Source organism: Lygodium microphyllum, chromosome 25 (assembly GCF_053477565.2).
Source record: "Lygodium microphyllum isolate KBCC chromosome 25, Lygodium_microphyllum_v1.1.10, whole genome shotgun sequence".
NCBI lineage: Eukaryota > Viridiplantae > Streptophyta > Polypodiopsida > Schizaeales > Lygodiaceae > Lygodium > Lygodium microphyllum.
The window spans coordinates 14,699,038-14,843,216 of record NC_141159.1 but is presented as its reverse complement, the minus strand read 5'-3'; the positions used below and the strand labels follow the sequence as shown (position 1 = coordinate 14,843,216).

The 144,179-nt window shown below is 40.9% G+C and overlaps 2 protein-coding genes and 1 pseudogene across 5 annotated transcripts; 1 reads left to right on the top strand and 2 right to left on the bottom strand.

The window, feature by feature from the left end:
* The first annotated feature begins 1,618 nt into the window (after window positions 1-1,618).
* On the top strand, window positions 1,619-3,916 carry LOC148013938 (copper transporter 6-like). Of its 3 annotated transcripts, none has more exons than XM_087667105.1 (2): window positions 1,619-1,643; window positions 2,664-3,916. In XM_087667105.1, exons 1-2 carry the CDS (start codon window positions 1,634-1,636, stop codon window positions 3,230-3,232), a joined length of 579 nt encoding a protein of 192 aa, XP_087523231.1. In that variant the 5' UTR covers window positions 1,619-1,633; the 3' UTR covers window positions 3,233-3,916. The 3 variants fall into 3 exon arrangements, with proteins under 3 accessions (XP_087523231.1, XP_087523233.1, XP_087523232.1); XM_087667107.1 differs by lacking the exon at window positions 1,619-1,643 and adding an exon at window positions 1,698-2,085 and having other exon boundaries at window positions 2,664-3,915; XM_087667106.1 differs by lacking the exon at window positions 1,619-1,643 and adding an exon at window positions 1,702-2,085 and having other exon boundaries at window positions 2,196-3,913.
* Window positions 3,917-11,658: 7,742 nt separating this feature from the next.
* On the bottom strand, window positions 11,659-12,586 carry LOC148013937 (nuclear transcription factor Y subunit B-1 pseudogene; annotated as a pseudogene).
* Window positions 12,587-26,007: 13,421 nt separating this feature from the next.
* Window positions 26,008-129,407, bottom strand: LOC148013936 (Neutral/alkaline non-lysosomal ceramidase). 2 transcript variants are annotated; one of them, XM_087666169.1, is made up of 9 exons: window positions 128,930-129,407; window positions 122,837-123,045; window positions 122,425-122,751; window positions 122,073-122,334; window positions 121,721-121,979; window positions 79,901-80,026; window positions 49,199-49,262; window positions 26,983-27,149; window positions 26,008-26,892 (listed from the first exon to the last, which is right to left on the bottom strand). In XM_087666169.1, exons 1-9 carry the CDS (start codon window positions 129,238-129,240, stop codon window positions 26,344-26,346), a joined length of 2,274 nt encoding a protein of 757 aa, XP_087522295.1. In that variant the 5' UTR covers window positions 129,241-129,407; the 3' UTR covers window positions 26,008-26,343. The 2 variants fall into 2 exon arrangements, with proteins under 2 accessions (XP_087522295.1, XP_087522296.1); XM_087666170.1 differs by having other exon boundaries at window positions 122,073-122,331.
* Window positions 129,408-144,179: the final 14,772 nt, after the last annotated feature.

The window sequence follows — 144,179 nt, the reverse complement described above, 5'->3', positions numbered from 1 at the left end:
ACGCATTGTGCATGTGTGTGTGTGTGTGTGTGTGTGTGTGTGTGTGTGTGTGTGTGTGTGTGTGTGTGTGCGTGCGTGCGTGCGTGCGTGCGTGCGTGCGTGTGTGCGTGCATGCGCGCGCGCGTGCGCGTGCGTGCGTGCGCGTGCGTGCGTGTGTGATTTGAATTTGTGCTACTTTCACCAAAATACATATGTATAGTGCATCTACACACCCAATATACTTCTCACAATTGATTGGTGTGCATGTGCCTACCAATGGAATTATTTACTCCCAAGTTTGACTACCTTATGAGAGGAAAAATGTGCATATCATATTCATTTCCATACACTATGGGCATAGGATTGAACAATGCTTTACCTTTACTTTTGGTTATACTTTCATACATTTAATTTCAAAATTATTTTTATAAATAAAAAGATATTAGACACTTTGCACATGTAATGTGTACCGAAGCTCTAGTAGAGTGAAAGGAAATAAGTGCTTCACATTTCCTTCATAAACTTGATATAACCCTCTAGAGCTATTATGTCAAAGATTAATTGAAGAATTCTAAGAAAGTTTCAAAAAGGATGTAGGAAGGATAACAAGTGCACAAGGATCCCATTTTCTCTTTGGTCTTAGTAAATGTAAATATATCAAGTAGAAGAAAGTCAAGCTTCCAACGCAAAGGGCAATATGCAATAATCCAATATGCCTTCCATTTTAGCTCTAGTTTTTCAAGTAGGTGTAGCAGTAATACGCAAGAGCAAAAACGTTGAATCCTTTATTTGCTTTGAAATATATGGTGTGCAAAGATAGGAATGTGTGTAGCAAGGGTATACTTAAATTTTTCAAAAGGTAAGAGATTGGATTTGTAGTTCCATATGAGACAAGCATGTAGTAATCTTGTTGATGGATGGATCTAATGCTAACTAATGCCGCATCTAATTAATCGCAACAGTGCACAAAAACAAGGTGCAAAGATTCCTACACCAACAACATGTGCTAATATTGACATATCACATGAGGCACATCAAATTGTATAAAAATTATGTGTGAAAATATTTGAAAAGATCAAGGTTTTAAGTTTTTGAATCTTGCAAAAAAGTAATGTATGGAAAATATTATAATAAATGGAAATATAAAGGGTGCTTTTCTCATGAGTCTCCATAAGGAAAGAGAATGGAATTGATGTCATTATATTATCTCAATAATAAAAAAGAGGGACTGAGTATCTATGGGTGAGAATTTGCAATTTTGTCTCTATGTTGTATGTATGAGAGATGGATAGGTTCAAAGATAACATTTCTCACAAAATGCTATTTTCATTAATCAATCTTTCTTCAAGTAGACTTAGTACTCTCAAGTGTCTTCACTATCCTCCTTTCTAGTAGACTTGGTACTCTTCAATATCCTCACTTTCACATTTCCCTAGAGTATTCACCTCCAGTTCCCTACCTTTGAAGCAACTTCCTAGTGGTAACATGAAGTCTTAAAAGATATTGTATCACTTGACATGAGAATTGTGCACATGTGACATGGGCCAAGGCAATTGCCATTTATTTTATAACTTGATATGAGAGGATGATGAAAGGGTGGCTCGTGGCAAAGCTATCACGCTTTCCAAGCTCGGTGTCTGGTTTATCAAATGGGATGGGGGAAGGTAAAGGCTATGAGACAATTGTCCTTTGTTTCCTTTGGGTTGGTTTGTTCTTTTCGCATCCTATATAGGCCTAAGGCTATTGATTGAAGAAGTGAGACAAGAAAAGGGGAGGAGGGGGGATAGCGTGTGTGTGTTGCAATGGCCTTGGAAAGTGCTCCTCTTTGTGTGTCTTGGTTTTGTTTGGTATCTATCATTTCAAAATCGATCTGCCGGCCTAGTTCGAGGTAGATACTCGATTATCTTGTTTCTCGATTAAATTGAAGCCCGCCGACCTCCCAATATTGAAAGCATGAGCTCTCTCTCTCTCTCTCTCTCTCTCAATAGCATACCTCTGCAAATCCTTGGTCATTCCTTGTTTAGCCTGCATCAGAAGGCCGGCTGGCGCTCCATTTTGCATTGTCGACTATCGTATGACTAGCACTAAAGATCCTCCCATCAACAGGTGTAATTGCTTTGACCTCCTAGTCATGATTCATCACTTCAGATTTTTGGAACATCAAACCTTAGGTGATCTCTAAGCAGTGATCTCGTGTGTTGTCCGCTTGCCTCCAGCTTTGTAGATATTGCGCAGAGTTCCTTTACCAAAATGAACGTCAAACAGATGATCTAACTAGTTTTGCAGGTTAATATTGTAATTGTGTTCACCTGCATGATGATGAAGCAGCCGATTGAGAATAAGAATTTAAATGGATGGAATAGCATTATAGCTTATCCGATTATTATAGCTGCTTAAGATCAGTAACAGCTGGCCAAATGTTATCACATCATTGGGACTGATCATATTCAGAGGGAGCTGGCTTTATGGTCCTAAAGTATCTGATAATATATGTAGATTTGATCGATAGGGAGCTGCAGAATTGAGAGAGGCCAAGCTTATAATTATACATCAATCAGCTGAAGAGATATCAGAATTCGATGATCACATTAGTCTGGCCATAATCAATAGCGGCTGATTAGTACTATAATTATAGACTTGCCCATACATTAATCGTTGATTAGTACTGCTCGTCGATCTATCAGAAGCAATCATGGCAGCGGCTGGATTTGGGATGTTTGATGATGTGGGGCGTCTGGATCAGGCGCCGGCAGGTAGTGCAGGCAACCTGGCAGGCGCAGAGCCCATGAATGCAGGAGCTGGAGGAGAAGAGATGATGATGAACCAGTACCATCATGCCACGTACTTCTACTTTGACTACCGGGTGCAGCTGCTGTTCGCGGATTGGACGCCGCACAGCCCGGGGACGTACGCCCTGACGCTGGCGGCGGTTTTCATCCTGGCGGTTTTCCACGAGTGGTTTCTGGATCTCCAGAGGAGGAGCCTGGAGCTGCTGCACAAGCCCTTCTTCCCGGAGGCGGGAGGGGGCGGCGGGGGCAAGGTGCAGCTGCTGGTGCCGTGGGGGCGCGCCCTCCTCCGTTACCGCCGCTTCCGCACGGCGCTCGTCACCGTGGCCTACGTCCTCCAGTCCACCACCGGCTACCTCCTCATGCTCCTCGTCATGTCCTTCAACACCGGCGTCTTCCTCACCGTCCTCGCCGGCCTCGCCGTCGGCTTTGTCCTCTTTCGCGTCCATCACATCAGCCTTTCCTAGGGCACAGCCATCTTTTACGCCATCCAAACCATCCCACTCAAGGATGACTGCTTACTCCTCGTCGCCATTATCACCATCATCATCACTGTCAATCGTTGTAGTCATTGTTGCTGCTATCATCGAACAACACCCACCGATTCAACTAGTAACATGGCCAATACTTCAAGTTGACCTATTGCATACATCATTGGTCTTTCCACTCACGCATGTCCCCATTCCACCCGCTCCAAAGGTTTCCTAGTAGCACATCACACAGGGTTCTATACATGCACCTATCATGTGCATCTTACCCTAATAAATCTCTCCACCATTTTTAATTTAGCTCTACACATAACTTATTGGTGTTCTTGTTTCATACCATCTTTAAATTTGCAAGGTGGTCCATTAGCTCACTTATTTCATGGGTTCACTAAAGATGTGTTCTTATTGCTCTATTTCATGTCATCATGGGCAAAGACAAAACATTAAGCAAGATGTGCACTTTGAGCTATCAAGGGAACTAACTTCCTTATTCTCAGCTCTGCACATCCATGATTGAAATTTGTCACTACGCAAAGAAGAGAAGGGTAACTATACCTTAAGTTATTGGCATTTCATAACAAGGCCTAGACAATTATCTGTTGAAAGGAGTTATAAATTTTGTTATGATCTTGAGGAACTATTGAATTTGATCAACCCATTGTTGCGCATTGCTTGTTTCAAAGTATCATGTCCATTATATGCATAGGTTGTGACATCTCTTTTTTTTGCAAGGTCGGGTTCATGCCAATGTGATAGTAATTTTTTTTTAAACTAGGTTGTTTGTGCAATGTGAAATTGTTATGTACATTCTAATGCACATTATTCATCATTGTAAGAATACCAATTGCTCTCTAAGTTTTTAGATTATTATCCCAAGCTGTCAAACCAATCTTTAAAATATTAGATATGGTATTTGAATGTATATGGGCACATTCACTTCACATATATCATAAATGAGAGAGATATTCTATGTCCTTAATGATTAACTTGTTCGATTGCTTGATTTTCGTTGCCCTAGTTAAGGAGAAAGAAGTAAAGAAAGCCCAAGATGTTCTTCCATTATGTGTGGTATGAAAGATGCGAAAAATGACACTATGTATGTGGATGTGGTGCTCATGTGGTGATCTAGTCAACAAAAACCCAAGATAATTAGCTCTCTACATCCCACAATCACTATGGGCCAACTACACCCACTGTGTAGTTGACAATGTGCTCAAAATCTTTTCTTTCTTTTTTTGGGTTTTTTCAACACATCATTGAGAAAACATGTAGAACAATTCCTTCTCACAATGATTGGACAACCAACATTATCCTTGACGTATCCATCCCTTGATGCTCATGTGTTAAAAATAGTGAGTTTAATAGTACAATGAATGCAAGCATCACAAATGACCTATTAACATGAGGGATTTAAACTCTCTTTAAACTACTCGAGTCACTTTAAACTTCACTTATGAAAGGTCTAGTTTATGATTCACTACTTAAGAAAATAATAAATACAACATGAGTTGGTGAAGAATACTAAAAACATGGAATATCAATAATATGAGAAGTGAATGAATCATATTTTCAAGATAGGAAAGGCTAGAGTTTCTTAGATGAATTGGAACATACCCATTTTTTATTACATTGAAATTTTTATTAGATTAATTGGAACATCCTAAACTTTCAAATGCAACTTTGTGCCATCTTCATACCTTTTTAAACTCGAGTTCTCCTCTCCAATCTTATATAGTAACCAATCTTTTTGAACTAGGGTATTCTCCTCCAACCTTCTTTCCATACATTATGAAGTGCTAACAATTTAGCATCCTCTAGTGTAATCTTTTAAATGCTTTCTCAAACCATATACTACCTAGTTCTCTTAAACTTAAGTGCTCCTCTCCAACCTTTTACACTAGTCTTTTAGAACTAGAGCACTCTTCCCTAAGCTTGTTTCCATGCACTATGAAATAACTAGAGTTAACCATACTCTGGCATAATCTCCAATTGTCCTCTCAAACCATATCAACTCCAAATCATATTGTCCCTTCCTACTTGATTAGCTATAATAGGCATTGCTCTTTGAAAGCTCTTTTGATTTTGTGTCACTTTTAAACTTACATTTTTGCTCTTTCTTTGTACCTTTATGTACTCTCCATCCCAATTGGGGATATTTTCCATCAATGGAGTATCTAAACAAATACACTAAAAAGTTATATGTGTCCTCTTTACTCCTAGTATGGAAAAATGTTTACAAATAGATGAAAGGGAGAAATAACTTCACACTATAATCAATATATCCATGAGAGAACTTCGTGTGTGTGTGTGTGTGTGTGCGTGTGTGCGTGTGCGCGTGTGCGCGTGTGTGGGTGTGCGTGGGTGTGCGTGTGTGTGTGTGTGTGTGTGTGTGTGTGTGTGTGTGTGTGTGTGTGTGTGTGTGTGTGTGTGTGTGTGTGTGTGTGTGTGTGTGTGTGTGTGTGTGTGTGTGTGTGTGTGTGTGTGTGTGTGTGTGTGTGTGTGTGTGTGTGTGTGTGTGTGTGTGTGTGTGTGTGTGTGTGTGTGTGTGTGTGTGTGTGTGTGTGTGTGTGTGTGTGTGTGTGTGTGTGTGTGTGTGTGTGTGTGTGTGTGTGTGTGTGTGTGTGTGTGTGTGTGTGTGTGTGTGTGTGTGTGTGTGTGTGTGTGTGTGTGTGTGTGTGTGTGTGTGTTTGAGACTTCCAAAAGACATGTTTGCAAAACAAGATGTGCTTGTAGAAAAGATGTGTTTAGAACATTTTTGTGCCACAAACCAAAAAGGGACTTATTGGAGCTCACTTGTGTCCTATGAGACTTGGAACACACCCCAAGTATGGTGGGAGAGGAACTAACTCTCTATTGAATAACAAAGAAGAGTAGCAAGCATGTAGTGAGAAGATAAAGCAAGACTCTACATACAAGACTAATGGTTGCAACCATCCTATGGAAAGCTTTAGTAAAACTTTAAGAAAAAATCAAAAAACTCTTGAAAGCCACACAAACTGATTCAAAAAGTGTTTATATTCACCTCACAACTAGCCTCAAGCTAACATAAAATTAATTATGAAGTTATCTTTATTGACCTTAATGATTTTGGTTTAATAAGGGTCTATTGTGCATCCTTCATATATGTTAGGAGTCAAACCAAAAGAAACATTAACAATTCATTTAGCTTCCTATTGACCAAAAGTTGAGGGTCACTCATCTTGCCTTTTGTTGAGGGAGCTCCATTGTCACTCATCTATGGCAGCATTCAACTCTCAAGGTGCTTGAGTGTAGCTTAATGTGATCAAACAAGAGAGACGCATGGCTCTTGTGATCAATTTTGGTCAACCATATGGCCAATCAAAAAGGTTGAGTGGAGCCGCCTATATTGACAAGTCTTTTTGCTACAAGTTTTGACGTTTGCAAGTCATTTGGTAATGCATACAAAACATTCATTTTATTAGAGGGGAAGCAAGATGGAAAGGCTATGAACATGATAGCAAACAAGGACGCTAGGTTGAAGAAGGTTTAACACCTAAATACAAGATTATTGGCCATATTTGAAACAATCTTATATCCATAATTAGAATACAAGGAATTGCACATGAAGCAACTCATAAGATTTCAATGTGGTTGTTCCAAAACATATATGCCTATGTGCTTGGGAGGAGAGTGTCTTTTGAAGAAGAAATATGTCTTTGATGTCTTTTTTCAAGCGGTTGGCAAAGTCCTAATGTTATGCTTTTATAGAAGACAAATGGTCAAATGTGTTTTCATGGATCATGTAGATATAGTTTTGAGGAATTATCTTTGAGAAAGGAGGTCAATAATACTTTAGATAAAGGACTATCCAAAATCAAATACTTCTTTGAGTTGCTACTCTACTAAAGTAGTGTCAAAGACATGCCATATCCTTAGAGAATTTCTGTGAGTTTTCACAAGTCAATCCACATTAATCTATCAGGGTTGAGGTTACATTTGTTCTTTTACAAGCATACACTAAGTTGTGGCTTTATGAAACATGGCTACTTGGCTTATGTTGGTTATTTGACCAAATTTATTGAAGAATAGATCAACATTTATGTTGTTTCTAGCTTTTAATTTCAATGTAGGTGGAATTGGTCTCATTCAAGTTGTCATAAGGTTTCTTGAAGTTGTTAATCCATACCCTTGGTTCTTTGTTTAATAAATGTGTTTTTATTTCTACCAGTTCAAGGGCATTGTTTTTACTGTTGTGCTTATCGCATCATAGATTCCTAGTTCCCTAGTGATATCAATCCTTTAATAATGACCCTTATTTTACTCCTCCATAGTAAAGGTAACTTCTCCACCTTTCTCCACAACCAACTTCCCTTAGACTCGCATCATCATTAGTTGGAGCATCACCTTCTTACACAAAGATGGAATACTTGATGTTGCAATATGATTTTTCCAATGCATTATCCTCCTAAAGAAGCTTATGTTCATACTAAATAACCCATGCTATTGATCTCCAAGCTTGAAAATGGCATGCTTTATATTACACATTCCTTATTTCTATCAAATAAAAATGCAACCAACTAGTAGGCTTTAGTATACTTGCATTTATTCTTTTTCTGCACATAGGCTATCTTACAACAAGGTCGAATTCAAAGGACTTATATTCAAATCTTACATTGTAACACCTATGCATCTTATGTTAGCATAGACTGTCAAAAGATCTAGATTCAAATTATAAAAAATAGATGGCCACTTGTAACAATATACAAGGAAAATGTATAGCATGTCATGGCTTACTATCCCTTGAAAAACTAGAAGAGTTAAGTTGTATTTACAACCACCAAGGTGCAAACATTTGCAAAATCAAGACAATGATGGCTTGATTTCACCTCCTATGTGAGTGTCACTAGAATATGGAGGGAAACTACCTCCCTTGGGGTGGACCTAGCCATCAAATAGTGGAACTACATGAGGTCCATGACAATTTATTTAAAGAGGTATTGATGCAATAAGGAAAGGAGGAGGAGAGAGGTTCTTAACTTTGCATAGGTGCTAAAGGCAATATATTGCCACTCCACCATGTGACCTTATCGATCCTATTCTACTTTCACTTTGTTAGGGCCTAAACGAACACCTACTTAGCCAAGTGGTAGTATAAGGGGAAGCAATTTTTATTCAATGCTTTGAAAAATAAAGCACAAAAGAAAGAGTGTGTTGAGCATCATCAATAGTGATGCACCATGCACTCAAATGGCACAACTATTGTGAAGGTCTTTGATCGATACGTATGTGACATATAGTAGATGCAGCCCCAAATGAAAATGAGCTTCGGTGGAGACCAAACCTAGGAACTTGCTAAAGTACACATCTTCCCAAGTTCCTTAACAAACAAGATTGCTACTAGATAGGCCTTTTACACAAGAGGAGCTTGGATTCATCGTTCATAAGATGGAAACAAAAAACACCCTTGGCCCAAATGACTTTCTAGTGGAGTTTTTCTAAGTGTGGGACATATTGACCTCAAATTTGTGTGCTCTACTTAATTGGTTTAGGGGAAAGGACCAATATGAATTGAAGTCAATCAGGATCTAATTGATTTGATTCCCAAGGCAACACAAAGGGAGTGCCCCAAATGATTGGCACCCTTTAACCATGTTGACAATGGCCAATGCCATTTCTAGAAGAATTCAATTGTTGTTGATTAACCTTTTGCATTGGAATCAATACAATTTTAATGTATGGAGGCACATATAAGATCCAATCCTAAATGTAATCACTCTTCATTACGTAAAACTAGTCAAGTAAACAATATGTCTTGATAATATGGACTTTATGAAAGCTTAAGATAGAGTATCCTAAAATTTGTTTAATAACGGTTTTGCAAGCACTAGGATTTGGCTTTGGCTTCTACAACTTGGTAAAGCCATGTTTGCTAACATATCAACCAAAATGGCTATTAATGGTGCTATCCAAAGATTTTGCGCTAAGGAGATTAGTGAGGTAAGGATACATGCTAGCTCCACTATTGCTCATGATGGCCTCTATATAGTAAAGTAGCAAATAGCATCATTAACACAACCTCCCTCTTGAATGAGGAAACCTTCATGTCCCAAATGTTTGTAGATGACAATACAACATTGTTGAGGCCAAGGAGACCTCCCTTAAAATGCAAATGTACAAAGACTATTCCACTACTTCTCATGATCCAAAATAAGTCCTAGCAAAATTCAGGTTTTGTTTGTCTCCAAGGACAACCTTCTAGTATAGTTAGTGAGAAGGGCTTCAAGATAGTTAAACCGAGGATGGTTATCTAGTATTGAGATCCCTACTAGGATGGGCAACTCCCTCACTCAAAGGTTTGATTGGCTATATGAGAAGCTAAAACATAATATGTTAGATTGGCAAGCACAAAGCTAGAAATTGACGAGGAGGCTTATAGAGCCAAGATCCTCTCACATCCTATACTCCCTTTGTAAGCCTAGCTTTTCCTTTCTCCAAAACAACATGGACCAACGTGGATAGATTACTCAAATCAAACCTATGGAGCTACAACAATGACAAGAAATGGTGCGTTATTAGCTAAAAGCAACTTGCCACAACAAGGATGAAGGCATCCTTGGACTAGAAAGGTCGATGAAAACAACAAAGCAACTAGCCTTCTGCTTGCTAGGGCATTTGGACCTTGAGCATCCCTGGTCTTCACTAATCAAACTTTTTCCACATCAAGTACAACTAGAGTTTGGATGTAGACTACCACTTATTCCAAGACTACCAACATTTTAAGATTGTGTGGAGGAAGTTTGAAAGAATTATGTTTCATTCTACCATTCGATGCACTACCTAATGGCCATAAGGGAATGCCAAGACACATGGAAAGATTTGGGTTCTAATTAAAGCAATAGTCATCAAGAACATACAAACCAGTAAGAATAAAAGACTTCACAAAGACCCCTTGTTTTGTTGTGATCATATTAGTAGCACATTTGTGACATCTTAAGGAGGTCAAGCTTATGTTTGACTTTGAGGAGCACCCTTTGGATCTTCATGGTTGCTTGTGCTCATTTGCCAAAGTCCAAATCTCTTTTGAGGATGGTGTAAATATATTTTGCCACATTAATATACTCGACCATATTATGAGCGAGAAAAGAAAACAAAGAGAAACTACCCATTAAGACTAGATTGCACACCCATTGGTAGGAAAATGTGCCTACCGCATACAATTGAGACTTTAGAGACTAGAAGGGCCAAATACAAGTAGATGTAATAAATGCCCCTTGAAGCATGCAATTTCATAACTAGGTGTAATCACACACATCAAGGAAATCAAAAGCCTAAATATGAGAGTAACCACATGCAAAGCAATAGTAGTTTTACCTACATGAAATTCTCAAAGAAGATACATAAGAGTATGTGTGCACTCATACATATTTGTCATCTTGTATATAGATGTAATTCTTTCCAACCCATAATCTATGCCACATAAAACATCTCCCTTTCTTCATCTTTTTATAATGTAATTTTTGTGCATTTGGGTGGCATTTATTGATGAGTATAACACCCATTTTTACCCAAAGATAGGTAATGCACCAAAGAGCCGCCCATCAAGGAAATCAAAAACCTAAATATGAGAGAAACCACATGCAAAGCAATAGTAGGTTTACCTACATGAAATTCTCAAAGAAGATACATGAGAGTATGTGTGCACTCATGCATGTCCGTCGTCTTGTATATAGATGTAACTCTTTCCAACCCATAATCTATGCCACATAAAACATCTCCCTTTCTTCATCTTTTTATAATGTAATTTTTATAATGTAATTTTTGTGCATTTGGGTGGTATTTATTGATGAGTATAACACCCATTTTTACCCAAAGATAGCTAATGCACCAAAGAGCCACCCAATTACAGAATTTAAACCTTTGACCTGCCACAACTAACACACTCCCAACCAATTGGGCTGCCAGTCATTAACGTGCATATTATTGCCGAACAAAATCACACCAAGAACTTTGTTGTCATCTTACCGTCAGCATGCATGCAACTCTCCAACCGAGAACTTTGTTGTCATCTTTCCATTAACATGCTTGTCATTCTTCGTTAACATGCATGTCTTCAATTTCCACTAACATGAAAGTAACTCCACAACAACATTAAACCAATGAACTGTTCGTCATTCTGTTCTAAATTTCTCTTTCTTGTAGACCTCCCTTTGAATCCAATGCCTGCAGAGGCGCGCTATCTGTCTACCACCCCTGGCCTGTCCCTTTGTACAGGGATTAAGGTCATTCGAAAATGTACAGACCAGAGCTGCCAAATTAAATGCGAAGGATGACATATAAAGGTCTCGTAAAACGGGGGATCCCTGGACCCTCAACACCAAAGAATAACCTCCGCATACAGAAAAAGACGGTAGTCAGCTGCCAAAATTAATGCACCAAGACACTGGTAGATCTATCAAGGGCATGTACAGTCCTTGCTAGCAGTCAGTCAAACATTACTATGAACATCAGAGAAAATTACATCAAAGAGACAGCTGATGAAGCCTCCTCAACAGTACTTTCTCACTACAGTCTCTCCTAGCATTGACAAGAAATACAGCAATACACAAGAATACACAAGAATACGACACCATCTGATGTTGGGATGGGCTTCCATGATCCTTTGACCAGAAGCTACACTAAACTGCACACTACTGCGTCCGCCTGAAATGACTATCCGCAGTACCAGCCATGCTGCTTCCCTGAACCATGGACGGATAACCTGTTCTCATCTGTGGTTGACCGTAGACAACAGGCCCACTCTGCGGATGGCTGCCATAAGCAAGCATTTGCTGATGTGGCATGGAGCCTCCTGCACCATTCAAGCCAGGGGAAGGTGCGGGGGCAGCTGTGGTTACGGCGGCAGCAGATGACGACGAATCATCCACCTGCTTGGACATGGAAACCCTCTCCCCTTCGAGCTCCCGGTACTTCTGCAGGTAGAGCTTGAGGGGCTCGATGTAATCCTCGAATCCGAGGGTGCTCATGGCCCAGAGGAGGTCGTCGCCGTTGATAGTCTTCCGCTTCTCCTTCTGACACTTGTCGGAGGCCTCGCCGGTAATGAAGCTGATGAACTCAGAGACGCACTCCTGCACAGTCTCCTTGGCCTCTTTAGAGATCTTGGCGTTGGCCGGGAGGGCGCGCTTCATGATGCGACTGACATTGGCGATGGGGAGGAGCCGGTCCTGCTCGCGGGGGCTGCTGCTGGAGGTCCCTTCGACGCCATAGCCCTGATGCTCGTCCTCGCCGTGGTTGCTGCTGTCGGGACTGCGTTCTCCCATTCGCCCTCTCTCTCTCTCTCTCTCTCTCTCTCCACAAACAAATAGATAGGGCCAATCAAAGACCTCCTTTTCCCCCAGCTCTTCTCCATTGGCCATCGCAACCCTTTACATTACTATTCTTATTTTGGGCCCGGCCCCCTTAATTTAAAATCAAAATCCCCATATTTTATTAGTCAAATTTTCTCTGACGCGAGTGAAGGGCTTTAGCTTTTTTAATGTGTCAATTATAAATGAATGTGGTTGGGCATCATCCCAATCTTTGCACTTCAAGGGTAGCTCCTCAATCTAGGATTTGGACTCTTAGATCATGGATTTCACATATCATTATCCAGACCGATGGGCTTCAACATTTCCTGTCTTCAAATTCAAGTTGCAATTGGGTGCTCGAGAGAACCTTGACGAAGAATATTTGAGTTGCATGTGCATGATGGAAGGAGCCTCAATGGAGAGAGCTTGCATGCTTGTTTTTTCACTTCTTACTTCTCATTATGTAATAAGTTGGGTTGTTCAATTTGAAGATGCACGAAGGAGAGTCTACATGTTGCCTTTATGTGGTCAACAAATGTCAAATCAATTGTCCAATCAAGATTCCAATTAGAGATAGTCATGACTACATTGAGAAAAAATGCATTTCTTGTTAATTTTCCACACTCTCGAGCTATGGTGAAGCAAGAAAAAAGATAGACAAGATAGAGATGAGGAGTCTCTCAAAAGTACACACCATGAGACTGACATCTCTATTCATTCTTATATATGATATGCATAGGGTTTCCTTTTTAGCTGGGCATCCTTGAGAAGAAAGTTTGTTAGAGTTTCTTTTCTCAAATCGACAATGGCCTCTCTATTCATTTTCACATATTATATATATATGATTTCATTTTTATGTGGGCACACTTAAAGCATTTGGTCCTTGGTCACCCTAAGGTTTGTGGAGGCGGCAAGGAAACCAATGCATGCCTCTTTCCTTGAAATCCCTCAGAGCTAGGTCATGCCTCAATCTAGAATTTGGACTCTTAAACCACGAGTTTTGCACACAATCACCCAAACTAATGGACTTTAGATTTTCTTTTGTTCAAATTCAAGTTGCAATTGGGTACTACAAAGAGCCCTGATGAAAGAAATTTTGGGTTGCATGTGCATGACGGAGTGAGCATGCATGCTTGTTTTTCCAATTCCTACTTCTTATTCAATGTAAGTTGGGTCATTTGGCGTGGAGATGCACAAAGGAGAGCCTACATGTTGGCTTTGTGTCGGTAAAGAGACATCAGCTCAATTGTCTAATCGAGATTGCAAGTATAGACAATCATGACTACACTAAGAAAAAATGCATGTATTTTGAGTCCGCACTCTCAAGATATGGTAAAGCAAGCAAAAAGAGAGAACATAGAGAAGAACAGTCTCTCAAAAGTATACACATACAAGAATCCATCTCTATAATGGCTTGAACTAGAACTAAAGAGGACTTACCTTGCAAGACTCTCGCAATTAGTGTTGGCAAAGAATGAAGGGCTTGTGGCCCAATGTCCCTATTTGTACTAGAGTTGAGGGGGTTAAGAGAGGAGGTTAAGGGACGCTTCTAAATATGAAATGACATAAGCATAATGACATAACTATTGCCAAAATAAGTAGTGATATAAGCAATGTTGATGTAAGTGATGAAGTATGTATTGTTTTCCAATCCTCTAAGGAATATTCTAGAACCTTCTTAAAGTCGTAAACACTTTCTTAAATTCTTCTAGAAGTTTCTAGGAGATACTAGATCTCTTTCATGTCCTTGATATTAACCCCTATTTTAGCAATGACTTGGCAATGAGGTTTCTCAATAACACTCTTGGCTTCAATGGATGCCATTGTTGAAACTCCTTTACTTTAAGAGGTGCGTAATGAAGATTAGAGGTTAACTCCATGTTCACTCACTACCATCATATCCCTTCAAATGAATACCTTGAACAAGGTATTCAAGCCTTCCATGAGAGATTCTAGAATGAAGGATAGCCCCATCTTCATACTCTAGGTGTCCTTCCATCTTTGGTAGTGGTGGTTGTAGGTTACTCCCCCTTGTTGAGGATGCATATATGGCAAGGCTCTAAGATTAAGTTATGGAATACTAGGTGAATTCTCATGGGTTGTGGTAGGTGGGGGGATGATCACTAATTGGATTCACTTGGCCAATGATCATGAATAGCCCAAGTCTTCAATAGTCCAACTTCCCAGAAGGGTGAAAAGAGCATGGCTCTTACCCCAAAAGCCAAACTCTATCTCCAACATTGTAAGTTGGATGTCGCCTATGTTATCAATTGACATTAGCATTATGTTATCAATTGACATTATCATTATATCTTTCTTGGGCTTGTTATACATGACTTCAACTTCTTATGGATCTTTGGCAAGTGTTTAGATAGATCCATAATTGCTAGATTCTTCACTACATGACTCATATAACTGTCCATTTTAGGGTATCTTTCCATAGTTGGTAAAGCATGGAGCTAGCAGAGATGTAGCTAGCATTAGTATAGGTGAATTTAGCCAAGGGAATTAAATCCATAGTTGGTGAAGAATGGAGCTAGCAGAGGTATAGCTAGCATTATTATAGGTGAATTTAGTCAAGGGAAGTGAATCCATAGTTGGCAATGACTGAAGTTTTCCTAGTAGAGATGTAGCTATTATTATTGTAAGTGAATTCAACCAGGGGAAGTAAATCAATCCAACTATCCTAATGATAGTTGATCATACACCTAAGATATTATTCTAGGACTTAATTTACTCTCTCTATTTATCCATCACTTCAAAGGTCACTAGCTAAAGAGAGGTTGGTTGTGAATGCCTATGAGCTTTCCAAAAACTTGACACAAACTATTTTCCTTGATCTGAAACAATGTAGTTCGATAACCAAGGATAATGGTAGATACATTCAAAGAAAAGTTGAGATATCACTTCGCCAATAATTGTCTTATGGGTGGAGATAAAATGTGCCATCTTGGTAGATCTATCAACCACCACCACAAGCATGGAAATAAACACCTTTGAAGAAGGTAGATCGGTGATGAAGTCCATTGACACGTATGATTAAGCATGATTTAGGAATAGGAAAGGGACAAAGCAACCCATGAGGTCAATGGTGAGGGACTTTGGCTTTGTTGCATGTATCACATGTGTCTACAAACTCTTTGACCAATTCTCACATTTGAGGCCACCTTAAGTCTCAAGAGATTAGCTTTATTTCTTTATTGACCCCAAAATGTCCTATAGTGGAAAGATCATGTTGTGTTTAAAGGATGTGTCATTGAAGCAATCGGAGTATTATATATAGTAGCTCTTTATAATATATTGGACCTTCAACTTTTCGGAAGTCTTCAACATTTGTACTCCCTTCATGAATTGTTTTGCTTGATATTTTGAGCAAATAAATCCTTGGAAAGTTCTTTTGTGAATTGCAGAAGGAAGATAGGATCTTCTAGAGTTTTGATTATCAATGCTTAAAGCTGGAGTTGTTCTAGTTTTAAGAGAACAAAATCCTATTGGTCATGACATGCATATTCTTTCTTAGGCAGACGATAGGAGAATCGAGACAATGCATCTAATTTTCCTTGTTTGTTGCCAAATTGATACGATATGATAAATTCAAATCTAAAAAGAAGATGCTCCACTTGCTTGCCATTGATTCAAGGCTTGAAATCTCATGAAGTAATGTAGACCTTTATGGTCTATACAAACAATGATCTTGTGGGGTGCCCCTTTTAGAAGATGCCTCCATGTTTCAAAAGAGTTAATAATAGCCAAAAGTTCCTTAACATGAATTTAATAATTTATTTTAACTACTTCTATGAGTTTTCTAAAACAAAATGCCATTGGATATTCTCAATCATCATTACAATCTTGTGAAAGGATAGAACCAAAAGTAAAATTTGATGCATTAATCTCCAAATAAAAAGGGCTTAGATGGATCTACATGTATCAATACAAAGGCAATATTAATGGATTGCTGAAGTATTCAAAAATCCTTATATGCATCAGAGTTCCACATAAATTGATAATTTCCAATTAATCACATGAGTAGCATAGTGATCATGGAATAATCTTTTTAGGAGTTAAAGGCTACATATGCCTAGCCAACTACATTTACCTGTACTTATTGCCTGCACACATATACATTGCCAAGTGGTGTCCATCCATTACTATCACTTTATTCTTTATTCTTTACATGATAATAAAATAAGAAAAGGTAAGTCACATATTGTGACAATTGGAGTTCCCACAAACCGGTCTTTCTCTTCTTTGCTTGAACCTCCATAGCTCTTGCATCCACTCATGCTTCCACTCCTACTCCACCTTTCAATTGGTATTAGTACAACATTTGGTATTTGTCGAAGGTCATTCTTAGATTGAGAAGCATGAGGAGTGAAGCATTGTCTCACGAAGGTTAAGTATTCAAGTTGCTTCTTCAACATTGATGCTTGTTATTTGCACATTGATAAAGGTACTTTTCTCATAGCCGGGATCTAGAACTAAGTCAAGCAGGTGCTTGAGCCCTTGAGACTCAATTTAGGGTTGGAACAGCCCATTTTGGCATTGATTTGGGCAACCATTACTGGCTAGGAATGATATAAAATATATTGACTTGGATGCTCAAAGAGATTGAGGAACAATGAAGCATTTCAAGAGAAGAGAAGTTATCATTCTTTTCCATTTCTTTCTCTCGAATGTATGCACAGAAGAGGAGACAGTAAAAGTACATTTTAAGATTTTGGTTTTGAACTATGCTATGCATTTTGAGTGGATACAAAGCATTCTACAAAAGTTGTGGACATCATGGCAGCTTGACAATACTTAACATTTGCGCATGATATCAGATTGAGGTATTCTATAGCTCAAACAAAGAGTGTGACAAGAAGTACAAATCTAACAAATCACAAAGTTGATTATGTGTAGTTTGTAGTTCTCTGTTTTACACAAAATAGAGTAGTTCTATTTTGGACAGCAATCATTCATAGTTAATGTCTATGTATTGAATGCCTACGTGCTATTAGGGTATGCTACACGGTTATGTTGATACTTGACATTGTTGTCTATGCCCAATTATGCTTATGTTGAGCTTTTCATTTTGGATTTGAGCTTGGTTGGTTACATTTGCTCCAATAAGGGCATCCAAATGCTATAAGCTCTATGCATTGAGCTTCCTTTTACTACTTTGGATACTCAAGATTTGCTTCCACTGGGAGAACTTGGTATTTTCTTTGCAAAGCTTGGTTCATCTGAGTCAATGAGAAAATCTCTTATGCTTTATTGGTTTATGTATACACTAACCTATGTTTAGTTAACCAAGTAGATAATGGACTCTGTGTGTTGGTATTAAACATTTTTTCACTATCTCATGGCAGAGGGGCATATAAAATGTACAAAGAGCATGTCAAGAGCAACAATAAGAAAGAAAGAAGATAAGAGAGTGTACCAATGAAAGACGTCTAAAGCCCTTACAATCAACAATCCAATTACCTTCATAACTTCTTGCTTCTTTCAATCTAATAGATACAATAAGCCTCTTCCAATAAAGTATGTAGATACATAGAAAGAGCAAGAATAATAGTTTTTTTAAAAGAGAAATTCCTATAGTAATCCAATTACCTTCGCAACTATATTGCTTATTTCAATCAAATTGACATGGCAAGCCTCTTCCAACAGAGCATGAAAATATATAAAAAGAGCAAGAGTAATACTAGTGAGTAAGAAAGAAAAACAATAGGAAGGCTTGAAGCAAATACATCAAAAGAATAAAACTTTTAAAACCCTTAACAATTTATTCAAATGAAAATGATACCTCAAGCTTCTTTGAATGGAGTGAATATATACCTCAAGACTCTTCTAGTGGCACAAAGAAAGAGAAGTGCCAAGAGAAGATAGAAAATGAAAAAGAGAAACCAATGGAAAAAACAACAAAAGAATGTCTAGAAAGAAGAAAAGTGAAAATATTGAAAATTTTAAGCCCACAAAAATATGTAATTAAAACTTGAAAAAATAGATATCTAGATGTCATAATTAAATGTCTTGGGAAACGGGACATCATTTTTGAGGTCTTAGTCACAAAATCCTTGTGAATAAAATTATTAAATATAAAACTAAAGGGAAGAGAGAAAAAGAGAGAGATGCCACTATCATTAAATGCTAATCCAATCCTAAAACTAGAGAAAAATATGCAATTAATAAGGTGTCTTTCCTTTCCAATTTTTATCTAGTTAGGATGTGATCAATAGTTAATAAAAAATCCTTACAGTGCCCTTTTTGCCTCAAATTAGCCATAATGAGATTTAGAGGAATGGATCAAGAGGATATTAATTCATTGATTGATGCTATTTAGTTGTAGATTAGGATAAGGTAGGATTAAAAAGAAAAAAAAACCCCACAAAATAAGAAAAAACATTAAAATACCATTTAAAAATGTTTTTATTCCATTCTTTCTTTTGTAAAATGCTCCAAGAAGGTGAGAGAGATGGAGCACAATTTGTTGAAAAAAAGAAAAGAAACAACGAAATGCATTAGAAAATAAGAGGCTAGTGATGTTGAATGTGGATTTAGAGAAAGATTTTTTATAGGATACATTAAGACTTCAACATATTGATATTGAAAAAGATAGGTTTTTATGACTTTTGTCCAATGATGGTCAAATTATTTGGCAATGCTTTGGCTAGGATTAGTATTAATTGATGGATACTTGCAAGAATCCTTTGGCTTGCAAAGGTCCATTGCAAAATATTGTCTTCTTGCCCCTTTGTTATTTATTTTTGCTTCTTATCTTCTTATTACAAATCTTGATTGCATTTTTTGTTTTGTTTACACGTCATTAATGATCTTCCAATCCTAAATGGTACTTAACATTAGTTCTCAAATTTCCCTTCATGTTAATGTCCATATTGTGGAGGGGGAGGACACATGCATTAGTGCTTTGCCAGGTATGTAAGATGAATTCTATATACTAGGAGGTTCCAAAGCTAATTTGGAAAAAATAGAAGTGCTTATGCTCTCTTTTTGGAGAAAAGAAATGGAAATCTACATAATTTTAACTAGGGAAGGCTAGCTTCTACAGCAGGGACGACCTTAAGGGAACTGAGCTATTGGATGTAGTTAGCTCTCTCTCTCTCTCTCTCTCTCTCTCTCTCTCTCTCTCTCTCTCTCTCTCTCTCTCTCTCTCTCTCTCTCTCTCTCTCTCTCTCTCTCTCTCTCTCTCTCTCTCTCTCTCTCTCTCTCTCTCTCTCTCTCTCTCTCTCTCTCTCTCTCATGTTTACACATAGTCTCTTGCTTTTAATTGAACACGTACACACACATAGTCTCTTTCACTTTTTTAATTTCCCCCAATATAGCAAATATTCATCTCTTTGTATCAATTCCCCTTTGTCAATGTTTCCTACAATTACAACATTCAAAAGGTTACATCTTTACAAAGAAAACTTACACTTACTCAGTAAGCCATCATTCCACTAGTCCCTATTACCAATTACTCTTTGTAGTTGCAAGCAAAATGGTTTGCCATTGCCTATAGGCAAGCCGAAAAACCTTGGGAGTTGAAAAAAAGGTTTTAGCTCTCTCTCTCTCTCTCTCTCTCTCTCTCTCTCTCTCTCTCTCTCTCTCTCTCTCTCTCTCTCTCTCTCTCTCTCTCTCTCTCTCTCTCTCTCTCTCTCTCTCTCTCTCTCTCTCTCTCTCTCTCTCTCTCTCTCTCATATTCTTGAATAGCTTTTAATCTCAATAATCATCTTCCCCTACAATGCAAGGTTAACACCTAGAGATGAGGGTAGACCTAAACTCTTGCCTTAACAATGAGATGCACCCAAAAACATTCTTATTTTTCTTGGTCTCATTGCCTAAACAAATTTGAGTGCCAAGACCATGGAGGAATACTTGTGCCAATGATTTTGTAACTTGGAAGCAAAGAGTGTGGGTTTTAAGTAGTCACTTGCCAAAATGCTCATCTCCTTTTAGCAACAATAAAGAGAAAGCCAACAACAACTGAGGTGGCTATAACTAATAAGAAGATTGAAGATGAAGTCAAGAAAACAATCACCAAAGTGCAAGAGGAAGCCTGAAAGGAAATCAAAAGCATGAAGAACATATATAACCAAGGTATGATAAAGACTATCTTTTCAATTAATGAAGTGACATTGCAAAAGATGATTGCATTTCATGCATGTTTGGGATGCTTTTGTGGGAGGGGACATGAAGAAACCGTGAGGAACTAGGTGCTAAAAGGTTACTAAAGATATTCAAATAAGGCAAGAGACCAAACTCAGGCCAATTCAAGAAGAAAAAGGGTTCAAATGGATGATACCATGTAAAATCATCAAGGGGAAAACCAAGTAATTTTAGAGGAGGGAAGCATGAAAGATGAAGTTGGAAATGTTAAAGAAATTGATATGTTGAAACTTACCCCATCACAACTCACAGCATAACCAAATGAAATCGCCAAGATGAAGGTAGTTTTACAGCACTACATGCGTAGTTTAAGAAAGTAGCAAAACCATCATAAAGGAGTTTAGAAAGCCTAACCACTAAGTTAATTTTGGTTCATTACATATTTAGTAACTTTTATAGTTTCACTAGTTTGTGGATCCATGAGGTAGGTTTGTTTTTTTTTTGGTGCCACTAGCACACATAAGTTGTTACTAAAACATTGATGTATGTCTTTATCCTACATGCCTTTGATGCATCTAAAAGGATAGTTCTCTCTCTCTCTCTCTCTCTCTCTCTCTCTCTCTCTCTCTCTCTCTCTCTCTCTCTCTCTCTCTCTCTCCATTAGTTTGTAGAGTATAGATTGAACATGGATAGATCACCACGCTTTCAACATGACAAGAACTTCTCAATATTTTTTACTCCCTCAAAAGGAGAGAAGTAGATTTTTGAGACAAGATTAAAAGGGATGCATAATTGAGATACTTGGTCAACCCCCTTGGCCAATGAGATGCTACACCACAAATATCATTTCCTTAAATGTCACTAAGGATGGATTTACCCAACAACTGTAAGACATTGATGTGCATATGTCAACATCATAAGGGTTGCTATCGGCTAGATCAAAGTAACATCACACATCCTTGAGATTGAGGCAAGTAGAGCAATAGAGGTGGTCCAATAAGAAAGGTTATGTAGGTTTTGTGATGGGGAGGTAGAGGCAAAGGAGCACTAAATCTATAAATGTAAAGTGTATAAGTTTATGGGGAGATAGCATTACTTGTCTAGTGAGGGTTTTGGCCCTCTTAGGTGAGTGATAAGACTGTTAGAACCAAAGATTCATTGACCTTTTCCATCGTTCTAGAAGTACAAAAGCATCTAGAGGGGCTTCTAGACACACGAAGGCAAATATCCCAGCCAAAGATTACCACCTCCTTCAAGCCACTTCACGGCAAGGTTTCACAATATAAAGGGAATTTGATATCACAGTAAACAAGAGACCCAAACTACTTATAGATACAAATCATTGCAACCCTATCAAGCACATATTTCTCAATACTATTACTAGGCACAACATCGAAGAAGAGTGGAGTAGAGACTGAAGGAACTACAAAGGGGTAGAGTAGAGACACGGATTGATGTACACATAATTTTTCTCATAGGACGGATTTTACCTCTACTAGGCGTTAACAACTCGCTCACTCTCTCTCATATCAAAACCACCTTCTGTAACACGAGTGCATACTTCTTTGGATCTTCTAAATGAAACGTTGTCAAGCGTTTTCACAAAAAATGAAAACCCCTAAAAAAGTTGTAGATAGGTTTGATTTTTGTTAGCTTAGTTCTTTGTGTGGTTGCTTGTTTTGTCATCTCGTAGTTGGAATTTTTTGTGTTTGTCTAGCTTAGAATTTGTTTTTTGTCTTTTTTTTTTGGATTTTTGAGTGTGGAAACTTGAGGGCCTTGGTCAAGTTTGGTATTGTTTGGTCAAGTTGGAGCTAAAGTTTGCCCAATAGCTGCCGAACATTGTGGAACCGATAAGTTTTCTTGCCGAGACTCTTGCACATCACAACGATTATGGGTTCACGAGCACTTCACGTTACACTTGTTCTATGCACTGCAGAATTTATCAAATACTTCCATGCCATGGGTTGGGTTTATGTATGTTTTGCACCATTGTTGAGCACTAGCACGGCATGAGACCTGCTGCAGCTATATGTTGTAAATATTAGATGCATGCAGACTTGAGAGAGCACATGTCAATGAGCATGCATTGTTTCTTGCACGCACGGGAGTTGGGATATTCATCAAGTTAGGGACCTCTGATTGAGTGATATGGTGGTTGGGTGAGTTTGAGAGTTATGGAGGACACCGCCAGTTGTGAGATGGTTATTTTTGTGATTGATATCTTCAGGACCATCATTTCTTTGGGTGACAAAGGATTTTGGGTGGGTGGACTGGAGTACAATGTTTCTTCTTAATGAGTGTTGAGAGGAGAGGACAAGGATCTTAAATAATCAAGGAACTGTGTTTGCATGTTGCATGACGCACGGGCACATGTAGATAGGCCAGGCACAATTCTTCAATGCATGCATATTGTTGTGTGGAAGTATTGCTTGATTGGTTGCATAGCATGGATACGACATTGCATATTTCGCAAATCATGAATGATTGGGCATGAAGTTCTATTTCATAGCATATTCTTGCTAAAGCACATTGCATGAAAAAAACAGATTCATATGAAGAGAATATCCATTTTGAAGACCCCAAGGATGTGTACTCCATAATGGAGTTTATGGAAGGACAAACTTGGACCATTTTGTAGAAGTGGAGCTAACTATGCAAAAGTTTTAGATTTGATACATGGCAAAGATTCTAATGATCTCTCTTCAAAGGACATTCAATGAAAGGATCCTTTTACTCTTGACATAACAAAACTCACAATGGGATACATAGATGATGCTAACTCAACGTGGTTTGAATTTTGTCTTCCAAGGATGTAAAAATGGTTCCTTAGAGTTTTAGCTATACAGTGCAATATGCTCAAGCCATCATCAACTGTTGAATGGATGTTGGGATACTCACCCATTTTGATGTCACAGGCCAAGAGCAAGCCTAGATGACATTCGTGAATTACAAGACCGATGGCCTATCGAGATTTGTGGGACTCGACTCATAGATTTCATACAGGCACAACGGGCAAGGGAAAATTGATTAATGAAGTTTTGGAGAGTGTGAAGGATGGCAGTTTTTTTATGGGTTTTTAAGAGGGCGACATGAATTCGATTAAAGCTTCGTGTCGATATATTGGAAATGGGGGCATGCTGCTAATCGGGTTTTTGAGGCTAGGTTGTGCCGGTGTCTGGAGCTGCAAGACTTTGAAGAAAGATCGAAGAGAGGTGATGTGTATTTGGGTGGTGGCCTTCTATATCAAGCCAGTAAGTCTATTTTGAAGGTTGTGAGTCGGAGTAGCCACCTTATTAGTGATCAATATGATAGCCGCCTGGCTGCACACTTCTTGAGTTTTGCACAAAAGAACCAGATACAAAGGGTCATCAGTATGAAAATGCAAAATTATGTGTTTTAATGTAGTTGTTTCCCTGAGCACGATGCTACTAGCGAATTTCAAGTGCAAAATGAAGATGCAATGGCTGAAGATAGATATCAATATGGGTCCTGCTTTTATGGGGACGTGTCGATAACTCCCAGTTAGTTGCCGGTTACGCAACCTTTTTGTTTTTTAAAATTTTAATTGAAAGGAGATAAATTATCTTCATCAAAGTTATTCGCGGGCGTGTGGTATAGAGCAGCTCTGTGTGGAGTCGGGGGTACAGTGTTCGATCCCAGGGATTGATCCTCTGGGTGAGACCAATGCCCCTTTTAGGGGTCTTTTAATTTGTGGGCCCCACGGTCACCCAATCACCGGGTAAACCCGCCAAAAACCATGGGGCCCTGCTGATATATATCCACAACCAGATGCAATGGCTAGTATTGAGGTGCGAATATCAACATTGGTGGACTATCGTATAATAATTCCAATATCTAGAGAGGTTATGGAGCGAGTAGATTCAACGACTTCCTGCAATCGCAAGCAGATTCGATGGCATCGATTTGCGGACTGAGATTATGGGCGAGGTGGCGGCATATCTTGAAACACATGGCGGCATTTAAAAAAGCAAGATTTAATAGCCTTAAGGCTATTCAAAGCCTTTAAGGCTTTTGATTCTTTAAGTTCTTAAGCTTATTGAAAAGCTTTAAATGATGGAATAAAAAAGCTTAAAAACGTTTGAAAAAGCACAATGTGTGGTATGGAGGGGAGAAAAACTATATAAGAGAAGGGGGAGATCCTTGCTCTCCTTGTATTCAATTTGTAATTTGAGTGAGGAGAGTGGAAGGTCACCCGTGCAAGTGTGGAGTCTTGACGTACTGTCCAAAGTGATCAAGAACTAGAATGCTGAAGAGGCTCTACCTAAATTTCTGTTTCCAAAGTTGAGTTTTCAAACATTGCATAAGGTGTGTGTGATGCTCTACCTGGATTATGATTTTGAGGTTTTCGAGCTACAAGAGGCATTGTGTAACATTGGTTTCTTGTGTGCCTTGTGTGTTTGTGAATTTTTTTTAAAAAAATTCTATGTTGTGTTGTTCATCAAAAAAGTCAATTACCCTAACTGACACTCGTTAAAGTATTGTTATCGGGTTGTGAGAGAGGTTTGTCTTGATCACTGCTCCCGTAACGTCCCAACATATTATGCCACATCACACCAAATGTAATTGAGTGCGCGAAGTGACCCTGCGCTCCGCTTCCGTATAGTCACATGTGGCATATTGCACAAGGCTCGCTCAGTATCACCATGCCATTCTACATGTATAGCAGTAAGTAGTCTAGAATCGACTTTCTAGTGTGCTATTTGGTTTACATCAGATGTGAGTCACGAGACTCACTAGGTAGCAATCCTCCAAAATGAACCAACATTGGAACCTTTCAATCTCACAACGAGATCTAACGGGCTATTTGTGAGTGCGATGTGCAAATCCAAAACGGCGTGCAGAGAAAATGGATGAGATAAGATCCTCGGTTTTGTGCTTGAGAGTCATCCAATGTATCAAGAGTATTTAATAGCAACAATAATACTATGTTTAGACAACCAATTGTGAGTCGCCACTTGTCTAAATATAATCTAATTTGTTGTTTACAAGCCGGTAAAAGTCATATTGCACAAATAATGGAGAGAGAGGAGTATTTGTGTGCATTACATAGCGTCCGCACCAAAACAATGTGACTTCATGCAAAATGTGCGGGTCTCCCATCTGAAACAAACACGTAATTGTAAAAGGGGGAAATCCTTAGAATCCGCCTATCATGTGAGAAAGGTGACAAAAAGGTAATCCACAACTTAACTGCATGTTTACATGTTCAGATGCCGATGATCATCAATTAAGCTCATTGTTCCTTGCAAGAGAATTCCAATGTTTCAACTAGCTTAGATTCTAAACACACATTACACTGCAGCAGTGCAACAGCAAGGACAATTTCCCGAGAAACTAGATTGCAACATCATGGTAACTTTATTGTTCACAATATAATACATTATGTCTATTTTCCAAGCTTATGTACCAGTCCTGCAGAGGTTCGAACATGTGACCTTACTCTGCATCCATTATGGCTGTCTTGCTAAGTTTCAAAACCATATGGCCATCACGTAAGTCTATTTCAGGTCATTCACATGACTGTGAAGCAAAACTTGATAGCCTGCATACCTACATATATAAGTTCATCCTCTGAGAGAGAGAGAGAGAGAGAGAGAGAGAGCTGTACAAAACAACGAACTCGGTGGGTGGTGTACATGCAAGCCTTTGCTTGAGACCAGGATGGCATACCTTTCATGCAACTTCAAAGGGGCTCGACACCCCTGTGAAGTGTTGCACAGACCCAAACAAATGCTTCGCAGCTCCAAAGTGTCGTAACCTGTATATGCCAGGAGAAGCTGTCTCCGGGATTTCCCATCTGATAATTGCATGGCTATGAGGGCTCCGTGGTGATGGGCGGCTCCACATAAAACGAAGGCATAAGTCGTCATCATCGTAAGCAGGTTTCCAAATCCCATTCGAGTCCAGTGCCTCCACAGCAGCAAAAGTGGCCTCTGTGAACAAGTCATTGCGAGGGCACGCAGACCAGAATGTAGCAGATACGATCTCTCCCTTAGAGTAAGAAGATTTTTGTGGAATATCCTTAATCAGATCTCCAAACATAGACCCACGAGGCGTACTATCCATCACAACTGGTGGGAGCAGCTCTAACTGATTGCTGAGTAGATAAGGAGGAGAGGGACCACTCTCCACAGAAAGGCCTTGAGCTAAGGCTGCTGCAAGTTTTTTGAACTCCTGAATATATGCACCGAGTGTGTGTGGCCCAAAAAGAGTTGAGGCCCCCTGCAGAGATCATGTCCCATTTAAAGTCTAGCTTCTAGACACACAACCATAAATTTGTTATATTAAAATGATTCAACATCACAATACGACCTCATAGCGCTGAACCTCATACTCCTCGAAGGTGGTGACATATTGAGAATAATCATTTGTCAGTCCTGCAATGACTACATGAGTATTCACAAAATCTTGTGCATTGTTGGCTATTAGAGTGGACTTTACAGCTTCCCGTAGACGCCTTCCTGCCATTGTCGTAAATTCTGCCAGCACAAACAAATCAAACACTTGTTGAAGGCACTAACCAATGACAAATAAGAGGCAGAATGAAACCTCATAGAAGGTAAAAAAACTTCCATAGAAACTCAGAAAACAGTCCCAACACCAATTTTTTCAACTAATCCAGCCAACTGGCAGCAAGACTTTTTCATGCTGGTTGCCACTTGTCTCTTATAACAGCCATATTATCATTTAAGGGTGGAAATTTTAATGAATATGACAAATGTCTAATTATTCCTGCTCTTAACATCCCTTTTATTTTGGAACCATTGGGTTTCTATCCTTTTCCATCAGTATTTAATGAAAGATGAATTTGCGGTTATTGTAATATGCTTTATCTTCGGTTTGCTACTATTCTTGTCCTAGTCCATAATCTTTTACAGGTACAAACACACAATGGCTTTACCAAGCAAACGGACTCAGAAATAACTTCAAATGTCAACAATCATCAAGAGATTGTTTGACAGAAAAAGTGAAAAGGGAAACAACGAATGGATCGCTGACCAAAAATATTCATGTTACGAAAGTGTGGATGCTCCAAGATCTGTGTTTACCAAAGAAGAAGGCCTGAGGCAATAGAGCAGAACCCAGTAAACCAAGATTCAAAAGCATCACCCAAAAGCATTTCCACTAAAGGGGACTGCAAAGCAAAGCCAAGAATCGAGACAGTGTTGAAGCAGAACGAAGGCAACAGCACAACAAATGAGAATCTATTTCAATGGCAGCCAAACGTCTGACACATCCCGCTCGCGCAAAGAAAATACTCTTCCTTAAAGAAGACAAACTTTCAAATAGCAGTAGGGTAACAATTCCACCACCTACAAATATTTGAGAGATGACATAATGCAATCAGGCTCAGGATGTAACTACTGTTAAATGCAGCTGCACCAGTCACTTGAAAAAAGAACTCGATGACACTTGCCTATCTATGCAATTAATTTACATATGCATGGATCTTTGGCTAGATTAGTGTGCTAAGAGCTCGCCACCACTGAAACTGAAAGATCTTTAGACAGAGTAGTGCCCTAAGAGGTTGCCACTAAAGAATTCATAGGTGGATTCATGCAATATGGCACGCCCTTCCACTCATATAACCTGACTGGATCCCTATTATTAGCACTCAAGCATATTAGGGCCATGCTCCCACATAGAAACAATTAGCTCTCTTTTTTTGCAAATAAAGTGTGGCTAATTATATTACTTCAGAAAAAAACCTAAATACAAGGAAGTACTCATGCTCAACAGACTAGCTGGAGCTGATGCAGAGTCACAGATATATCAGATGTACAAGCCTCTCAGGGGGGTCTAGGGGGGGTAGGAGCAAGAAGCCATGGAGTGGGGGTGTATCGCCATCTGGGGCTGCCTACCTGCATCATGAAAAACAGGTCCTGGCCGCCCCAAGTGCACATGAAATGACAACGGAGCTCCTGACTCGCCTTGCACCTGGTCCCATCGGCCATGAAGGGAGTGGATGATGGAGGTCCAGAGCTCTGCTAAGGTTGCATGTACTCAAAGTCTCTCTCCGCCAAAAGTCTCCTGACACTGCACCTTCCAGATATGCCATCCAATAAGACTCCCTATGATCTCCCAAACCTCAAAGCGGTCTACTGTGGGCTCCAATACCTGGCACATGGGTAAAGCCTCCAAACCAACCACTACGCACACCCTGCCTCAATAATGAATATCGTATCCTGCATCCTAGCTCCATACAGAACGTGACAGCATTGGCTAATTGCCTGCCAGCAAAAAGCTCCCCATAAGATATAACCAAGGCTAGGTACAATACGGTGAAGGATGCGGCATGCTCCTCTCCACACGAGTTGCGCCACCTCACATAACCAAAGGCACTTCTTTGGGCTTTCTAGAGGCTGTTGTGTGCAGCACTTACAACCTCCCTCCTGCATCTGGGCTAGCCAACTTCCCACTGCCAAGCCTCCAGTGCCACCAGCCATAAGAAATATGATACCCTCCTCGGCCTCCAGCTATCCCATAGACGCCGCCAGAAGGTCCGTCAAAGAGACTCCATGATGTTGTGCTCCGCCTAGTGCCTGCTATGTGATGGCACCCAATCCACACGTCCTCCTACATCAATACGTGTTTGCCAATTCGAGTGGTATACTCCAAGAACCTCGGTGGCTTCTTGGCGACCGCATTGGCCGGCTATAGCCACTCTCCCGGATCCCACTCCAGCTCATCAAGTGGCCTGCCCTCCCAGATCCAAAGGCACCACTCCCTAAGCTCCTTCCAAAAGACATAAGGGTCTAGCCACCATGTCTTCCCATGAAGACCAATCACCCGAATCCTCCTCCATGAAAGAACAGCTATCCCCTCATCCTGCTACCCTCTGTCAAGGGCCAGACGCCCTCCCTCCTGCACAGTAAAGAAGGTCCCAGGTGGAGCACTACCCAGTTTACCTGCCACCTATAGGGGGATACCTGCTGGTGAAAACCTAGCGGCCCATACGTCCCCGGGCTCTATCAACTCTTGTATCGGGAAAGCAAGCCACTCTTGAGGTATTGCTGTGTCTATCTCCCTTCTCCTCAACTCCACTCCTCTCTAGCATCCTAATACTCGCTACAACACCTCCTCATCCACCATCTTGTACACCTCCTGCCATGTCCTGATGATACGAGCCAGGCCGGCCTCCCAACCAGCCCACTAGATGTGGGGGCGCTCACCAATCTGTGCCCCTTCCTGATCTCTGACCTAGGGGTTCCAGATCACCGACTGACGGTCTATCTCCTCCTTGCAGCCTGGTGTGCTCTGGATTAGGGCCTTACGGAAGCCCTACCACACACGGAGCAAGCTATGTAGAAAGGGGGATCTTGGGGGGGTGATCTGGACTCTCGTGAAAATCCATCTCAAGGACGGCCTCCATTCTTTGCCAAGCCTCGATCTACAATCCTGAAGACCCTTCTACAATAGGACCTTCTAGGTCTGCCCTCCTAGTGTGGGGCCACAGACTACTGGCTTGCCCAAGAGAGCCATACTCTGATACTCAGGGTCTATGATTCCAAGCCCTCCCTCTAACCGATGCCGGATGATGGTCGCCCACACCATCTTGGCCCAAGAATCCCTAGAACCGTCTGACCCGGACCAAAGGAAGTTCCATACTAGGTGGCAAAACTACACTACACATGATGAGGAGAAGCACCAACACGAGGTGATGTACCAAGTCGTTGCTAGGAGGACTTGGTGGTGAATTAGGTCCTCCTAGAGAGACGACTTGGTACATCACCTGGAACTGTCTGACCCGAACAAAGGAAGTTCCGCATTAGGTGGCAAAGCTGCACTACACATGATGAGGAGAAGCACCAACACAAGGTGATGTACCAAGTCGTCGCTAGGAGGACCTGGTTCACCACCAGGGCTCCGCCTGCTAGGGATAGGTGAGCAATAATCCAATAGATCAGCTTCCTCCAAATAAAGTCGAGAATTGGAAGAAACTGTTGGGCGAGGGTAATGTCAAGTCCCACCTGGAACCCTAGATAATGGACAGTCTACCCTCTGCTCACCCATCCAAATCCCAAGTGGACACCCACTCCATACTCAAGTCCGGGTCTGTAAGAAAACCAACCAACTTTCACCAGTTGATTTTCGCTCCCGCTACAATACAGAACACCTCAAGAGCCAGTCCAAGAGCTAGTCTCACTCTTTCCAGTATCAACTCATCATCCTCTATGTAGAGTGTTGTGTCATCTACATACTCTGAGTCTAACAACTCTGTCTCCTCTCTCACTAGAAGTCGAAGGCTGCGTAAACCACTCACACGTTGCCTAAGGAAGTGAGACATCGTCTCTGCAAAGAGCAAGAATAGGTACGGGGCCAAGGGGCAACCTTTCCGAAACTCCTCTCCTCGCTTACCACCTATGGGAACCTTGCTAGTAGCCAATTTGTAAAGTGCGGAGACCCCGTGAATCCATGCCTGGGGAAAGCCCAAACTCACCATGGTGCCCTCTAGGAAATCCGAGTCCACCCTGTCATAGGCTTTCTCAAAATCCAGGAGTAGTACGGCCAGTCCTTGCCTACTATGCTGAGCCCACTCTGTCGCCTCAAAGAAGGTGTTGTCTAGGATGCTCCTGTCCTGGACAAAGCCTGTCTGTGTGTCATGAATGATGTCTGGAAGCAGAGGGCATAATCGCCTACCAATCATCTTTGCCAGTGCCTTATAGGCCACCAACAATAAAGTGATCGGTCTTCACTGGGAAAGCTCCAATTGGTCTCCCCCTTTGGAGAGAAGACTGATGAGGCACACCGAAAGACTCCCTCGCATCTGTCCTGAAGTGAAAATCTCATGGAAGGCCATCAGTAAGGGATCCTTCACCACCTCCCAGTAGGTAGTGAAGAAGGCCTTAGAAAGGCCATCCTCTCCCGAGCATTTCTGCCCGTCCTATGTGTTGAAAGCCTCCTCTAATTCCTTTTCTGTGAAGGGGTCTAGGAGGGAGTGTCCCATCTCCTCTATGACGAGGAACAAGATGTGATCCCACACCTGCTATCTGCAATGCTATCCTCTAGCTGAGGCTATCTCCCGCTAGAAAAGGCGTCTATAGTAGTCGGTGGCAATCTCCATCACCTCGTCTGGGCTAGAGTGAATCCTCCCATACTAATCTCGAAGGCTGCATATATGTTCTCTTGAGGTGCGGGGCTGGTGTGCCTGAAAAAAATCCTTGCACATCATGTCTCCCTTCCGCACTCAGAAGGCTGCTGAGGTGCGGAATGAAAACTCCAAGCGCCTGTCCCCTAGGCCGACGATGGCTGCTTGTGCGCACACCTCATGTGCATGGAGAATGGAATCCCCTGGTGTCTCCTATAATAATCTTTGCATGGCTGCTAGGTCCCACCGGAGTGCTCTCTCCTCCTCCCAACTCTATTGCCCGGCCTCTAGGGCTGCCTCCTGGCAAATCCTGCTCAACTCATCTAGGACCTCTGCAACCTCCTCTATGATTCGGTCCCTCCTACCCCACTCCCTAGTCCAAATCTGTTCAATCTGTCTCTTCACCTCCTCCCTCCTGTAGATTGAGTCAGGGATCCGACAAGTTCGTGTACCTAGGGAAGATGTTGCTGGATCAAGTGTCAGGAGGACCGGGCTCGGACAAAGTGGTGCCTGTCAACTGCCCTATCTAGCCTCCGCGAGAGCATCCCCACTCCCCCACATAGAACCTTTTCAACCGCTCTGCCAAGACTCCGCCGCCTAGCTGCCTGTATCCCCACAAAAAGTCCAATGACCTTTCCCTTCTATGGAAAGTTGGGTCTCTCCAAGCATCATGAGCTCCTACTGCCAGTAGGAAGACCTTCCATGCCTCCTGCTCCTCCCCAGCCATGCCTTGGTAGTTTATGCCTCTTCCCTACTAGTCCTCTAAGTCCTCCACATTGTTGAAGTCTCCTCCAACAATCCAAGAGTCCACCTCTGGGAGTCCTACTACAATCTCCACCCAAAACCTGTTGCGTGCCCTGACCTCAATGGGGGCATAGACATTGAGGACTCAGAGGCACGAGTCCCCAATATCTAACCTGATCCAAAGAACCCTCCCTGCCAAAATCGCCCTACGATCCCGTACACAAGCGGTAAGGCTCGGGCCAATAGAGGTGCATACGCCTCCACTCCTGCCGTGGCCACTGATGGCGTACTCCCATTAGGTGTGTGACCTTCTTGGGAGAACCTTCCCTACCCAATGGGCCTAATTTGGGGTGAGCTTGTGGTGCTGCAAAAGTAATAGAAACAATTAGCTATTGTAGTGTGGGCTAGATTCATCAAACTAGATATTACAATCAATAAGATCGCACTCGAGTATATTAGGGCCATGCTCTCACATAGAAACGGTTAGCTATTGTAGTGTGCACTAGATTCATCAAAATAGATATTACAATCAATAAGATCACATGATCATGATACTTTGTTCAATATGCATATGTAGAGCAAAAACTTCTAAGGTATATATCTCCTCATAGTAAAAGTTGTCAAAAAAACATAGAAAACCGATGCAATACACTACACAACACAAGAGAGACTCCAAAAAAAAAAGATAAACAAAATAACACTGGACAGGGAAAACTCAAAGATATGCCTGGGAAAGGGAATCCATATCGCAAGACATGAGACAATAGTGTACTAGCTGTGTGGACATTGGTAGTCAGCCAGCAGTAGAGCTCACAAAAAAGACACAAAAAAGAATTACACAAATAATAGTGTGCCTAGTCCATAGTACATGCATAAACTCAATCATGAGCCAACTAATCTACTAATACCCTCTCTCAAATCATGGATGACCTAGGACAATACAAAGATACAAGGATAATGACTCATCATACTACAACAATGACATTCAAATAGCACCGTGGATTACCACGTAGTGATAAAGCAAGCCACTACCAAGGTGCTTCAAAGAGAACCTAATGTCAATGTCGACCATACTAGCTTCTCAAAATAGAGGAGAATCATAGCAACTCTCTATGTTTATAAAACAATGCCTCGCAAGAGCATATGTGACCATCTTGTCAACAATGCCTCCGTGCAGACATAACCATGGATTCTCTGCCTTCGGCTAGACTGTGAAAGTGTCCCCTTATGTGAGCTTAAACTAGGAGCCAATTCCACTCTCTGTCAAAAAATAGCCCATCATAAACCTAGAGGTCAATCCCAGCTCCACGATTCCAAAACCTGCCAAAATTCAATCCATGTAAAAGAGAAGTCCCTCTCTGAACCCTTTGCATTTGTATACCTATATAGATGAGACTCACCTACCCCACCTCACCATCTCACACTCCCTCTTTAGCAAGGGAGAGTTGTGAGGGATGACCACATCACCAGCACTAGAAAATAGTAGTAGGAGGGGTAGCTAAGCTCTTTCCATTCTCAACAAAAGATGAGTCCTTCTGTGGCCTATGCCTTCGCCTTGGCCAAGAAAGATCCAATTCTAAGTCAAAGGAGGATAAGGATGACTCATCGAAAGAGTGTAACCTGCTTCTTCCTCTTCTTCTCCTTCTTTGGTGAAGCCACTTACTCCTTGCAATCCTCCGATAGGTATCTCTTCTTACCACAGTGATAGCACTAGGCCTTTGACTTCTTCTTCCTTTTATCCCTCTCTCAAGCTACAAAGGTCTCAACATGGCTGCCATGTCGAAATGGAAGCCTCCCTTGTAACCTCAAGGATACCTCATGCTCAAGTAGCATAGAGGACACATGAGTGAAGCTCACTAGCATCAAGGATGTTTGGGCCCTCAAAGCATTGGCTACTATTGAGCTAAATCACGCTTTACAGTTGATTACCATTTTTAAACAGCCCCAAAACACAATTAATAAAAAACACAAATTTGGTGTGCGGCTCGAGAGAGTTTCAATGGTCTCCCCAAAGCCCCAATCTTTTGGGGCACCCTTCCACATCTATAAATAGATAAGCTACCAACCATTCAACCTTATCCTTTTGTGCCAGTTTCTCACTCTACCATGCAGATTTTAGTCATCAGCTACCTACCACCTACTGTCCAGCCATCACCGACTCCAGCCCATCACTATCGAGCCCTAGGTAGCTTGTTTTCAGCCATCCCCTTGCTATTTAGAGGTCTCCATCTACTACATCATCATAGCATCTGATCAGCCGATGTTTTCAACATTTGTTACTAGGCAATAGGCTGCTGCCATCTCTCCACCGGGCGATTGCTGCAATACCTGTGTTTTTGTTGTCTAACACGCCATCTACACCAGCAAACATCTCTCCTATTGTCGCCTCAGCTCCTTGACACTTTGGTGTTTCTCGCACTCCGACTAGTGATCACATCACTTGGGATCCATCTCCAATGGACGTCACTCTCCGACTGCATTGCTCTGCCCTTGGGCATTCTATACACTCTTACATTCATTTACAACATTCATTCACTTCAAAGTTTCTTCTCTCTGTGTTTGAGTTTTGAGTTTTTGTGTTTTGCATTTTACGCTTAGGGTTTGAGTTTTGCTTGTCTTTGTCTGAGTCTCTATGTTTTAGTCTTGGTCGTACATGTTGTGTTTCCTTAGTGCAAACCCTAGCATATCTTCACATGGTATCAGAGCCAATGCTCTTTTAAAGAGTATCTTGTGGTGATTGTGTAGGCTAGTCTTCGTGTGAGACTCACACGCGACTCGATTCTAACTCAATGTCTCAAGCACCTTCTTCTTCGGATCCTATGACGTCCTATCAAGCTTCACCATCATTGGAGGCTCTGAGAAGGCATTATGGTCTCGAGGAGGAGGTAGACACACCTTCAGCTTTACCATCTTCTTCTTCTCGCTTTGGTCATCTTACAGATGAAGAGTTTGAGGAGTACTTGCACATCACATATAGTTTGGTTTACACTCCTCCAATGAGTGCTACTACTCTATTTGGACCGACTGGTGAGACTAGCCATCTCTCTAATCTTGGAGGGATTATGGCATTCGGCACGTCTCGCAATCCATCTCCTTTATCTGTGCCAGGCCTCGTGTCACGTTCATATAACCCTTTTGAGTCGTATGAGCCAAAACCCTCTCTTGTCTCTTCTTTTGTTGTGCAAGATCCGGATGGTTTTCAATATGTTAACTTCAATAAAAGAGGCTCTCCAAGCATATACCCTTCATCAAGCATGTATCTACCATCTATTTCATTTGAGCAAGTAAACCACACTTCTCAACTCCCTCCCATCCCACCACTATCTTCTCCACATTCTAATCTACTCACATCTTCATTCCAAAATCTTGGATTACATTCCACTTCCGCTCAAAGCACACTAGGGGTTAGATCTTCCATCTCTACTCCTAACTCTTTCCCTTTCTCCATCCCATCATCTACCTACCCTCCATTCACTCCACCTCTCAGTGCATTTTCAAGGGGAATGCTACCCTTTAACATTATACCTTCCATATACCCCCACCTTACCACATCCTTCCACTCTAGAACAATTGTGATGGGCATCCCCCTCACTATCCTCGAACATTCACAAAACCCCCACACAACCTGTTCTAACATAAGGATATCCATCCTCTGCTTATGGATTGTTGTTATATATCCCTTGGGTCACTCGTACGAATGAATTTTCATCCGTTGCTCCCCGTGTCCCTATCCCTCCACCACGGGCTCCACAGGCAGTTACCATGCCCATACCCAATCCGCCCTTGCCCATATTTAGATCTACTATGCACGCTTCCCATATGCATGGTGGACACTCTAGGATTACTTGCCAAGTGTACTCCACTCCATCTCCCTATCCTCCCTATCTACCCTATCCCCATTACACACATTTTCCATCTCCTAGCACTACCACTCTTGTTGCAACGGCCAAGAATGACTTCACGGATAAGACTCATTTTAACAGGCCGAATTTTACCCCTTGGTCAAACTCCATGCAACAAGTGCTCAAATCTTGAGGACTTTGCGAGCTCATCATTGGTATGAAGCCTATGCCAAAGCCTCAACTAGCTCACCCTAATCACATCCATCAATGGAGAACCCGCAATACCATGGCCAATGTTGAGTTAATGCAAGGGTTGCTTCTAGAATTCCACTCTCAATTATAGCATTTTTCCCTCGCATCTAAGCATTGGAGTCATCTCATTGACCACTATGCGGCACGAGATTGCACTCAACATATCAATCTCGATTTTGAGCTTCAAAAGTTTTCCATTAAGAAAGGGGATAATCTCAAAGTCAAGTTAGCCGAGTATTGGCGTTTACTAGCCAAGTTTGCCACTACTCGTTCCCCGAAGTCAGATGACGATCAGGTCACGTTCTTCTTGAACAAGTTACCTAACAAATACTTCCATTTTATCCAACACATTATCTCACTACCTAGATTGCCAACCTTCTACGAGTTTGAGTGTTAGTTCTTACATTATGCGAGGCTGCATGATCAAGTCCGCAAGAAGTTCTCCACACACATCCATTCAGAGAGGCGAGGGTTGGTTGCCTCAAGGGCAAAAGTTTGAGGCGCAGATAAAGAATATAACAAGTGTAAAAGAAGATAAATTGGGACGGTCTATCTAGGTCTGAAAAAAACAAAACAGTCAAAATCAATGCTAAACTACAACCACCATTTCGTCAGCAACTCATCGATTTGCTAATCAAATTTAAGGATGTTTTTCCGTGGAAATATTTAGATATAAAAGATCTAGATCCTCGTTTCTATCAACACCCAATTTCTTGAGAATCAGATGTTGTTCCCATCCAGAAGCAATGCTATAGAATGAACCCTCACATGACTAAGCATGTGAAATTGGAGTTGGATCGACTACTAAGATTAGGTTTCATCACTCACTTTGCTAGCACACCACCAAGATCCACGGATCACTTGTTGCTTCAAGTGTTTCAAGCCAAGACTCTTCCTCCGAAGGAAAAACAAACAGTGGCAAGAACTCGCAAGATACGAAGGAAAGCCAAAACAAGGGTAACACCACTTCCGTAACAAATTCCTAAGAGAAATAGGTTTTGTACACATTATCAAAGGTCAAGCCATATGGACAAGAAGTATCGTACCAAGGCCCAAGGTCTTCCTCCTAGAAAACCACAGCAAACTACTATGATTGCCTCCACTCCGCCTGGCCAATCCAGTGGGGCTACGCCTCTCGCCGCTGCACCATCTTCTCCATCGACTACTAGATATGTAGCACGTGGACAGCCTTAGCAACCTATCTCCTTCAATACTCATGAAGGATTGGCCGATTGGCTTGCTAGTAACTCACCTATTACACTTTACTCGCCCATTCCAAGGACATCCACTGCACCTTCTAGGATTATTTCCCCATCTCATCATATGCAATGGTGGCCACACACTTACACTTTCTCTTTTTAGACTTCTGTTGCATACTTGCATACTCGTAGCATTGCACTTAGCTTTGCTTTCTTTTATTTTCAGCTTTGTTCTTGGAACATCTCACTACTTACCTTTGTGCTTGCAAAGTTTTTTCTCTCTTTTGCAAGGTTTTACATTTCAGTGTCAACCTAACATGCAAGCTTGTACTAGTCCTTCCTAAGCTGAAGAAAGGAGATACGCACCATTCCTTTCATGGTTCCATCTACTTGGAGTTTTGCTCTTCTACCAGCATGGAGGCTTTCCCTTTTGCAACAAATCATGCATCTCTCTTGATGATATCATCGTGGTGACTTCTACCTTGCTCTTCCAATAGGGATGCTTCATCATCTTCATCCACATGGTTCTCGGTACAACATGAAGACCGACATCCTTAGGCTCCTCTTCCTTCTTCAGCATCAACATCTAGATTGAGAGAAAGTTCCTACCCTTCTTAGTATTCTACAAGTTTCAGCACTTGTCTTTGACATTGACCTTCCCTCCCTATTGTACCTTCCCCTATGCATTGCATGATTTCATTATCTTTGTACTAGGGAGCTTGGACAAGTAAACAATTTCTCCACGAGGGACACTATCCAAGTGGCACCTACTGCATAAGCATTCTTCAGTATGTAGCATCCTATGCATCCCATTGTGCAGAGCACCACTAGACAAATCCTGAGTTGTTTCCATCAACGCATTACACCACCATCCTTCTTCGCACAATACATCTTCACCTTTCACTCATCATCAACATCCTCAAGTGGTTGGGTAAGCTTGTACTGTTTTATGATGTGTTGAGTGTACCATCTCTACTCCCATCTTTTAAGTCATTGTTACTTAATCAGCCGACCCCTAAAATTTACTTTCCATATTTTTTTTTTAAGTTCAATGTGGTTCCATCCGCCTTTGTAGGGCTTGATAAGCCACTAGGCAATCAATAAGCACCCTTTATGTGATGCCATTTCCTCTCCAGGATGACTACTTGGACTCCCTTGGTAAGATAGCCATCACCTTTGTAGTCTTGGTAGGTCATTGGACAGCCGATGTGCATCCTTTGTCTGATACCTTGGTTGCTTTGGGGTGAAACGCCTTGGGGTAAACATTGCAAGTCCTTCCTTTTAGGCTCAGTTTTGGGCTTGAGAGGGGGTCTTGAGCTAAAACACACTTTACAACAACTGATTAGTATTTTTAAATGGCCCCAAAACACACTCAATTAATGAAAAACATAAATTTGGTGCGCGATTCTAGAGAGTTTTAGTAGTCCCCTAAAACATTAATTTTTTTGGGCACTCTTCAACATCTATAAATAGACAAGCTGCACACCATTCAACCTTATCCTTTTATGCAAGTTTCTCACTCTATTGTGCAGATTTCAGCCATCAACCACCTATCATATGCTGTCCAACCATCAACAACTGCAGCCCATCACTATCAAGTCCTAAACAACTTGTTTTCAGCCATCACCTTGCTGTTTCAAGATCTCCATCTGTTGTGTTGCCATAGCACCTAACCAGCCTATGTTTTCAACATCCGGTGCCATGCGACAGGCTGCTGTTATCTCTCCCACCATACGATTGCTGCAGTACCTACATTTTTGTTAGCTAGCAAGCTGTATACATTAGCAAACACCTCTCCTATTGTTGCCTCAATTTCCTAACACTCTATGTTGGAAAATGACAGCTAGCTATGGAGGAGAGAAATGAGAGACAATAGTGTCCTGAAGCAAAAGATAGAGTGTACTTAGTGAATTGAAAGAATGAGAATGGAAGTTACAAGATAGGTCTAAGATCAACCTAGCTCTAACTCGACTAGAGTTTTTAACTCTAAGAGTGATGACAACTTATAACTTTAGTTGTATTCACACTAAGAACTGAAAAACAACTAAAGACTAAAACATTGGGCATTGCCCCATAGAATTGGTAAATTCTAACACCCCCCTGTAGTGCCAATGTGGTAAAGTACAAGAATGATCAATCACCAAAGGGTAGCAAGTTTAAGGACTTGCAAAAAGCCTCAAACTTCTCACGAGGTGGTGCATTGGTGAAAATGTTTGCAACATTTTTCTATATAGGAACATACATCAAGTTGATCTCTCCTATATAGCATCTCTCTCTGACATAAAGATAATGCATCTCAATATGTTTCATGTGAGCATGAAACACAGGATTTCGTGCCACTACAATAGCACTCTTAACTGTCAAAAAGAATGGGTGTAGGACCCTCCAATGGTAAATGTAGATCAGCCAACAATCTACGCAACCATAAACATTCCACTGTTGTCGTGGAGGATGCCCTATACTCAGCCTCACAAGACGAGGTAGCCACTATACATTGTTTCTTGCTTTGCAATGAAATGCATAAACGGCCCAGAAAAAAACAGTGTCCACTAAAAGACAGCCTAGTGTCTACATCACCAACCCAATCTAAATCATTATAAGCCTGTAATTGCAAGTCTTCCCCCTAGAAAATAATAATGCATGTGACTAAGTACCTTGAAAGCTAAAGATCCACTTAACAGCTTGCCAATGTATAGTCCATGTGCTATGCATATACCTGCTCACCTCAAATACTACATACTAAATGTCAAGGCATGTGTTGCAAAGATAAATAAGACAGCCAACAGCATGGCTATAAATTACAACATCAAACATCTCTTCACCATCATGCATAGACTGCTTTAAGCCTGGCTCCATAGGACTGCACATATGTTTGTAATCTTGCATATTAACCTATGTAATAGCTTATCCACATATTGTGACTGTGACATGATGATACCATGTTGATTTTGGGTGAGCTGAATCCCCAAATAATAGTATAAATAGCTCATATCTGACATAGCAAATGCATGTTTTAATTCAACCTTGAAATTTGCAATTTTTGCTCCTGAAGGTCCAATGAGCAACATGTTATCTACATAAAGAATGATAATCAGCAAGTCCCCCCTCCCTTCATTCTTAATTTATAGAGTGGGAGCAATTGGACTGTTTTTGCACTTCACTGGCCAAATATGCATCAATTTTAGAGTACCATGCACAAGGAGCCTATTTGAGACCATAAAGAGCTTTGTTTAGCTTGCATACCATGTGCTCTTTCCCCTTTACCACAAACCCTAGAGGTCATGACACATAAACATCCTTGTATAAACTGCCATTCAAGAATGTTGTCTTAATGTCCAATTGATGTACCCTCCAACCATAATTTACAACCATAGCAATTACACATCTCACTGTACTCATACAGGATTTAGAAGCAAAAGTCTCATCATAATCTATGTCTTTCTTCTATGCATAACCTTTTGCTACCAACCGTGCTTTATGCCTATCAATGGTACCATCAACCTTGCATTTGAGTTTAAAAACCCATTTTGTGCCAATGGCTTTCTTGCAAAGTGATAAATCCACAAGATCCCATATAGAGTTAGTGACAATAGAGTTCTACATGGCCTGCATCCAATGTACATCTTGCTGAGCTTTGTCCAAGGAAGTAGACTCATGATCATCCAACAATGAGCTCATAAATACATGCTCATCACAATCATCTACTTCTATAAACTCAATCAAATGGGCTCCCCCTACATCATGTGTTGTATGTCTAGGAGCCCTTCTAGTGTATTAAGCTAAAGGAGCATCCAGTTTACTCTCCTGGAGAGTTTGTAACAGCCATCTCGGAACTGTTTTTGCTGCATTTACAGCAGCCCTTTCAGCTGTACTGCACCTTCCACTGCATGTGGCAAGCCATGATCAATACCCTGTTGTTCAGGCGCATATGGTGCAGCAACAGCTTGTTGTATTATGCATGTCCGTCCATTTACAGCAGGCACGGACTCCAAAGAAAGTGGCAAGAGACCCTCAAAGACATCACCGATATCATGGGTGGCTGGCATTTGAAACTGATCATGTGAAAATGCAACATTTTCATCAAATATGACATCCCTACTTACAAAAAGCTTTTTTTGCATGTGGGTCATACAAGCGATAGCCCTTGCTTTCCAAATTGTAGCCAATAAACATGCATTTTACAGCCTTGTCATCAAGCTTCCCACAAAGCTCTTTCGGAACATATGCATAAGCTATGCAACCAAACACCCGAAAGTAGTCACCCTTGGGTTTCTTGCCATACCAAGCTTCAAACGGAGTGATCATCTTTAGTGCCTTAGTGGGTGCACAATTCAACACATGATTTGCACATTGAAAGCTTTCTAACCAAAATTTATGAGGCAGCCCCTCGCATTTGAGCATACAACAAGTCATCTCAATAAGAGTGCAATTCTTCCTTTCAACAATACCATTCTACTCAGTAGTCATTCTAACAATGGCTTGAAGCGTAATGCCATGATCAAGCAAATGTCTCAAAAGCACGAGACATGTACTCTCCCCCTCTATCCATGCAAAGTGCCAAGCCAATTTTTGCCTCAAGCTTGGCAACAAGATGTTTAAGATGCATAAACACATCAGATTTTACTTTCAACCTCTACACCCATGTATACCAGGAGTAGTCATCAATAAATGTAACAAAGTAAAGATAACCAACCTCCAAGTGTACGTATCCTCATGGGATCACAAACACCAAAGTGAATAAGCTGCAATTTCCAGACAGCACGCATTGCACCATCCTTTTTTAAGGCAAATTTGTGCATCTTGCCCAAAATGCATCCCTCGCATACATGAGGAGATCGAGTCGCCACTGGAGACAATGCATCTACCATATGACACCACTCAAGGGTCATCAAACTCCCAAAACTCATATGTCCATAGCAAGCATGCCATAGCTCCGCATTCTACATAGCGGGCGATAGAATAGTGGCTATCAAAGCATCATGAGACTTTGCACAATAGGTATTCACCAACAAAAGCAAACCCTTATACAAGGTCCTAGACAACCTAAGTGCATAATCCATCTCCCTGTCTCTGACATTGCATTTGTCATCCTCAAAGATGACCTAAAAGCCATGCTTGTTAAAAATAGAGATAGACAACAAGTTCTTTGTAATGCCATGCACAAATAAGACATCTAGAAGCATGAAGCCAAAACCATCTGTAGCAGTAATAGTGACTGTCCAATGCCACAAATATCATAACTACTGCTATTCGCACATGTAACGCACTTTCCAATAGGGACTGAATGCAAAGAGGAAAACAAACACTTCCTAGAAGTGATGTGCTTTGAAGCTCCACTATCAAAATATTATGTTTGTTGTGTTTCAGCGGTATTAATTGCTAAATCAGCCATTGAAGAATCACAACTGCAAGTCAAAAATGCAGTCCTCCACAAAATTGACAGAAGCATCACCATCAATAGATTTGCTAGATAATGTCTCTTGGACAGCAAAACCAGAGTCCTTTCTCTTCTCTTTGGCTAATCTCTTACGACATTCATCAATATAGTAGCCTGGCTTCTTGCAATAATGACATTTCCCTTTCTTTTCAGGCTTTCCAATGTGCTGGACAGCCTTATTTGATGGTTGTCCAACATCACCCTTTTATTGCTTTTTTGCATTTTTCTTGACTTTTCCTTTGCCTTTGAAATTGAAAGCATAGCCATATCTCCTAAGCACAATGCAACATTCTTCTTAGTCTGTTCCTCTTGCAACAAGGGGCCTTCCAACTCCACAAATGTAAGAGGCTGCTGCCCCACCCCCCTCCCCTCCAAAGACAACATCAAAGAGGTGTGGAAACCAAGATACGACTCTAAAAGAGAATTCAGTGTGATGTTTACCAATTCAACACCGTGAATGATTTCATCCACATTGAGCAGCTGATCCAATAAATATTGTATGTGAGTAAGGTGATTTGCCATTCTATTCCTCTCATCCATGTTCACATTGGTCAACTCTCTACAAAGATAAGATATTCTAGCCTCGTTACATGCTGCAAACATACACTCAAGTACATCCCATACTAATTTTGAGACCTTACAAGACTGAATGTGTGTAATGATCAATCTTTTCATTGACAAGGCAATAAAAGAAAGTGCATGTGCCTCTTTTGAGTGCCATCTTCTCTGATCCTCGGTAGGAGGGGAAGGAGGGGCAACAACGCCAACAGCCTACCCTCTAGTGTTACACTATCATGGGATTTTATGTTTACAGTGTGAAAAATGAAGATGTTGTGGATCATGTAGGTCTGCATACTTGGTCTACATGAGCTTCAGGACATGTTACAGGACATAAAGCAGTGACTCTTTAAGTTCATTTTGCTTGGATGTTACTTAGTTTGACAAGTCCACTTGGTTTGAGCACGGGACATGGTATATGCCTTTGTTAATGACTTAGATAACTTAGATGTGCCTTATGAAACTTAGTGGTTATGTGGATGAAGAGCAGGGGCTTCAACGTGATTTTCGGCGCATTTCATGGGCGTGGACTGCAAGGAGAGTGCTGGAACAGCTGGACCACAGGAGGAGCTTCCAAGGCATGCAACTTAAGCTCAACTCAAGGGGAATGGTCAAGATTAATTCCAAGAAGGTAAAGTGTGATTTTTCCATGCATTTGGGGGGAGAGGAAGAGCTATGGTGCTGTCCTAAACAAGGAAAATCAGGGAATCCATGACTAGCAAGGTCTCTTCTGGCTTCATCTTCATTCTTAGTGCTTTTCTTGATGCCTAGAGCTTGGTTCTTGCTGCTGGCATCTAGTGTACCACTTGGGACAGCCAAAGGTGTGATTTTTCATGGTCTATGGGCTGTCAAAACTGTCATAAACAAGGGGGCCCACAGTCCACTCAATTTGGGAGAGCTTGCAAGTCATCTAATGGAATGTATGTATTGGATACACTCCCTACACAGCAATGCAACCTTAGGCATTCATTAGAGAGGCTTATGATTGGATTTGTATGCATTTTGAAGCCTTGATTGAGGGCTAGAATACACTGTTATTGACAGGGCTGAAGTGCTTCTTTAGCTTTGACAAGGATTTGACAGGAGCATTTGATATGTGTCTTGGTTGTAGTGGCTTCTACCACTACTAGTTTGAAGTTTACATGTAATTTTGAGGTGAATACCTATAATAGTCAATGGATGGCAACAGCATGGATCATGGATTATGTTATGTATTTATCATCATAGTTACCAGGAACGAGGAACGGGAACGAGACCCCCCGGAACGGAGGGAACGCCCAAAAGTTAGGGAACGGGAATGGAGGGAATGGGGGGGGGGGGGGTGTGTAGAGAGAGAGAGAGAGAGAGAAAAAAAAAAATCAAAACTTAAGTCTTAGAATCTAGAGAGAGATATCATATCAACCATAGTTTGTTAAATTAGAGACATAATAATCAAGTTTCAACAATAATAAAGATTCAAAACATTGTAATCAGCGATGGATTGTCGCATTCATGATTCAAGATTGTAATCAACAATGTTGCATAAGTTCAACAAGTGCGCATTGCAAAGACACAAAATATGCACTAAACTTTAAAGTCTAAAGATCCAAGTTACAAGAGCTCTGATTTCCAATTCAATATTCTAAAGTTCCAAAAGGCTAGCCGCTAAGTGCTCTGATATATGGAAGATGGCTCCACTGTGCCTGAATGCTCATCCTGTTCATCAACATCTTAGCCATCACCATCACCATCACTATCACCATCACCATCATCGTCATCGTCATCATCTTTTTCCCAACGTATAAAAGAATCAGCCTTTGGAACTGATGTACGAGCTAGCAAGCGAAGATTGGAGCTCACATAAACTAGGTCATTCGTCTTCATTCTACCAAGACAATTTCTCTTCTTTGAGTGAATGTGATTGAATGAGCTCCATAGTTGCTCTAAACAAGAAGAGCTAATTATTTGGCTAAGAATACGAATAGCCAAACTTTGCAACTCTGGAGCTTCTGCCCCGTAGTCCTCCCACCATAAAGCAGCCCCAATATTTGTGATGTCCTCTAGTGCATCCTCTGTACCAAACATCCCTAATGTTTGCCGACATAGAGAGCTGATTTTTGATTTTGTGTTGCATTTCATGGCTAGAATAAAGCCTTGCAAGCAATGCGATCCAAGCCTTGACCACCTCAAGGTCTCTTTCTTGCATCTTTTCTTGAAACTCAAGATCAAGCACAAATGCTGCAACATGCATAGGAGAATCATACTCATTCCGTCTGCTGATGCATAACTCCTTGATCTACTCATACGTGTCTGCATTTGGTTCCAAACTCTCCAACTTCTCAATCATGCGATCCATACCTTCATAGATCTTCCCAATGCATGGATCCATACCATTTGCAAGCCTCAACATGTACATAATAGGATCAACTATTTGGTTGGTGCAATTCACCTCATCCCAAAATTCTCTATAAGAGACATATGCATTACATAACACAGCAATCGCAGTGGCAGCCCATTCCAATTTTCATACTCATCACTAGCAAAAAGCTCCCTAATTGCACCTTTGCAATAGTGCAATCGACCAAGCATAAAAAAGTTATATGCAAATCGTGTATTCGAGTATTTGAGAAGTTCTTTGTCACTTCTCTTGCGAAATTCAACATGCAAGTACTAATGATTACATATAAATGTAATAATCTTGTTGCCTTTCGTAACAAGAGATGCAATCTATGGCAAGTCCCCAATATCCTTCAACAAGTTATTCAAGCAATGCACCATGCATGGACTAAAGGTGATATGTGGATACATTGCCATTAAAATGTTTCCTGCTGCCCTATTTATAGGTTCACCATCTGCCACAAACTGCACTACATTTTTTACCCCAACAACCTGCACTGCCTCGCACCACTCAGATGCCAATACATCTGCACTGTTTCCAATCTTTGAAGCATCATGACTACCAATGAAGTATACATCTCCACGAGAATATGCGACAATACCATGTCTGGACCTATGGTGTGTGTCAGTCCATCCATCTGCTATCAATGTCACTCCATTTCTTGCCCATCGATTTCAAATATTTGATGTTGCAATCTCTATGGCTACTTTCTCCTTTTGAAGCAATGTAGTCTTAATAGTTTTTTATGAAGGGGGCTTACATATGGGTCCATACTCTGCAATCTTTATCACCATATTTAAAAAATAAGGTGACCTAGCTGATTTGAATGCAATATGGTCATGGTTAAAAAAGTGTGTCACTGTTGCATCTGTTTCCTCTTTTTTCTTTGGTTTCCATGAAGTGTGCAATGAACTCTGACTAACACCACGACTTGCTGCCACCGATGGCCCACAAGAAGGGTACATACCCACTAATCTTGGTGGTTTTCCACATGAAGCACCATGCCCTGCTGACGTTGGAGTCCATGCATCGACGTTTTTTTAAATGCCCCGCTACTAGAACAGCCATTCCAAACAGGAAATGACCAAGGAACGGGTGGAAACGGGACAAGGAATGGGCTGGAATGTTCCACCAACGTTTCCTCGGCTCAGACCCCCCGGAACGCATTAATCCGTTCTTTAAGTGCCGGAACAGGCGTTCCCTGTCTCTATGGTATTTGTGTAAGAGCTAAGCTATTGTCTCAATGTGTCTTGGGCTTCGACCCACCCTTATTTGGATGTATTTGGTTATGAGCTATGATTATGAGCTGATGTCTTCCATGTATGATAGGATGTTGAAATAAATTGAGAGGCTTCACCTCTATCAGTTTTCTACTGCATCTTCTATTTCTTCAAACCCCTTCTCTTTCATCTACTGCTCTCCTTGAATCTCCCTTCACCCTACTGTCTCTTACCCCCATGGTAAGTGGGATATGGATGCTTATTCTTCAAGCCATTCATCATGATATTCAAGATTATAGTCAACTCCATTAACAATAGAAGAAGAAGATAAAAACCATTCTGAATCCGAACAATGTGTGTGATGGTGATTCTTCGCGAGTAGACTTATGTTCACCTATATGTAAAGAGTATGTTTTGAAGAGATCTTTGTATTATAAACCCTAGTTTGTCCATTTAGTTTGAGGTAGTGTATACCTCAGTTATATCACCACAGTTATAACAACATAGTTCCTAAAGCCAAAGACACCATTCATTATTGTTCTCAGCTTTCTTCAATCACCTACATGAGGTAAAGCTGGCCAAAGGAGGATCAGCATCAAACCATCTGTTGTTTGATGGTCTCAATTTACTGAGAAATAGCACTGGAGAGCTGCCCAGCATGATGCACCTATAGTTGAGAGACTTGAGAGGAAGTTAGTCGTCTCTTTGTTGTAAGGCGTGGGCTCTTCTTTTAGCTCCTTGTGTTGCTTAGTGCCTTGTGCTGCGTCTCCACTATCCAAACAGTTTACTTCAATTCTGTGTGATTAAAATTAGAAATAAACCATTGCCAAGTTCCTTTCCTAGCTTGAAACCAACACATTGGACAGATGTCTTTGCTTCAAAATAATGGCTGAACAATTTCACTCACGTTTCAAGGCTTTTGAGCATGTACATGCAGTACGTAACCATCTTCTAACTGCACAGAACTACATTTGTTGGGTGCGGATCAGAAGCTACCGTGCTCCCTCTTCACTATGGTGATTACTAGAGTATTGTCAGGTTTGCACACACAGGATTCTATTACGTGTATCTTGTGGCTCTGTGTTTACACTTCCTTTCAATATTTTGTTTATATGCTTTCTGATTTTCAGACTTCGACTATTTGTTCCTTTGCATTGGCGTTGCATCATTCTGACACTAACCCCTGAAAGTGGACAAAATGCCTAATATCCCCACATGAACTTACCAGAAAAGGTAAACATGCAACGCATACTGCATGAAGGACCATCTAGTCAACGCCTATAGAAGATGTGAGATAAGAAAGTCTATGCCCTTCCACAATAGAGTCCTTTATTGCTCAATCATGTGTTTGCATACAAGGGTGAGGTTGGGCTCTTATCTTTAACTCATCCCAAAGGCTTCAGTGCTGGCTGATAACATGTCACATTAATAGAGGTTTAAAAGGTTTCAATACAAGGCAATGGTACACCCTCTTTAATTAGTGAAGATGAATTAGCAAGGTATCCTACAGAATGTGTGCAAATGCACACAAACCCTAAAAAGATCAAGAACAGTCAGTGCTTTTTTCATTTTAGTACCTTGTTTCGGTCTGTCATTTCATGTTTCAGTAAAATGAGGCATTTTGGATTTCAGGGCCTATGAAACACATTTCACAATTAGCTGATCCAAGTCATCCAAAGGACTTTTAGACTGATCAATATGATGATTGATCATGTCAAGTTTATACACAAGCCAACAAACTTCTAAAAGGATCAATGTGGTTATTGGAAAAAGGAAATGAATAAAAAACCATCAACATTCAAGCTCATACCTGCTGGAACTGATAAAATAACCAGCTGTCCAATCCGCAAAATTTGTATTGGAAGGATAGAAGGCTGCCAATATATATATATGTGGGGGGTGGGGGGGTGTGGGGTGGGGTTTGATTTTGAATCTCTCTCTCTCTCTCTCTCTCTCTCTCTCTCTCTCTCTCTCTCTCTCTCTCTCAAACATGGTAATTATATTAATTACTGAAAAGCACAAGAGCCATGAATCAGCTAAAAGGAGGGCAGAGTAATGGAGGAAACTGCCGTATGCCATGAGACCAAATCCTCCCAGGGGATGCTGCACCATATCCAGCTGCCAGTGAAGGAGGCCTTTCAATCAAGCAACGTGACTTTGAATAGCTAAATGGGAGTCAAAAACAAAGGCATTATGAAATGCCAACATCCCAAAAAGAGGAACACTGTTTTCATATGCAGCTGGACAGGGTCTGAGAATTTTGGCTTGGCAAAAATCCAATCACAGGGACACAGTACAGGTCCCATCACTCGTCACCGAATCTCTAACAGAAGAGACCAAATCTTCCTTGCCACCGGACAGGAAAGAAACCTATGGCGAGAACACTCCACACTTCTAGTGCAAAAGAAGCAAAAGCCATTAGTAATATTTCATCTAGAGAGGGCTGAAGCTTGCCTCTCCCTTCAAGAAGGCTCTAGAAAGAATTACCCTTTACCTAATAAGCAAGTGATAAATCTGATGTACTAAAAGGACACTCCTGACAGAATTACCCTTAGCTACCAACCAATGACGATCCCTAATAAACAAGTGATAAATCTGATTTACTAAATGCACAGTCTCCAAATGCAGCCGCCCCATAAGTCTCCAATCCTACCAAGGATTATCCAGAGAGAGTTCAAGAAAAGGCCACCAATCGTACAAAGCTAAGGAAGCATGTCCCGTAAGTTGTACTATCCTCAAGGTACACAAAAAATCCATTGAATTGAGCAAAAGGACATCAAATACACATCACGCCTGCAATATCACATTCGGAAGGTTGTTAAAACAAAGCATGGGAACAGGTTTTATGGGTGGTGGCTCTTCATTTGTCATTGTTTCAAGCTATGTGCTTTGGTCATGAGTCTTGGGTCTCCATTGGTTGCTTTTTCCTTAAAAATTGGGGTATTGTGCATGGAAGTCTGAAATACATGGTTTGTGGCAGCCTGTGCTAAATGTTGACCAGCTTGTTAGTACACAATCTTCAGTTTTGCTGACTTATTTGACTCGTGCTTCAGAAATTGGGTTGGCGTCCCAGGGATGATAGATTGCATGCCAATTTTATGTAGGCTGAATTGCTCGCAGTTTCTAAGATAATTTCATGGGAAGGAAAACAAGATGCTTGATCTAGGTATAATCGGATGGCACAACTTGGATTACTTTCTATTGCTGAGAATTCAAATGGTCAGATGCAAAGAGTCATCACTATTGTGATGCCAAAGGTCGCATGAAAACCTATATATGTATCCATTATTAAGGGAATAAGAACAACCATCTCTCTCTTCGTCTTTGCAGTCTCTCTTGCTGTTTGTGTCTCACAATTCTCTCAACAGTGAAACGAAAAACCCCCCCTCCCCTAAAGAACACCACCCATTCTCTTTTGGGAGTACAAATATGGCCCATGAAACCCAAGAAATGCCAGTGTGCAAAGAGTCCTTTTTCCAAAGTATAAAGTGGATGGCTTGAGTAACGTCCCCCAAGCTAGTCTTGGACCAAGGCAATAGGGCACGTAGTAAGTAAGCATAGGTAGCATAATTGCTTGTGCCACCTTGAGGGGCACATGGAAAGGCCATGCTTGCAATTTCCAATAAGTAAATTTAGCTTCCACCCTTGCCAAAATCCATTCCAACAACTACGTAGGCCAAACATTCACCCCCAAATGGTAACCCAAGTGCCTTGCAATATTCCCTTTGCGAACCACCTCTTCCTACCACCCTAAGACTTGCAAACCATGTTTGGTACAAATGATGAGAGATGATTTGGAAGCGTTAATGTGCTATCTTGAAGCCTAACCAAACATGTCCTAGATATCCAATGTTTTATGGAGGTTATCCCGATCACCTTCTTTAAAAATCATGAAAGTATCATCAACCAACACTTGACCAACAAACTATTGCTTTGAAGGAAGAGACAAGCCCACCACCTCCCCATTAGCAACCAAATGCAATAGCATTGTCAGAACAGGAAACATAGCGAGAGCAAAACAAGGAACTCAGAGTGCAACCATATCTGACCATTTAGGCAAGAGTAAATGGTTCAGTACCACCACCACTCAGCATCTCTCTCTCTCTCTCTCTCTCTCTCTCTCTCTCTCTCTCTCAAAAAAAAAAAAAGATGGTCAAATTCAAGAATGATTAGAAGTACAAGAGGCTATCTACCAAGATGCAAAAGCCATATGCATTATGCATAGCTGAAGGGACATTCAAAAAAAAAAAACCACACCACTACTAGTAGAACTCTCCTTTTTTTCGTGAAAACTAGTAGAACTCTCTCTCTTTTTTTTTCGTAAATAGAACTCTCTCTCTCTCTCATGATGACATACAAGGATGGTACCACTTCCTCTTTCATAATGGTTTTGGACCTCTTCAGTGTGTTATAGAGTATCAGGATGACCTGAGATGCCTAGGTCTCTTCCTCCTAGAGCAACAAAGACACCACACAACACTACTACAAGACAGGAGGCCAAAGTGTGATAGATCTTTTCATAGATCAGACCCTATAAATACTATTGACCTAGTAGAGATAGAGCCACCCTGCCAAAAAACTTCCATTCCATACTGTAGAGTCACATTGGACAAAGCCATTTCACTTTCACCAAGCACAATGACCGCCTCTACCAAGACCACGACTGAGGAGGCTGCACCTCAATCAGATCAAAACCATCATTATGAGACACTAAAGACTCACCACCACACACATCAATCGAGCAATTAGGGACTGCATCATAGCTGACATCATGCGTAGATCTTGAGAATAGCTACAACCTATAGTCTCCACTACAATTTCATAAATGGCAATGTCACATTAGGACTTCTCTTTCATTCTACCAATGAGACAACACTGCGCATGCTTGTACTCTAGCATTATCTCATTGTACACTTATTTTCAGCATTCTGTCATTGGCCCTTAAACCGGTCTATGACTCACATAAAGCGGTAGTTCCTTCAATTAACACCTGGTCTTTACACACACACACATAAGCAGAGACCTCACTCCCTCGCTCAACACCAGATTGGCCCCGAAGACTGGCACCCCTCCCGGTATTTTTTTATCAATTAAAATATGGAAATTTAAAAAAATGATAATGTTCCAAAATACGCAACCTGTGAACAGTTGGTTTTCATCTCTTCTAAGTAAATCCCAGCTACATAAGAACAGTACAGGATGTCCAGATCAACATCCCTTTTAGGAAAGCATTTTTTGTGACCAAAACTCAATCATTCCTGTGCAGAATTACAGTCTACAGATCTCTGAATTCACTGTTCTTACTCTCCAGCATGTCCAGAGTTCACTGTTCTTACTGTCCAGCATGTGCAGAATTCACTGTTCTTACTGTCCAGTACACCGTTCTTACTGTCCAGCATGTGCAGAATTCATTGTTCTTACTAATCAGCATGTGACCAAAACTCAACGATTCGCGTGCAGAATTACAATCTGCAGATCTCTGAATTCAATGTTCTTACTGTCCAGCATGTCCTGCATTTTCTGTGACCAATACTCAATGATTCATATGCACAATTTCAAAGAAAACACAAAATTGTACCTTCGATGGAATCAGCCCATCATGCGAAGCATTTCCTCTAAGAATAGAGAGAGAGTTGATCAGAGGGAGTAAGCTCTACCTCCATACTTGAGTCAAAGACGTAGAAGTACTCTCCACGGCTGATTTTCTTACAGTAATCTACCCTTAGCTCCTCAAAACTTCATTCTCCCATCTACTAGGAATTTGTGCCACATGACATATATGTAATAATTTTCCCGTTTAAACCTTCTGGTCTAAAATTCTCCATGATCGGTGCAAAATTTGACCTCGGCACAGACCAGAGAATTAACCCTCATGCAAAAACGAAGATAATGACGTGAACAGATTCTGAGGTCCAAAAATAGTAACTCCGTAAATTTTAGGGACGGTGACCCCTGCATTCCTCAAGTTGTTCAGAGCAACTTTTATCATTATGACCACATCAAAAAGAATAATGTGGCTCAGTTACGGTGACTTTTACTCTGTGAGCATTCTCACATGTGCATCTTCTGTCTTGGCCAGGCTCATTGTCTTGCACCATCTCCAGTGGCTAAGCACACAGTCCCAAACCACTGCCATTCTATTCTTCAGTATCCATTCAATATGAAACCGGTCCTAAGGACCAGACAAACCATTAGTCCAATTTGTCCCAATGGTTGCCTCTTCTGGCCATGCAAAGATCGCGGCTTATTCCAATAGAACTTTGGGGATAAGAAGCAACAGCAACAAAAGAAAAGAAAAATAAAATATTTATATAAGTAAATAAGAAAAACAACTGTAAAAAGTATCACCACCTGGTGATAGGCCCCTTATTCTACTATTATCTTTACTTTCTAATGAGATAAGATTAGGCATGGATATACTCTAGATTGTGTCCCATGGCCATATTGGTCTTCTTATGTAGACATTAATATCTCTCTCTCTCTCTCTCTCTCTCTCTCTCTCTCTCTCTCGTGAGTAGTCGTAGCGTGAGGGACCTGGCGTAAGGTGATGTACCTGGCGTGATGAAATGCAGTCATGTGTTGGGAGTAAAGGCGCCTCTACCTAGCCGCCCCGTGTATTACTACACTGACAGTCACAGCCACTGCACACTGCAGGTGACGGGCGCCCGTTATCGTCACTTTATTCTTTATTCTTTGAGTGATAGTTTGAATAAAGGAAGGCCTGGTCACACATTGTGACTGTTGGAGTTCCCATTTCTAGTCTCTTCCTTTCTTGCTCTTGCTCTCCCGCCATAGCTCTCGAGTCCAACCTTCGATCCATCGCTCCCTTTCAACTAGTATCAGAGCTTTGCTTTTCGACTCTTGAGCTTGGTTCGTGGCATTCTCAGCATCCCATCGACTCCCTACTTGCATTGGGTCTAATTCGAGACAGCCATATCCGACTCCTTCGAGCTCCCGTCGCTCCCCGACTTCCCGAGCACCTTCCTGACATTGTTGGGCACCTTCAGGGCATTACATCAGAGGTATTTGATCATTTTGTTCAAGGTTTACTTCAGTTCTCACGTCTCACAGGCTGTAAACAAGTTGTGGGCAGCCATAGCTCAAACCTCTTTGAGCTTCCTTCACCTGGATCTTACTTCCAGCCTATCAAGGCTTGGTGTAGGCCTTCTTTGGCCCTCATTTGTGCCTCCTTTGGCCCCCATTGTTGACATGTGGAATTGCAGACCCCCCCAGCCAGCTCACTTTTTTTTGCACCTGTTTCAAAATCTGGCCCAAAAATCACTCTTTTTGTCATATCGCGGGCATTCGGAACCCGATTCAGGCAAGGTAAGAGTCTGAGTTGGGGTTTTGGCACGCTCCGAACGCAATAGTGATGTCGGATTTGCCAAATCCTGATGACAAAATCTTCTGCAACAGATTTCAGGTCTGAGACAGCATCTATTTGTATTCCTATGCTTGTTTGGGCATGACTACATAACCGGTTCGAAACCTATTGCATACCGATTGATTGGGGGATTGAAGCTACATGTAATGCTATGATTTTGGCCTGATTTTGGGGCTGGAAATACACAGTTTATAACAGTAAATGCATGCTGAATACTCTTGGGCTGAAGCTATCTTTCATGCTTTGACATATGCCTATTGGTTCCGGATGTATGTCTTGGGTTATGCTATGATGTATTGATCATCGAGGGACGACTTTGAGCTTGTCATTAAATCCGGATGCTTTTGGAAGCTTAAGCTTATTTCGGCCCGCACTTATTGACATTGGCATATACTTTGACAGTGATGCTTCTTGGGTTTATGCATACCCGTTGCCTACGGCTTGATGCTCATGTCACAGTTGATTACCCTATGCATACATTGAGCTTGAGTGCTCATTGAAGCTTCATCTTGGATGCATTTTGGATTATCTGGAGTAGTTTTGGATGTTACTTGGCTTGTCAGAGTTTGGATTGGGATGTATTTGATGACTCACATGCTTACTGATGCTACATACGAATGCTCTACCGCCTACATGTTCGGGTTGTACTATTGATGTATTGTCTTGGACTTATGTCATTGGCACTGTGTCTTGCCTTGGCTTGAGCTCTTAAGCTCGTATATACGGCCTTTGTGCCAATGGGAGCATTCTTGAATGCTTATCAGACATTGAGCAGGTGATACTTTTATGCATTGAGCCGTTACATGCTATTGAGCGGTTATAGACACTTCAGACTTTGGTATTTCTTACCATTTGGGATAATACATCATATGTCTTGGTTCACTGTATGCTTATGAGCTAAGTCTCAGTTTTGGATCCGTATCTTTGCAAATTGACACCTACTTGTGTCAAGTTTTGGTAGTAGCAGGAACACTTTGCCCCGTTGCCTGGGAGGTGTGCCTACTGATGCCAGGAGGCATATTCCACGGTGGATTCCGTGAGGTTTTACGGTGGATTCCATAAACTTAGATGATCGGGGCTCATACACGAAGAGGATTCTTTGTGCGAGAAGTTGATGGGGACGCCTGTCCTTTTCGGGCGTTTCATTAATTTAGTGTGTACATGGGTGATTCCATAGCGGGTGATTCCGCAAAATGCATACTAAATTAATAAACGTTTATGAGTTTAGAGTGCGCACTCGTAATAAATTAAGGTTAGGATTTATTTCTAACCAGTTGATTTATTTATGTAGCTGAAGACTGCTAGGTATTCACTTTTGTCGGTTTAATTGTATTATTTTACTAACGATTGTGAATGCTTCAGTTGATGTGTAGAGATAGCAGCAGTGGCGGAGGAAAGCATTGGAGTCTAGCGAGTATTCGACCTTTGGATTATATTTTGATAGGCGCCACGCCTATATTTTGTTATGTCTATTGAGACATTGATTATTGATTATTATTTTGTATGCGCCTATGCGCACGGATATGTTATTTCTATTTTGGACATTGAGATTGGGTGTGCCAGACTCTATGGGTACTGTCCATTAGCTTTATTTCCTATTTTTGTAGAAAGCGAATTCAAAAGCTAAAAGCTTGTCATATTTTTGTAAATTGGGCTATTATTGAGCATGAAGATGGAAATATACATAAAATACATGCTTTGTGAAATGCTCACACAAGGCATGGGGGGAGATTGAACCCAATTGGTCTCTTGCTTCTTGTCGTTCATGCTTTTACATTGTTTTTTGTGCAAAAAGTTAGAGTTCATTGTTCTTTGGGACCTTCCGGGATTCACTACGTGAGCATACTGCGACCGATCTGCGCACCAGTGGTATCAGAGCGGAGCTGAGATCAAGAGCTTCCAATCGCTACCAATCTCGGGCGAAGGCGGAGCTCCAGGAACGATCGGACTCTACAGTCAATCTCGTCGCGAACTGTCGATACAGGCAGACTTTTGGCGATCAAGAACCCCTATTTCTACTGTCAGATCGCGAAGGACCAAGCTCTGCAGGCGGAGAACCACGCATCCATCTCCTTCATCAAGTCGTTGAAAACCAGAGATGAGCTTCATTATTTTTATCATTACTTCTTTCAAAAAGCTTAAAAGAAAGCTTAAGAAGCTTAATAAGCTTCAAAAATTCACATCGAGGTCTAAGAAGACCCTTCCGATTTTGACGTGCGGAGAAAAAACGCCCCCCCCCCCCCCCCCCCCCACGAAATCACGACGACTGAAGACTAAGCTTTTTAAGCTTAATCACCTAAGTCTCAGCTAAGTCACTCAAATCAGACAGGGCAACAAAGTCATTAAACTCCGGGTCCTGCGCACCAGAAGTCAAGTTCAGCAAGTCGATTGGAATCAAGTCCTGTAAGTTCATCAAGTCGGCCTAAGTTCTGCAAGTCTGCAACTCTGCAAGTCGGCTAAGTCTGCAACTCTGCAAGTCAGACTAGTCAACTGGAGTCAGAACTGACTAGTGCTCAAAACTCCTAGAAGGTTTGCTCCTATGCAAAAACTCTGAACTGGAAAGTTGTTCGTGGCAAGGTGTTCTATCTATCTACAAGTTCATTGAAGTACTTTCAGCAAACGAAGACGGAAATATTGCAGATTTTCTGAAAATCGAGAAAGAAATACCCAAAAATACATAGCCTTGTAACCCCGAATTTGAGCTACGCTCATCCCGCTAACCTGATTTTGAGTGAGAAAGGTTTATTGAGTTTTACAGGATGACGACCCCACATATGGATGATCCTATGACTGAAGACGACCTACCTGAGCCTACCATGGAACAAAAGATGGATCTAATCATGTTACAATTGGAAGAAAAGTGAAGGGCTAGACAAGCATTGCAAGCGCAATTGACAAAATTACAAAGAGCATCCACCGACAAAGAAGAACCACAAGCTGAAGATTTGATTCGCCGTACCATCGACGCCACTCTTGAAGCACAAACCATTCGCAAGGAATCCAAGATAAGTAAACGAAGTTTCAAATTTCGCACTTTCAATGGCATACGAGAAGGAAAGACTGTTTTATCATTCATTAGCCAGTTTGATGACTATTTCCATGAGGAAACTTATCCAGAAAAAGATAAAATCAAGTGTGTTACTAATCATCTGATAGACAAAGCATCACTTTGGTGGACTGTAGTACGCAAGAGCATAGAATGTCCTACTACTTGGGAAGATTTCAAGAAGAAATTCATGCAGAATTTCCTTCCACCGCAATTTCATGAGAAGGCTATCAAGCAATGGGATTTACTTCAACAACGGGATCGTGAGCCCATTCCACAATATACAGAGCGTTTTTGGAATGCTCCTACAGCTACGCATGCTTGAAGACGTACCAGAGACGACACATAAGCGGAAGTATATGTCTGGACTTCTTGGACATTACTACGCTGAAGTGAACATGTTCAAGCCTGCTATCCTTGAAGACGCCATTTCCTTAGCTCACGACACTGAAGATAAGTTACGCGGAAGAGACAGACGACCACAGCAATTCCAAACCAACGGTAATTATGGATCTAAACAATTCAATTCCAATTTTAGAAGGTTTAATCCAGGTCGTTTCTCATCACCATCTTTTCGCAAGAATTGGGCTAAACCACCTGCATTACCATCCACTGTCAATCCAAATCCAAAGCCTATTCCACAAGCAAATCCAAATATACCCAGACTTCCAGCCATTGCAAATAATATAACCAAAGCCAAGCCAATAGTATGCTATAAGTGTCACCAGCCAGGGCATCTCGCAACAAATTGTCATTCAAAGAAGCCACCAGCACATATCAACTATCTTGGAGCCATGGACGAAGATGAGCATGAGGATATGCCGGATTTCACTGAAGATGAGGATGATACTACTACTACTTCCGACACTTTACCAGGTATGCCTACTCCACATTCATTGTTGACTATGAAATGTTTGGTGCATGGAAAGGAAAGAACTATCTTGCATGATGACGGTAGTACTCGTGACTTTATTTCAGCAAAATTGGTAAAGAAATTGAAATTACACACTGTACCTACGCATTATCGCATAAAAGCTGCATTTTTAAGCACTAGGTACAATGACACACAAGAAGTACAAGATTTAGAGATTCAAATTGGTTCATATATTGAAAGAAGAAATTTCTTAGTTGTCCCATTACAGTCAAGCGACATTATTTTAGGAATGCCTTGGAGACACCAGCATAATCCAAATATAGATTATTTCACGCACACAATGAATATTAATTTTCAAGGAAAATCTATTACATTATATGGTATGCATGCATTTAATATTTTTCCGCTGCTTTCGCATACTCAAGCAAAACGTGCACTACGCAAGAATACTAAATCATATCTCATTTGGGTGAATGAATTGCAAGCAAAGGAAAATCATATGCACCCTAGGCATAAGGAATTTCTTGCATATTTTAAGGACTGTTTTGCAGAAGACCTACCACCAGGTTTACCACCTTCACGTCCAGAAGACCATAAGATTGATTTAATCCCTGGCACACAACCACCTTGCGAAGCACCATATAGGCACAATCAAATAGAGCAAAAAGAAATCCAGAGTCAAGTTGAAAAATTACTAAATAAAGGCTTAATTCGACCTAGCAGTTCCCCATTCAGTGCACCTGTACTCTTAGTCAAGAAAAAGAATAATACCTATCGTATGTGTATTGACTACCAAGCTTTAAATAAGATCACTGTTAAGAATAGGTATCCTATACCTAGAGTTGATAACCTTATAGACAAACTACAAGGATCTTCTATATTTAGTAAAATTGACCTTAAGTCTGGATATCATCAGGTGAGGCTAGATAGATCTGACATATTTAAGACTGCATTCAGAACACAGTTTGGCCATTACGAATTCTTAGTCATGCCATTCGGATTGACCAATGCACCTGCTACTTTCAGTAGAATGATGAACCGTATCTTTCTGAAATATCAGTATTGTGTGATTGTTTTCTTTGATGATATTTTGGTGTTTAGTCAAAGTAAAAAAGAGCATTATGAGCATTTATCATTAGTTTTTCAATTACTGAAAGAAAATCAATTGTTTGCAAATCCTGAAAAGAGTGAATTCTTTAAGACAGAAATAGAATATTTAGGTCATATTGTATCAAAAGAAGAAATTAAAGTTGATCCTAAGAAAATTGATGCAATATTGCATTGGCCTGTTCCTAAAAACGTGCATGAATTACGCTCTATTCTTGGTCTTGCTAGTTTCTATAGGAAGTTTGTACGTAATTTTTCATTACTTGCTTTACCATTAACCAAACTTCTTAAGAAAGGAATTGTTTATCAATGGACTGAAACTCAGCAGAAATCCTTTGACTTACTGAAACGTGCATTAACTAATGCCCCTGTTCTAAAACTGTCTGACTTTAACAGACCATTCTTTCTAGTTGTGACCGATGCTAGCGGATCAGGAATAGGAGCCGTACTAATGCAAGACAATCATCCAATAGCATATTCTAGTTCTAAGCCGAAACCCTCTGAGCTCAAATATTCCACTTATGACAAAGAACTATTAGCAGTTGTACAAGCATTAAAACAGTGGAAGCACTATTTAATGGGTTCAGAATTCATAATAAAGACCGACCAGCAAAGCATTAGACATCTACTTAGCCAACCCCAAATTTCTGACCGTCATATCAAATGGGCTTCCTTCATTCAAAGTTTTCATCCTATCATTCAATACCAACCTGGAAAAGAAAATGTAGTTGCTGATGCATTGAGTAGAAGACCTGCAATTCATAATATTTCTATCATATCTTTTGATTCTTTGATTGCTATGAAAGATACAGATCACCAGGATATTACTTTTCATTCTGATTGACAAAAATTAGCTCAAAATAATTTTATTCATGTTGAGTCATTGTCATATAATGATGGATTTATGTTTTTTGAAAAGAGACTGTGTGTTACTATTCCATTCCGATCTTTTGTTTTGAATGAAATTCATTGTCCCCCATATCAAGGTCATAGAGGTATCATATCTACATTACGCATGTTAACTGAAGATTTTTATTGGCCGCATATGGATGCAGATGTATCTAATTTCGTTTCTGAATGTTTGATTTGTCAAAGAATAAAGAGACATCATGGTAAACAGTATGGATTACTAATGTCTTTGTCTATTCCATCTAAACCTTGGGAACATATTTCTATGGATTTCATTACTGGTTCACCAAATACTAAATCTAATCATGACATGATTTGGACAATTGTAGATAGATTTAGTAAGCAATCATATTTCATTGCATGTAAGAAAACTTTAACAGCATCACAAGCAGCACAGTTATTTTTTAAAACTGTTTTTACTAACCATGGATTACCAAAAGTGATTATTTCAAATCGTGATCTAGATTTTGTAACAATTTTTAGATTACACTGTTTGCAAATCTAGGCACAAAGATTGATTTCTCATCTGCATTTCATCCAGAAACAAATGGACAAACAGAAGCCACAAACAGCACCATTCTAGATCTTTTACGTACATATACTATCTCTAAATCTCAAACATGGGATACTCATTTGCATTTATTACAATTTGCATACAACAATACACCGCACACATCTACAAAGAAAGCACCTTTTGAAGTTATTTATGGATATAGATTATCTACACCTGTTGCATCTTTGTCTAATAGAATTCAGAGTGCTGATGATATTGCTAGTATGCATAACAGTATTTTTGATGAGGTTAAGGATATGATTGCTAAAGCCCAACAATCATATACCAAACAAGCCAACAAGAAAAGACAAGCCATGAATTTCAAAGTTGATGATTATGTTTGGCTTAGAATAGAAAAGCGTAGACTGCAAAGTGTAGATAGACATCCAGTTGTAAAATTAGCTCCTAGATTCTATGGACCATTTAGAATCATTCATAAGATTAATGATAATGCATTCAAGTTAGAATTGCCATCTCATTGGAAAATTCATAATACATTTCATATTAGTTTATTGAGACCATTTAGAGGCCAATTACCTATCCACCCTGTTTATGAAAACCCACCTTTATTAGAGAAAGAGACTGAAATACTTGAACCAAAAGCCATCATAGACATTGACTACATGACTACTAGAACTGGCCGAAGGTATTCTAGATATCTAGTAAAATTTAAGAACCATCCTGTCGAGGAAGCACAATGGATGCACGCTAGAGACTTAAATGCTTTCCCCACTCTGTTAGCTCCACATTGAGCTAATAGCAATTGAGGTCAATTGCTATCCCACCCCGGGGGTATGATGCCAGGAGGCATATTCCACGGTGAATTACGTGAGGTTTTACGGTGGATTCCGTAAACTTAGATGACCGGGGCTCATACACAAAGAGGATTCTTTGTGCGAGAAGTTGATGGGGACGCCTGTCCTTTTCGGGCGTTTCATTAATTTAGTGTGTACATGGGTGATTCCATAGCGGGTGATTCCGCAAAATGCATATTAAATTAATAAATGTGTATGAGTTTAGAGTGCGCACTCGTAATAAATTAAGGTTAGGATTTATTTCTAACCAGTTGATTTATTTATGTAGCTGAAGACTGCTAGGTATTCACTTTTGTCGGTTTAATTGTATTATTTTACTAACGATTGTGAATGCTTCAGTTGATGTGTAGAGATAGCAGCAGTGGCGGAGGAAAGCATTGGAATCTAGCGAGTATTCGACCTTTGGATTATATTTTGATAGGCGCCACGCCTATATTTTGTTATGTCTATTGAGACATTGATTATTGATTATTATTTTGTATGCGCCTATGCGCACGGATATGTTATTTCTATTTTGGGCATTGAGATTGGGCGTGCCAGACTCTATGGGCACCGTCCATTAGCTTTATTTCCTATTTTTGTAGAAAGCGAATTCAAAAGCTAAAAGCTTGTCATATTTTTGTAAATTGGGCTATTATTGAGCATGAAGATGGAAATATACATAAAATACATGCTTTGTGAAGCGCTCACACAAGGCATGGGGAGAGATTGAACCCAATTGGTCTCTTGCTTCTTGTCGTTCATGCTTTTACATTGTTTTTTGTGCAAAAAGTTAGAGTTCATTGTTCTTGGGGACCTTCCGGGATTCACTACGTGAGCATACTGCGACCGATCTGCGCACCACCTACTCACTAGCAGATGTTTGTACGACATACTTGGGTGTTGGACTCATGCTTATCGACCATCATATGCTTATGCTATGCCTGCATGATGCCGGCTTTGGTCTTGGTAATATCTGATTGCCTTGGGATCCGATTTTGGCATTGTTAGCTCTCTTTTACTGAAATCTGAAATTTATTACAGCAAGCATATATGTATGGACTGACATGGATTTTTCATGCTGAAACACTCTGAAATGATGTACTTTCACTAATACTTGGTGGGCAGCAGCTTTGGTTCCACTTTCTTCGCCATTTTTCCTCGATTTTGGTGATTTTTTGGTCATTTTCTGCAGTAAACAGCAAGCAGTTTTAAACTGTCTACAATCTTCCAACCTACATTATGGCGAGTTCGTCCACTAATCATGCTATTTTCAACATCACTAAGCTTGATGGTACGAATTACTCTTATTGGAAGAGCCAGATTTGGCAAGTATTGGTGCAGAAATCGCAGATCAAACATTTGAGGTTAAGCGGGCATCCACCTACAACTATGCCAGATGAGGAATGGCTTGAGCTTAATGAGTTATGCAAGTCCACTATTGTATTGTCTCTCACAGAACAGGTTCACTATAATGTCTTTGAGAAAGAACAGAGTGCATGGCAATTGTGGAAAAAGATCAAAAATCTCTATGACTCCTCTTTTCTTGCTTGGTACTCTTAATGAGTCATGGGATGTAGTCCGTACTACATTAAGTGCTTCTACTGCTACCTTGAAATTATCTAATGTTGAGAGTGCTCTTCTGCAAGAAGAGGTTAACCGTAAGAATTTGGATGCCTCTCGTGTGTCTCATGCTATAACAGTTAGAGGCAGGAATGATGGATATGGAAAGCATGGCAGTGGTAGTGGCCGTGGACGGGATTCTCAGAAATCTCGGTCCAAGTCTCGTGGAAAGTCACGTAGCAAATCCCGTGGCACGAATGCAGATGTTACTTGTCACCATTGTGGGAAAAAGGGCCATATTAGGCCACAATGCCATGAATTGCGCAATGAAAGGCGCAAAGATAAGGGGAAAGACAAAGTGCAGGATAAGTCTTCTGATCGCAGCATAGTGCCTGCAAAGTCCAGTGTTAAAATTGAAGAGATCAATGTTATGCAGTTTGAGAATGTTGATGATGATGATTATATCCTAGCAGCTTCTTCTAGTGCTTCGCAGATGACAGAGATACACTCTATGTATGCACAGTGTTGGCTCTTGGACTCAGGTGCGTCCTTTCATGTGACACCTTGCCGAGAGTGGTTTCATTCATACCGTACTGATTCGGGTACTGTGCGCTTGGGTGATGACAGCTCTCTTGATCTTGTGGGCATTGGTGATATTAGGCTGCAGTTTCCTTCTGGCAGCAGTTTTGTTATGCAAGATGTAAGTCATGTACCTGCTTTGACATGCAGTCTCATGTCAGCTGGACAACTTGATGACGCAGGATATCATGTATGTTTTGGAGACTCTGCATGGAAGATCACTCGTGGCAGACTTGTGATTGCGAAAGGTGCCAAGGCTCGCAGTCTCTACCCCTTAATTATATCAACATCTTCCCTTGATCATGTTTTGTCTGTGGGTTCTATCCCACATGTATCTCTTTGGCATGCCCGTTTGGGCCATATGTCTTTGAAGGGAATGAAAATGCTTTTTGGTTTGCAATACTTACCGCCCCTTGATTATGCATGTTTTGATTCATGTGAGCATTGTCTTTATGGCAGGCAGACTAGGTCTACGCATAAGAAGTCTAGTAGACCATACATGAGTGAGCCCTTGGCATTGGTACATTCAAATGTCTGTGGGCAGTCTATGGGTGGTGCAAAGTATTTTGTTACATTCATAGATGATTTTTCACGGAAAGTTTGAGCTTATCCCATTAAGCCGAAATCTGATGTCTTGGCTGTGTTTCAAAGATGGCTTGCATTGGTTGAGAACCAGTCTGGGTATAGGCTAAAATGCCTAAGGACAGATAATGGGGGTGAGTATGTCTAATGTGCTTTTGAGCAGTTACGTGATGAGAGAGGTATTAAGCGTCAGTTGACCGCCCCCTACACTCCCCCTCCCAAAATGGTTTGGCTGAGCGGATGAATAAAACCATCCAGGAGCGTGTACGCACTATGCTTAGCCATGCAGGCCTACCACGGAGCTTTTGGGCTGAGGCAGTTAGTACAGAAGTGCATGTCATAAACAAGTCACCCTCTAGTGGTTTGGATTTCCAGGTTGCAGAGGAGGTATGGACTGGAAAACATCCCTCTTATGCGTATCTCCGTGTCTTTGGATGTGAGGCATTTTGCCATGTGCCCAGGGACAAGAGAAGTAAGCTGGATCCCAAGAGTGTCAAATGCATTTTCCTTGGTTATGGGGATGCAAGAGAGATGGGTTACTGTCTTTGGGATCCGCAGGCGCGGAAAGTCATCCACAATCATGATGTAGTCTTCCATGAAGACAAAATGCACAGGCAGCCTGAGAGAGTTGTTGAGATCCGCAGGGTCATATTTCAAGAGGAGCCGAGAGCTCCCGCATAGCCAGTTGGACATCCTACAACTGCAACAAATACTCATGGTCAGGGTGTTGAACAAGCAGTTGGGCAAGTAGCAGAGCCTGCCGTGAGACGGTCTACTAGAGACAGACGTCCACCTGATAGATTGCAGCCCTTGATGCATTATGTCTTGGTTACAGATGCAGGAGAGTCTTTCACCTATAATAAGGCTATGCGCAGGGGTGACAGTCACTCCTGGGAGAGAGCTATGCAGTCTGAGATAAACTCCCTGCATAAGAATGACACTTGGGATTTGATTTCCTTGCCTACGGGCAAGAAGGCTTTGCCATGCAAGTGGGTGTACAAGCTAAAAAGTACCCCTGGACACCCCAAGCCGGCATACATGGCTAGATTGGTAGCAGAGAGTTTTAAGCAGGAGCATGGTGTGGACTTTGATGAGGTATTCTCTCCTGTGGTTAAGATGACCACCTTACGCTTAGTCTTGCCTTTGGTTGCTCAGCTTGACTTGGATTTATACCAAATGGATATTAAGACGGCTTTCTTACATGGGAACTTGCATGATGAGATTTATATAGAGCAACCTAAGGGCTTTGCAGAACCTGGCAGGGAGCACCTAGTGTGCAAATTAAAGAAAAGTCTTTATGACTTAAAACAGGCACCTAAGGAGTGGTATCATAAGTTTGATGCCTTTATGCAGTCACAAGGCTACAGCCGGAGTGCTATGGATCTGTGTCTTTACACGAAGAAAGCCCGTGATGGTTCTTTATTGATTTTGGTACTCTATGTGGATGATATGCTGATAGCAAGGAAAGCTCGTGATGAGCTAGATGCTCTTAAAGCTCAGCTCAAGAAGAGCTTTGAGATGAAAGATCTGGGACAAGCCACTCACATACTTGGTATGCGCATTAGACGCGACAGGCATCAGAAACTCCTCTACTTGTCACAAGGGAGTACATTCATAAAGTCCTTGAGCGCTTCCGCATATCGGACGTAAAGCCTATTGGCTGTCCATTGCCTTCTTATGTGAAGATATCACAGGCTGATTGTCCGCAGACAGAAGAGCAGAAGGCCGAGATGGCCGAGATTCCCTATGCATCCGCAGTGGGCAGTTTTATGTATGCCATGATAGCCACTCATCCAGATATTGCCTTTGCAGTTAGTGTTGTGGCACGCTATATGGCTACATCTGGCAAGAAGCATTGGGATGCCGTTAAGAGTATCATGAGGTACCTTAAGGCACTGCAGATATGTGCATATGCTATGGCAGCCAAGATACAGGAGTCATGGGGTACACTGACTTTGATTATGTAGGATATGCAGATAGTAGGAAGTCCACTTCCAGCTATGTATTCACCTATGCTCGAGGTGTTGTTTCTTGGATGCCCAGAGTGTAGAAATGCACGGCCCTTTCTACTACAGAGGCCGAGTATGTTGCAACCACTAAGGCTTGCAAGGAGGCCATTTGGTTGGGTCGTTTAGTTGCTGACCTTGGTATTGATGCTATCCCCACACTTCATTCGGATTCTATGAGTGCTATTCAGTTAGCCAAGAATCCGGTCTTCCATGCGAAGACGAAACACATTGAGGTGAGGTATCACTTCATACGTGGGGTCGTTGAGGACAAGTCTGTTGATCTTGTCAAGATCTCGACTGACCAAAATCCTGCAGATTTGCTCACGAAAAGCCTCTCTACAAAGCACTTTGCCTTCCTCGGGAGGTTGAAACCAGCACACAAACAAATTTTCATCCAATAAAAACATAATTATCATCATAAACTATCAAAAATCCTTCATTTTCTTCATAAAAATGGTCATACCGTGTTTTTACGTAACCCGAGACGCCTTGAATGATTGCATAACCAGCAAACGGAACTTCCATTGCTCTCAATCCAATGTTGTACATCAATCTTCAACATCTCCATCAATCTCCATCACCACTTCCTTAAACTCCCTCTTGGATTCCTCCTTCAAGATGGTGCACATGAACAACCCATAGAGAAGACAGAGAGGGAGGAGAGAGAAAGACTAGATTCTGATCCCTTCATCCAGACAGCCATATCCCACGCGAAGACTGGCAATATGATCAACCAAGAGGGAGAAGTTGCTGGGTAATCTCTGTTCCATGGGTTGCTTTCAACCCGACATCATGATACATGTGGGGGGGGGGGGGGGGGGGGGGGGATGGAAAAATCGGTGCCATCTACTCACGCCATGCTCCACGAAATCTTCATGTTTTTTCATAAAAAATGAAAGGGGGGGGGGGGGGGGCACAATGATAATGCCTATCTTGTAGCATAGGAAAATGACAGTCAGTCCTTTGTTCTCTTCAACCCTGACAGTTCAATCTTCAGGTCTTCTTCCTGTATGCACTCCACAGAGCCCAGTCATGGGTGCTCTCATACCATGTTAACAATCAGAGACAAAGACAAGAGTGAAGAAGCAACTGTCAGAGCAGAGTGCTCTCACACTTTCATTATCATTCCACACACTACTTAGTAAATGTACAACCTAAGGTCACAAAGGACCATTCACACAAAGCAGTTAAGTCCCTAAACACCGACTTATTTAATGTCCGCATAGTGTGATACAGCTGGACAACTTAAGTGTCGGGTATGGTCATACCAAAGATAGTAGATCGAGCTTGAAGTCTTAACACCTTTCCTACCCTCTTTGATGTCCCTCGATTCCTATTATCTTACTTCCTATTTTCCTCTTAATAACCTTAGTATTCTCGGTTTTGGCAAAATATAGTATTCCTTTGCAATAACCTTAGTACTTTGGATTCCATCTACCTTTGTAGGCCTTAGTAGGCCATTGGGCAACCGATGAGCACCCCTTGTCCGATGCCCTATCTTCACTAGAGTGACTACTTGGACTCCCTTGGTAAGATAATCATTGCCTCTTAGTCTTGGTAGGCCACTAGGCAGCCAACGTGCACCCTTTGTCCGATGCCCTAGCATGCTGTGTTTCCTCAATCCTCGCATATCTTCACATGGTATCAAAGTCGGTACTCTTCTAAAGAGTATCTTGCAATGATTGTGGAGGCTAGTCTTTGTGCAAGACTCATACGTGACTTGATTCTGACTCGTAATGTCTCAAGCATCTTCTTCTTTGAATCCTATGATGCCTTATCAAGCTTCTCCATCATTGGAGGCTCCAAGAAGACACTATGGTCTTGAGATGGAGGTAGACACACCTTCACCTTTGCCATCTTCTTATTCTCGTTGTCAAGCATTTTTGTGAAAACTGAAAACCCTTAATCAAATTCTAGTTAGGTTTGACTTTTGCTAGCTTAGTTGTTTGCATGACGGTTCGTTTTGTTATTTCGTAGTTGGATTTCTTGTGTTTGTTTAGCTTAGGATTTCTTTCTATCATTTTGTTTGATTTGTTGAGTGTGAAACTTGATAGCCTTGGTCGAGCTTGGTATTTTTTTGGACAGGTTGAAGTTGAAGTTTGCTATTAGCTACCGAACATTGAGGAGCTAGGTATGTATTCTTGTTGCAACTCATGCACGTCACGGGGATAATGGATTCACGAGCACTTCACGTTGCACTTGTTGATGCACTGCACTCGAGGATTGTCTCCTGTTCTTATCAAATACTTCCATGCCATGGGTTGGGATTATGCACATTTTGCACCATCATTGAGCACTAGCACGGCATGAGGTCCGCTGCAACTATATGCAGTAACTTTTAGATGCACGCGCACATGAGAGAGCACCTGTCGTTGAGCACGCACATTTCTTGCACACACGATATCTGGGATTTTCATCACAAAGTTAGGAACCTCTGGTTGAGAGTGTAAGGAGGTTGGGTGAGTTTAGAGGGTCGTGAAGGACGCCACCCATTGTGAGAAGGGTTGTTCATATTTGGTCAACATCTTGAGGACCATCATTTCTTGAGTGATTGTGAGATTATGGGCGGGAGAAGCAGAGTATGCTATATTTTTTTGAAGAGCGTTGAGAGGTGAGGATAAGGATTTAAATAATTAAGGAACTATGTTTGCATTTTGCATGACGCACAAGCACATCTAGATAGGCTAGGCACAAATATCTTCAGTGCATCCATATTTTTTTGTGTGAGTATTGTTTGAATGGTAGCATGTCATGGATTCGATCAATTGCATGTTTTCTCAAATCATGTATGATTGGGCACGGAGTTCATTTCAAAAAACCATATTCCTGTTAGGGCACACTGCATAAAAAAAACAGGTTCATATCCAAAGAATATTCATTTTGAAGACTCAAGGATCAAAGGAAAAGATCGTATGTTTTACATCGTCAGCGAGTATTTCTTGAAGAAAAAGAGAACATGTGTACTGAAAGTGTATGCAATCACAAGAACAATAGGCCAAGGAAGGGAATAAGTCGTCCAAGATAAAATATGGAGAAAAAATGATACAATTTACGAATATCCGTATTTTTTCTCATTTTTTATCGAATTTCGTAATTCTGCCCGCGTTGGCTTGTCAACCGGATGCGTTCCGATCGTTTTAAGTACCCAAATGTCTATATTCGGATCTCAAATGACGAAGTTATGATCCAAACAAGTTACAAACAGGCATAAAGCAAAAAAAACGAAAATAGTGAAAAGCAGTAGCAAGCAAAAGCCAAAAGCTGAAAGCAAAAAGCCTAATGAATGTGTGTGGATAGAAAACTATATAAGGAGAGGAGAATGGAGAGTTAAGAGCCTTCCCCCTTGCTTACAATTGTATTATGTGAGAGAGGAGGGTGGAGGGTCGCATGCTAGAGTGAGCTCTTGTCATGCTAATTTGAAAGTCGGAGCCTTTGGATGTCAAAACGCCTGAGCGTCGGATCATGGTTGTTAAGGTACGAGGATATATTTCACTTGGTCTATTTTCGAATTGTTGGTATTTTTGTTGTGTTGTGGTTGTGTGATACTCTACCCGCATACGGGTTTTTTTAAAAAATTTGAGCTTCAAGAGGCATTGTGTGTTATCTTGTTTTCGTGTGTGGTTCGTGGTGTATTGTTGAATATTTAAATTTTTCAAGTTGTGTTGTGCATTCGACAAAGTCAATTATCCCAACCGGCACTCCTTAACGTCTTATTATCGGGTTGTGAGTGAAGCTTGCTCTCGATCACCGCTCGCGTAACATCTCTATTTTGGTGCCCCCACTGAGGAGTGCCGAAATTGACATTGTTGTTATTTTGAATGTGAGTTTGTTTTGATTTCTTGTGATTGTTGAAAATGACTAATGATTTTCTTGAGTTCCATGGTAATCATACTGAAGATCCCGAAAGATTTTTAGAAAAAATAGAGCTGTGTTGTTTAATAGAGAGAGTGATTGACCCCAAGGATAAACTCCGGGTTCTTAGGTATCAATTGCAGGGAGAAGCACGAAATTGGTTGCTTGACTTTGAGAGAAGAGTGAAATTTAGGAGACAGAATTTGGACTATGAGACCATTAAAAATGCATTTCTATCTAGGTTTTAAAAAAGAGAAAGTCAAAGTGAGATATGGACAAAAATAGAAACTCGTGTTCAAAAAGATGATCAGTGTGTTGACGGTTTTGCTAGGGAGTTTGAAAGATTGTGGAATCGATGGAGTTTAACATTGTTAGAGGTGAGATAGCCCCAGTTATGTTGAAGATAATGTATTTTGTAAATGGGTTGAAATTAGAAGATTGGAGAGTGAAATTAGAGGTAAAAAACCCTAAGACTTTTGAGGAAGCGGTGAAGATAGCTCAATATCAAGAGAGGAAGACCAAAAGAAAAAAAGAGTTAGGGTTTGATGAACCAAGGGAAAGGTTAAGTTCAAGCCGAGTTTAGAGAAAAGTTTTTGAGGAGAAGAGAGTTAGTAATGCCTATCCTGAGAGAGGTATACTATATTCTCTATTTAGGAGAGATGAGTTGACTTGTGAGAAATCAATTGAAGTATGTGAGGAGAAACTCCCTAGGGTGGTTGAGGAGAAAAATACTTGTTTGACTGATTGGAGTGAAGAGTCTAGAAGTGTGAATTCATACCCATTGACCACGGATACTTCTAGTCCAGTGATTAGTGATTGAACTAAAGAAGAGGGATCGACTGATGATACTTTGGAGCTTGAGGACTATAGAGATGAGCTAGAGATAGATCTAAGTTGTAAAGAAGAAAATGAGAGACTAGATTATTTTAAAGACCAAGAGTTTTCATGTTCTTTGGGAGAGGATGAGAGTCAAGAAAGTTTTGATGTTTCTGATGAGGGAAGGTTTGATGATAATTCTAATAGTCATGGCAGTGTTGAAGAGAGTAAAGACAATTTAGAGAGTGAGCTTGTTTGCCTTGGTGATAGTATAGATGGATTTGATTGCTTGAAGGATAAAGAGAGAATAGAGGATGAATTTTTGAGTTTGTTAGAAGACCATGAGGGGGAGGGCTTAGAAATTGTAAGTTTTCAAGATGAAGGTAAAGGTTCAAATTTGTTGCCTAATGAGTTTGTGGAGATTTGTTGTGAGTTTGGTTATAAGTTTGTTGATCAAGAGACTATGGAGGTTTTAGGTTCTGACTCTTGTTGTGATTCTGGTATTGGTGTTGTTGACTCTGATGAGTCTTGTGAGTTGGTTGGTGATGTTTTGAGTAGCCCTAGAGAGGCTTTTGTTTGTGATGTTGATGATGTTGTTTTGAGTAGACCTAACCTCATGTTCCTTGATAGTTGTGATGATGATTGTTTGGTTGTTTTAGGCAACAATGTAGAAGAGAAAACTTCATTTGATAGTCTTTTAGTTTCTTTGAGTTCTCCTAAAGGTTTTGATGTTGTTTGTGATGATTCTGATTGGGGTTTTGAGGATCATAAGACTGACATTGATGAGGATGTGAGAGAGAATTTGAGTAAGGCTTTAAAAATGATTGAGAATTTGAGGGAAGAGCGATTTAAAATCAAGAAAATAGAGTTGGAAGAGGTTTGTGAGGAGGTAGTAGGGGATTTGGTAGTTAAGGAGTCTTTGGTTGAGGTTTTAGACCCAAAATTGTTGTATTGTGAAGATGTTTTTTGTGATGATGTAGAGGTGAAAGTTTCTTCAGTTTCTTGTGAGGTTTCTTGTAAGGATACTATGAAAGGTGTTTACCACTCTTTGTGTGTGAAAGGCTCGATGAAGTCTTGTATTGTTGATGAGTTGAGTGATGTGGCTGGGTGTCCTGGAGTGACCCGTTTGTGGATGTTGTTAGTTTTTGTGGTGTTATGAATCTGGAGTTGACTCCAGATGATGTTGTGTTTGATTTGGATATTGAGTTGGGAGATCCTTACATAGTATCTTTAGGAGAAGTTGTAGATGAATCAGCGGATGAATTTGAGATTGGCAACAAAGAAAGGGTCAAAACTTTATTTAGAGACTCTAAAAGTAACATGGTTTTCCCTAGGGAGGATAGGTGGGATATGAAGATTTTGGATTATGGTTGGGATTTGTGGGATATGAATATTTTTTAGTGTGGTTGCGATTTGAGAGGTTTGAAGATTTTGGATTATGGTTGGGATTTGAAGAATTTGGAGGATGATGTATTTTCCTTAGATGAAAAGGATTGTCTCAAGGATTTTGATGAGAATTTCATGGATGAGTTTTGTCTACCTGTAAAGGAGTTGTTTGAGAGAAATGTGCCATTTGTGTTTATTGAGAAGATTCTCGATAGATCATTGGATTTGATTTTTGATTGGCTTATAAATGTTGCATCGTTTTATGAAAGCAACTGCTGCACATGAATGTTTGCAGACTAGGGGAAGGGCTAAATATGTCAAGCATTTTTGTGAAAACTGAAAACCCTTAATCAAATTCTAGTTAGGTTTGACTTTTGCTAGCTTTGTTGTTTGCATGACAGTTTGTTTTGTTATTTCGTAGTTGGATTTCTTGTGTTTGTTTAGCTTAGGATTTCTTTCTATCATTTTGTTTGATTTGTTGAGTGTGAAACTTGATAGCCTTGGTCGAGCTTGGTATTTTTTTGGACAGATTGAAGTTGGAGTTTGCTATTAGCTACCGAACATTGAGGAGCTAGGTATATATTCTTGTTGCAACTCATGCACGTCACGGGGATAATGGATTCACGAGCACTTCACGTTGCACTTGTTGATGCACTGCACTCGAGGATTGTCTCCTGTTCTTATCAAATACTTCCATGCCATGGGTTGGGATTATGCACATTTTGCACCATCATTGAGCACTAGCACGGCATGAGGTCCGCTGCAACTATATGCAGTAATTTTTAGATGCACGCGCACATGAGAGAGCACCTGTCGTTGAGCACGCACATTTCTTGCACACACGATATCTAGGATTTTCATCACAAAGTTAGGAACCTCTGGTTGAGAGTGTAAGGAGGTTAGGTGAGTTTAGAGGGTCGTGAAGGACGCCACCCATTGTGAGAAGGGTTGTTCATATTTGGTCAACATCTTGAGGACCATCATTTCTTGAGTGATTGTGAGATTATGGGCGGGAGAAGCAGAGTATGCTATATTTTTTTGAAGAGCGTTGAGAGGTGAGGATAAGGATTTAAATAATTAAGGAACTATATTTGCATTTTGCATGACGCACAAGCACATCTAGATAGGCTAGGCACAAATATCTTCAGTGCATCCATATTTTTTTGTGTGAGCATTGTTTGAATGGTAGCATGTCATGGATTCGATCAATTGCATGTTTTCTCAAATCACGTATGATTGGGCACGGAGTTCATTTCAAAAAACCATATTCCTGTTAGGGCACACTGCATAAAAAAAACAGGTTCATATCCAAAGAATATTCATTTTGAAGACTCAAGGATCAAAGGAAAAGATCGTATGTTTTACATCGTCAGCGAGTATTTCTTGAAGAAAAAGAGGACATGTGTACTGAAAGTATATGCAATCACAAGAACAATAGGCCAAGGAAGGGAATAAGTCGTCCAAGATAAAAGATGGAGGAAAAATGATACAATTTACGAATATCCGTATTTTTTCTCATTTTTTATCGAATTTCGTAATTCTGCCCGCGTTAGCTTGTCGACCAGATGCGTTCCGATCGTTTTAAGTACCTGAATGTCTATATTCGGATCTCAAATGACGAAGTTATGATCCAAACAAGTTACGAACAGGCATAAAGCAAAAAAAACGAAAATAGTGAAAAGCAGTAGAAAGCAAAAGCCAAAAGCTGAAAGCAAAAAGCCTAATGAATGTGAGTGTGGATAGAAAACTATATAAGGAGAGGAGAATGGAGAGTTAAGGGCCTTCCCCCTTGCTTACAATTGTATTATGTGAGAGAGGAGAGTGGAGGGTCGCATGCTAGAGTGAGCTCTTGTCATGCTAATTTGAAAGTCAGAGCCTTTGGATGTCAAAGCGCCGAGCATCGGATCATGGTTGTTAAGATACGAGGATATATTTCACTTGGTGTATTTTGGAATTGTTGGTATTTTTGTTGTGTTGTGGTTGTGTGATGCTCTACCCGCATACGGGTTTTAAAATTCTTTTGAGCTTCAAGAGGCATTGTGTGTTATCTTGTTTTCGTGTGTGGTTCGTGGTGTATTGTTGAATATTTAAATTTTTCAAGTTGTGTTGTGCATTCGACAAAGTCAATTATCCCAACCGGCACTCCTTAAGGTCTCGTTATCGCGTTGTGAGTAAGGCTTGCTCTCGATCACCGCTCGCGTAACATCGTTTTGGTCATTTTACAGATTAAGGGTTTGAGGAATACTTGTGCATCACGTATAGTCTAGTTTACACTCCTCCAACGAGTGCTACTACTCCATCTGGACTGATTGGTGAGACTAGCCATCTCTCTAATCTTGGAGGGACCATGACATTCGGTGCGTCTCATGATCCTTCTCCTTTAACTCAGCCGAGTCTTATGCCGGGTTCGTGTAACCCTTTTGAGTCGTATGAGCCAAAACTCTCTCTTGTTTCTCCTTTTGGTGTATAGCAACCGAATGGTTTTCAGTATGTTAACTTTAATAAAGCAGGCTCTCGAAGCAAATTCCCTTCATCAGATATATCTTTACCACCTGTTTCATTTGAGCAAGTAAACCACACTTCTAAACTCCCTCCCATCCCACCACTATCTTCTCCACATTCTCATCTACTCATATCCTCATTCCAAATTCTTGGATAACATTTCACTTCCACTCAACGCACACTAGGGGTTGAATCTTCCATCTCTCCTCCTAACACTTTCTCTTTCTCCATCGCACCATCTATCTACCCTCCATTCACTCCACCTCTTGGTGCATCATTAGGGGGAATGCCACCCTTTAGCACTGTACATTCCACCTACCCCCACTTTACCACATGCAAGTCTCTTACAACTCTTATGGACCCAAATTGGAAGGCTACAGCTTATTTTGATTCTCTTGTGGTGGATGCTACCCGTTATAGGTGGTTGGTTGGCTCCTCAATCTACCTTCTTAATACTCGTGTTGACTTATGGTATGTTGTGGGTGTGTTGGTTGGATTCATGAGTGAACCAAAGATGGTGCATTGAAGGCTACTCACAGGATTTTGCGGTTCCTACGAGGGACTCCTAATCTTGCGATCTATTATCCCACTGGTACAGGTGCTACCGACTTGGTACTTATTACAGGATGGAGTGATTCAGATTGGGCTAGTGATGTGGATCATCAAAGTGTTAGCCTACCCTATTTTGTATGTCAGTTTGTCATCTCTTGGTTGTGAGCTCCTGTCAGAGTCTCGCAGGAGATAGAGCAGCTCTGTCAATTTGTTCAGCATTTATGTGTTTCTGCATTTCATTTTTGAGTGGCTACTGGCCCATTTTTAGGCCGCATTTTCCAATTGCCCCATTTTAGGGCAATCAGCCAGTTTGGGCAAGCCACAACTGGCCGGCCAGAATTAGGAGGATAGGGCTATTTATAGCTGCCCTCTTGGTCACTCTCACTCACTCCTTTTTGCACATTCAGCACAAACTGCTCGCGTTCCTCTCCAGCATTGGTGCTGGCACTCGTTTCAGCCTGATCTGGTGCCCTCGCTGTCACTCCGGGCTGTGTGCAGGGACTGATCAGTCCACATCCTTATATTCAACATACATTTCAGTCAATGCCGTATTTCTTCCTTCATTCTTTGCTTTTTCTCTCTGTGTTCATGTTCCTTCTTCCGTTGCACACTCTCACATGGTATCAGAGCCTAAGTGAGAACACAGATTTGAGATCTTCTTCCGTGGAGACCACTCCGGCTGTCCCAAAACGCAGCCAAAATCACCTACGTTTTTTGCGCCTGTGTAGAGGCGACCCTCTCTGGAGACAAGGTGGCAACATCCACAACTAGGCAACCTCATTTTGAGGCTTGGTGGCCACATTCACGTGGCAATCATCATAATTTGGGACTCTTACGGCATCTCCATCAAGCAACTATCCCTTTTCCTTGGTGTTTGTTCCTCTGCTCTAGTCGTCCTCTTCTGTGGACAAGTCATCCACTTGACACTCCTTTCCCTCTACAAACGCAAGATTTCTTGGGTGTGTGCAGGATGTCTTACCAATTTTCAGACTTTGATGGCTCAAAAGAGGAGCTTCTTTCTCAACACTCCTCTGAGAGGAGACATGACTATTGGGAGTTTCGTGATCGACGACGAGAGGAGTCTCCTCGAGCCCGTCCTTCTGTCCATGTATCTCACAGGGTTCCATCTACTGTGAAGGCCCTGTCGGAGAAACTTCCATCGGATGTTCGCATGCCTTCCCTCATTCCCTCTATACAAATACACATTCTCCCTTCCTTTCCCAAGGAAGTCAAGTTGGATGGTTCCAACTATTCCTATAGAGGTGCAAGGTGGAGTGCATCTACAGGTAGCTTATGCACAATTCCAGTGTTACTCACTTTCCTACTACTCCTTCAAGTCCACGCAGATAAGCCCAATTACAGGCCCAGCGAAATAGTTCACTTTGTGTGAACTATGCTCAGATGTCACAGATTCTTCACAATTCTGAGCCTTCTACAATTGCAAAGGCTCTTGCACAGCATGTCTGGAGACAGACTATGCAGGCTGAGCTTGATTCCATCGAGCAAAATCAGACTTAGGAGCTCGTACCGCGTCCCAAGAAATAGAAGGTGATAGGTGTGAGGTGGGTCTTTAAGACCAAGTATCCTTGTCGATGGTTCCTTGGACAAACACAAAGCTAGGCTTGTTGCCAATGGTTTTGCACGGCAGGCAAGATTGGATTATTTTGAGACATTTGCTCCTACGGCTCGGATGTCTACTATTCAAGTTGTTTTGGCCCTTGCAACCCACCACCACTAGCCTGTCTATCAGATGGATGTTAGGTCAACCTTCTTGAATGGCGTCCTTATGGAGGAGATTTATGTTTTATAGCCTCTAGGTTGTGTTGTGCAAGGAAAGGAGGATCATGTCTACATATTGCGGAAGGCCCTTTATGGCCTGAAGTTGGCTCCTTGTGCTTGGTGCAAGAGGATTGACCACTTCTTTGTGCAAAATGGTTTCCAGAGCTCCAATCATGACCCCATCCTGTACTTTCAGGTTGAGGGTAGCTGCTATGTGTTGCTGATTTTGTATGTTGATATCTTATCATAGGGAGCGACGCTCAGGAGGTGGATCACACTCGGACTATTCTGAGGTAGGAGTTTTTGACATGACGGATCTTCGGATCCTTCACTTCTTTCTTGGTATGGAGATCTACAAATGAACAGGGCATTTTTATTTTGCAGCACAAGTACATCTCCAAGCTTCTTTCAAAGTTCTATATGGCTGATTATCGGCCTATTTCTTCTCCCATGGACCTAGAGTCCAAGTTTGAGGAAAATGCAGTTCCCCTTACCGATCCCACCCATTACAGGTGCCTTATTGGCTCTTATCTGGCTGATTCACACTCAACCGGATATTTCTTTTGCAGTGGCTTTGTCGTCTACTTTCATGAAGACTCCTACCCAAGATCATTGGAGGATAACCTTGCGTATTCTTCGGTATTTGTAGGGGACTCGATCCTACAGGATCACGTATGGAGAGGGGGTCACTCTCTCTAGTTGGACTGATTCTGATTGGGCACGTGATGTGGATTCCCAACAATCCACTACACGCTATGCTTTCTCCATTGGATTGAGAGCCATCTCTTGGCGCAGCAAGAAGCAACCTAGTGTGGCTCTCTCTTCTACAAAGGCTGAGTATCAGGCCTTTGCTATGGAGGCAGTTTGGCTCCGTCGTATGTTGGCAAAGATTGGCTTTTCACAACCCACACCTACGAAGCTACACGTGGATAACCAGAGTGCCCTTGCTCTGGCCAAGAACCCAATGTTTCATACTCGCACGAACCACACTAAGGTTCAATACCACTATGTTAAAGAGCAAATCATGGATTCGGAACTGGCAATGGCCTACTGTCCCACGAAGGACAATGCGGCTGTCCTAGTTGTGAGCTCGTCAGAGTCTCGTAGGAGGAGACAGAAGAGCTCTGTTAGTTTGTTCAGCATTTCTGTGTTTGTGCATTTTATTTTTGAGTGGCTGCTGGCCCATTTTTAGGGCGCATTTTCCAATCGGCCCATTTTAGGGCAATCAGCCAGTTTGGGCAAGCCACTAGCTGGCCGGCCAGATTTAGGAGGACAGGGCTATTTATAGCTGCCCTCTTGGTCACTCTCACTCACTCCTTTTTGCACATTCAGCACGCACTGCTCCCGTTCCTCTCCGACATTGGTGCTGGCACTCATTCCAGCCTGATCTCGTGCCCTCACTAACGCTCCGGGCTGCGTGCAAGGACTGATCAGTCCACATCCTTGTATTCAACATACATTTCAATCAGTGCAATACTTCTTCCTTCATTCTCTACTTTCTCTCTTTGTGTTCATGTTCCTTCTTCCGTTGCGCACTCTCACACGAACGTCCACGACAGATTATTGACCTTGGGTGTTGGTGCTGTTTCATGGAGCAGCACGAAGCAATCCACGGTTGCTCTATCTTCTACTGAGGTGGAGTATCTATCAAGCAGGAGGACTAACCGAGTGTTCAAATGGGGGCGAGTCCAGACTTACACGATCACACCATATGAACATAGGTCTCCAACCAAGTGATGACCCATCAAGACTTGAATTGACAACCTCACCATTATGGGCCCATGTGCTTACCACTAGGCTATCACCTTTGGCACGAAATGAAAAGTTTCTTGGGACAATGCTACTATGATGAAAGGTGTGTTCGGGACTTTTCCTAAATCACAGCTTGACTTCACGATTAGTCAAAGAAGAATTTGACATTCAAAGAATAGAAAAGACCACATAGATGATAGAATGCTGTTGCTTGAGAGCAGAATTTACCATAGCGAGACTCATCCTCATCAACTATTTTTCAGTTTTTATCACTATGACAATAAAAGGTTGCAGCAAGGAATAACATTTGGAGCCTAAAGCAATGAGCATGAAGTACACAAAGCAGCTCTTCCAGCATGGTATTGTTTACAAATATCAAACATAACTCTCATCTTAGTTATCCAATATAGACAACAGAAACTAACAGCCAAATCTGCTTTATAGACCTTGGCTAGGAGAGAGCTTAAACTTACTGCCCAAGAATATGGCTCAGACATTTCCCCCGTGTCAATCAATACTGGCTTTGGCTTTTGACATTTGCTCTGCTCTTTACTGGGAGGCTTTAATGCAGCACCAACAATTTTCCAAAATGCATTCCCCTGCATTGATAATCATAAAAAATTAGAATGAAATGCGTATATGTCCAATTTCATGGCCAGTTGTAAAGAGATGTTTTATGATGTGCTGCTTCAACATCAAGTTTCTACATACCTTGGTACAGTCACTTTTATATACACGTGCAACTTTGGGCATGCATTTGCAGTCTTATCTTTGTTCATACATTGTATGCATGGCACATGCCAATATCCAAATCAACAATTAAGCATCAAATGAACGACAAATTTAAAAATCTTCATTTCAGTCACCCTAATTATAATCTAAAATGGGCATGGAGCTTGTGGAGGAATCAAATGGATTCACCATACATCAAATCATAGAGCACAGATGCATCCCCGCTCCACACTGCTTCAAATTTAATGAGCACTATTTTAGAGAAACCATAATAGCAAACATTTTTTCTCAACAAATATATTCCTTTGGTTAAGAAATACCCAGTCCAAAGAGGCAAACTCTACAGTTTTGGATCTTTCAAGGTGCTATATTTCCGATCATAAGGCACAAACGGAACAATTTTTTCCCTTGGTTGAGTTTGCATGTAACAACACAGTACATATTTCCACTCACGAGGCTCTTTTTGAGATTGTTGAGGGTGGAAACAAAGTTCCGTTGATCTTGCATACAAAGGACAAGATTTTTGAGGCTGATACATATGCGGAAAGCATGGATGTTGCCTATCAGAAGGTCAAGCAAGCAATTCAAAGGTCACAAGAGAAGCCGAAAAGAGCAGTTGATTGCCATAGCATGCATATTGTTGAGGTTGATTGGGTATTGTTGCGATTTGAATACGCTAGGCTGAAAAGATGAAAGACAACGAGCATTTGTATCCAAAGCTGAATATATGGGTCCTTCTAGGTATTTGAAAAGATTAATGATGCAGCATATAGGCTGAAATTGCCTCCACATTGGCAGATACATGTGAGCTTGTTGTGGCTTCTCATGGTGATGTGTTTGAGGATCTATCTATTGAAATTCAGCTAGAAGTTGAGAAGTTGGATGAGATTTTGATACCCAAGCAAATCTTCGCACCTAAAGAAAGGAAGATTAGAGGTATAGTTTCCTAGAAGTACTTGGTAAAGTTTCACTGATGGATGCCAAATGGATGGAAGAGGGTGACTTGGCAAACCACTCTTAGTTATTCCAACTTTATCTAGAGGCATTTCAGCTAAAGCCGACTTTAGATCGGGCTTTTTCACACTCAATAGAGTGGGAGGTCTAGAGCACTACCTAATGCTCCATGGGGAGGTAGAACTTCCACTCTAGTGGACAACTCATGTATATAGTGGATCTCATTTGTATTCAGCATGCATCCAAGGCACTATTTGCTAACAGTATGTTTGCCATGAGGTCACTATTTAGCATACTAGTCACTATAGTTGGTACACATATGGGTATGCTTTTCACTGTAGCTTTGAGAGTATACACTGCATCAATTGTCAATGGTTTTCATCTGAGCTTTATTAGACAGCAATGTTATGTAATGTCACTGACAGTAGTTCAGCCATGGTTTATGCTCAATTTATGCTTTACTATCGTTGCTTCATCAGAACACTTTTGGAATAGAGTTAATTGGTGCATCCCAAGTGGTTCTGACAACACTTATGATTCATTTTTTGTCAATTATGACTTAGTTATGTAGGCTGGAAATTTCAGCATTTGTTTGGCAATAGCATAGTTGAACATCATTATGTAGGCTGGAAATTCCAGCATTTGTTTGGCAATAGCATAGTTGAACATCAACACCCAATGTTATTCGACTATGATATCTATGTGCTTTTAACCCATTTCGAAGAAGTTGGCATCATCAAAATTGCCATCAAAACTACCAGTCAAAAGATACTCCTTTCAATTGGTCTTCTCATCCTCCGACATTCCCTCACCAATTCTTAGCATATAGACATTGGTAAAGAGCAACTAGAGAAATTGTTGCTGAAATCCTAATTTGCAGCAGCCATTGGAGCTTCTCAACCATCTTAAGATTAGTGCCCACTAGTTGCAAAACTAAGCCCATTCCCATTTGTGCCCAAATACAAGAGCTTGGAGACCAATTTAGCTTGCATGCAAGAATTTATGGCAAACATTTGTATTGAAGATTGACGAAGATCACCCCATATCTCAATATACTTAAACCTATAGCAATACACGATAAAGAAATACCGCAAGGGGCGTCACTTGTTGGGGCCAATTGAGTGTCCCTTGTCCAAGATTAGTGCAGTAAAGTGTATTTTCAGTTTTATGTATTTTATTGCTTGCTATAAATTGTGGTAAATTAAGTCATCTACCACCCTTGCCAAGAAAAGAGGCTAGTTTCAGTTACTCTTCACCTTTGAGTTCTACTATTTATCATTGTCTCTCGCCATACACTTTGTGTTTATCTTCTTTACTCGAGTATATCCCTTTCAATATTTCTTTAGATAATTGATGGATGCTCCAAATTAATTACAAATGGCTATGTTTTCAACAATTTCTCAAGGCATAGCTGATCCACAAGTAGACAATGACCTTGTCACCTTCAATGTTGGCCTCCAACCAACTATAAAGTGTTCAATGCACATGCACACTTCAGCAAGCCAAACCCTCAAATGACAATCAACATTTAAAACCAATTTTGTGAAGCATAATCCACATTATTGCTCTCACAAACAAAGGGCTTTCTCACAATGAAACTACGTAAAAATCACCTTTCTTCACGAAAAATTCTTCAAGAAGTACACGAGACTATTTGAACACAATATCATGGAGAATTTTGCCTTGACAACTATCATGTCCAATTCTCATGCAATCCCACATTGTTTCTCCCACAAATAGATGACTAGAACTAAATATCTCATTAAGCATACTTTAGCCACCTTTTAACTTAAATAGTGTAACATTGACTATACAGTATGAAGACAAATGTGGACTACTTTCTTTTTTTTTTCTAGATGTATATATGTCCTTAGGTTAGGTTTTTCTAGTGTCTTATACTACAAGAGATAAGGGCCATAGATGGCCGACCATATTAACACATTTTTTGAACTCTTTGAAAAACCTTACATATCCATCTAGGATCGCGTTTAACATTGCATTTATAGACCAACTTATATAGTCATGTGTATTTCACAAAAAAAGCACAACTTTTAACAAACTTTCATGATAGAGGGATTTTTGACAATGAAAAAGTGAAAACATCACTTTCTTTGTCTCGAGATCTTGAAGGAGTAGAGAGAATGTGAGCTTCTTGTGCTATAATAACTTGTTTTTATCATATTTAGATCAAAAGAAGCAACAATAGCTAGTGATAATGGAGTCATGGAGTTGCCAAGTTCACTTCCAAGCAAAGAGAAAAAGAAAGGTTGCTACTCTTATTGAGCTAAAAATGCATTATATGCTAATTGGCTACATTAATCAGCCCCAAAACAAACTTACTTAATTAATTTACCAAACTTTCATTAAGAAGAAACGCAATCCTAAAGAGTATCTATGTCCCATAAGCCAAACTCTAATTTGGAAGGACCCAACCATCTATAAATAGACAAGCTGCCCACCATTCAACCTCGATCTCGTTTTTGCAACTTGCAAATAGCTTCTCTATGCTGTCCACACCCTGTTGGCAGAGGATGTCTAAGTTCCAACTACTACCCACTACTTCCTACCATTATACACTTGCTCTCCAACCCCTATGTGTTTATCAATCTATGTGTTTGTCATACAATTGTTTTGAATTCTATAGTTGAGCATTTCTTTACATGGTATCAAAGTTAGGTACTCTTTAAAGAAACCTAAACCCTTAATCAAAAATATTCATCTTCAAAAACAAAATTTACAATGTAAATATGACATCGGACACTTCCACACCAACTCAATCTCCAAAGCAACCTTTGCTAAGAATTGAGCAAGAGAGACCATTCCTTATCCTATTACAAACAAGAAGTTGCAATTGATCATGGCTCACAAAGCCAAAAAGATTGAAAAGATTGGCAGAAGAATAGCCTTTCGACGATACTTACCCAATGAAGATATGATTGATTCTTTCTCGTCAATTTATTATGCATAAATCCAATGATGTTACAGGACTATCGAGACCTCCATCAAGGATGGCCCCCCTATTGGAAAAAGAGATCTAAAGTATATCCCTTACTTTCACACTATTCCATCTACTCCAATGTAAGATACATAAGTTTTGACTTTTATTCCTTCCTTCTCTTTTACTTCTCCTCCTTTGCAACATTTTGGTAAAGATCACAAGGAAGCTAGAGTGCCATATGTCGATCATGGTAAAAGTTCTCTTGAAGATCCATCCTTGTATATTAATACAAAAAGAGGTGATTATATTTTTAAAAAATCAATAACTCTTATTTTCGTTTCCTTTCTTTGAATTATGCTTCTCAAAGTCAAAATGAGTACGATAATTTATCTTCTATAAATTCAACATCATCATCTTCATTTCAATTTCCACCATTAAATCAACATGATCAATTTAATGCATCTTCATCTACATCATTTATACCATAATTTCAAAACCCGGCCATCCCACCCACTTCTTTTGTTGCATCACCTTTATCATTCAAGCCATTTACATTCCACTTTCAAACACCACATGTTCCTTAATACATCACACCAAGGGATTCTTTAGACAGACACAGCCTTTAGGACCTCTAAACCTTCAATTCCGAGTGGTGCTCAAGCACCTTTGTAAAAGGCTCCACCTCCACCTTACATACCTTTAGGATACTCATAGCATGGGGTACCTTTCCTTCCTTACCCAAGTGTGGACCAATTGATACCACAATTTGCTACCATAGCAATTCTTAATGGCCCATCTAACTAGGCTATTGTGCCTCAGCCAATAGTTACACAAGGTTTGAGAGTCCTCCTATCTACTCCACAGGTACTTACGAGTCCCTCCCCACCAATTACTACCTACCTATCCTATCCCCCTCCCTATCCTTACTATCCACCTTATCCACAAACACGTCACAATTCTTTGCCCTCATCAGCAAAGCATGCTTTTATTGATAAGACTCATTTTAACAAGTCTAACTATACCACTTGGTCAAAGTTGATGAGCCATGTCCTTGACTCTCAAAGCCTGTGAGACCTTGTCCAAGGACTACAATCCCAATCAAACCCACACCTCGTTCCACCAAAGGTTGTTTGCTCATGAAAAGCCCAAAATACCTCCGCTATCATCGAGCTAATGCAAGGTCTATTACCTAAATTTGACTCACAGCTACAACACTTCGACATAGCTTCAAAGCAGTGGGAACACTTTGACTGACCGCTATGTGGCTCAAAATAGAACCCATCATATAATCTTGACCATGAGCTTCAAAATTTCAAAATCATTGACTAGGATGACCCTGAGGTCAGGTTGGTTGAGTATCGACGACTTCTCGCTAAATTCTCCACTACAAGGGCTCTGAAGTCCCCTAAGAATCAGTTTACTTTGTTTATTAAATAAGCTACCTAGAAAATACTTCCATCTTGTACAACAAGTGATCTCATAGCCTAGCATGCCTACATTTTACGAATTTGAGTGTCACCTATTGTGTTACGCTCAGCTATTTAACCAATTTCATAGTGTTTCCTTTATAGAGGGGACTCTTATTATCTCTTCTCAAAAAAGGCAAGAAAACTCAAAATCAAAACCAAAAATAATATGAAAATCAAAACCAAGCTAGTGAGTCACAAGGAAACTCGAATCATCCTTAAAATCCACATGGCAAAATGTACCAAAGAAAAACAGATATTAAAAGACTAGCCATTTTGATAATGAGTATCGATCAAAAGCAAGAGGTACACAGCCCAAACAAAAGACCCAAGCCCTCATCCCTTGGTCGAATAACCCCCAACAAGAGAGACAGGGTGATGGGAACCAAAATTAGGGACAATGGCGAGGCCACACCAACATTGCCACCAATAAACCATCAAAGCCAATATTGTTCTCAACTCCAAAGGACATGTCTAACTAGTCTACTGGACATGAGGCAAGGTTTTTCAGTTACCTCTTGACGAGGCCAAAACAAAGACCCACTCTACCAGATCAAGCACATCTTCTCCTATTTGGATCATAGCTAGTGGAGCCACGTATCATATGACCCCTATCTAATACATTTTTGTCTCCCTGGACCTTACAGTTAGAATGTTCGGTGTGGGAACAACTCCTAGATCAAGATCCATGGTCTAGATCACGTCAAGTTCAATATCGACGAGTATTGGATCTTGCTTCGTTAGACGATATCTATTATATCGCCCAACTTGGATGAACCTTTTGTTCATTCAATGGCTTTGCCAATTGGAATGAGCAATTTTCTTTACGACAACTTCTCTTCGTGGGTACTTTTGGTGCATAATCTGATTGGTCATCATGTAGATTATATGAGGATTAATAGTGGTAGTGACTTTATCTCTTACAAGGTCACCAAGTTTCTATAGGAGCATGGCGTTTCTCGCCAGCTCACCTCTACCAACTCCCTCTCTCAAAGGGAGTCATATAATCTACAATGAAGGACCTAACTATGATAAATATACATCCTCAAGTATTTGATTGCGACGGACCCTCAAATAACCACCTTCAAGACATTTTTTGGCACTCGACCTATATTTTCCACTTCAAAGTTTTCAAGTGTTGTGCTTGCATGTGCAATCTTGATAATAATATAAAAAAGGTCACTTTGCAAGTTTATCTCCTCATTTTTGTTGGCTGTTCCTTTGAGATAAAAACCTATTGTTTGTTCGATTCTCAAACGAACAAACAAGGTGATTGTTTTTATGAGAGGAATATTGTGCACTCCTCTATACTTGCCTCTGAGCCAATACCCCCTCCTACCATATTGAAGATAGTATTGTCTAAGTCAGGTCTGCTACCCACTCCAAACCCACTTGTAGAGTATTCAACAACCAAGTCTCCTCCGTGAGACCCATTACCTCACTGGTACCAGCAGACCATGAGAGATTCAAGGATCCTTCCATTGGATCCCACTCCAAAGAACCCTAAAAGATCTGCCTAACTTACACCTACTATATCATTTGTATCTGTCTTTACGGCAAATTATATAGCACATTTTGAGCCAGAGAGTCAATAGAAGACTCCAAAGCATCCCCAATGGCGAGAGGTCATGAAAAAGAAGCTTGAGAACATTAACCAAAATGAGACTTCGACCTTGGTGGATCGCAAGAAAGTCATCAAGACCAAGTGAATCTTTAGGACTCAATTGAAAGTTTATGGAACTTCAAATAAATACAAGGCTCGCCTTATAGTGCAAGTTTTTCAACAAAAACATAGCATAAACTATAAGGAGACCTTTGCCCCCACTGAGTGTTTGACATTAATCCATTTATTGGTTGTACTAGCTGCTCACCACAATTGGCCAGTCTATCAAAAGGATGTCAAAAGTGCCTTCCTAAACGGTTATTTGGAGCAAAAAGTCTATGTGGAGCAGTCTCTCAAATTTCCTTCTGTGGACCATCGAGATGGTTTTTCATTTGTGGAAAACTCTTTATGGGCTTTCTAGTTCCATAGGATGGATGAGTTCCTTAGAACTAGTGGTTACCATTCTACCTCTTATAATCTAAATATATTAGTAAAAACCACTTCAGAGGGAGTCATGTACATTCTATTAAATGTTGATGATTTATTTATCACAGGCTCAGATTCTAAAACCATAGCGGATATAAAGGCCTAACTTTGTTCCACATTCGAGATGACTCATATTGGTTAGTTGTCTTATTTTTGGGGAATGGAGGTAGTTTGATCTCAGGATAGTATTCTTGTCTCATGATAGAAGTACGCCCTTCAATTAGTTCGGCAGTATTGCTTGATCAAACACAGCTTGTGGCCACACCTCTTGATCCCACCAGGTCAACCCTTAGATGAGCACACCTATAGGTCAATTTCTAGGTAAACTTTTTTATTGATACACACTAGGCTAAACCTTGCATATTCTATCTCTCAACTTAAGCAATATTTCAATCCACCTAAAATGTCACATTGAATTACTTGCATACATGTGTTGACATATGGTCAATGTACTTATTCTTATAGTCTAATATATGGTCATGGTTTGCTTTTGCAAGGGTACACCGATTCAAACTAGGCAGGAGTTTCTGACATCCGGCATTCTCACGATGGCTATCTCTTTTCTTTGGAAATGGCTTCCATTTCTTGTCCAAGCTATAAGTAGGAGACAGTGATTACTTCCACAAGCCGAGGCAAAGTATCAGATCCTTTTTTTATAACACCATAGAGGCTGTCTACTTGAGGGGCTTATTGACGGTGCTACATTTTCTATGAGTTTCACATATTGTCCTCTACTATGAAGTAGAGTGTCATTACACTAGTTAGTAGCCTGATTATTATTCACAAATGCGGCATGTTGGTGCTCATTTCCACTTCACCAACGAGCAGGTTGAGCTAGGTACCATCTACCTAGATTTTGTGCCTTCTTCAAATAATTTTGTAAACATTTTGACCAAGGTTATCAATCAATCAATACTCCAGGCGCAATTGTGTTGAGAAACCCTTCACCCACAATTTGTGTTTTGCATTAATGTTTTGCATGTAGGGTTTGCAGCCACAAAAAGGGGCGCCATCCTAGACTGACTGTGCCTATTTATAGGCCACTCTCTCATTCATTCCTAACGATTGATTCATTCAGTCCGTCACCTCTTCTCTCCAGCCTCTCCACTGCCCTCACACCCCTTCAAGAGGACATTGCGGTTCATGGTTCGTGGCTGTCTTCATCATCTTCCTTGTGCTACGGCACCCTTGTTCCCTTGTATCACATTCACTCCATGATTCAGAACTTCATCATTCCATTCATCAAAGTTTCTTCTCTCTTCTCTTCTCTTCTCCATGTTTGCGGAGTTCACTCCATGTTCCTTCCCGCAAACCCTACTATCTCACTGGTACGTCATCTTTTGACATGGTATCATAGCTGGATCTACTCAAACAACAGCAAAGATCCTCCATTTTAGTGACGGCAAAGACCGGTGGCGGGTTCGGCATCTACTTCTCTTCTTCTTTCACTGCATCAAAATATCGTTTTTGCATGTTTCAGGTGTTTTTAGCTTGCTTTCCACACCCCTTTCACATAGGACATCATAGTCTTAGCTGTCCCTTGCTGTCGTCTATAGTCTGGCGCCTTTTTCCAGCCTTCCACCCGCAGTTTGCAGCTGTTTACAATAGAGCAATTGCTGCTGATCACTCTCCATTCAAAAAACAATCTTGTTTTTGCAGATTTCAAGTATTTCAGCTCGCTACCCACACCCGGACGTGGAGGACATCACGGTCCAAGCTGGCCATTGCTGTCTATAACAGTCTGGTGCCTATTTCCAACCTACCACACACTGTTCGGAGCTGATTTCAGCATGTTGACTGCTACTGTTGGTTTTTCCTGCGTTTTTAGCCTTTCTCCCTCCTCATCAGAGAAGACAAGACCAATGGCAGGTTCCGCATCAACATTTGATTTCTCTATCATTTCCATTGCACATTGGGAGATATTCTTTTTTCTCCCTCCCACCCTCCCTTCTCTAGTTTGCCACACCGGTACCATGGCATCTCCACTGACAAATTGCACTTCTCTACTATTGCGGCACGAACGGTCATCCCATCGAAGACTGTCAACATCGACCTTTGCTCCCCACCCCTCTTGACTATTATATGTTGAGATATCGAGCTCCACTCGTGATATGCCAGGGTGACCGTTGTGCATTTATGTCACCGACTTGTCAGTTGTAGATGCGGTTGGTACACCGCCCATGAATAATAGCTAGATGACAGCTATCCTTATCTACTCTAGTTCGTGGCTCAGTTAGTATGTCACCTTAGTTAGTTGTCTTTGGTTTGAGACCCATATATAAGGTTCTTCTATTTCTTTGTATGAGAGTTTCTTTTGGCTTACACAACTAAGAAGAGAAAAACTGTTTTTAGCCTCCACCTTTGTATGTATTCCCCCATTGTGCAAGCAAGAAAACTACAAGTGAGACTTCTTCCTTCTCTCCCACAATCTTGACATGGTATTAGAGCCTTGTTCGTGGTAAGGAGCTCAAGAAAGCAAGCCAAGCTCGCGGTGTTCTGGTAAGAGGAGCAGTGTTGCTTTCATTTTCTGTTTTGGGAGCAGATCTCTGCAAGTAGCACAGCCGAAAATTGCAAGAGTGCATTGTCTCAGGTTGAGACGCCCTTCGCGGTGAAGCAAGAGGGCAGTATATGCTGCGGGTGAGGGCTTTAGCCCCCAGCGACCCTGTTTTTTTTATTTAAGGCCATTTCGGGGCCTGTTTTGGAGGCGGAAGTTTTCTACACGCACTTAGGAAAAGGCCCAGTTTTATGCTGTGCAGCCACTGTTCTACAAGTCGGTGAAAAGTTACTGTAGAAATTGCATCGTATGCTTGTGTGCAGAGACATTGGGAGTTACAGAATCATCCTTGTTGCCTGTTGATGCAAAATCATCACTAGGAAGTGACTGTGTGGTCAAATACCACTTTCGTCAGTTTTGCAAATTAGCCCTTGTGAGGCTGAAGCTGTGTTCTTTGCAGTGACAGAATTTTTTTGCAGCGTTCTGTAATGGCGTCTGATTCTCTCTCACAGATTGTCACTGAAAAGCTTGACAAAAACAACTTCCAAGCATGGAAGTTTAGAATGACGAATTTCCTTATGAAAAAAGGATATTGGGAATTTGTTGCAGGAAATGAAGAAGAACCAATTCTTCCTGATGTTCCCAATCAACAGCAAATGCAAGCATTTAAAGCATGGCATGAGAGAGCCAGGAAAGTTATGTACTGGCTGCCTATCAGCATTTCAGACTCTATGATTGTGCATATTCAAGATGCAAGTACGCCAAAGGAGGCATGGGATACTTTGTCAAAAATGTATAGCACAAATACGCAAGCCAGGAAAATGCAGCTCAAGCAAGAGTTGCATAATGTGCAAAGAGAAAGTATAAGCATCAATGACTACCACATGAAGGTCAAAAAGATTGCAGATGCACTTGCTTCCATTGGGTTGCCAGTGGAAGATGATGATTTAGTTTCTGTAACCTTGAATGGTCTAGGAAAGGATTATGCACAGTTTCGGACATCCATTTCAGTTCGTGAAAGATTTCCTGATTTTGAGGAGTTTATTGCTCTTCTAATTTCTGAGGAGCAGAGAAATAGTGGTGCATCTTCTTCAGGAGGAACTTCAAAAAAAGCTGTCTTCTACTCAAATGCTGGAAGAGGTAGAGACAGAGGTAGAGGAGGCCGATCTGGAGGCCGTGGTAGAAATCAGAATATGCAGCAAACTCAAGAAAACCAGTCCTATGGAGAAGGACGTGGTAACTCTAGAGGCAAGGGGAGCCAAAGAGGTCGTGGTGGATGGCAAAGAGGCCAAAATGCAAACAGCAATGTTGAATACTACTACTGTGGTAAGATGGGTCATATGGCTAAAGACTGCTATAAAAAGCAGAATGACATCATGAATGGGAAATTGCAACAAGGGAATTATGCATCTTCTAGTAGACAGGGTGATGACAGAAATGAGCATTTGTTTATGGTGCAACACATTAACAATTCTGTGACAAGTGCAGAAGAAAGCAACGATGTATGGTATGTTGACTCAGGTGCATCAAACCACATGACATGTCATGCAGAATGGATGGAGTATACAAGGAAAATGGAAAAACCAGGATTTGTGGAGACTGGTGATGATATTGCACATCCTATTGTGCAGATTGGAAAAATTCATTTGTCTATGTAGGATGGGAAAAAGAAATACATGTCCGATGTATTTCATGTCCCGAATATCACCAAGAATCTGGTTTCTATTGGTCAAATGGTTGAGCAGGACTTGTGAGTCAGATTTAATCCTCATGGATGCTTTGTTGAGGATATGAAAAATAAAGGTCGCTTGATAGCAAAAGGAAATAAGAAGGGCAGAATGTTTACGTTGGATGCAGACATGCCTGAATTGAGTGCAGCAATGTTTGCTCATGGGACCGGTGTAGTTGCAGATATTGATATCTGGCATAAACACATTGGTCATATTAATGTACAACGACTTAAATCAACGTAGGCCCAAAATATTGTTGCAGGATTGCCTAAATTCAAGGTTGCAGAAATGCATAAGGTATGTGAAGCCTGTCAATTTGAAAAACAGGCAAGGAAACCATTTCCTAAACATGTTCAAGAGAGTGAGAAGCCATTGGAATTAATCCACTCTGATGTGTGGACTACTAAAGCTGCATCTCTTGGAGGCTGTCATTATTTTGTCACTTTTATTGATGACTATAGCAGAAAAGTTTGGGTGTATTTTATGAAAAAGAAAAGTGAAGTTTTTAGGCATTTCAAAACTCTTAAAGCTATGGTTGAAAAAGAAACAGGCCTACAAATAAAATACCTAAGGTCAGATGGAGAGGGAGAGTACCTCTCAAATGAGTTTGCAAGGTTCCTACAGGAGCATGGCATAAAGCAGCAATATTCATGCAGCCATACCCCACAACAAAATAGAATTGCAAAAAGAAAAAACAGACATATTGAAGAGGTATCTCGTGCCATGCTCAACGAAAAAGACTTGCCAGATTTTTACTGGGCTGAAGCAGTTGCTACAGCAATCTATATAATGAACAGGACTCCCACTGCAGCAATACATGAAATGACTCCAGAGGAGAGGTATACTTGTAGGAAACCAGATATTTCTCATTTGAAAAATTTTTGTTGCATTGCCTATGTACATGTGCCAGATGAGTTGAGATCCAAGTTGGATTCAAAAGCTGAGAAGTGCATCTTTATTAGTTACTCTCTGCAGCAAAAAGGGTATAGATGCTATAACCCTTCTACTTGTAAGTTTACAGTGAGCAGAGATGTTTTTGATGAGATGAGTAGCTGGTATAAACCAGTAAATGTGATTGATGATGTAGATGCACAAAATGGTAATACTGTACAGAATTCATAGCAACAGTCACAAAATATTAGTGGACCTGGAGCGTTCTCTAGCAGTGGTTCACATTCTTCGCCATGGACAGGCAGATTGAGATCAGGAGAATCTTCTCAAAGCAATGCAGATAGTGGTATGCAGGTATCACGAAAAGGAAAAAAAAAGGTTGATCAGCCCATGTTTGATGTGAATGCAGGTCACTCTTATGTGGATGGTGAATCCAGTGGCTCAGAACAGAGCATTGATGATGAGTTGGGTATTCCTTCTATTGTTACACCTGGAGTAAGGAAGACCACGGATGTTTTTAGAGCACCTGGGAGTGAACCTATTTTGCGCAGGTCTACGAGAGCTAGGTATCCTATGGATAGGCTGAAATATGATGGATTTACAACCATTCACTATGCATATATAGTCAAAGTGATACTGGAACCAAAACCCACTTCTTTTTAGCAAGCCATGGGAAAAGAAAAATGAGAGAAAGCCATGGATAAAGAAATGGATGCCTTGGAAGCAAATGCTACATGGAAATTGGTACCTTTGCCTAAAGGTAAGAATGCAATTGGCTGTAAGTGGGTTTATAAGGTGAAGCACAATGCAGATGGTTCTGTGAACAGATACAAGGCAAGATTAGTAGTCAACAGATATGCACAAACATATGGCATTGACTATGAAGAAACATTCAGTCCGGTTGCAAGGATGGATGGCAACCTCAAGAGCAGTCATTGCTATGGCTGCATCAAAGGGATGGTCTTTACATCAGATGGATGTAAAGAATGCCTTCTTGCATGGTAATTTGCAAGAAAATGTCTATATGGAGCAGCCACCAGGTTATATGCATGCTGTTCATCCTGAGTTTGTTTGCAGGTTGAAGAAAGCCTTGTATGGCTTAAAGCAAGCACCTAGAGCATGGTCTGACAAGATAGAACAGTATCTTGTCACTATTGGCTTTCACATTTCCAAGGCAGATTTCTCACTTTATGTGAGAAAAACAAAGAAAGGTATTATGCTACTTGTCATTTATGTTGATGATTTGATTATGACAGGTGACAGTGATGAAGATATTTTTCATGTGAAAATGCTATTGAAGCAGAAGTTTGAGATGAAGAATTTAGGAGAGCTGTGTTATTTCTTGGGCATTGAGGTGATTAGATCACCAAGTGGGATACAGCTCTTGCAAAGGCAGTATGGATTGGATATGCTGTCCAAATATGGGATGATAGGCTATAAGCCTATTTCAGTTCCTTTGGAGCAGAATGTGAAGCTGAGCACAAATGCAGGTGAGCTTCTGGAAGACCCTACTATGTACAGACGCATAGTAGGAAGTTTGATTTATATGACGATTACCAGGCCAGATTTGAGCTATGCTGTTGGATTGGTAAGTCAGTTTATGCAGGCTCCAAGGAAACCGCATTTGGATGCGACTAAACGCATACCCAGGTATGTGAAGTCCACATTGCAGTATGGACTATTTTATGAGACTGGGGTTCAAATACAGCTGCATGGATACACTGATGCTGATTGGGCTGGTAGTATTTCTGATAGACGATCTACCAATGGATATGTGTTCTCTTTTGGGAGTGCTGCAGTCACTTGGAGCAGCAAGAAACAGCCAACAGTTGCCTTGTCGAGCACAGAGGCCGAGTACAGGGGTGCAGCAATGGCTACATGTGAGGTAGCTTGGTTGCATAAGCTACTTTATGATATGCATCAATCTACAGATGGGCCAGTTGTCATTTATTGTGACAACATGAGCAATATACACTTGGCAAATAACCCAGTCTATCATGCTAGAACAAAGCACATTGAGGTGCATTATCACTATGTGCGGGAGAGGGTTTTACTAGGTCTTATTGATCTAGTTTATGTCAGCACAGAGGATCAGGTAGCTGACATATTTACGAAGGCATTGGGTGTAGAGAAGCTGCGCAAGTTCAGAGACCTGCTTGGTGTGCAGGAATTGGGATTGAGCTCGAGGGGGAGTGTTGAGATATCGAGCTCCACTCGTGATATGCCAGGGTGACCGTTGTGCATTTATGTCACCGACTTGTCAGTTGTAGATGCGGTTGGTACACCGCCCATGAATAATAGCTAGATGACAGCTATCCTTATCTACTCTAGTTCGTGGCTCAATTAGTATGCCACCTTAGTTAGTTGTCTTTGGTTTGAGACCCATATATAGGGTTCTTCTATTTCTTTGTATAAGAGTTCTTTTGGCTTACACAACTAAGAAGAGAAAAACTGTTTTCAGCCTCCACCCTTGTGTGTATTCCCCCATTGTGCAAGCAAGAAAGCTACAAGTGAGACTCCTTCCTTCTCTCCCACAATCTTGACATTATATGCATCTTCCACCACGCACTCCTTGTGCCACCTCTCCTTTCTGGGCCACAGAGATCGTTCTACATTGGGTATTAGAGTATTATGGTCAAGGCAATAAGCCACACCCAATGCGCACTAAGTCCTTTCGAGCACATGGAAGCTCTAAGAGCTTACAAGGCGATAAGCCCTCTTGGAGACCACCCCACTGCGCAGAGGTTTCTCCCACCCACTTTTGGGTACATTGGCTTCCACGGCCCACATCTACTCCATAGTCCACTCTCCTAAGAGCCTGTGACTGTTCCCCACCCTTGGCTCATCCTGAGCCTCCTTCCCCACCCTCTTCCACTCAGGTTCGAGAGGCCACTTTTGGGTGCTTTTCGGCTTTTTCTTTCAAGCCCCAGATACCTTCTTCGGCACAACTAGTGGCACTTCCTTCGTCATTAGATGCTTCACAGTTCGTGAGCCATGAGTGGTTGGATTCCCTTGCTCTCTCAGACTGGGATTCAAAGGGGGATTTTCTTACTTCGCCCTTAGAGGGGGCTTCCAGTTCTTCTTCGGCTTCATAGGGGGCTCCTACTTCTACTTATTCCAATTCAGAGAGGGACCCTATATGCCATGAAGTTCTTTACACCACCGTCTTTCACTTTAGAGGAGTGTTTCTCCTTTGAGCAGTCATTTCCTCTACTCATACCCAAGATCTAGAGGATCTATCTAGATCAGGACCCTTGGGTCTTCAAAAGCGACTTGGTGGCTAGGCCTTCGTATTCCTTCCAGCATGGAGTCACGGAGCTAGTGGCTTCTCTCCCGAGGTTGAGTTTCGGGTTCTACAGCTCATCCAATCTCCAGATTATCTTCAAAGGTCTCCTTTCAGGTGGTATTCTCATATTACAGGGTGGATCTTCTTTGTCCCTTGGTCAACATGGAGCCATTCCTGAGATCGAGTACGGGTGAATCCTTATGGTTCTCGGCACCACACAAAGTCCGACATGTCTCCCATGCATTGCATGTTTTCATCATCTTTGTACTAGGGCGCTTAGGCAAGTGAACAATTTTCCCACGAGGGACACTGTCCAAGTGGCACCTGCTACATGAGCATTCTTCAGCATGTAGCATTTCATCTCCATCTCACTCTTCTCTTGTTTCCCTTTTTGGGCTTGAGAGGGGGTGTTGAGAAACCCTTCACCCACAGTTTGCATTTTTGCGTTTCTGTGTTTTGCGTTTAGGGTTTGCAGTCACAAAAAGAGGCACCATCCTAGACTCTGACTGTGCCTATTTATAGGCCAGTCTCTCATTCATTCCTCATAGCTGATTCATTCGATCCATCACCTCTTCTCTCCAGTCTCTCTGCTACCCTCGCACCCCTTCAAGAGGACATTGCAGTTCCTGGTTCGTGGCTGTTTTCATGATCTTCCTTGTGCTACGGCACCCTTGTTCCCTTGTATCACATTCACTCCATGATTCAGAACTTCATCATTCCATTCATCAAAGTTTCTTCTCTCTTCTCATCTCTTCTCCATGTTTGCCGAGTTCACTCCGTGTTCCTCCCTGCAAACCCTACTGTCTCGCTAGTACGTCATCTTTTGCCAAATTGTACCCTCCTCTACTACTTCAAATTGAGATAAAAAGTGTCACGAAGACGTAAAATTTTATTACTTTGCTTAGTATTTGATTAAAAGTTAATCAAACGTACTAATGTGACTTGCATACATAAGGTGCAAGTTATTTATTTCACAGTGTGAAACCCAAGATCCCGAAATATCAATTGATGCCAAAGACAAAAGTTGTGATAAGTTATGCTTGACAAGTACTAGGTAGTACTCGATGTCAAATTTTGACCTAGATCAATTTATTGGCCACTAATGTTAGTGTTTACATTAGAGACTAGACATTAATTAAATAATTAATGCCACTCTAAGGGCTAATAACTGCTCAAGGATACTTGGAAGACAAATTAGCCTAGCTAATTCAATCATTGACTAGTAGAATTATTTTTCTCAACATTATAATAATTATTAAATTTATATTCTAAAAATTAATTTAAGTTGCTAGAAATCTATTCTAATAATTGTGAGAGAGAAAAAGGTTGTTAGAGAGCAAGGAGATACTACCTATATCATGAGGACGTACTTTTGAAACCTCACCTAACATGTGAATTGATTTTTAATCACATGATTAAGTAAATGTTGCACATGTGAGGTGCAACTGGGGTTAGAGTAAATTTACGAGCCCAAGACCCGAGAAAATCACAGGATATCAAAGGCAAAAGTTGCTATAAGTTATGTTACACAGATACTTGGTGGTATCTGGTGTCAATTGTTGGTCTAGATCATTCATTTGGCCATAAGTGTCAGTTCGTGACACTAGAGATGTGGCGTTTAATAGTATATAACGCCGATCTAATGGTCAAAGATGGCATAGAGAGACTCAAGAGTGAAAGATACCTAGCCAATTTAATTATTGGCCAATAAAGGTTGAAAATTAATCTAATAATTATTTCTATGCCAAAAAAAAAATTCTGATTGAAAATTAATCTAATAATTATTTCAGTGCCCAAAAAAATAATCTGACTTGCCAATAATTAAATTGCCTAAGTATCTTCCACTTCCGAGTCTCTCTGTGTCATCTTTGACCATTAGATCGATGTTAGGTACCATTAGACGCCACATCTCTAGTGTCACCAACTGACACTTACGGCCAAATGAATGACCTAGGCTAACAATTGACACCAAATACCACCAAGTACATATACGTCATAACTTATAGCAACTTTTGCCTTTAACATCTCTTGATTTTCTCGCGTCTCGGGCTTGCAAATTTACTCTAAACCCAGTTGCACCTCACATGTGCAACACTTACTTAATCATGTAATTAAAAATTAATCCACATGTTAAGTGAGGTTTCAAAAATACATGTCCTCATGACAGTCTATGTAATTTGTAGCCATTGGAAACCAATCCTACAACAAGTGTTAGCAATTTGGAGCCCTCCAAGTGCAAGTGACAGCAACTCAAGGTCATGTGCAAGTGACAACATGTAGGAGGAGGCAACAACCTTTCTAGTAGTCCTAAGCTAAAGATGACAGCTTCTATGGCTATTTGATCAGGGCAATAGCAGTTTTTCAACCTTTCTTACAATGAAACTCTAAAAGTTCTCTGTGTAGCATTCTCCCTTGTCCTACAACCATCTCTCAAGGTATATCAACAAAATCCAACCATTTGAGTCATTAGAGGTGAAGATATTGAAAAACTTCTGTTGTAAATCCTAATTTACAGCAAAAATTAGAGTTTAACAGCTATCTCCAGATACATTTTCAAAATTGAGAAATGACTTGAATTTCAACAACTAAAATTAAAGAATTTCAAGGAAATTCAAAAGGCCAACCAGCCCATATCAGATTTCGAGCTTAATTTGTCTTCCAAGGAGCAAGATAAAGGCCAATCGCCAAGCAAGCCAAGGGGCAAATTGGTTTGAAGGCTTGCTAGTCAGTTTTGATAATAAAAGACACTTGGATTAGCTGAGGAGATCACAAAATCTCAATTGTACTCCTTCCATTTGCAATTGAAGATAAAGAAATGCCGCAAGGAACGTCAATTTTTGCACCAACACGCTATCCATTGTCCAAGATTTAAGTAGTAAAGTGTGCATTTCAATTTATATGATTTATTTACTTGTTATAATTATTGTTGATTAATCAAGTCATTACCACCCTCTCCGAGAAGAAAGGCTAGTTTTGTGGTTCCACTGCCAAGATACCATCAACTCTCTCGAGGCACTTGATTAAAGGTTAGAAGCTTTGCTCTAGTGCTGAAATTGTATTCAAATGAGTATTACAACAAGAATGTATTCAGATAGTGAGATGGGATCAAGCAGAGATGATGCTTCTCCCTTTGAAAATTCACAAAGTGTTGGGAGAAATGCAATGCCTAATCTTGGACAAGGCATATAGCGTGAACAGCAAGCTGATAATGTTGGTTTGACCAAAATGTGGATCCTTCTAGTCTCTTAAAGTTGATGACTTACAAGAGGAAGAGGAATTTGATGACCAGTTTAAAGATCCACTAAGAACAGCAATTGAAATGTTTGTGCAATTGGCAAATAATCCTTAGTTCATGCACTTTTTGAAACCCTTAAAGGAGCACAACGAAGGCAAGAAGAGGAAATCATCTTCAAGAGCTTCAAGAGAGCAAGATGTAACAAAGGAAAAGCCAATACAGCAGTGTGATGTTCCAAATATGGATAGTGAGCATGAGCAAATGATGCCAAGTGGGGCGATTCATGCATATGCAAGACCATCTTGGTAGTGCCAATCCAATGAGTTTTGGACAACATAGCATGCATAAAAATGATGGAGCAATTAAGGTACTTAGAAGGTGGCACTAGTTTCCATGCTATGGTGGATCAAGGACTGTATATGGGGATGTATGGCACAACTCCTTATGGTATGCAACAACCAATGTGTAGTGTGCAAGGACAAATCAATCCAAATATAGCTAGTAATATGCATAACCCCATGTATACCAATGTTGGCATGATGTTGGGACACAAAGTGGCAAGTTTGGCAATGCATATATGCAACACATTGTGTTCAAAACTCGCTTTGTGCCAGTCATGCAAATGCTCCATATAGTGCTCGTCATGAGGGAAATGCAGCTATTAATTAGTAATGATGTATAACATGATAGTTATGTAAAGCATACATCAGCTCCAAACCACATGTAACTTGTGCAAATAGTTCTTCTTTTGTGTAAATGTACATTACATATCATCCATGTATTCCATACATGCCTTGCAAATGTACGTTACATCCAAATATACATTGCATATATTCCATATATGATAGCAACCTTGCAAATATATAGTTTTAGAGTCTAGGTGCAAACCATACCATATGCATATCGACTCATGGTGACTAGTACATTGAATAGTGATCTCAATGGCTAAAATATTATTAGTATGTAGTACCTTGGATGCAAACCAAGTATATTCGAGATCCACTACATAACAGAGTTGTTCATTGCTAGAGTGAAGATGCAACCTTCCCATTGAGCATCAGGTAATATCTAGACCTTTTATGCCCTATTGAGCTTGAAAGAGCCCGATCCAAAATTTGTTCTAACTAAAACATATCAAGATAAAATGCATCACTGAGGATGATCTGCTAGATTTCTCTCCTCCATCAAGTTGCATTCTTTCATAGGTGAAACAATGTTGAAGCTTCACCAAGAAGCACACGGAACACTTTACCCCTACCTTTACTCACTTGAAAACCTCCACTAAGTTCTAGGCCTTTTTTCCTCTTAGGCATTATGATGCTTTATACTTTCACATTGTTGCGATTCTATCTTGACTAGCATGAAACTTTGCATCTAGTTGACTAGCCTCTCATGTATACCTAACATGTTAGGAGCACCAAATGCACTAGAAAACATTCATGTTTGCATACTTTGGAACATTACAATGTGATTGTGCATAAGAATTTGCATACTACCAACCATACCAAGATACATTTTCCATACATTTATAAGGTGGTGTTTATTCTCAATTTATGCATTTGAAAGCCTTAGTGGTCAAAATATGTTCAGTTTTGGCATGTGGATGCATCCCTTATCATTCTGACAGTGGTTATGATTCATGTGTGTGGATTGTAACTCGTTTCAGTAACTGGAATTTTACACTCAGACGGCATGAGCATGGTTAAGCAAAAGATACACATGTTATTTGACTACAATGATAGTATGTCTTTCCAATAGTAACGATGGATACTTTGGCACATTGCAATGCAATGGAGGACAACTGCAAGGATTTCAAGGGGATGGTCTATCACAAGGATGTCAAATTTTGTTACTTTTCTTAGCATTTGATTAAAAGTTAATCAAATGTGCTAAGGTGACTTGCACATGTGAGGTGCAAGTTAATTATTTCGCAGTGTGGGACACAAGGCCCCAAAATACTAGTTGATGCCAAAGGTAAAAGTTGTAATAAGTTATGTTTAACACATACTAGGTGGTATTGGTGTCAAATTTTAGCCTAAACCGGTTTATTGGCCACTATGTTAGTGGTGAAAAGGGACTAGGCATTAATTATTGGTTGGTGGTTTTTTTGCGATAGGAAAATTTATTAAATTAGTTTTTTGAAAACAAATTTAGTAAGTTGGATAAAGCTAAAAAATGGAATTAGAAGGCTTCTCTTGGTAAAATTTGCCCATGCAAGTGGGAAAAAGGTTTTTGGAGGCTAGCGAAAGTCTATTCCAATCATTGTGAGAGAGGAGGAGACTGTTAGAGAGCAAGAAGATATTGCTGATGTGATTTGCAACCACTGGAGGTCAGTCCTACAACACGTGACAATAGTTTGGAACCCTCCAAGTGTCAAAATATAACTATTGTGAAAGCAAACCAAAGATAGTAGGGTTTGTGGAGAAACATAGTGTGTATAGCAAACACTAAGAGAGAAGAGAAACTTAGAGAACACAAAAGAAGAAGATGATGAATGATGAATCATTGAATCGTGCTAATGGGAGCGAAACACGGTACTTAAGAGCTATCAAAGATGAAGGTTACGTTGAAATCTCTCCGAGATGATGGCTGCTATCAAGGTGATTGCTAGGTAGCCAACTGTTGTAAATGTCTTCAACCTCATACAAACAAAGCCTAGTGATAACGCCAAGTGAGAAATGTTGACGCCGGATGATGTAGGCTGCAAAATATCAAGTGGAAATGGATGCAGAAGCCATGAACCATAATGTCCTTGCGGGGTGAAAACAACATTGGAGAGGATGGAGAAAGGAGAGAAGAATATGGAAGAGTGTCAGAGAGTGATAGAGTGTCAGAAGGAATGAATATGTGTGATGAAGAATGAGGGAAGTCAGTGCCATATTGATAGACACAAATTATCTAGAGTGTCACCCACTGAAGTCTCTTGGGTGGCGCCCTGGCTCTCTCGAGTGGCACCCTGACACTAAATAATGATCCAAATAAAGCTTTTTTGGAGCTGTAAATGGAAATTAAAATAGGAATGAAGTAGGGGAAATATTCTAAATGACTTGGTTCCTCAACACCCCCTCTCAAGCCTAAAAAGAAGCAAAAATAAATAAAAGTGCGACAGAGAAGAAGATCAACCCAAGGATACCAGTGGGCCACCTATAAGGTAACATATAGTAAAGGATAGTAGACAGGATAAGCCCATAGAACCTGGAACTCAACCTCGGGAGAGAAGCCACAAGCTCCATTACTCCATGTTGGAAGGTATATGTAGGCCAAGCCACCAAGCCATGGCTAAAACATCCAAAGCCCCGAACTAGGAAGAACCTGTAAATCCTGAATGTCAATGCTAAAAAGAGGATAAGTAAATAGATGAGAAAATAGGGGATGAAATCGGTGATGGGGCGGGGCTATGGCTGAAACATCCAAAGCCTCAATCTAGGAAGAATTTGTAGAGCCTTTGTATCAATGGTAAAAAGAGAATGAGTATATATATGAGAAAATAGGGGATGAAATGGGTGATGGTGCATCAAGATGTCAACCAACCCAATAAGATAAAGGGTTGTCGACAAGGTATATAAAGAACCGCAGGATGAGAAAGGACCCCCTCTGAAGCCAAAGAAATGGAATCCCCCTCTAAAGAAGAAAAATGAGCCCCCTCTAATGAATCAAGAACTCATGGATCACAACCTCTAAAATATCTAAAGACAAAGAAAATGCTGTCGATGGTGCTGAAGAAGGTATCTAGGGCTCCACTGGAACAAAGACTAGGTAGCTCCTAGAGGTGGCCTCTCAAACCTGAGTAGAAGAGGGAGTGGAGGGAGGGGTATCACACAAAACCTCCTCAATGCCCACATTAGAGTCAATGTCCGTGGAGCAAGACAAGGGAGATGAGAAAATAGAAAGCTCTTGTGGAGCCAAGGGTAGCAAACAACCACTTTCTCTCGAAGAAGCGAACTAATAAGAAGGGGGTATCCAACAATCACTGTCTCTTAGTGGAGTAGACTACAAAACCACAGCATGTGGCCATGGAAGCCATTGGGCTCCAAAATAGGTAGGGAAAACCTTTGTAGCACTTTGTGACAATCTCCAAGAGGTTGTGGCACTCGGTGATCCTCCTTTTGCTCGTAAGGACTTAGTGTGCAACGGATGTGTTCTATAGCCTTCAACATAATACTCCACTAGCCGATGCAGAACAATCTCTGTCATCCAAAAGGGAGATGCAGCACAAAGAGTGCCTGGTGGTAGATGCATATATTCTGATGGTGTGGGGAGCAAAGGTCAAAGTCGACAATCTTCAGTGGTATGACCATTATTGCCACAATAGGAGCATCAAATGGACTATCCGTCAAGAGAAACCATAGCATTAGTGTGTCAACCTGTAAAAGGAAGGGTGAGAGGGAGAAAAAGATAAGGATAACTCCTAATTATACAGCAAAAATTGGGGAAGTAATCAGAAGATGTTGCCGCTCCTGTAACCTATCTTTGTCTTCTCTAATACAGAGAATCTTCTTAGCTCTCTGAGCACCCCTTGGCTCTAATACCAGGGAGTAGGGTTTGCGAGGAGAAACAGCGTGTACGACAAACGTTAGAAGAGAAACTCGAAAAACACAAAAGAAGAATCTGCTTCTGAGCCTCAGTCTAAGTCAGACAAGGACTTTTGGAGCTCTGACAAGTCTCTCATGTGTTTTGATTGGGGGGGCTACTCATTCTAGAGTGGCTATCTGGGTGCATTTCTTTTGTTTGTCGGGTTTCAATGTGTTTTCCATGAGTAGTTTCTGCATTTTCGAAGCTATCCACATCTACGAACATTGTCCTTGCCAATTGGATTTTTTGGTGGCCATCTAGCATTTTCTAGGTGTTTATTATGCCATGAACAGCATTAAATGCTGATCGGCCAACATTTAAGGCATTTTTGAACTTCAATAGGCCAATTTAGGGGGTTTATGGCTATTTATAGCCATAAACCCCACTTGGCAATCATTCATACATCATCTTGGCAATTCCCCACTTGGCAATCATTCATACATCATCTTCCTTCTTCCCTGGCAAGTGCACATTCTCCATCCGGTACTGCCATCATCATCAACCTGATCTAGTGCCCTCACTGACGTTGTGAGCTGCATGCAAATACTAATCAGTCCATCATCATTGTATCAGCATTCTTCTTCAATCAATGCAATATCCTTCCCTCATCTTCTGCTTCCTCTCCCTCTCTTTCTGCTTCTCTCTGTGTTCAAGTTTCTCTTCCATTGTGCACTCTCACAGAAAGTAATGTTGAATGGTGAAGGAAAGGACAGCCAGCTGTAGAGGGAGCGAAACTCAATCTTCAAGAGATATCAAAGATGAAAGATATGCTGAATTCTCTCCAAGATGATGGCTGCTATCAAGATGACTGTTGGGCAGCCAACTGCTGTAAATGGCCTGAATCTCTTGCAAACAAAGCCGGACGATGACGCCAAGTGAGGAGTGTTAACACCAAATGATGTGAGTGTCAAGAAATGACTATTGTGAAAGTAAACCAAAGAGACAGTAGGGTTTGCAGAGGGAAACATAGTGTATATGGCAAACACTAAGAAGAGAAGAGAAACTCAAGAAACACATATTATGAAGCAATGAATCATTCTAAGTGAAGTGAATCTAATACAAGGAATCCCTAGCTCGAAAGATGCCCTAGAGAAAGGAGTCTGCCAAAGAAGCCTCTAAGTTTGCAAATGCAGATCTCGGCTGATGCCAGTTGCTAGGGAGTGACGCTAGCTAATGTAGATGGTGTCAAGCTACCAAACGCAAGGTCCAATGGCCACTAATGCTGATGCCGACTCAAGGTGGAGGTCACCAGATGATGAAGGAGCCACCAAGATGCCAAACGCAACAAGGCCTGATGATAATGTCAGCAAATGAAGATGACCTCCTTGGCAGCTAAATGCAAGAAGCTAGATGATGCCTTGAGCACGTGCACTACCTTTTAATGATGGAAGGGGCAAAAACTAACAAATGCAAGGTCCACCAGCCTTTGGAGTTTGGAGATGACGCCAACTAAGGATGTGACTCCAAGTGGAGGAGTTGCCGCCCAAATAATCAAACACAAACAGGTGATGCCACTTGGAGGTGGAGGAGTTGGCGGCTAGGTGTGGATGCTGACACCAAGAGGTGGAGTATTGTGCTAGGGTGTGGAAGATACAGCCAACAGAAAAGGAGAAACCTACTACCATAAACACAACCCTATTGATGAAGGTGACTGGAACCTCGCAATAAATAGGGGTGGAGATGGTGGAAGAAAAGAGGAGAGACCAAGGTTTCATGAATGAACGAAAAGAGTGTGTAGTGAAGTCATGAATTGTCAAGGAGAAAACTGAGAGGTGAGAGAAAGAAGTGATGAGCAAAGAGAAAGACTAAAAATGGAGAGAGAAAGACAAGAAAAAAAAGAGAGAAGCCATAGAAGCTACGAATAAGAAGGTGAGGCAAGAGACAATAAATGTATTAATATTCAAAAGATGTGAAAATTTACATGTCTCTTCCTTTTATACCTCTATCAATGTGATAAGGTATTAATAATTCCACACTAAACATTATTTCTTCCCAGCTTCTTACAATCCATCCTATCCCAAAGGTTTTTGCCCACAAAAACAAACTTACAAGAGTTAGAAAGGATGGATGAAACAGAATACTGCTCTATTTTCAGCTATACAAAGTATGAAAATGAATGAAAGATTGAAGACATATGGACTAAAACGAAGACATGAAAGTAAGCCTCAACTATATACATGATCCTGAGTTTTTCAAAAGAGTTTGGCCTTTAATCTTCAAAAAACAAACTCAAAATGAAAAAGACAACTTGCTCTAAAAACAAACCCTGCTGAACTAAATCTACCATAACTTCTGGTAGAAGTATCCAAATAAAGCATGCCACATGTCAAAAAATAGCTCTTAAAGAGTTCTTTGACCCTATGTAGGTGACATATTTTTGAAAATGGACAAAATAAAAACCGTTCTAAAACAGACTGCTGTCAAGACCTCGTCTGCACCATAACTGGCTCCATAATAATTATGCTTCAACCACCAATATATCCCGTAGATAAGGAAACTCATCTAATATAGATTCAAGCCTTCAAGAAGCTTCTTCAAGTGGTAAACATCTCCATCTAATTAAATATTCAATGATAGAGCGAAAGCGAAGCTTCTTCTCATGCTAACCTATGATAGCTAAATAAAACCATCATCTATAGGTAGCAACTCATCAACTGTGTTCACAAGAGCACCATAGAAAGGCTTGGGCTAACTAACATGAAATACATTATGAATCTTAATGAAAGAGAGTAGTTCCAATCTATATGCCAAGTCTCCAATACGCTGCAAGATCCTATAGGGTCCATAAAACCCGTGAGCAAGCTAATTACTAGATCCATCCTTCAAGGTAGAGTAATGAGACTTGGGCACTTTCAACAAAACTAGTTTTTCTTATTGAAACTCTAAAGGTCGCCTCTTCTCATCTGCATACATCTTCATCTGAACTTGGGCTTTCCAAAGATTCATCTTACACTGTTGAAAAAGAGTCTGCATTCTTTTCAATTTTTCTTTCCCATGAAGATTGATTTTCTCATTGAAAATGACTGTGGATAAAGGCACTTTATAGCCATACATAGTCTCAAAGGGTAAAACTCCAATACTAGCATGAGTGGAGTTATTGTAAGCGAACTCAGCCAAATGCAACAAAAAGTCCCACGTATGCTGCACATCATGACTGAAATGGGAAAGATAAGTCTCCATCCACTTATTTACCCTTTCTATCTAGCCATCAGTCTGTGAATGATAGACTATAGAAGGAGCCAATTTAGTGTCCATCGAGCTGAATACCACTTGCCAAAAGTTACTCGTGAACTTTGAATCTCTATCATGTACGGTCACCTGCAACAATCCATGTAATCTAAAGATCTACTCCATAAACTAATTAGCCACCTATGAAGCAGCGAACTATGTCTTGGTAGGAATAAAATGGGCTACCTTGGTGAGTCTATCCACCACCACATAGATACTATTCCAATTATGACAAATGGTCCTATAGAGTCTTGTTGTAAATCAATATGTCATCAAAGAAGACTAGGACAAACTGAAAGAGGAAAGGCTGTAAAATCTTGTTCATCAAACTCTGGAAGGTAGTTGGAGCATTACTAAGCCCAAATGGCATCACAAGAAAATGGTATAGCCCATGATCACTCCTAAAGGCAATCTTAACTGGATTACCCTCCCACATACGGATCTAATGATACCCTGATCTCAAATCAATCTTGGTAAAAAATCTAGTCTCCCTTAAGCTCATTAGATCAATCATCAACTCTAAGTATTGGATACATGTTCTTCACTATGATATTGTTTAGATCCCTGTAGTCAATACACATCCTAAAGGATCCATCTTTATTCTTCACTAACAAGACCGAATATGCATAAGGTGAAGAACTAGGTTCAGTGAATTTGCTTGGCTACTTCACGGTCACACTCAGACAATCTGTAGGGTGGCTTATTGATTAGCTTTGAGTTGGGCTCCAAATCGATAGGGTGGTCTACTACTCTCTTAAGAGGTAATGAAGTAGATACTTCAAACAAATCCTTGTACTCTCAATAAAAGCTTTCAAAGCTAGATGATCTATCGAATTTTTGGATTGATCCTCAATCTCTTTATTCAAATGAAAGACAAATTTGTGAGTGTCTCTTGTACTCCTTCTTGAGTTGTTGAATGGTGATAAATTGACAATCAAATTTACTAGAGATTCCCTATAAATGGATAAGTTGTCCATAAAAGATAAACTCCATATACAACTATGAGAAATCCATAGTAATCTTTCCTAAGGTCATCAACTAATCACATCCAAGTACAACATCTATGGGCCCCATTTCCAAAGTAATCAAGATTACTTTTGCTTCATAATTTTCAACCAGCTATAAAGAAACTTGTAGGCATATTTGAGTATTGATTTCTTCTTCACCATTTGCTATTTGAACTCTTATGGACTACTGTAAATCAATGGAAAGACAATTCAATCTATCTATAACTGACTTATTTACGAAATAGTGTGTACAGCCACTATCTATCAAGATAAACACATCCTTCCCATAAATATTACCCTTCATACTAAGTGTATTAGAGCTCATTAAAACCTATCCAAGTGTCATGAGGACATGTATTTTTTGAAACCTCACTTAACATCTGGATTAATTTTTAATCACATAATTAAGTAAATGTTACACATGTGAGGTGCAATTAGGGTTAAAGTAAATTTACAAGCCCAAGAGCCAAAGAAATCACGAGATGTCAAAGGCAAAAGTTGCTATAAGTTATGCCACACACGTACATGGTAGTATCTGGTGCCAATTGTTGGCCTAAGTCATCCATTTGGCCATAAGTGTCAATTGGTGACACTAGAGAAGCGGCATTTAATGGTACCTAATGCCAATCTTATGGTCATGACGTAGAGACACTCGGGAATGGAAGTTACCTAGCCAATTTAATTATTGGCTGGTCAGATTATTTTTCAAGGTACAGAAATAATTATTAGATTGATTTTCAATATTTAAAGGCTCAAAATTAATATTTAATTATGAAAATGTTTGAAAAAACCATTTGGGAAGACTGCCACTTATCAAAAATGCCCATGCAAGACTGAAAAAACGTCTTTAGAGGCTGAAGAGAAGTATTTTTATAAATTCAGCCTGCAAGAGAGAGAGAGGGGAGACTGTTGGTCTGATTTGCAGCCATTGGAGGACCTTCTGAGACTGCCAAGGGTAGGAGAAAACCATCTACAGGTTGTTAAGATAGAGCAGCAGCAATAAATGACTGATTTTCTTTAGTTCTTTGCATCTACAAGCTGTTGTGGCATGGCAATAGTTGCATTTGACTGATTTGCAGTCATTCTTCGCGACAAAACTCTGAATTTTCTCTCTCTACAACTTTCCCTCTCATCTCCCAGCCATTTCACAGCTTTGCTCCAAAGATCTCAGCATTTGGACCCTTAGAGGCTGAGAAATTTCACATTTCTCTACTATAAATCCTAATCTGTAGCAAAATTTAGGGTTTAGCAACAGCCTCAAGAAGCGTGCCAAAAATTGAAAACTCCAAGACTTGGATTCAATAGGTTTGAAGCTGTTTTTAACCTACTCAAGTGGAGGGACCAACAAATAATTGAATTTGGGGCATTTTCCATCTCCATCAAAACAAGTGAAGGCTAATTGATTGTCCGAATCAAGGGGCAAATCGGATTAAAGACTTGTTGGTGATTCATCACAGCAAGGGGAGTTGAAATACCGAAAGGGGTTGGGAGAATCCCATTGTAAATCAACTTTTTCTTCAATAAAGCTAAAGAAATACCGAAAGGGGCGCCAATTTTAGGGCCAATCGGGTATGCTTTGTCCAAGATCAGTATGTAAATTTGTATTGTCAATTTTGCATTAATTGTTTGCTGCTGTAACTAAGTTGTAATCAGAGATTTAGCACCCATCCACGGAAGGAAGGCTGGTTACATAGTTCTGTTGCCAGGACACCACTCAATCCCTTGATTTGGTGGGCAGCTCCCACTACTAATGAGATTCGGGTAATAACCATAATGTAAAATGCAACTAACAATGTAGCAACCAAGTATAAAGAGATAAAGAGCTATCAAAACATCAAAGGTATCAGATACATAGATGCATAAAATAATACATATCAAGCATGTATCTATCATTACAACCCACTAACAATGATAGGTATACGATATCCAATCTTAAAAAAGTAAATCAGCCCACAATCATGAATCTTTGCAATGAGCAGTATCTTCATAAATCATCAGAATTGTATCATAAGTTTGATGCATTTATGCAGTCTCAAGGTTTTCACAAAAGTCAAGTGGATCACTGCTTGTACACCAAGAAGGCAACAAATGGCAGCCTGATTATCTTGGTTCTATATATTGATGACATGTTGATTGCTGGCAGGGATACTCATGCCTTGGACTCACTGAAGCATAGTCTTCATGGCAACTTTGACATGAAGGATCTTGGTGATGCAAATCACATTCTTTGCATGCAAATACTCAAAGATAGGTCAAAAGGATTACTCTATCTATCTTACAGGAGTATATCTCCAACATTTTGCGGCGTTTCAATATGGAGGGGGGGGGAACAATTGGGGTTGCATTGCCTCCATATGTAAAACTTAGTGCAGAGGACAGCCCTACATCTGATGATGAGAAGGCTGAAATGGCCAAGATACCATATGCTTCAGTTATTGGCAGTTTGATGTATACTATGGTTGCTACACATCTTGGCATTGCCTTTGCAGTGGAAGTGGTTAGCAGATACATAGCAAACCCTTGTAAAAAGCATTGGGAAGCAGTGAAAGGTATTATGAGATACCTCACAAGGCATAAATGATTTGTGTATCTGCTTTGGAAAGCAGAAGGCATTTGTTGTTGGCTTTACGAAAGCAGACCATGCTGGTCATGCAGACTACAGAAAGTCCACTTCTAGGTATATGTTTACCTTCACGAGAGGAGCAATCTCTTGGATCTCTAGGCTACAAAAGTGTGTTGCATTGTCTACTACAGAGGCAGAGTATACGGCTGCCACTGAGGCATGCAAGGAGGCTTTATGGCTTTCACGTCTGGTGGGAGAGCTTAGCATTACAGAGTTACATGTTCTCCATTGTGACAGTCAAAGTACTATCATGCTAGCACTGAATCTCGTCTTTCTTGCAAAGACGAAGCACATAGAGGTGAAGTATCACTTCATTAGAGATGTACTTGACAGCAAGAGCATTGAGCTTGTCAAAGTGCATACAGATGATAATCCTGTAGATCTTCTCACAAAGGATCTTCCAACAAAGCGGTTTGCTCATTGCCGACAAATGATGGGAGTTGGATAGGTATATGTATTTCAGCTTTGTACATACCTACACTTAGCTGATTCTTTTCTCCTCTTAAGGCACATTGCCTTTAGGTGGGAGGTTGTTGGGAATAAAGAGCCATCGTGCCTTTTATATGTGCACGGGCGTGAACACACCCTTAGCACATTTGTACTTTCATATATATCTATCTAAAACCTAAAGAGATACGCTAGTCTTTGTACCGAACATCAAAGGTGTCGTGCTCTCCTTTCTATTGCTGTTTGGGGTCACATTTGCAGCAGTTTGTGATCAATTCTCAGATCAGCAAGTGATCGGTTTATGATCAAATTATGCTCAATTTTCAATGGTTTACATCTAGTTCCATAGACAACAACGTATGTTACGATGCCATTGATGTTTTTGTGAGAGTGCGCAGCGAAAGAACACGAACACGGAGGAGAGGAGAGAGAAAGCAGAGAACGAAGGAAGAAAGTCTGCACTGACTGAGATGAATGCTGAATACACTGAAATGGACAGAACAGTCCCTGCACGCAGCCCGGAGCGTCAATGAGGGCACCAGGACAGACTGGAAGCAATGGCAGCACCAATGCCGGAGACGGAGATGTCGGAGGCAGTGCTGAACCTGCAGAGCACAATGCTGGAATGACTGGGGGGGATGCTATATATAGCCCCCAGGCCAGAAAACTGGCCGACCTGCCAAATCTGGCCGACCTGGCCAGATTTGGCCGACCAGCCAGATCTGGCCGACTTCCGACTTTGGCCAGATCTGGCCGACCTGCCCAGAAAATGGGCCGACTGCAGAAAAACAGCCCAGTTTGGGCTGTATGACACCCACAGGCTGCCGACTGACAAGGACAGCCACAAAATGAACTGACAGAGCTCCTCTGTCTCCTGTCAGACTCTGACAGGAGCTCACAACCAGGAGATGACAGACTGAGAATGATAAAGAGCAGGCTAACAGTTTTAGCCATGGTTTATGCTTGGTTTTCGCTATACTATGGTTTGATTTTGCCAGATGAGTTGAGCTCATGAGAAATGGACATGTCACATGATAATCTGGCAATGTTTTTGAGATTCTTTGTGAGTCTTATGCAATGTTATGTTGGCTGGTAATTTTCAGAGTATGTTGGACATAGGAATGGTTGAACAACAGTGCGCAATGTTCTATTGACTATGATGCCCTATGGAAATTCCAATGTAGTACTTTGCTTTTGATGCATTTGGCAGTGCAATCGAGGACGATTGCAAGGATTTCAAGGGGGAGGGCTATCATAAGCACATGTATTTTTGAAACCTCACTTTAACATGTAGATTAATTTTTAATCACGTGATTAAGTAAATGTTGGACATGTGAAGTGCAATTGGGGTTAAAGTAAATTTACGAGCCCGTGATCCGAAGAAATCACGAGATGTCAAAAGCAAAAGTTGCTATAAATTATACCGCACAGGTACTTGGTGATATTTGATGCCAGTTGTTGGTCTAGGTTATCCATTTGGCCATAAGTGTCAATTGGTGACATTAGAGAAGTGGCGTTTAATGGTACCTAACACCAATCTGATGGTTCAAGATCACGCAAAGACACTCGGGAATAAAAGTTGCCTAGCCAATTTAATTATTGGCCAATCAAATTATCTTTTAGGACACCAAAATAACTATTATATTAATTTTCAATATTTAAAGGCTAAAAATTAATATTTAATTATAAAAAATGTTAGAAAAACCATTTGGGAAGGCTGCCACTTGTCAAAAATGCCCATGCAAGACTGAAAAAACGTCTTTAGACGCTGGAGAGAGACATTTTTATAAATTCAGTCTGCAAGAGAGAGGGAGGGGAGGCTGCTAGTCTGATTTGCAATCATTGGAGGACCTTCTAAGACTGCCAAGGATAGGAGAAAACCAATCAACATCCGGAGACGGCATCTACAGGCTGCTAAGATAGAGCAACAACAATACATGACTGATTTTCTTTAGTTATTTGCATCTACAAGCTGTTGTGGCATGGCAATAGTTGCATTTGACTGATTTGCAATCATTCTTCGCAACAAAACTCTGAATTTTCTCTCTCTACAACTTTCCCTCTCATCTCCCAGCCATTTCACAGCTTTGCTCCAAAGATCTCAGCATTTGGACCCTTGAAGGCTAAGAAATTTCAGATTTCTCTACTATAAACCCTAATCTGTAGCAAAATTTAGGGTTTAGCAATAGCCTCGAGAAGCGTACCAAAAATTGAAAGCTCCAAGACTTGGATTCAACAAGTCTGAAGCTGTTTTTAGCCTACTCAAGTGGAAGGACCAACAAATAATTGAATTTGGGGCATTTTCCATCTTCATCAAAGCAAGTGAAGGCTAATTGATTGCCCGAATCAAGGGGCAAATCGGATTAAAGACTTGTTGGTGATTCATCACAGCAAGGGGAGTTGGAATACCGAAAGGGGTTGGGAGAATCCCATTGTAAATCAACTTTTTCTTCAATAAAGCTAAAGAAATATCGAAAGGAGCGCCAATTTTAGGACCAATCGGGTATACTTTGTCCAAGATCAGTAGGTAAATTTGTATTGTCAAATTTGCATTAATTGTTTGCTGTTGTAATTAAGTTGTAATCAGGGATTTAGCACCCATCCACGGAAGGAAGGCTAGTTACACCAAGCATCTATGAAAATGAAACAATTAGTGGCAACATGTGACTCGTCATAAATTCCTCTCGGATCAAAAGGAATACTACCACCCAAATCAAAAGGAAATGTGTCGACAAGATCATAAAAGTGTTCTTGCCCAACTTCCTTCTCAACATCCTCATTTTTAGTACTAGTCACAAATGCATTGGCCTCATTATTGTCATCCTCTAAGTCTTCAAAGCCTAACATACTATGGACCTTGGCTTTTGCATTCTTGTATACACACTTTGTTACATGATCAACTGCATACTTCTCTCCACATTTAAAACATAAGCCTTTTTATTTTCTTTATTTGTAGAGGTCCATAGGAATAGACTTTGGATTAAAATTGGTTGAAGTGGGTCTAAACTTGTTGTCCCCTTGTTTAAAATCCACTCTTGGACTATTTGCTGTCTTAAAATTGCCTTGAGGTCTTGAAGCATTGAATGAAGGATAAATCGACACTCTTAAGCTTCCATTTGGTGCATGATTACTGCCATAAACATTACCAACTTGTCCTTGTTTTAAAACAATCCTTAGCTGTCCACAACTAAGCTGAAATGAAAACTCTCTTCTATACTTCTTTCCATATTGTTCCACAGGCTCAAAAGCCTTGAAAAGATTGGTGGGGTTTTGCGCCATAACATCAACTGATAAAGAAGGTTTTAAACCATACATATACTTTTGGAGTTTAGCTTCATCACTTTTCCTTTGTACATACATGGTAAGGTTGAGGAATTGGTTTGTATAATCCCGTACACTTAGGCCTCTTTGCTCTAATCCATACCATCTTTGTACCAATTTCTCTTTTTCAAGAGAAGAGACAAAGACTTCAGCTAGAAGTGACTTGAATGCATCCCAACTCTCTACTAGTATGTTCTCTTTCTTTATGTATCTCCACCAAGTATGCGCAAACCCTTTCAAATATAATGATGCAAAATGGATCTTCATATCATCAATTATAGAAAATATATCAAAATAGGATTCTAATTTTAAAATCCATTCCTCTAGATTGGATGGTGAAAATGATTGCCCATTGTACTTTACCAAAATGATTTTATCCTTCAACTCCTTTCATGAAAAGATTGTTGTCCCAAAATAGACTGCTCGTGATTAGTAAGCATTGAACCTCCAAAATGAGATGGTCCTTTTCCATTGAACCTCCAAAATGAGATGGTCCTTTTCCAAAAGGTGGCTAAGAATTAGTATGGAACCTTCCCGATGGTAAAGGACTTCTAGAGAGTTGATGATTCAACCCATAAGCTTAGGGATTAGCACAATTCATATTGCACAAATAGTCATCGTGCCTTTATATATGAAGTCTCTCCTACTTCATATTGACTATTGGGAATGCCGCTTCGTCCAATGATTGAGCTTTCTCCCTAGCTTCCTTAATTCCCATTTGCATTTGCATCCATTGGCAAAATTGAGTCATTATTTTGACATTGGATTCTACTAATTTATCAATCAAAGCATTCTTTTAGATAGTGGAATCCACCAACTTCTCAATGGAAGACTTCGTTTGATTAGTAAACAATACCATCTATTCAACTTTAGATAGTAGCTTCATATGCCTTGGAGCATGCCTATTCTCATGTTCACACATGATATTATTAAGCGCACTAATTTCTCCTTGCATTTGAGGCTCTTCAAGGCTCTCTTAAGGTGTATTTTCCCGCATGGAATCTTTGATTTACTGAGCATATTCATCATGGGCCTTACTCTTTCCCTTATGACCAATCATAGTAGTACAGTCCTGTAGTACCCCTGTCAAAACATTGGCTATAACTTGAGCTAGAGAACTCCAATTCCCAAACTTTTTTATTCAAAACGGAGCCAACAATGCCCTCTTCAAGATGAGTAATAGCACATCATAACGGGTTTAGGACAAAAATTCTACAACTCAACCTATAAGTCTGGACTGTCCTGGCCCGCACACTGTTTTAACCTGTAAGTACCTTGTTTCCACCCGTGAGCATAGCAACCAAAAATATCAAAAACCTTTAGAAACGAAACATTAAAAACATGTTTCATAAGTTTCTTTCAAGAGGGGGTAAAATAAAAAACATGGGTTTTTTTATATAGGGATTTTTAATAGTTTTGACTAGGGAAAGAGGTTCTAAACCTCTAAGGAACTCTCTCTTAAACGAAGAATATCCAATTGAGCTTGAGTAATAATAGAGTCAATTAAGAATAATATGTTACATATTCATGATCCATTATTAACTTGTCACTTATGTCAAAGTTAGTCTTTGGACAAGTTGTACTATGGTTTACAACTCAAACATTATGATTCATATATATCATACAAAAAAATTTAAAATAAACATGTAATGATGTAAATAGCCTATCTACAATATGGACTGAGTCAAGTTGCGACATCATGATTCTTATTTCAAAATAAACTAACAAAATGTCATAATTGAGAATGAATCATAATATATTATAAATAACTCGTGAATGAGACTAAAGTCATATAATCAACTCTCAAGACAATAATAGATACTAGATTGACAAAGTTCAATAACTAAACAAAATCACCAAAAAATCAATCTCTCATCCAAAATCTTGAGTCCTCACGAGTCATTGCACATCATCATCATCATGTTTAACATTGCTCAATGTTTATTGTCAAAAAAGAACATGTTTTGGGTACCAACTCACCCAAAAAAAACCTACGTTTTTGCTCTAAAAAACATTTCATACTTCAAGAAACGTTTCGTAAGTTTCAAACTGAAAGAAACGCGTTTCTTAGCTACAATGCCCATGAGAGAAAAATGGTAGTACCTAAGGGCTTCCAAACCCTATGGGAAGTTGGATAGGACCTGTGGGCAACCTATAGTACTTACACATATACTTCAATGATGACAATGGTACCTATAATGACCTATATATACCCTACAGTATCTTGTAAAATCCTTGTTTCACCCTAGTTTAATCTTTAAGGTACTTGAGTCCCTAAGAGTGCTTTAATCTTCAATTCTCCACTCATACCTGTGTGAGGGATAAAACGGTAGGACAGGCTCCCTTCGCAAGCTCCGAATCACCAAGAGGTAGGCAAAGTTCTCCCCAAGTCGGTTGGTTGCACCCCTAAGAGATCTTTAATAGTGGGAGAGAGTCATCTCTCTATTGTCCCAATATCTCCCCCAGCATCCACCTTTTTCCTCGATGGAAATACCCACATGGCAGTGACATGTTACTCTAATCAATTAGCATAATATGCATTACTGAAATTTTCATTCAATCTTCCATAATATGCATGATTGATCAATGAAAATTTAGAATAAGGAAATGAGTGATGGTTGAGGGTATCACCAATGCAATTCAATGGCTCACTTATTGCTAGTACTTACCCGTTACAATATTTCAATCTTGGGTAAAGAAAATCAACCGATCAAATCAGAATTATGCATTAAGAGATTATAAAGGATATCCATGATGGAATAAGATTGAAATGAATGCTAAAATCAATGTAATCGGCTCTAATCAATGATAAGAGCACTAATCTTTGATCTATTGATCAATGATCAATTCAAAGAATTATTGACCAATAACCTCCCATCAACAAGTGGAAAAGCTTAAAGCAAGTGGATATTAAGGGATTTCAAAGATTAGGCAAGTAGAATACCTTGATCAAGCTTGAAGAAAATGATTAATGCAAGCTTTAGTCCAATTATTAGAAAAGTCCTCCATAATTCACCATGAATCCATCATGAAGCTTGAAAAATCCATAAGATCAGCCCATATAAGCTCAAATAAGATTGAATCCATAAAAAACCAATGCCCCGAGCTTGCTTGAACATTTGAATGTTGAAGATTCAAGCTCCTTGAAGAAAAGCCCCAAAATAATCTTCCAATATGAGCTTCAAGAACCTCAATATGTTGAAATCATTGCATGCCTTCAATCTTGAAGTCTATCCTACTCCAAAATGATGGTAGAGAAGATTTGAAGGTCAGAAAGAGCCAAAGATTGAAGAAATTGAAGCTTTCCGGTCTGAAGCTATGGCTGCCCTACTGTATATTATGGTTTCAGAGAAGAAAAATGAAGATTAGTGGCTTACAAAGGCTCATTCCTGCTGAGTACAATGCCAAGCATTGGTCCAAATGATAGGCAAACTGAAGGCAAGTGATTATTGAATGCTGTGGACTGTGGACAGAGCGCAAGAAATCAGCACAAATTTCAGTGCATTTTTCGGATTGGCTTCTAATGTCTTTGTTCCATCACTGCTCACACTACGGTACTCTATCTAATGCTCAAGGGTTGAAGAACCATTGCCCCATGGTCACATAAGAAGAAAAGGGTCACTAGAGCGCAAGATATTGCATTTCTTGGCAGCCACCATGGAGGCTTCAACCAAAAGCTTGAAAGAGAAAAAAAAGAAGACTCTACTTCAAAAAGTAACTGAGGTTTTAGTCTTCTCCAAGTCCAATTAGCCCCTATTTTACCAATTTACCTTCAAAATAGCTTGTAATGGATGCACAACCGGCCATTTTAGCCACAATTTGGCCAAATCTCTCCAAGATCTTTGTCAAAGCCCCAAGTTTAGTCTCTACTTCAAGTAAAACTCCTGCAAGTACCTGCCATGTGGGTCTTATACTTGCTGTCCAAGATTTAATGATGGAAAATTTAGAGAAAATATGACTGAAATGATAAAATCAAATGGACCAAAAGCCCATGTTCTAATATCACTTGTCAAGAAGAGAACTGAGAAGTAAGAGAAAGAAGAGCAGAGTGAAAGAAGTGACGAGGAGAGAGAGAGAGAGAGACAAGAAATGGAGAGAGAAAGACAGCAAAGAAGAGAGAGAAGCCATAGAAACTGTGAGCAAGAAGGTGAGCCAAGAGACAGTAAATGTATTAATGTTCAAAATATGTGAAATTTTACATCTCTCTCCCTTTTATACATGTGTCAATGTGACAAGGTATTATTAATAATTCCACACTAAACATATCTTCTCCCCAACTTCTTACATGAATGAATGGGTGGAACCATATATATAGGCAAAACAATCTGGAGTCTCACCCACTAAAGTCTCTAGAGTAGTGCTCGAACTCTCTCTAGAGACGCCTGAAAAGCCTTTTTGGAGCTCGAAACGGAAACCAGAAATGGGAATAAAAAAGGAAACTGATCTAAATGATGTGGTTTCTCAACAGTAGGCTGCAAAACACCAAGTGGAGATGGATGCAAAAACCATGAACCATAATGTCCTCACAAGGTGTGAACAATAGGGGAGAGGATGGAGAAAGAAGAGAAGAATATGAAAGAGTGTGATAATGTCAAAAGGAATGAATGTGTATGATCAAGAATGAGGGAAGTCAGTGCCATATTGATAGGCACAAACTGTCACAAGTGTCACCCACTGAAGTCTCTGGAGTGACACCCCGACTCTCTAAGGTGGCACCTCGATACTAAATAATGCTCCAAATAAAGCCTTTTTGGGGCTGTAAATGGAAATCAAAACAAGAATGAGTAGGGAAAGTGTACTGAATGACTTGGTTTCTCAACAGTAAGTGCAGGTGATAGCTGCCCAAGGTCCTTTTGGTGTAGGTGACAGCATATAGAAGAGGGCAACAGCCTTTCTAGTAGTCCTAACAAGGGTAGCACTGAAAACCTATATGTTGACCAAGGCATGCTTAAAAAGATCTTTGCAACCACTTCCTTGGCTAACACCAAGGAATGAAAAGAAGCTAGAATGCAATTTTCATTTTAAAAAAGAAAGAAAAGAAAAGAAAAGAATAAAAGTAAGGAACGCTCACAATCACATCACCTAGAGGTCCTCAAGTTGGACACATATCATGCCAATAGCTAGTGAGCTTCTTTCCAAACCCCCTAGCCCTTTCCCACTTCACATATTCAAGCCAAATTAAGGGTAAGATGTGTTGAGGACATTGGTAGACTTATCAACCTGAGCTTTATATCACATCTCGCCTTGTACCAACTAGAGACTTATACAAATGATTCAAATGCCCAAATCCACACCATCCAACTAGATTAGCCACATATCTCATTCTCCCCATGGAGGCAACCAATTACACAAGGCTTAACTATTAATAAATACACTTAATTTTCAAGATACAACTTGGGTAAACCTAACCCAATCGAAAAGCAAAAATAATGATGTTTTTGTTTTTCAACTATCAATATAAAATAAGTAATTAGAAGCTTAATGACTCCCATATATTGATGAAGAAATAGGTCTTTTTATGCCAATGCTTATGGCATTGATGCTTTAGTCTCAAACACTAATTCAAGGACATTCAACCTAAAACCAGTCTTCCTTCTGTGGATGGGTGGTAATTTCCTAATTACAATTTAGATACAATAACAACATTTATTACAAAATTGAGAAATGTAAATTAACTTACAATCTTGGATAATGGACACCCTGTTGGCCCCAAAACTAGCATCCCTTTTTGTATTTCTTTAACTTCATTCAAGAAGAAGTTAATGTACAATGGGATTTTCCCAATCCCTTTTGGTATTCCAACTCCCTTTGCTGTCTAAAATGACCAACAATCTAATTTGCCCCTTGATTCAAGGAGTCAATTGGCCTTCACCCGCTTTGATAGAGATGAAAAATGCCCCAAATTCATTGATAATTTGGTCCCTCCGCTTGAATTTGACTGAAAACAACTTTAACCTTATTGAATCCAAGTCTTGGAGCTTCCAATTTCCGGCACACTTCTTAAGGCTACTGCTAAACCCTAATTTCTACTGCATATTAGGGTTTACAACAGAAAAACCTGAAATTTCTCAATCTCTAGTAATCTCAATGCTATAATCTTCGGAGCAAGGCTATAGAAAGGCTAGGAGATATGAGAGAGAATGTTGAGGAGAGAGAAAATTTAGACTTTTTTCACGAAGAGCTAAAGAAAATCAATCATTTACTGATACTGCCCTATCTCAACAACCTATAGACGTTATCGCCTGCTATTGATTGGTCATCTCTTGCCCTTAGCTGCCTTAGAAGGTCCTCCAATGGAGGCATATCAGACCACTAGTATCTCCTCTCTCTCTCTTGTAGGCTGAATGCACTAAAATGCCTCTCTAGCCTCTAAAGACCTTTTTCATTCTTACATGGGCATTTTCTCCGAGCAACAACCTTCCCAAATAGTTTTTCCGACATTATCCATAATTATATATTAATATTCAATCTTTAAATACTGAAAAATAATCTAATAATTATTTTGGTGTCCAAAAAAATTAATGACCGGTCAATAATTAAATTGGCTAGGTAGCTTCCATTCCCAAGTGTCCAAATGTTATCTTTGACTATCAAATTGACATTAGGTACCATTAAACATCACTTTTCTAATGTCACCAATTGATACTTATGACCAAATGAATAACCTAGGCCAACAATTGGCACCAGATACCACCAAGTACCTATGCAACATACCTTATAACAACTTTTGCATTTGACATCTCTTAATTTCCTCAAGCCCCTAGGCTTGTAAATTTGCTCTAACCCTAGTTACACCTCACATTCGCAACATTTACTTAACCATGTGATTAAAAATTAATCCACATGTTTAGTGAGGTTTCAAAAATACATGTCCTCATGACACAACCCCATACATGGAATTCTATACAAGTAGACTTACATGCAAAGTGAACAACATCCTTTCATCACAATCTCTTGTTCAAGGGAGGTCAACTCAATAAATGAAAGATCTTGGGGTTTCTAACCTTTCACACAAGTGACAAACCTTATGCACCCTGCCATTCGAGCCTTTGAAAAGAATTAGCTTTGCAGTGCCAACATGCACCCAAGAGCTTACAGGTCATTGGGCAACCCCACCAACGACTTATATGTCTGTCCTGCCTCCTAATGCTAGATTTGAAGGAATTGCTCCATTACCACAAGACATCCAACAGCGTGCAATTGATTACAAGAATATGAAAACCTGTGTCCTACCTTCTCAACCCTGACCATAAATTTAAAGGAATAGTTCCCATACTAACTTGATTGTCACCCTGTTTGAAATTGAACGCTCCAGGGCCATCAGTTGTTCCTGCAGCAAAGCTAAAACCCACTGCAGCAGGGCATGTTCTGACTGTCTCTCCTTCTCCAATAGTAACCTCAAAGTTTGAAAGGTCAATATATGTTTGCCTAAAATCCACCTTCCCTACGAGCTGCTCCTTTGCAGCACTAAAGAGCATAGCCGCCTTCTTGAACTGCCGCTCACCAATTATTTTTGTGCTTGCAAAATCATCCGGATATCTGTACATGTATGCTTGTTATTTCAAAACCAAGGAATAAATCCCAGCAAAAAATTTCTCAATAGCCTTAAATTCTGAATACATAGAGGCTTACGCAGGGCCTTGACCAATGCAGAGTTCACTTCTTCCATTACAGGTGCTATGGTTGAAATCACAGGGTATTCCTGTGTCAAGGCAGAAGGCACCCAGAACATTTGGGGTTGTATCACCAACATTTGACTGGCAAAATGCTGCCACAAATGATCCCCTCCTAGAAGTACTGTGGAGTTGGCTACGTATTCGGTGTCTAAAATTGTTTGGCCCATTCACCCCATCTGTGCTGCTCAGCCTTACATGCCGTGTGATCTCATTCTCTGCTAGCATAAGACCAAGAAATTTCAAAATCAAGGTAAGCTCAACTTCTACTTGTTAAAATGGTTCATTGCCAAATACAGTACGATACTGACCAGCTGCAGGGACAATACTCAAAAGAAAACCTGCACTTTCAGTTGACAAATTCATCAGCTGACCCTGTCGCATCCCATCATACCAATCCTCCATCAGACGTGCAGCAACACCCTTATTATCACCACTGATAAGTTTATTTGTTCGATTCATGGATGTCCCATGGGTGGCAAACCAGCTAAAAGCCCCAACAGGTCCCCGCTCACTATCAACAAACTTCAGCAATGTCATCTCTTTATCAGTGTTATGCTTATACTGTGCCCGTTCCTCTGCTGGATTATTCAAATATGCACTGGGACTGCGGTTGATGCTGGCATCAAGTAACTCGCCTGCAGATATCAACCTCTTCTCCATGAGCTAAACAAACTTGTAAAATCTTCTTTTCAAATAAGTCAATAGAAAATGATAAATCACCTTGATTAATGAGAATAGAGCCGAGTTGCAAATTGTCATGAGCTTGAATAATACTATTTTCAATGCCATCAACAATTGCATCAAATGATTGACGAACAAAACCCATGGATGTGATGATATAAAGTACATACTGCAGATACCCTCCAGGCCCTGAATGAGTGTGAGTTCCACTTATAGCCACATTTTTCTGAGTGTAAAGGTCACCATATCTGTTTCAAAGCAAACAATTCTAAATTGGATTAGACAAGCACAAAACTGCAAGTTTGCAGATATTTATTCAATCTTGTCAAATGAACTTCATGGAAATGCTATAACACGATCTGTGGAAGGCCAGCAAAACACCAACTGCCCACTGAAATAAAAGCACTTCTAAGAGAGAGAAGCCTGCGACAGCCAAAACAGGCTGCAAGTCTCTCTCTCTCTCTCTCTCTCTCTCTCTCTCAACTTTTGAGTGAGGGCTTCCCGTCAGATATCTAGAGTGGGGATGGTGAGTGCATTTGAGTGATGTGAGTGAGGAGGGCTTCCAATTTTGTTGGGACAAGAGGTGATTAGAGCTTAGAGCCTAGGGTTGAGGTTTTGACCCTCGACTCTTGCATGAGCTTGAAACTGTGGCATGAGACAGTCGCAACTCCCTCTATCTATTGGGGGGAGACATGATCTGGACAAGTGTGGACCAGTGAGACCAAAAGCCAAGGTGCAATGGGGACTTGGCACACGAATCATGGGGTGGCCCCAAGGGCTCCCCTATAATAATGACCACAGTTATTTTCTTTCCTTTGTGGCTACTTCTATTAGGTATGGTTTGGGCATGCATTATCAAGCATGCTTTGCCCATTGCCATCCCATTGCCTCTACCAACACTAATTACTAAAGCAATTTATCACTGTATTGTTCCTCCTACATAAATCCGAGAATCATGATTCCAGAGACCATAGACAAAGGCCATGAGTAAGTCTTTGATTGTGATGTTGCAACATAAAAATTCAATGAGCCATGTGGGAAGCTTATCTATCACTTCTTGAGTATACCATCAACTCCTAAGTTTCCAAGCCTACGAAGTCCTCATTCAAGAATATGTATGGGAAACTCTACAAAATAGATAGCTTGTTACTTGTGTTAGCAGTCATGTTTGTCATGCCTTGTCATCTCCTGCCTGTGAGCCTCAGTCTGAGTCAGACAAGGACTTTAGGAGCTCTGACTTGTCTATCACTTGTTTCGACGGAGGAGGTAGCTCATTCTAGAGCACTCAGTTTATTGCATTTCAGTGCATTTTCACCTCCAATCGGGATTTTATGTGCATTTCCCCGGGCAGTTTCTGCATTCTTCAGCTTGCCTCACTTGCCGAACATTGTCCACCCTTTCCAGGATTTTTCTGAGCATTCCTGGCATTTTTACCAGCATTAAATGCTGGTCGGACATATTTATGGCCTCAAATTTCAGGTCGGCCAGTTTTTGGGTTTTTTGGCTATTTATAGCCATTTCCCACTTGGCAGTCAGTTGTATTATCATCTTCCCTCCTTCTTTGGCAGGTGCACACTCCGACTCCGTCATCTTCCTCTGTCTTCGGTGCTGCCGTCATCATCAGCCTGATCTGGTGCCCTCACTGACGCTTCGGGCTGCGTGCAGGGGCTGATCAGTCCACAGTTTTGTATTCAGCATTCATTACAGTCAGTGCAGATTTTCTTCCTTCATTTTCTGCTGTCTCTCTCTCCTCCTCTGTGTTCGTGTTCTTCTTCCGTTGCGCACTCTCACATGGTATCATCGCCTGACTGAGAGCACGGAGGACCTAACCTTGTGGAGAGATACCTCACCCCTCTTCTGCTGCTGTCCCCTCATCTCCAACTGCCCAGGCGGCCCCTCCAGGTGGCCATTCTTCTTGCGTTTGCTGCAGACGACTTCTCCAAAGGCTGCCACGTCATCAAACGACCCCTCCTGCTTGCGTTTACCATCAGGTGGCCCCTCCTTCAGCTGGGCGACACAGCATCAGGCTGCGTTTTCCTGATCTGGTGATCGTTTCCACTCCTGGCGGCTCATCTCCTGCTGGCGACCCACTCCCAGGCTGCGTTTTGGTGCTGGCGGCTTCTGTTCTGGTGATCTTCATCAGATACCCTTGCGTTTTGCAGCTCCAGGTGTTTGTACGCTATCACAGCCTGCGTTTTGGTGGTTGGTGACCAGACTGCTGGTCATTATTCGGCATCGGCAAAGTTTTCTTTGGTGTTTAGTGTTTTGCAGATTGGAAGATGTCTTTTCATCAGTTTACGGGCTTTGATGACTCAGATGACGAGCTTTGTCTCGACACTCATCTGAACGGAGGCGTGATTTCTATCACGAGGACCGTCGTCCGGAGTCTATTCCTCTTTCCCGTCCCCCTTCTATTCATGTATCTTGGCGATCCCCTTCCAGTGGGCCGACGATGCAGCCTTTGGTACCCCCTGTACAGATACCCGTACTTCCCCAGCTCCCCAAAGAGGACCGGTTGGATGGCTCCAACTTTTCTCTATGGTCCTGCAAGGTGGAGTGTATCTTGGACTCCTTCGATCTTTGGGAGCTTGTTTCTGTTCCTATTCCCCGGCCTAAGATGGATCCCGCAGATGGGACATCTATGGATCGTGCAGCCTTATGGGATCGGCTTAATTCTAGAGCCAGATCTTTCCTCTTTCTGAGTTTGCAGGATTCTGTCCTTGTTCATGTTCACAGGTTGAAGACTGCAGCAGCCGTGTGGAGAAAGCTCGCGTCTCTCTATCAACAGAAGACGTTTGCCCACCGGATATCTCTCGAAAAGAAGTTGCGGATGCTCGCTATTGATGATAGTCCTTCCATGAAGGACCACATCAACAGATTACAGGATATGAGGGATGAGCTTGCATCCCTCGGTCGGACGATATCTTCTGAAGACATGGCTATGATTCTTTTGACTCAGCTGCCATCGCCTCGGTTTGATGTCTTCCACACCAGCCTACTTACATCGAGGACCCGTGAGAAGCTTCTATGGGAGGAGCTATCCCTGCTTGTCTTGGAGCATGACCAGCGACTCAGAGAGGTCAGTGCTAGTGGATCCGACTCCACTAGAGCCTTTGTTGCAGGTTCGGGAGAACAGAAGAAGAAGAAGAAGAAGACAAAGTCAAAGGCTAAGAAGAAGGACAGTTCTTCATACTCTGACTCAGATTCAGAGAGACCGAAGTGCCCACACTGTGGGAAAGGGACACATCTCGAGGAGAAATGCTGGAAGAAGTACCCTCACCTTCGTCCGGGAGCGAAGGATGGATCTACATCGGAGCCTTCTTCTACCTCTACACCAGTTGTTACCCATGAGTCAATGTTCCTTCATATCCATGCTTTGGAGGAGGATCCTTCTTCCGTGGCTGCAGTGTCTTCTGCGCAGCCTTGGTTTGTGGACAGTGGTGCTTCGAGTCATATGACTCCCCGAGGTGATTTGTTACAGGATCTCCGTCCATCAGAGGATTCAGTCACTATTGGTGACATTTTATCGGTGCCTATTAGTGGTGTTGGCACATTGCCTTTGTTTACCGACCGACCTTCGAGCTCCTTTTCACAGGCCCTACATGTTCCAGATTTGGGCCTTCCCCTCCTCTCAGTTTATGGCCTTACGAGGCTTGGCACACGAGTGATCTTCATCGAGCATACCGTTGTTATTGAGGATTCTCTTACAGGAGCTGTCTTATCTACAGGTTGGCAGGAGAGCGGGCTTTACAGGCTCCATTCCCCTTCTTTGATGCAGGGTCCTCCGAGGCAGTCTATTACTACACCCGTTCCCGCTTGTGCACCTTCTATTCCACAGGTTTCTTCCCATCCCCCACCTTCTCCTCCGATGGTTCCCTCGTACCCCCCATCCCTTTTAGAGGGGGACGATCTCGGTGATGCGGCTGTGGATTCCCTGGCCCCTAGTGTTTTAGAGGGGGATTCCCAGGATCGCGAGGAGCTCCTTCAGCAACAATCTATATCGACGGACTTTATCGACCTTGGCATTCCTCTTGCCACCCCAAGATCCGTTTCTTCCTTGGCCTTCCGCCACATCCACGATCTGAGAGGGGGTGTTAGCAGCCATGTTTGTCATGCCTTGTCAACTCCTGCCTGTGAGCCTCAGTCTGAGTCAGACGAGGACTTTAGGAGCTCTGACTTGTCTATCACTTGTTTTGACGAAGGAGGTAGCTCATTCTAGAGCACTCAATTTATTGCATTTCAGTGCATTTTCACCTCCAATCGAGATTTTATATGCATTTCCCGGGGCAATTTCTGCATTCTTCAGCTTGCCTCACCTGCCGAACATTGTCCACCCTTTCCGGGATTTTTCTGAGCATTCCTTGCATTTTTACCAGCATTAAATGCTGGTCGGACATATTTATGGCCTCAAATTTTAGGTCGGCCAATTTTTGGGTTTTTTGGCTATTTATAGCCATTTCCCACTTGGCAGTCAGTTGTATTATCATCTTCCCTCCTTCTTTGGCAAGTACACACTCCAACTCCGTCATCTTCCTCCGTCTTCGGTGCTACCGTCATCATCAGCCTGATCTGGTGCCCTCACTGACGCTTCGAGCTGCGTGCAGGGGCTGATCAATCCACGGTTTTGTATTCAGCATTCATTACAGTCAGTGCAGATTTTCTTCCTTCATTTTCTGATGTCTCTCTCTCCTCCTCTGTGTTCGTGTTCTTCCGTTGCGCACTCTCACAACTTGGACTAACCATGTGTGTCAACAACAAAATGTTTAAATTGAGGAGACTCAATATGAACCAACTGTTCGTTAGATATGGTCAATGCCCCAACCTTGTAAGGTGCCACCAATGATCCATAGTATTCTAAGTTATAAGGCCCCCATTATAAGAAGAAGCCATGTGTGAGCATCGTAATTAGGTGGATCCTGACTTGTATATCAAATGAGATCTATGTGATCGGATGGCAAAAAGATGACCTTTGTGAATCTAACCTTTGAGTTAGATAGAGTAGTTATGCTCGTAGCAACTTCAGGCACAATGCACTGAGTTGCAGGGTGTGAGAGTTATTAGGGGCCCTTATTTTGGGGTCCAAGGCCCTTGGTTGGGGGGTCTCAAGAGGGCCAACACTAGCCCTAACTAGGGTCTAAGGACAATGCCCCTAGTTCAACGAAAAAGGAAATATTTTCTAGAATATTCCTTGGCTGACTAGGGAAGATTCATAATATGGTCAAACATGCTAACCAATCTACCTTCTCGGGCTATAAAAGAAGAACCCCTCTAAATCCATCTTTAATCTATCTTTTATCCAATCAGAGTCCTTTCAACTAACCTTAAGCTCTTCGCCTATCATCTGTCTAGATCATCATCTAAGCTTCACAATGGAGCCGCACGGATGGATAGAGCCATCTTTGTATCAATTAATTTGAAATTAAAGCAGTCTCTATTCTTCTTATATTTATTGTGTGTTCTCTACTTCTTGCTCAAATTTTGTCTATGGCGCCATGTAATTCCACACTGTTGAGTATCCCACAAAAAGCCCTAGAAAGGTTGACTAGCTATTTGTTTTGACGCAAGTTAAAGCAAGGCATCTATTGGTGCAATGTGATCAACAAAACGTCACAACAAGATATCAAAAAGTCATCCCTGAATGAAGATTGTCTGTTGAAGGTTTCCTTTGAGAGGAAGTTTCCTTGTCTATGTGCCAAAATATTCACACTAGATGTGGCGTTTATCCAATTAATACATGGATTTTGTCGATCATTGTCAAATCAATGATGAGTAGAGCGTCCATCATCATACATAGTCGTGACAATACATGATTACGAACATGACCAAGACAACGATCAACATCTCCGAAGTAATACATGATTACAAACATGTCCAAGACAACAATCAACATCTCCGTAGTGACAAGGAGCATGTTAATGAAAGAAAAAACAACCAATGACTAACATTTGAAAGCAGGCAGCAAGGACGACTAAATTTTCAGCTACAAACAAACAGTAATTATCGTTTCATCAACATTTGTGACTGACTGAGAAAAGTGAATGACTGACATTAAACAAGAATCGACCAAATACAATTGCAGGACCGCAGCACCAGCAACAACAACGATCACAACAATGTCATGCGAAATCCCACCTAGCTTTGAGTCGCTCCATGACCTTCAAGGTGACTGCTTGAGATCCCATACAAGCATCCAGGTTTACAAACACGACCCGATTGCCTTGATCGGAGGGCTCGGCGACGATGAAAGTGCGTGCCCGGAGCCTGATGTGGATCCCTGCGGCATTCTGGGACGGGTTGGCATACCCCATCATGTTGACATCGGCAGCAGGCCCCGTGATGTCATAGCTCCCGAGGCCGATCAAGTAGTTCGGGGAGGCATCCGACAGAGCAGGCAGCAGATGAATGGAAAACAGGACGATGAAGAAGACAAACGGAGAAGCCATGGATGTCTCTGCAGCACGCCGAGAGAGAGAGAGAGAGAGAGAGAGAGAGAGACGGAACGGAGAAGCCGAACAGCGGGTTTTATTCGACAGCCATGGCCGCAAGTGTGTCCAATTGAGCACTTCAGAGTAAACCTGAAAACTGCTCCCTCCATCAGTTCCTCTAAGTGGTGTTTTGTAAGTTAAATTTTATGAAAAAAATCATTTTTGTTGAATGCGACAGTATTTTGAGATGATGACCGTCCGCGCCCTCGACCTCGATGAATAAATTCTTGCAAATAAGAGAAGTGATAATTATTATTATTCTTCTATATATTATTTATAGGTTTGCTTTGGGAATCTCAAAGGCTCCCAAGCTTAGGATGGGTTATCATGATTCTCTCTCTCTCTCTCTTATTGAACACCCACTTTTTCTCTCTTTTTATTGAAAATACACACACTATTTCTCTCTCTTTACTTTTTTAAATTGAATATAGGATACGATTATGGAGAGGAAATATGAGTCTTTCAAAAATTCTCTCTCTCTCTCTCTCTCTCTCTCTCTCTCTCTCTCTCTCTCTCTCAATGGTTAAACATGTGCATGCAATGTGTACATACTCTAAAACTATCCACAAATGCACATACACATATTATACATATATAGGTGGATGCACCAACACTCCTCCATTTCCACAAGAAGAATAGCTTTCTCTAGTAAATCTGCTCCTCGTAAAGAGTGACAATTTAGCAAACATAATTTGTGGATTTAAGATGCTCACTGAAGTTTTCTATCATCGTCCCACATATGCACTCGTGGATTATTATTATGCAATGATTTTCCTTACTTTGAAACGTTTTGTGAGGCACTTGATTTCCATGAGGAGCTAAATCATCACTATTTGAATGGTTGTGATACCCAATATACATTGTGGTTAGGTGTAAAATAACTTAAGAAATTGGAGAAGGAATGTGGCTTCCTAGAGGTAATAAAGTTAAATTTTACTTTGTTCTCACCATGTTTATACTCATTGTGAATGAAACTTGGATGGAGAATATAGTTATTTTACTCCCTTTTAGGTATATGATATATATTATTCATGAGTATTGTGAGTTAAGGTTTTTTACGTGAGCAAATTTGAGAGTTGTACTTAGGGTTTTCTTGCTTGTAGTGTAGGATTGTGATCTACATGATACAAATTTTCCTAGTAATTATTATTATTATAAGATAGTTTGCAACTGTTTTTATAATGTATTTAATCTCTTAATATTACTATAGGTAGGCCTTGGGGGTTTGGAGGGGCAAGGGGTTCCTTCCCCGCGAACACATCGATGTGTCAATTGTAGATCTTTCCTCTCGTACATGTCCCTTGCTTCCCTCCATTCGTCATGTAGGCACAAAGTGGCAATTGGACACAACTGAGCCACTATAAAGGAAAGGGTAGGGGTTTCACTTTGCAATATTGTACATGTACTCGACATACTGGCTATGTAGCAATGTGCCATAATTCAAATTTTTGCAATTATGAAGAAATCTCGCTTCTGTGAAAGTTATAAACAATTGCCCTTTTGCTTCAAAATATGCTAGGTACGAAACTCGTCTTATAAAAGTAATATCAAGAGTTTATAACAAGCACAACATTCAATATTATATGTTACATAAGCAATCCAATCATCATTGGTCTACCTTGGCTCAAGCTCCACAATCCCAATATCAAATGTATAACTTAAAAAGTGAAACTAAGGCACAATTTACTAGAAAATAAAATAGAAGATCAACTTACATTGAGCAAGTTATTCATGAGAGTAGCCAAGAAAAATCCTAGCTTCCTAATATATGCTTTGCCAACTGAGCCATAAACTAACAAAGACATACAAGCTCTCCCACTCCAATATCATGATAATCAAGATGTGTTTGGAAGAAGAATATAGATATGCTTCATGAGCACTAACCTTATGATTTGCCATCAAGTTGCAAGAGGGAATTCAATTGCCCTTTGGTCTACTCTATCAGCTATTTGAAGATGAATTGATGGAGTTACGAGAATATATTAATGAGAATCTGGCCAAGGGTTTTATATGGCACCCCAAGTCAATGGTGGGAGCTATGATATTATTTGTCAAGAAGAAGAAGAAGGCTCTCTCCCTATGTGTGTGGACTACACAGGACTCAACAAGAAAACCATCAAGAATTATTATCCACTTCTCTTAATCCTAGAACTCTTGGAGCAACTTGGAAATGAACAATTCAATTGGCATTATAGCATCAATCTCATATATCAACTTAAATGGGGTTTGTTCAATCATCATCTTGTAGAATGTTCAATATGCCCACAAAGTTGTCATAAGTGGATAGTAAGTACAAGTAAATGTAGACAGCTAGACACGTGTAGCCTTTAATCCCCAACAACAACTTAAAGGCAAATGTGCCTGAGTGTACTATGGAGAAAACAAGAAAGTAACAAAGTACAATGTGTGAAGTACAAAAGAACGAAGAATAGACATCATCTTGTCCTATGGCCATCATCCTCATAAGGAAGGCATAATTTTCCATCATGAGACTTTTAGTGAGAAAATCTATATGTTTCTCATGAATCATTGAGAGCTTTGGAAAATTACACGCCACAGCAAAACAGAATCTGAGAAAGAGATAGAGAGTACACAACAGATAAGAGGAGAATTAAAAAAATTTATTTAGCTCCAAACAACTGATACAAAGATGGATCTATCCACCCATGTGCTTCCACTGTAAAGCTTAGATGGCGATTTAGGTAGAAGATAGGTGAAGAGCTTAATGCTAGCTAGAACAACTCTGACTGGGTGAATGATAGATGATTGATAGCTGTGAAGGGGTTTAGCTTTTATAGCATGTGAAGGGGGTCATGATGAATGACTTTCCATGTGCACCTGTGTCTATTGACCTTCCATGTGCACATGTATCTATTAACCTTCCATATGTACATGTGTATGTCGACCTTCCATGTGCCTATGCGTCTATTGACCTTCCATATGCACCTCCACTAGTTGGCTAGGGAATATTCCATTTATCATTGGCTAGGGCCCCTGATTACTCCCTTACCTTGCAACTCGATGCAATGCGCCTCGAGTTGCTACTAGCTTAACTACTTCGTCTAACCCAAAGATTAGACCCACAAAGGTCACCTTTTTGCCATCTGGTCACATAGACCTCATCTGACATACAAGTCAGGACGACTCAATATTCAGGCTCACTCTCCTCATAATGGGGGCCTTACAACTTTGAGCGCCATGGATCATTGGTGGCACCTTATGAGGGTAGGGCATTGAGCATATCTAACACCCCCCCCCCCCCAATGTCCACGTGCATGTGAACTATCTCCTCAACCCAATGTCGAGTCTTTGAAGATGAACTTGAAGCAGATTCTTTGTAGCTTTGGTGAAGATATTCGCTCCATTCTCCTCTGTCAGACAGTAGACTAGTTCCACTATCCCATCCTCGATCAAATCACACACATAGTGGTACTGGATCTCTTAGCACAGTTGGTTCTTCATCCTGCACTCCTATATGCCATAGGATCCTTCTCAACGATATTGCTTCACATGCAGCAAAACAAGCTATCGTGTACTCTACTTTGGTAGAAGACAATGCCATTGTTGGTGTGGCTGCTTCTTACTAATCCAAGAGAAAATTCCTAAACCCAAAGAGAAACAATAACAAGAAACTAACTTCCTGGAATCACTGTCTCCTGCCCAATTTGAGTCATAGTTTCCCACAATAGATGTTCTGGAACTGTATGTGATACCATAGTCACGAGTTTCCTTTAAGTATCTAAGCACCCGCCTCTCAGCTTTCTAATGACTCTCATGAGGTTTGTTTAAGAACATGCTCAAAACACCAACAACAAAACTGATATATGTCTAGTGTTACATAAGTAGATCAGTAACCTCTTCTACTCCCAATGTCTACTAGTACTAATGTATCCTCAATAGATAACTTTGCATTCACCTCCATAGGTGTAGCTATCTTCTTGCACTCGGTCATGCCAAATGCCTTCAGGATCTCCCATGCATACTTCTTTTGAGAGATGAAGATCTTTCCTGGATCTTGCCAGCAAACTTCAATCCCCAAACAATAGTGCAGCAAGCCCAAGTCTGTCATTTCAAACTTAGAACTCAAAGCCTTTTAAGTTTGGTTGATCCTAACTTCACAGAGTCACCTATAATAAGATGGTCATCCACATATAGGACAATCACTACAAACTTTTCACCATCCCTATAAACATACAAGTTAGCATCTGAGACACATCTTTTGAAGTTTAAGTTTAAAAATAACTTATATATCCACTGGTACCATGTTGTGGGGGCTTGTTTCAATCCATACAATGTCTTCTTTAGCTTACACACTTTGTTCTCAGAATGGGGGGCCTCAAACCCTGGAGGTTGAGCCACGTACGCCTCCTCCTTGAGGTCACCATTTAAGAACACTGACTTAACATCCATTTGGTAAACTGGTCATTGCTTGTGGGCAGCCACTGCAAGTACTATGCGAATAGTGGTCATTCTAACAGTTGGGAAAAATGACTCTTGAAAATCAAACCCTTCAACTTGTGAAAATCCCTATGCAACCAGTCTAGCCTTGTACTTTTCTAAGGTACCATCAATGTTGTATTTTACCTTCTAGATCCACTTGGTACCAATAATCTTCTGCTTTGCTGGCTGATCCATTAGCTCCCAAGTATCATTCTTCATTATGCTATTATCCTCGGCTTGCATAGCTACCTTCGATGATGGATCTGCAAGTGCTTCTTCTAAGTCAGTTGGCTCCTTTACTTCTCTCATAATCACAGCCATCAAGGCCATATTGACTATGTGAGCAGAAGCCCTCCTTTGCTCCTCTATTCTCTGTGACCTTCTTGGTCCATCTGCCTTCTCCTCAACAGATGTAGGTATAGGATTATTGTGGTCATAGAGCTGCTTCACCCAATGTGCCAATGGCTTTTTCGGTGGTTTATGAACTTTTTCCTCATCATTTGAAGATGATGCTTCCTCCTCCTTAAGGATAGGGACAGCTCTTAGGAAAAGTTCATAGTGGACTACTTCTTCGCTAGATGATAAAGTGGAAGAACTTTCCTTCTCCTCCTCCACTGTATGCGACTACTCCCTGAATACCACATCACGACTCATGATGATCTTCTTTGCCTCCTGGTCATATAGTTTGTAAGACTTCTACTTATCACTATAACCCAAGAAGATACATTTTCTACTTTTTAGTTTTAACTTGTTTCTCTTCTTATTTAGAACATGTGCATAACATTCACATCCAAAAATTATGAAATATGAGATAGATTGTTTCTTACTAGTGTAAGCCTCATGAGGTGTTTTCCCTTGAGAGCCTTTGTATAGCTCCGATTTAGAATGTAGAATGTAATATTAACTTAGTACTAACAGTTTTAGCCCAAAAATGGTTAGGCAATCCCTTGCCCTTTAGCATGCATCTTGCTATCTCCACAATGGTGCCATTCGTGCATTCCACAACACCGTTCTGCTAAGGTGTGTGAGGCAGCGTCAATTGACACTTGATCCCTTTGCTCTTGCAAAAAGTTTTCAAACTCCTTTGAGTTGAACTGACCACCACCATCTGTTCTAAATTTCTTCACACTTTTCCATGTTTTATTCTCAACAAGTTTTAGCCATTCTTTAAACTTACCAAAAGCTTGAGCCTTATCATGAAAGAAGTACACCCACATCTTCCTACTGTAGTAATTGATAATCAACATAAAATAAGAAAATCCCCCCACGGCCTGTATAGGCATCTTACCACACAAGTCAGCATGCACCAACTTTAGATGAGCCTTTCTTGTGGAAATGCCTTTCTCTGTTGCTTGCCCATCATACAAGCTTCACATAGTTCCTTCAATTTAGTCACTGTAAGTAGGTGAGCAACCATACCTTGCTTGTGCATCTCCTTCAACACTTCAAATCTAATGTGTCCAAACCTTTTATGAAAAAGCTTACTTGTACCCACTCTAGCGGTGGTTGTAAGAGCACTTAGCTCATATAGGTCGTTCCTTCTTTCTCCTTTGCCAACAACTTTGTCAGCACTGTCGAAAATTTCTACACTTGTCTTCTTGAACCTCACTTTATGAGACCAAGATCAATTATGGTAGCAACTGATAACAGATTTCTCCTAACTTCGGGAACATACAATACATTTGAAAGCTTTTTAACTTCACCATTTGCAGCAACAAAAGAAATAGTACATGTGCTCGTAGCAAGGCATTTTGCATCATTTCCAACCGTCACAGTGATGGATTCTTATAGAGGCTGCATAGAATTGTATAGACATTTCTCGTTAGTCATGTGAAGGGATGCCCCACTATCCAACACCCATGAGTTAGTGGTAGATTCTTCTTGTGCCGAGGAGCACACTTTCTCAATGATCGCCATGAATAACTCAAACTCTGCTTCAGTCGTATTGGCTATCTCTTTCCCTTTACTTTTAAGGTACCATTCTTTTCATCTACCTTCTTGACACGACAATCTACGATTGCATGTCCTTTCTTCTTGTAGTGGAAGCACTCTCTTTGAAACTTCTTCTTACTGCCCTCCTTCTTTTTGTCACTATCATTTTTGGTAGAGGAACCACCTTTGCATTTTGCATTGGCAAATAATGCAGCATCTCCTTTGTTGCTTCCTTCTCAAGCTTTTAGCCTCAACTCCTCCTCCATCAATAATGCATAAAACTCTTCAAAAGTCAAAGCTTGAGGTCTCACATGAGTATTAAGGGCAGTTACTAGTCCATCAAAACTTTTGTGGACAAATCTAAAGACACCTCCGAGCTAGCTCCTCTCTAGTTGTATCCCAACACCAGCCATTTGGTTGCGTAGATTCTTAATCAAAGTGATGAATGCTTTAGCCATCTCTCCTTCAACAAACTTCTATGCTGCTAGTTGATTCTCCAAGTTTTGAATCCTTTTTTGGTTTTGTGTTTCATAGTGACTTCTCAGTACATTCCAAGCCTCTGATGATTTGGTTGTATGCTGAATCAAAGTCAGAACACTGTTAGAAAAACTTGTAACTAAGGCACACAATGCATCTGCATTCCTTTGTTTCCAAGCTTGTAGAAGATCTACATTTGAAGAAATCATCACACTAGAATTTGATGGGTCGGGGGGTAGGTTCTATGTCAGTCCTCCCCGACACAGTCTCCAAAAGCTCATAAGAATCAATGATAGTTGTACTTTTGAACTTCCATAAGGTGTAGTTTGTACCATCTAACTTGCCTTCGCTGAAGGTTGGTGGACGAATCCTCAGTGTTTGAATAACTGGTACAGCAGCACCACCTCCTGCACCGCTTCTTGATGTGCCATAACTGCTTCTGGAAGACGACATAGTTCCTCTTTACTATTGAAGCCTTTGCCTCTTGCGCACTCTTCGATCGCTAGAGCCCCGTGGGCTCTAATACCATGTAAAAATTACATGGCACAACGAGAGAATTTGAGAAAGAGATAGAGAGTACGTAATAGATAAGAGGAGAATTATACAATTTTCTTTAGCTCCAAACAATTGATACAAAGATGGCTCTATCCACCCTTGCACTTCCACTATGAAGCTTAGATGGCAATCTAGACAGAAGATAGATTAAGAGCTTAAGGCTAGTTGGAACAACTCTGACTAGGTGAATGATAGATGATTAATAGATGTGAAGGGGTTTAGCTTTTATAGCCCATGAAGGGGGTCATGATGGATGACCTTCCATATGCACTTGTGTCTATTGATCTTCCATGTGCACATGTGTCTATTGACCTTCCATATGTACATGTGTCTGTTGACCTTCCATATGCACCTCCACTAGTTGGCTAGGGAATATTCCATTTACCGTTGGCTAGGGCCCTTGATAAATGAACATCACAAATTATTTAACACTACCTAATGACCAACAGGGTATAGGATCACAACCATTTGAATAAGCAAGATCCACCCACACACATAGAGCTAGACTTTTTGTGAGATTTACGTATCTACCTGCTATAGAAATAATGATTACAAGAGTCAAAATACGAGTAGTCACGAGGTGACAAATACTATGAACAAGTGAGTGCTTGATGGACCAAAAACCGGGCCGGCACTGGCTCATGCACTAGCCGGGCCTCGCCACTACGCACAAGACAACCCCTCGGCCTTGCGGCCAGGAGCGTCTATCAAAATCTCTGCCTTCCTAAACATTGCGTTTGTAATACGTTGTAGTCCTACTGATCCTAAGCCAATATTGCTCCTCAGAGGGAGTCCCTTTCACATAGCCAAAAGGCTCGAATCACATACACATGGGGTTCCTCCTACGGCTGAATGCCGCCACCCCTTTGCGACTCTCCTACACCTTGGGGATTGGCCCCTCGATGCGTCGCTCAACATATAAACATTTCGTACAAAATCCACTCAAGGTACAATTTAATCGTATACAGAAATGTACCAATGTCCTTACTTCTCTTTTCCCTAGACCCCACGACTAGCCTATGGCTTAGGGTGTCCTGTCTCTCACTCAACGTGGGTCAAGATCCTAATGAAAGCAATTGATGTGCATCTAGGATTTCTCATACCTTTAAATATTTCCATGATTTATGCATATTGTGGATGCTAAGTGCTCAAACAGCTATAAAATCAATATTGTGCACATGCGAAAAACATCCTTTCAACGATTTTCAGCTACCGTTCTTATGTGGCGTTGCACGAACCTAGCACCGAGGAAATCCTCGTGCTACTAGGCTCTTATTTTATAATTATTCACTGACCTATATGGCATGCAAACAAGGCAGCAATCTTTTCAACATTTGACTCCACATTTAGAAACATTTTAACCACTCTACCCTCCCATTGATTAAATGTTGCATTGTTGTATACATTCATAAGGCATTTTGCCATCATTTTATGTGTAAAAAGCGGGAAAAACACACTAGAACAAGAAGGTGGGGTTGAACTGAGGCAAATCCTCATGCTTTAGTCCCCACAACCATTCACAAACATTGTTCTTAATTTTTATTAATTTTTCGCACCCAAAATGCAATTTTTCCCTATTTTTAGTGATTTTCCTCTATTTTCCTTGTATTTTTCCTTATTTTTTGCATCATTTAATTATTAAAAATTCAAAATAGGTTATGGGCTGTGGCCCTTAGTTCCTTCTTGTAGCAAAAATGAAAATTTAGTTGGTGTTCCTATTCATTTTCCCATTTTTATGCCCAAAAACATCATTTTTCCTTGATTTTCCATATTTTACGTGTTTTAGTGTATTATTTTGAGTCACAAGATGCATATTTTTCTGATTTTCTGATTATGAACAGCAAGTACTCATGGAAAACAGCAATATAAACAATTTTTAGCCCACATGAACAACATTCCATCAATCAAAAGCCATGAAAACTCAAATTTTCTTTGAAAAAATTGAATTACTGCTTATTTGCGTGTTTCGAGTTTCATGTCCATGGCTGCAAATCTGAAAATCTGCAGCACTTCATGCTAAGCATGATCACAAATCACCATTTCCAGCTCGTGGAGCAATCCGATCCATGCCGGACAAGCCTCCATCATTCTTTCTTCTTCCTTCTTCTTCCCACATGAACTTGCCTTTAGAAGAGAGAGATGGAGGAAAGAGAAAGACTGATTTTCTATCTCAGCATTCAGGCCATCAATTGAGGAGCAGAGAGCGGTGATAAGATCGGCATACAGAGGGAAATGAGGGGCCAATGTCTGTTGAATGGGTTGTTTGCAGGCTGCAAGTTGCTCCTCTCCATCCCATGGTGAAAAAAACGGCGCCTCCTTTTGATCACGCTTCTTCTTCTTCCCATGATTTCTCTCCCTTCAAAATGCATGCCTTTTGGTTGGGGGGTTAAAATTCCCCCAAAGGGCACCCCCCCTTTGGTCCATGTTGTGGCCACCCTTTCAAATCTTGAGCAATTCTTGGCCATTTCCTCGTCCGGACTCGAAATTGAACTCTGAAAAATCCTGGGCGTCCGGCTTAGCATCCCGCATTGGCCAGTAGCTCGTGTTGACCCACACGATTGTCTAAAAAATTATGAAAAATCAACAAGTGTCGCTCGAGCGCCTTTAAAGCACTTTGACACTTAAAATCGTCCTAGATCGAGCCGCTGCCTTTGACATTGAATATTTTTCCCTTGATATTCATAATTTTTAGCTATTTTTAAGCACTTCCCGTCACCTAAATTCCGCTCTCATTGGCGACCATGGGATAGGGCGACTCAACCCGTTGAATCCACGAACATATCTACACATAAACAACCAAAGAAGCATCAAACTGATACAAAACAAATATATGATAAAACTCAGCACAATGCTCCCCCTACCCTTGGACAGAACCAAGGCATGACATCCACAAGGAGTAGGCCTAGCATCATCTAATAGAAGATCCAAAGTCAGTCGCTAACCAACTGCTCCAACACAGCCAAACTTAAAAACCTATCAAAGAGGTTGTCCTAAATGGTAGTCTAAACTACTTACCAACTAAAGACAACAGACTAGGAGCTCCTACTAGGCGAGGACTCCTATAGCCTGATCAAGGAGTATTTTCTGTCAGTACAGTGCTTCTTTTAGGGTTTTTATTTTATGAACATACTTGGGCATGTAAAAAGGAGGGAGCTGAGCGTAGTGACCCAAGGAGAATAGGGCATCGGCCTCAGGACCTGTCTCGGCACCCAAGAACCTACCAAGCCCTCGCAAGGCGACACTTAATCCTTTTCTAACGCTCACTTTTATTTTCGCTCCAACCTTCCTTGTTTTGTCATTCATTCTTCAGCAAGAAGCCACCCCTAGGAAGACAAGGTATCGGCCCCGGGTCTGGCTCATCCCCAAAAACCTACCAGGCCCTTGCAAGGCAATGATCAACTGCTTATATCTTTTCATTTCTTTTCTTTTCTTTGATAGGGGTTGTATGTATATTCATCTTGTAGGATGTTCAGGGTTTCTTGGCATCATTATTATTGTCTTCTGGCAGGCTTCTCTAACTGCCTCACTACTAACAAGAACTCCTAGAATGGCTGCCTAGCAGGCTAGCAGAACAGGGCCACTGGACTTTCTTCTAAAACATGTCTTTCCATGCCTGACAATGTCTTTACAGGAGGCAAGGACTACTCCGACCTCCCTCAACCATACTTAGCCTAAACATGGGACTTCATGCCTTGGTTGCCGGTCCCCAACAAAAATATATTCCCTCGATAAGTACAAATACACATATAACAGGAAAGAAAGGTACTCGTAAAGGAGAGATATCACCTGGATTGGCCACAAGAAGCTTCCATCACAGCAAAGGCTCCTCCAGGCTCCACCAAATTCCATGAATACAAAACCTGTCCAGCACAATACTTAGAACAAAAACCTGATTAAACGCACCCGCACTAGACAGGGAAATGGCCCTCTTGGCCTAATGAAATCAAACATGACTTTGCTACAAAACTGGATCGGCCCTCTTGGCCTAATGAAATCCAACAATACTACGCATAACATCCTCCTGGAAACAACTATGATAGACATCAAAGCATACCATTCCCAGGGAAACAAAGGCTCGTAGCCCTAAACTAGGTGCATTAAATTATGACCCATCCCTCCTGCGTATATCGCAAGAGGTGTTCGCATCACATGTTGTCTAATCAGTCTATGGGTCCAAGATAATAAAGGCAGATGAGTCTCGCTTACCCTCTGCATCACCCAGATCAACCATCGTCTGCCAAAGAGGGCATGTTCAGAAAGCATACCCCACAAACAACCAGGTCCTGTCTCACCATCAATAGATATATCGGGACAAGGGCCACAATTAAAGAAGAGGTCTTCTTCATACGCAAAATTAGCCAATGAATCGGTGAACAGGCAAATTTGTGTGTTATTGATGAACTTATATGCAAGAAGTTGAATTTAGTTGTAAGTAGGTTTTTATACACCTCGTATCAATATAATTTGCATGTGAGAGAGCATGAATCTCTTTACATCCTTAAAAATAGTGACAAACTCAAATATTCAAAAGAAGAGTGCTCTTTCCAAGCTTCTCCTTTCTTCACCTCTTCACATTGTTCACACACACACACACACACACACACACACACACACACACACACACACACACACACACACACACACACACACCCTAGTCCTGTAGTGAAGTATGTTGTAGCTACGATCTCATTGAAGCTCTATTGTAAAGATAAGTGTGGCAAGCAAGAGCTCACAATGCTTACCTAGGTAATTATGAAGTCCTCACTTTCTCTCTCTCATATTCTCCCCTACCTAGACCCCATGGCACGCAGGGATGACATTCAAGGTTATTCAAAGAGCCACCCACGTGCCATAGCGAGTTGTTTTAATCATGTTGTCATGCTTCTTTTTGGGTTGTTATGGCCATGATCTTCTTGTGCATCTGCTATAATTGCTCACCTAGGTAATTATGAACTTCTCACTCTCTCTCATATTCTCCCCTACCTAGACCCCATGGCACACAGGGATGACATTCAAGGTTATTCAAAGAGCCACCCAGGTGCCATAGCGAGTTGTTTCAATCATGTTGTCATGCTTCTTTTTGGGTTGTTATGGCCATGATCTTCTTGTGCATCTGCTATAATTGCTCACCTAGGTAATTATGAACTTCTCACTCTCTCTTATATTCTCCCCTACCTAGACCTCATGATGTGCAAGGATGACATTCAAAGTCATCTAAAAAGCCACCTCTGTGCCACATGATCCTCGAGTTGTTTTGTTCCTATTGTCGCCCTCCTGTCTAGGTTGTTATGACCATGGGTCTTCTTGAGCCTATGCCATGATCTGCTAGTCAAAGAATAGATTGAGAGAGAAGATTTAAATCTTAAGAAATTAAGAGATCTCGTGCCTACATAGATCTACTCTCCAAGATCTTGCATGCCCATGACTCTTCTTCTAGGTCTTCTCATGACTCCCTTTAAAGTATATACATGATTTTTCTCCTAGATCATCAAAAGTACAACATTTAAAGACTCTTTAGAGTGCAATCCCATTTTCTAAAGACTCTCTTTAGAGTACATGCATGACTTAGTTGTAAAATATTACACGGCGCAGCGAACAGAATCTGAGAAAGAGATAGAGAGTACACAACAGATAAGAGGAGAATCAGTAAATTCTTTACTCCAAACAACTGATACAAAGATGGCTCTGTCCACCCGTGCGCTTCCACTGTGTGAAGCTTAGATGGTGATCTAGACAGAAGATAGGTGAAGAGTTTAAGACTAGCTGGAACAACAACTTTGACTCAGTGAAAGATGAGTGATCGATGGCTGTGAAGGGGTTTAGCTTTTATAGCCTGCGAAGGCCGTGAGGTTGGCCTGATCGACCTACCATATAAGCCTCCACTAGTCGGCCAAGGAATATTCCCTTTACCATCAGGCCGGGGGCGCTACCCCCGGACCCCCGCCAGGGGGGGCCGCTGGCCCCCCTGGGACCCCCTAGTCAGGGGCTGCTCCATTCTCCTCTATTGGACAGTAGACCAGTTCCACTATCCCATCCTCCATCAAATCACGCACATAGTGATACTGGATCTCTATATGTTTGATGCGTGCATGAAACACTGGATTTTCGGCAATGGTGATGCAACTCTGATTGTCACATCTCAGCACAGTTGGCAAAAGGCATGCATTTTGAAGGGAGAGAAATCGTGGGAAGAAGAAGAAGCGTGATCAACCGGAGGCGCCATTTTTTTCGCCATGGGATGGAGAGGAGCAACTTGCAGCCTGCAAACAACCCATTCAGCAGACATTGGTCCCTCATTCCCCTCTGTATGCCGATCTTATCGCCGCTCTCTGCTCCTCAATTGATGGCCTGAATGCTGAGATAGAAAATCAGTCTTTCTCTCTCCTCCCTCTCTCTCTTCTAAAGGCAAGTTCATGTGGGAAGAAGAAGGAAGAAGAAAGAATGATGGAGGCTTGTCCGGCATGGATAGGATTGCTCCATGGGCTGGAAATGGTGATTTGTGATCGTGCTGAGCATAAAGTGCTTCAGATTTGCAGCCCTGGACATGAAACTCGAAACATGCAAAAAAGCGGTATTTCAATTTTTTGAAAGGAAATTTGAGTTTTCATGGCTTTTGATTGATGGAATGTTGTTCATGTGGGCTAAAAATTGTTTATATTGCTGTTTTCCATGAGTACTTGCTGTTCATAATCAGAAAATCAGAAAAATATGCATCTTGTGACTCAAAATAATACACTAAAACACGTAAAATATGGAAAATCAAGGGAAAATGATGTTTTTGGGCATAAAAATGGAAAAATGAATAGGAACACCAACTAAATTTTCATTTTTGCTGCAAGAAGGAACTAAGGGCCACATCCCATAACCTATTTTTAATTTTCAATAATTAAATGATGCAAAAAATAAGGAAAAATACAAGGAAAATAGTGAAAAATCACTAAAAATAGGGAAAAATTGCATTTTGGGTGAGGAAAATTAATGAAAATTAAGAACAATATTTGTGAATGGTTGTGGGGACTGAATGAGGATTTTCCTCAATTCAACCCCACCTTATTGTTCTAGTGTGTTTTTTCCGCTTTTTACACATAAAATGATGGCAAAATGCCTTATGAATGTTATACAACAATGCAACATTTGATCGATGGGAGGGTAGAGTGGTTAAAATGTGTCTAAATGTGGAGTCAAATGATGAAAAGATTGCTGCCTTATTTGCATGCCATACAGGTCAGTGAATAATTATAAAATAAGAGCCTAGTAGCACGAGGGTTTCCTCGGTGCTAGGTTCGTGCAACGCCACATAAGAATGGTAGCTGAAAATCGTTGAAAGGATGTTTTCCGCATGTGCACAATATTGATTTTATAACTGTTTGAGCACTTAGCATCCACAATATGCATAAATCATGGAAATATTTAAAGGTATCAGAAATCCTGGATGCACAGCAATTGCTTTCATTAGGATCTTGACCCACGTTGAGTGAGAGACAGCCATAGGC

Bases quoted from the DNA above. Each gene is read 5' to 3' on its own strand.
- LOC148013936 (XM_087666169.1), bottom strand. From the start codon at position 129,240: ATGGCTTCTCCGTTTGTCTTCTTCATCGTCCTGTTTTCCATTCATCTG. The intron at 122,752-122,836 runs GTGATTTATCAT...TGATATCTGCAG, and splicing joins CTCTATTCTCATTAATCAAG to GCGAGTTACTTGATGCCAGC. The intron at 122,335-122,424 runs GTCAGTATCGTA...GTCTTATGCTAG, and splicing joins GAGTATTGTCCCTGCAGCTG to CAGAGAATGAGATCACACGG.